Here is a 143,733-nt window from a genome sequence, read left to right as displayed (position 1 = left end):
GCTTCTGCAATCCGGAGCCCCTGAGAAAATCACTGCTACCGTTCCCCTAGGTTTTTGGAATCCTTTGTCCTCGTGGTCGTCCTCTTCTCTTTTCTGATTGTCCTCTTTGGTGTCTTCCTTATTTTTTCTTGTGTATTGATCTTTGAAAGTATAGCAATTTCCAATGGTGTGTCTCCCGTTAGGGTGCAATGGGCAACGTATGTTTTCAATGTCATCATATCTTCTGGGTTTGATAAACTTCTTTGATTTGTCGGCCATTGCCACAGTATTGTCTGGTCTACGTTTTCTTTCTTGATGTCTGCTATTTCGATGATTTTGCTTGTCCGAGTTGTCCTGGTTGTTTCTGTCCGGGAACCTTTCTCGGGTTTTTTCTTCTGCAGTAATCATCTTTTCTACTGTTTGTCTGAATTCTTCGTTGTTTCTCGGATTTTCTTTGCAGAAGTCTTGAAATTGCCATCTAGCCATGATTCTGTGAGAGAAAGCTTCAATTACTTCTCGTTCGGTTATGTCATGCACTTGGGCTCGTAGTTTGCCGAATCGTCGATAATAATTTCTGAGACTTTCACCTCCCTTTTGCTTGAGTCCTTTTAATTCTGCATGGGTGATTGGATGTGTAATGATTCCTGCAAAATTTTCACAAAAAGCTCTTTGCAAATCCTCCCAATTTCTGATAGATCCTGGGTTCAGTTTGTCGAACCATTGGAGAGGCATGGCTTCCAGTGCCATGGGAAAGAACAGGGTTTTGATATCGTCATCTCCTCCGGCTAGTTCGATTGATTGTGAATATATTCTGAGCCATTGCCTTGGTTCAGTTTTGCCATCATACTTGGAGTGGTTAGACGGTTTGAATTTGTGAGGTAATCGTGCCATTGCAAGCCTGTTCGCAAAACAGGGGAATCTGTCGTGTGTCTTGGTTTCTCTGAATTCGGATTCGGCACCTTCTTCTGGCCAGCTGTCGTTCTGACGGGAATAATCTTGCGAGATTGTCTGGGTAGGTACCCTACTCCTAGTCTTCCTTGGTTGTTCAAATCGGTGACTCTGATTATGTTCCTTCCTACTTCCTTCGTCATGGCTTCTACTTGGCCCAAGTCTTTCGAAAGCGGATTTCCTTTGATTTTGATCTTCTTGCCTGTGGGTTGTTGATCTTGCGGGTAGTCTTGATCAAGCTCTCTCTTCATGCGTTTTTGGGATCGTTGGTCGGAGCAAGTCCTGGAGCTGTTCATACTTGTCACTGGGGTGTGAAGTTTTTTCGAGTTCTTCTAATGCTTCTCGAATCTTATCGTAAGGTGTATTCGCCGTGTGTCTCCCCTCTACTTCTCGTTGCGATTTTCTTTTGTCGTACTCAGCCAAATCTGACTCGTATCTGATCCAAGCTTCCTTGCGCTGCCTAGCACGGTGTTGACGCCCTTGCTTTAACTTGTTTTTTCTTTCTCTAGCTTGTTTCTGACTATCTGTTTCTCCGTCGTAGCCTTGGGCAAAAGGTGATATGTTGGATTCTGATTCATCTGATGATCTGACATCGGGTGCTTCTGGGGGATTTAGTGGTGACCGCGGTCGTCGAACCATGAGCACTTCTCGCGCATGAGTCGCTCTGTTATTGGTGTTAGCTTTCATGCTGTCAGAGTTGCTAATGACTTTAGTGGATGCCTCGGTGTCGTAGATCGAGTCTCCTTCTTGGTAGGGTAGAATTGCTGTCGTCGTGCCGACTAGTTGGGTATTGCTGTCCTCAGGAACAGAACCTGGCCAATGGATGATGCAGTCTTGGGATGTTATTGTTAGCACGAGGCCCTCCTGAGCTCCTGTCAGTGGTATCCCGCATCTTGGATTGAAAGATCTTTCGAACTGTTCTTGATAGGATTTTGCCATGTTGTCGAGCCCAAATGGAAAAGGACTCGACTTTTTGGAAGAATTCTAAGGGTAATCCGAGTTGTTTTGGGATGTGCTCTGGAATCTTGCCAAAAAAGAACTCGGATTCTTGAAAGCACTCGGATAAAACTTCGCCTTGATGTTTGAATTCGAATCGGATACGAGTGGCCGTGAAATCTGATTTGAATCGGATACTGTGAGCTATGCGAATCTTCTGGTGAGCTGATCCGTTGTATTTGGTGAAATATGAAATTCTTTATGATGATCTGGATCTTTGAGGAGATGGCCCTGAAGCTTGCCGTTGTTGTCTGCCTCGCAGATCCATGAGCCGAAGATGAAAGTTGATTCTGTCGGGAAGATTACGTTGTCGAGGTCCATCAAATTCTTGGATGCAAAGTCGTCGAAGGCCCCTACCTGGCGCGCCAGCTGTCGATGTTCTATCACCGATAGCCTGCCACGGGGGTACCCGGGGTAGTATGTTCGGGCTTCGGCGTATGCCGAACACGATGGTTAACGCAAGACACAGTCGATTTATCCTGGTTCAGGCCCTCGATCGTAGATCGAGTAATAACCTTACGTCTAGTCGGCCTTAGCCTTTGCGTTGGATTGATTCTCAAGTGTTGTGTTGTACAATTGTCTCCCTCTCTTAGGAGCCCTGTCCTCCTTTATATAGTCAGGAGGCCAGAGTCCTAGTCGGTTTATAATGAGATATCCTAGTAGGATTGCTTAATAGTTATGCTACTAAGATTACAGGGGAAGAATCCTAGTTAGACTAGATCTTCTCTGTCCTTTGCGGGGTATCCTATGGGTCCCGCATCGACAGTCCTTCTCTTCGGTCATATGATTGGTGCATCCACTATCCAACACCCAACTTGTTCCACTAGAGGAATATTCCTACAAAGACAAATCAAGCTTTTGTTTTAGGTACCCAAAAGCGTACTACAGTTTAGCTCAAGATTTCGGTATTTTCCTTCCAAGCTTGTGAGGCTTTCCTAAGCTATACTCTTCTCATCCTTGAGGCTAGCTACTTGATCATTAACCAAGGAATGTTCCTTAGTCAATTTCCTAATTGAGTCATTGGCTAAAGACAATTCTACGGTTAACTTCTCAACCTTCATCTTTTCCTCGATGATAGATGCTTCAAGTGCAAGGTTTCTCTCTCTCTCTTGAGTGATTATATCTCCTTGCATATATCCCTCTTCTCTAATTTATAAATTAGTATTTTTATTTTAGCGAAGGCCTTTTTACCAAATTTCTTTATCATGGTTGCTTCAATTTCTTCTTTGTTCTCATCACAACTATCATACTCATCACTAGAGGGATCGGGTGTAACATGTAGTGTCGATGCAGGACCCACGGGATACCCCTTAAGGAAGAGAGAAGATCTAGTCTAACTAGGATTCTTTCCATATAATATTAGTAGTAGTCTTATTCTATAATCCTACTAGGAACTCTCATTGTAAACCAACTAGGACACTAGCCTCCTGACTATATAAAGGAGGGCGGGGTTCCAAGAGAGACAATACTTTATAATCAATCCAACACAAAGGCTAACACCGACTGGACGTAGGGCTATTACTCAATCACGGTCGAGGGCCCAAACTAGGATAAATCGACTGTCTCTTGCATTTACCGTCGAGTTCTGTATACGCTGAAGCCCGAACAAACTGCCCTGGGTACCCCTATGGCAGGCTATCGGTGGTAAAACATCGATAGCTAGCGCGCCAGGTAGGGGATTTCAGCGAATTTGCATCTGAGAGCTCGACGGACCTCGACAACATGATCTTCTCGACAGGATCAACCTTCATCTTTGGTTCATGGATCTGTGAGGTAGGCGATGATGGCAAGCTCCAAAGCCGTCTCCTCAAAGATTTAGATCACCATGAAGACCTTTCTATTTTGGCAACTACGATAGATCAACTCGCTGGAAGATTCGCGCAGCTCGTGGTGTCCGATCCAACTCTGATTTTGCAGCTTTGCGCATCCAACTCAAACTCAGGCTCCGCATCCGAGATGGAGTCTTACCCGAGTTCTTTTGAGAAACCAAGTTCTTTTCCGGCAGGGTTCCAGAATGTGGCTTCGGCCTATCAAGAACACAACTCGGAGTACACTCAGAATCCTTTCAAGAAGCCGGGTTCTTTTCTGTTCGGACTCCACAACATGGCAAAATCTTATCAGGCACGGCCCGAAGGATCCCTCAATCTGGTGCTTAGAATGCCACTGAAAGGAGCTCAGGAAGGTCTCGTACTAACTATAACATCTCAAGACTGCATCGTCCACTAGCTAGGTTCTGTTCCTGAGGATAGCGGTACCCGACTAGTCAGCACGACGACAACATCAATTCTACCCTACCAAGGAGACTCGATCTATGACCTTGAAGCCTCTACTAAAGTTATCAACGACTACGACAGTGTGGAAACCGACACCGATAATAGAACAATTCACACATGAGAAGTATTCATGGTTCAACGTCCTCGATCACCATTGGTCCCCCAGAAGCACCCGACATCAGGTCATTGGATGAATCTAAGTCCAACATATCACCCTTTATCCAGGGGCACGATGGTGAGACCAAGAATCAGAAGCAAGCCAGAGAAAGAAGAAACAAATTGAAACAAGGACGCCAACGCCATGCTAGGCAGCGCAAGGAAGCTTGGATCAGATATGAGTTAGATCTGGTCGAGTACAATAGAAGAAAATTAGAACAAGAAGTCGAAGAAAGACACGCGGCGAATACACCCTACAATAGGATCCGAGAAGCAATAGAAGAACTCAGAGCGACCTCACATCCTAGTGAAAAATAGGAACAGCTCTGGGACCTTCTCCGATTAGCAGCCCTAAGGACGCACGATGGAAGGACCCGCTCAAGACTACCTGCCAGGTCAACATCTCATGGGCAGGAAGATCAAAATCAAAGGAAGTCTGCTTTCGAGAGACTCAAACCAAGTGGAAGTCACAGCAGAGAAAGTAGAAGGGACCATAGTCAAAACTACCGAGTCAAACAACCAAGAAAGATAAGAAGCAAAGTACCTATTCAGACAGCCCCGCAGAACTACTCTTACCAAAACGACAGTTGGCTAGAAGGAGGTGCTGAATTAGAATACATAGAAGCCAGAACGCACAATAGATTCCCCTGTTTTGCAAACAGACTTACTTCAATACGACTACCTCACAAGTTCAAGCCGTCCAACCACTCTAAATATGATGGCAAGACCGAACCAAGGTAGTGGCTTAGGATTTACTCACAGTCGATTGAACTAGCTGAAGGAGACGACGATATCAAGACCTTGTTCTTTCCCATGGCCCTAGAAACCATGCCCCTCTAATGGTTCGACAAATTAAATCCAGGGTCAATCAGAAATTGGGAGGACTTGCAAAGAGTTTTCTATGAAAATTTCACGGGTATCATTATGCACCCCATCACCCACGTAGATTTAAAAGGACTCAAGCAGAAAGGAGGCAAAAGTCTCAGAAATTACTATCGACGATTTGACGAACTACGTGCTCAAGTACATGACATCAACGAATGAGAAGTAATCGAAGCTTTCTCTCACGGAATCATGGCTAGGTGGCAATTTTAGGACTTCTGCAAAGAAAACCCGAGAAATAATGAAGAATTCAGATGCACAGTAGAAAAGATGATTACTGCAGAGGAGAAGACACGAGAAAGGTTCCCGGATAGAAACAACCAAGACAACCCGGACAAGCAAAATCATCGAAACATCAGACATCAGGAAAGAAAATGTAGACTAGACAACACCGTAGCGGTGGTTGACAAATCAAGGAAGTTTTTCCAAACCCAGAAGGTATGACGACATTGAAAACATGCATTGCATCTAGCACCCTAAAGGAAATCACACCATCGGAAATTGCTACACCTTCAACGATCGATACACAAGAAAAGATAATAAGGTAAACACTAAAGAAGACAATCAAAAAAAGATGAAGACAACCACGAAGACAAGGGATTCCAAAAATCCAGGGGGACAGTAGCAGTGATCTTCACTAGGGCCCCAGATTTCAGAAGCAAACATCAAGAAAAGCTAGCTCTATGAATCATCATGGCAGCAGAACCGGCTACTCCAAGATATCTCAATTGGTCACAGTATCCAATCTAGCTTTCAAGAGAAGACCAATGGACTAGCGTTGGAAACGTAGGTCATTACCCACTGGTTCTAGATCCAACTATCGCTGGTATGACTGTCACAAAAGTACTAATTGATGGGGGAGCCAGACTCAACATCATTTTTTCAGAAACGCTAAGGAAGATGGGACTACAACTCATCGGGAAGATTACACCAACGAGCACCCCTTTTATGGGATAGTACCCGGCAAGGTAGCCATGCCACTTGGACAAATCACTCTAACGGTTACTTTTGGAACTCCCTCAAACTACCAAACAAAGTTCATCAAGTTTGAAGTTGCAGACTTTGATTCATCATATCACGCAATCCTCGGGCGCCCAGCACTAGCAAAATTCATGGCGATACCACATTACTCGTACCTATTGCTTAAGATGCCAGGGCCTAACGGTGTCCTTTTCCTTCGAAGTGATTTGAAGCGCGCTTTTGACTGCGACATTCAGGCAATTCAAATTGTAGCCAAAGCACAAATCGCTAATGGTAGAAAAGAAATAGCCACTATTACCGTAGAAATGAGCCCAGAAGAACTAGAGATACCGGCTAAAAAGCCTAGCATCCTCGCACCACCAAAAGAAGCCGACGTCAAGTAAATCGACCTAGGCACCGATGATCCCTCCAAAACGGCAACCATCAGCGCCCACTTCTCGGAAAAATAGGAACTCGCGCTCACTAACTTTCTTCGGGACAACAAAGATATCTTCGCTTGGAAGCCTGCTGACATGCCAGGTGTCCCAAGAGAGTTGGCTGAGCATAGAATCGATATCAATGAAGGCTCCAAGCCTGTGAAGCAATGGCTATGACGATTCTCACCCGATAAGAAGGCAGTAATTAAAAAAGAAATCACAAAGCTAATGGTAGCCGGATTCATCAGAGAAATCCTTCGTCTAGATTGGCTAGCAAACCCAGTTCTAGTACAAAAAAAGAATACGGACGAGTGGCGCATGTGCGTCAACTACACAGATCTCAACAAACACTGCCCGAAAGATCCATTTGGGCTACCACGCATTGATCAGATAGTTGATTCAACAGCAGGATCTGCCCTATTATCCTTTTTTGATTGCTATTCAGGATATCACCAGATCGCATTAAAGGAACAAGACCAGAGCAAGACATATTTCATCACTACGTTCGGTGCCTACTGCTACAAGACCATGTCGTTTGGACTCAAGAATGCTTGCCTTGGTGATCAGATCGGCGAAAACATAGAGGCATACGTGGATGACGTAGTAGTAAAAACAAAGAACCCGGACACACTAATTGAAGACTTAAAGCAAACCTTCAAAAACCTGAAAAGGTGGAGGTGGAAATTGAACCCAAACAAGTGTGTATTCGGAGTTCCTTCAGGACAACTACTTGGATTCTTGGTCAGTCATCGTGGAATCGAAGCTAGCGCCAAGCAAATTCGAGCCATAACAGAGATGGGCCCTCCTAGAAGTATCAAAGATGTGCAGAAACTAACAGGCTGCATGGCGGCCCTCAATCATTTCATATCAAGACTCGGTGAAAAAGGGTTACCTTTATTTAAACTACTAAAGAAGACAGATAAGTTCGAGTGGATAGAAGAAGCCAACGAAGCTTTCAAAAGACTTAAGGCATACCTCACCTCCTCGCCTGTTCTCACACCTCCAAAGAAATACAAAGACATGATGCTATACATTGCGGCAACTTCTACTGTGATCAGCACAGCGATAGTCGTAGAAAGAGAAGAAGAAGGGCGCATGTATAAAGTACAACGCCCCATATACTACATCAGCGAAGTACTATCAGAATCAAAAATCCGATACCCGCATGTGCAAAAACTACTCTACGCCCTCCTGATCACTTCACGCAAACTTCGCCACTATTTTGAAAGCCACAAGATTACCGTGGTGATAGATTTCTCACTCGGAGACATCCTACACAATAGTGACGCAACAGGGCGCATATCTAAGTGGGCAGTTGAACTTGATGCTCTCAATATCGATTTCACCCCACGGAAGGCAATTAAATGTCAAGCCCTTGCCGATTTTGTCACCAAGTGGACAGGAATTCAACAACCTATGTCAAATACCATCCTTGACCATTGGAAGATGTACTTTCATGGATCGCTCAAGCTAGGCGAAGCTGGTGTAGGCATTCTCTTCATTTCTCTAGATGGAAAACAACTCTAGTATGTCCTTCAGATATTATGGCAAGCTACAAACAATGAAGCAGAATACGAAGCCCTCATCCACGGGCTCCGAGTAGCAATTACCCTTGAAATCAAGCGATTACTCATATACGATGATTTGGCAGTAGTCATCAACCAAGTCAACAAAGATTGGGACTACACCAAAGAAAACATGGGTGCTTACTATGCTGAAATACAAAAACTCGAAAAACATTTTCAAGGATTAGAAATTCTACATGTTCGGTGCGATTCTAATATTGTGGCAGACATCCTCGCCAAGCTCAGATCGGACAGGGCGAAGGTCCCACCCGGTGTATTCATAGAGGAGTAATCAGCTCCCTCTATCAAACAACTCGGTGAGATAACCCCTGAACTCCTAGCTGAAGGCACCCAGATTTTGGTAATCACCACCTCATGGACCCAGGTTTTTATTGATTATATCAAAGAGAATAAGTTGCCAGCAGATAAAGCGAAGGCTACCCGAGTTGTTCATAAAGCAAAAACTACGTCCTAGTAGGGGACAAGCTGTACAGAAGAGCTACATCATCAGGAGTACTCCTAAAATGTGTCTCATTTGAAAAAGGCAAAGAGATCTTAGACGAAATACACTCAGGTTGCTGTGGAAATCTGGCCGCTTCAAGAACACTAGTTGGCAAAGCATTCCGCACTAGATTCTATTGGCCAACCTCTTTGAAAGACGTAGAAGAACTCGTCAGAAAATACAAAGGTTGTCAAATGTTTGCAAGACAAGCTCATGTACCAGCTCACAATCTCATCTGCATCCCACCCGCTTGGCCTTTCTCCTGCTAGGGGCTGGATCAAGTAGGACCTCTCAAGAAAGCAAAGAGCGGTTTTGATTACATCTTTGTAGCAATTAACAAGTTCACCAAGTGGATTGAATACAAACCACTCGCAAAATACAGCGCAGCCAAAGCAGTCGAGTAGATCCAAGACATTATGCACTGCTTTGGCATGCCCAATCGAATCATCATAGATTTGGGTTCTCCCTTCACAGCTATAGAATTCCAAAGTTGGGCATAGGATTGCGGCTTCGGCATAGATTATGCATCAGTCGCACATCCAAAAGCCAATGGACAGGTAGAAAGGGCTAACAGACTCATACTAGCCAGACTAAAACCAAGATTGTATGAAGAACTAGTGGACTATGGATCCAAATGGATTGAAGAATTACCTAAAGTAGTATGGGGGCTACGAACTCAAATAAGCAGAGCCACCGGATACTCACCTTTCTTCCTAGTTTATGGATCAGAAGCCGTACTACCTACCGACTTGATCTGGACGTCACCAAGGATAGAACAATATGACGAAGGAGAAGCAGAACACACCCGAAGATTAGAACTCGACAGTATAAAAGAAGTCAGAGTAAACGCTACCCTTCAATCAGCCAGATACCTCCAAGGTTTAAGACGCCACTACAACAAGAATACCCAGCCTCGATCACTCCAAATCAGAGACCTAGTACTAAGAAGAATACAAAAAACTGACGGATGCAATAAACTACTCAGTCCATGGGAAGGTCCTTTTATTGTCACAAAAGTCACCGGACCTGGCACGTACAAGTTGATAACTGAAGATGGAAAAGAAGTCAACAATACATGGCACATCAGCCAACTAAGAAGATTCTACACATGAAAACAACTCAAGGAAGAATATATATACAAGCCACAAGAGATCAACGTTCAAGATCAATAAAGATGGTGTTCCTCGACAACATATGTCTTATTATAGCTTTCCCAAAGTTGTTTTCACTAAGCATATCAACGTTCATGATTAATAAAGATGGTGTTCCTCGACAACATATGTCTTATTATGGCTTTCCCCCAGTTGTTTTCACTGAGCATACCGGCCGAGAGCAAAAGAGCTGAAAAGATGCTTGAGCCCGCCGATGAGGGTAGCTAATAAGCTAACACCCGAACCAAAAAGCAAAATGGCTAAAATTATGCCTGAGCATACCGGCCGAGAGCAAAAGAGCTGAAAAGATGCTTGAGCCCACCGATGAGGGTAGCTAATAAGCTAACACCCGAACCAAAAAGCAAAATGGCTAAAATTATGCCTGAGCATACCGGCCAAGAGCAAAAGAGCTAAAAAGATGCTTGAGCCCGCCGATGAGGGTAGCTAATAAGCTAACACCCGAACCAAAAAGCAAAATGGCTGAAATTATGCCTCAGCATACTGACCGAGAGCAAAAGAGCTGAAAAGATGCTTGAGCCTGCCGATGAGGGTAGCTAATAAGCTAACACCCGAACCAAAAAGCAAAATAGCTAAAATTATGCCTGAGCATACTAGCCAAGAGCAAAAGAGCTAAAAAGATGCTTGAGCCCACCGATGAGGGTAGCTAATAAGCTAACACCCGAACCAAAAAGCAAAATGGCTAAAATTATGCCTGAGCATACCGGCTGAGAGCAAAAAAGCTGAAAAGATGCTTGAGCCCACCGATGAGGGTAGCTAATAAGCTAACACCCGAACCAAAAAGCAAAATGGCTAAAATTATGCCTGAGCATACCGACCATGAACAAAAAAGCCAAAAAGATGCTTGAGCCTGCCGATGATGGTAGCTAATAAGCCAACACCTGAACCGATCCTAAGATGCTTTTACAACAAGGGAAGGAGCCAGATGCTGGCCACATCTCTAGTTAAGCAAAAAAGCTAAAGAGAAGAAGTTGAAGATACTTGAGATCGATGGTCCTAAGTCTCTTCAGTACTAACAAGAACAAAAAGGTTGTCAGGACAAAGATCTACTTAACCCGAGTTGTTTACACGGCAGCCAGACAAGCACTGGACAAATCATGAAAGTTTGTCAAGACAACAATCTACCTATACTGAGTTGTTTACACGGTGCAGATGAAAGCCTGACAAGCACTTGACAAAATCAAGAAGATTTGACAAGACAACGATCTGCATATACTGAGTTGATTACACGGCATAGATAAAAGCCATACAAATGCTTGACATATCAAGGAGCGATCCTACAACGGATGAAACAACACGACCACCATAAACTGTGGATGCGCACCACGACCAACAAACGACTACTCGAAAAAAATTTCGATCACTTGGACAACTCATTTAAAGAATAAACAAGGCGAAGACATCCAGGCAAAGAAGACATCAACAAAAAATAAAGAATCTTCATTCAAAAAGAAGTATAATATCCTATTACAGAGGCTGGAGTATAAAGGTCAATTACATCAAGCATCGTCATCAGGAGAAGAAATATCAATATTAAGATTATCCACAATCCTCCTGGCTAAATCTTCGACCTCAGGCTCCACCTTTTCAATGGCATCCAGATATTCTTGACTCTCGGCTTCCTCTGTAATCTTGGACAAAGGCACCTCTGGAGCAAGAACCCAGACCAGGGCAAGAACATTTCTGGTACATAGTTGGGCGCACCTCTTCACGAACTCCTAGAAATGGGTCGAAACTTCAGGAATAAACTGAGCCCAAGATTGACCATCATCTGTTGGAGTCCGGAGAAGATCGGCTACTGACCGAAATGATTTCCACAAAGCATTCCAGTTCTCAGTAGCCGTCGCCAACTTGCCAGTCAAGACTTCAATAGCTTTTTGGACCTGCACAAGATCCCTATCAGCTCCACGCCTAATCAACTTGGCAAGGACGAGTTCTTCTTTAGCACGAGTAATTACCTCGTCAGCCCTGTTGTGACTATTGCAAACAAGTATCTTCATTTCCTCAATACCCTCCGAGAGCTTCTGCTTTTCAACTCAGAGAGCTAGACCAGGCACAAAAAAAACAAGTCAACAGAAAGGGAAATTTGAATACAAAAAGAAATAAAAAGAACCTGCAATACCATTGCACTCATTCTTCATGGCCTCCACATTCTTCAAGGCCTCCTAGATAGTAGGATTCCTCTGCTTTTCTGCCTCAACAACCTGGGCACAGAGAGCCTGTTCCTCCTTTTGGTGCATATGACGCTTGGTCTCCACCTCGGCCCGACAGAGGTCAAGCTCTATTTTTAGGGCACTAACCTCAGAAGACAACTTTTTCTCGGTTTCAGACGAGAAAAAGAAGCCGGTATGATCTCAAGAAAAAGACTGAACAAAAAGGGAGAGAGAATAAGAACAAAAGAAAGACGAACATCCAGAGAAAGAACTTCAGAAAAACTAACCTGGAGTTTTTCCCCAAAAGAAGTCGCAAAGGTTCCCCAGGCAGCGGTCAGCTCTGACAACCGATAAGTGGCATCAAATTGTTGCAACACATCATCATCCAAATGCTAACCACCAGTAGCAAGAGGAGCAGAGGGAGAAGCTGGCCGATGAAAAGAAGGCAAGACCAGGGCCGTATCCTGGGAAGCCCCAGCTACCTCCTCAGATGGATCCACCACCATGGCCACCCCTAGGGCCACCAAATCAGCAGCAGCGTGATCACCAAGGAACCCTGTCTCCCTCACAGCCACCTCGATGACTGTACATTCTGGGTCCTGAGACTCAGTACACAGGGGCACACCAGAAGACTGACAAGAGGTCGACTGAGGGTTATGGGAAGGCGAGGGTCTACAACATGATAAGGAAACTCGACGATAAGAATATGAATCAGAAAAAAGGAAAACAGAAGCAAAGAAACATAACCAGGATTCACTCACTTAGCTATCTTCTTCTTCATAAAACCCCCAAGACCAACAGAAGACCTTAGAGGGGGGACTATAGCAGCAAAAATATCACCACCACTCTACAACAGGAGTGGCATGGTCGGTACCAAAGTCCCAGAAGAACTCGAGCTCAACAACAGCTTACTACAAGAGAACAAGGCCAAAGTTAGAACAAAAAGAGGTGTTCAACAATAGAAAAATAAGAAAACAACTCACCGATGCATGACAAGGGCCGCATCATCATCCTCATCTACCTCACTCTCAAACAAGCCAACCATAGCGCCATCTGAAAAAGGAGAAAAAGTACTCGGTCAAAGGTACAAACAAACAACAAAAAGACAAAACATATTAATATGGAGACACCAAAAGAAATACAAAAAGTACCCGCATAAGAAAAAACAACTCACAGCAGAAGGCGGGTTGTTAGCACAATACTTAGGGATAGCATACAGGACAATGCTTACTCCTTTCAACATCTTCTGAAGGCGCTCGAGCACCTCCTCATCAGTCAACTCAAGGGCAGGGACCATACAAGAAGGGCCCTCCGCCCTAGAGTACTCAAAACCATAATTCTCTCGCTCCTTCAGAGATTGAACACGGCGGCAAAGAAAACTAGAAATCATCCCGAAGCCGGTCAAGCCTTGTTGTTTCATAGTACATATCCTCTCAAGAAATGGCTTGATCACCTAGAGCTCATCCATCGTCAGGAGATTTTTATCCCATCGGTCATTAACCACGGGACCAGAACCAGAATGAACAGCAAGAGGAGGAATCATATTGGCGGCATAAAACTAGTCGGCACACCAATCCCTCATAGAATCAACCAAGTCATAATCAAAGAATTTACTCTTACAACCCTGATGAAACTAAATCCCATAGCCACCAAGAACATGGGTGTCATCGCTGCGGGGTTGGGGCTTCAGACGAAAGAAGTAACGAAAGAGAGAAAGAGAAGGAGGAATTCCAAGAAAAGTTTCACAAAGATGAACAAAAATAGAAAGATGAAGGACAACATTGGGAGCAACATGGTTCAAGCTAATCCCAAAATAACTGAGAAATCGATGAAGAAAAGCAGAAGCAGGAAGGTAGAGTCCAGCACGGATAAAGGAGACAAAAAGAACAATCTCACCAGGGCCTAGAGTTGGGACCCGATGCTAGCCTAGAGCTTTCCAATCAGCAAACTCCTTGCCCTGGATCAGACCATCATTGACAAGCTCACGCAACTGATCCTTAGTCATAGTTGGAGCCGGCCAAATCTTCTGAGCAGCCCTCATGGCTATGAATTCTTGATTTTCAATCACAGAAAGCGATGCCTCCTCGTCTACAAAGGTTGCCTAGGACTTGCTCGCTAATTTCTTCCAACTCATATACTAGCAAAAGCAATAAAGCACTAAGAAATGATGATGCTCAGATGGCGGCGCTTAGATGACGGCGACAATGGCGACGGCGGAGTTTTGAAGACTAGGGTTTCAAGGCAAAAGCAGGGCAGCAAAGAAAAAGAAGAAGAAAGGCCTTTAAATAGATTTTTACAGCAATAAAACGTGGCCCATCAGGCCCATTTAAACACGGCATGAGAACGCAACGATCCATTTCTCAACACAACTAACACAGCTAAAATGATGGACGGCACACTTCTACACAAAGGTACAGTTCAATAGGTAGATTTTAGACTTATCCATCCACACCACGGTAGAGTTATCATATTGCTACAAAAAGAACTCATCAACCATGAAGCAACGAAGGGTTACCTCACAAGGAACACAAGAACTCGGTTCTTATAGAAAGAACTCAGGAATCTCATAAACAACTAGGACATCAGTAGAGAAAAGAATGACAACTCAGAAGACAAGATTCTTTCCATTATAAATGGCTTCAAAAAATACAAGATTACACATCTTACAAGACCCAACGAACTCGGTACTACGACGAGCAAGGTAGCAAAAAGGAACCCAGACACAACTAGGCTCTAGAACGACTACGTGTCCCAAATTGCTACTCGGTAGAACAAACCGCACTCGGCTACACTGTTTTCTTCAAAGGACGAACGTAGTACATCTAAGGCAGAAATCAGTAGCACGGTAGGACAACATGGACTAGGGAAGGCCTACAGGCATCTATCTACCCAAGTCCGATGTGACGTCGGATCAGGCATTGATCTGCACTGCACAGTCGTAGGGCAGGCAAGGGGGATCCACCCAGAACTACTGGATGAAGGAACGTATCCCACATCACAAGACTTCCTCCAACTACCGCCACATACTTCCTGGTACAATGCCGCTGCAAGATTAGTCTACCTCTAATCCCTATCACAAGACTCCCTCCAGCTATGACAAGATATACAAGAACTACAAAATATGCCCGGGGGCTGCTCTACTTTAGAAACTATCATATTCATGACTACGGAGATTTTAGACCACGCAACAAAATGCTCGATGAATCAAAACAGCACACTAGGAGGGTATTTATAGACCAAAGAAGCGGTGCACATGGACCGGGAGTACCGACGGAACAAACCTAACAAAGGACACAGTGAAAAGACAGAATTCAATGAAAGAGGACTCAGGCGTGAAGGAACAGTACTCAAGAACAAGCATATTCGGAAGAATATACCAACACTATACAACTCATGAACAAACAGCATTTACACTCAACCACCACCATACAACTACATCTGACAACAGCAGACTACCAGAGAATATGCCAAGGTCTAGTTCTTTTTTAATAAAAGAACCCAGATATATTCTTGGGGGCTACAACAGGAGAGGTTTTTAGTTCTTTGAACAACTCAGATTCAAGACCCTCCAACTCTTTGTTCCAAATAGCAAGAGGCTCGGGGGCTACACTCAATGAGTGCACTTTTTCTTCAAAAAAGTGCACATCACCTAGAAGAAATTCTTCAAGACAGGAGTTTTCAAAAAACATAAGATTCAAGACCCTCCAACTTTTTGTTCCAAATAGCAAGAGGCTCAGGGGCTACACTCAGTGAGTGCACTTTTTTCTTTGAAAAAGCGCATGTCACCAAGAAGACTTCTTCAAGATAGACCACTTCAAGGCCTCAAGACAAAAAGAACCCGGACCGATCTATATCCGAGTTCTTTTTGATAAAGAACCCGGGTATATGCTCGGGAGCCCATCGACGAAGAATCAGAGCAATTTCAAGACAAGACCCTCTAGCTCCTTGTTCCAAATAGCAAGAGGCTCAAGGGCTACACCCAGATGGAAATACTTTTTCTTCAAAAAAAAGGTACACACCACCCTAAGATCTCACGAAGCGCTATACGGTTTTGCTCAAGAAAGCACTCGGACGATGCTTGTTCCTACTCAACAAGACCTGAAGGAACAAGACAAGGCTTCCAGAGCTCAACCATGAAGTGCTCGGGGGCTTATCAATGCAGGACCCATGGGATACCCCTCGAGGAAGAGAGAAGATATAGTCTAACTAGGATTATTTCCATGTAATCTTAGTGGTAGTATTATTCTATAATCCTACTAGGAACTCTCATTGTAAACTGACTAGGACTCTGGCCTCCTGACTATATAAAGGAGGGCAAGGTTCCTAGCAAGACAACACTTTACAATCAATCCAACGCAAAGGCTAACACCGACTGGACGTAGGGCTATTACTCGATCACGGTCGAGGGCTCAAACTAGGATAAATCGACTGTCTCTTACGTTTACCGTCGAGTTCTACATACGCTGAAGCCTAAACAAACTACCCCGGGTACCCCTGTGGTAGGCCATCGATGGTAGTCTTGGAGGTTTTATGAAGAAGAAGATAGCTAAGTGAGTGAATCCTGGTTATGTTTCTTTGCTTCTGTTTTCCTTTTTTCTGATTCATATTCTTATCGTCGAGTTTCCTTATCATCTTGCAGACCCTCGTCTTCCCTTAACCCTCAGTTGACCTCTTGTCAGTCTTCTGGTGCGCCCCTGTGTACTGAGTCTCAGGACCTGGAATGTACGGTCGGCGAGGTGGCTGTGAAGGAGATAGGGTTCCTTGGTGATCACGCTGCTGCTGATTTGGTGGCCTAGGGGTGGCCGTGGCGGTGGATCCATCTGAGGAGGTAGCCGGGGCTTCCCAGGATATGGCCCTGGTCTTGCCTTCTTTGCATCGGCCAGCTTCTCCCTCTACTCCTCTTGCTACTGGTGGTTAGCGTTTGGATGATGATGTGTTGCAACAATTTGATGCCACTTATCGATTGTCAGAGCTGACCGCTGCCTGGGGAACCTTTGCGACTTCTTTTGGGGAAAAACTCCAGGTTAGTTTTTCTGAAGTTCTTTCTTTGGATGTTCGTCTTTCTTTTGTTCTTATTCTCTCTCCCTTTTTGTTCAGTCTTTTTCTCGGGATCATACCGGCTTCTTTTTCTCGTCTGAAATCAAGAAAAAGTTGTCTTCTGAGGTTAGTGCCCTAAAAATAGAGCTTGACCTCTGTCAGGCCGAGGTGGAGACCGAGCGTCAAATGCACCAAAAGGAGGAATAGGCTCTCCGTGCCCAGGTTGTTGAGGTAGAAAAGCAGAGGGATCCTACTATCCAGGAGGCCTTGAAGAATGTGGAGGCCATGAAGAATGAGTGCAATGGTATTGCGGGTTCTTTTTATTTCCTTTTGTATTCAAATTTCCCTTTTTGCTGACTTGTTTTTTTTGGTGCCTGGTCTAGGTCTCCGAGTTGAAAAGCAGAAGCTCTCGAAGGGTATTGAGGAAATGAAGATACTTGTTCGCAATAGTCACAATAGGGCTAAGGAGGTAATTACTCGTGCTGAAGAAGAACTCGTGCTTGGCAAGTTGATTAGGCGTGGAGCTGATAGGGATCTTGTGCAGGTCCAAAAAACTATTGAAGTCTTGACTGGCAAGTTGGCGACGGCTACTAAGAACTGGAATGCTTTGTGGAAATCATTTCGGTCAGTAGCCGATCTTCTCCAGACTCCAACAGATGATGGTCAATCTTGGGCTCAGTTTATTCCTCAAGTTCCGACCCGTTTCTAGGAGTTCGTGAAGAGGTGCGCCTAACTATGTACCAGAAATGTTCTTGCCTAGGTCCGGGTTCTTGCTCCGGAGGTGCCTTTGTCCAAGATTGCAGAGGAAGCTGAGAGTCAAGAATATCTAGATGCCATTGAAAAGGTGGAGCCTGAGGTCGAATATTTAGCCAGGAGGATTGTGGATAATCTTAATATTGATATTTCTTCTGATGACGATGCTTGATGTAATTGACCTTTATACTCCAGCCTCTATAATAGGATATTATACTTCTTTTTGAATGAAGATTCTTTATTTTTTGTTGATGTCTTCTTTGCCTGGATGTCTTCGCCTTGTTTATTCTTTAAATGAGTTGTCCAAGTGATCAAAATTTTTTCCGAGTAGTTGTTTGTTGGTCGTGGTGCGCATCCACAGTTTATGGTGGTCGTGTTGTTTCATCCATTGTAGGATCGCTCCTTGATAGGTCGAGCATTTGTATGGCTTTTATCTATGCCGTGTAATCAACTCAGTATATGTAGATCGTTGTCTTATCAAATCTTCTTGATTTTATCAAGTGCTTGTCAGGATTTCGTCTGCGCCATGTAAACAACTCGGTATAGGTAGATCATTGTCTTAACAAACTTTCTTGATTTGTCTAGTGCTTGTCTGGCTGCCGTGTAAACAACTCGGGTTAAGTAGATCTTTGTCCTGATAACCTTTTTGTTCTTGTTAGTACTGAAGAGACTTAGGACCAGCAATCTCAAGTTTCTTCAGCTTCTTCTCTTTAGCTTTTTTTGCTTAACTCGAGATGTGGCCAGCATCTGGCTCTTTCCCTTGTTGTAAAAGCATCTTAGGATCGGTTCAGGTGTTGGCTTATTAGCTACCCTCATCGGTAGGCTCAAGCATCTTTTCGGCTTTTTTGTTCATGGTCGGTATGCTCAGGCATAATTTTAGCCATTTTGCTTTTTGGTTCGGGTGTTAGCTTATTAGCTACCCTCATCGGTGGGCTCAAGCATCTTTTTAGCTTTTTTGCTCTCAGCCAGTATGCCCAGGCATAATTTCAGACATTTTGCTTTTTGGTTTGGGTGTTAGCTTATTAGCTACCCTCATCGGCAGGCTCAAGCTATCTTTTCAGCTCTTTTGCTCTTAGCCAGTATGCTCAGGCATAATTTCAGCCATTTTGCTTTTGGTTCGGGTGTTAGCTTATTAGCTACCCTCATCGGTGGGCTCAAGCATCTTTTTCAGCTCTTTTGCTCTCGGTCGGTATGCTGAGGCATAATTTTAGCCATTTTGCTTTTGGTTCGGGTGTTAGCTTATTAGCTACCCTCATCGATGGGCTCAAGCATCTTTTCAACTCTTTTGCTCTCGGCCGGTATGCTCAGGTATAATTTTAGCCATTTTGCTTTTTGGTTCAGGTGTTAGCTTATTAGCTACCTCATCGGCGGGCTCAAGCATCTTTTTAGCTCTTTTGCTCTCGGCGGTATGCTCCGGCATAATTTTAGCCATTTTGCTTTTGGTTCGGGTGTTAGCTTATTAGCTACCCTCATCGGCGGGTTTCAATGGCATCCAGATATTCTTGACTCTCGGCTTCCTCTGTAATCTTGGACAAAGGCACCTCTGGAGCAAGAACCCAGACCAGGGCAAGAACATTTCTGGTACATAGTTGGGCGCACCTCTTCACGAACTCCTAGAAATGGGTCGAAACTTCAGGAATAAACTGAGCCCAAGATTGACCATCATCTGTTGGAGTCCGGAGAAGATCGGCTACTGACCGAAATGATTTCCACAAAGCATTCCAGTTCTCAGTAGCCGTCGCCAACTTGCCAGTCAAGACTTCAATAGCTTTTTGGACCTGCACAAGATCCCTATCAGCTCCACGCCTAATCAACTTGGCAAGGACGAGTTCTTCTTTAGCACGAGTAATTACCTCGTCAGCCCTGTTGTGACTATTGCAAACAAGTATCTTCATTTCCTCAATACCCTCCGAGAGCTTCTGCTTTTCAACTCAGAGAGCTAGACCAGGCACAAAAAAAACAAGTCAACAGAAAGGGAAATTTGAATACAAAAAGAAATAAAAAGAACCTGCAATACCATTGCACTCATTCTTCATGGCCTCCACATTCTTCAAGGCCTCCTAGATAGTAGGATTCCTCTGCTTTTCTGCCTCAACAACCTGGGCACAGAGAGCCTGTTCCTCCTTTTGGTGCATATGACGCTTGGTCTCCACCTCGGCCCGACAGAGGTCAAGCTCTATTTTTAGGGCACTAACCTCAGAAGACAACTTTTTCTCGGTTTCAGACGAGAAAAAGAAGCCGGTATGATCTCAAGAAAAAGACTGAACAAAAAGGGAGAGAGAATAAGAACAAAAGAAAGACGAACATCCAGAGAAAGAACTTCAGAAAAACTAACCTGGAGTTTTTCCCCAAAAGAAGTCGCAAAGGTTCCCCAGGCAGCGGTCAGCTCTGACAACCGATAAGTGGCATCAAATTGTTGCAACACATCATCATCCAAATGCTAACCACCAGTAGCAAGAGGAGCAGAGGGAGAAGCTGGCCGATGAAAAGAAGGCAAGACCAGGGCCGTATCCTGGGAAGCCCCAGCTACCTCCTCAGATGGATCCACCACCATGGCCACCCCTAGGGCCACCAAATCAGCAGCAGCGTGATCACCAAGGAACCCTGTCTCCCTCACAGCCACCTCGATGACTGTACATTCTGGGTCCTGAGACTCAGTACACAGGGGCACACCAGAAGACTGACAAGAGGTCGACTGAGGGTTATGGGAAGGCGAGGGTCTACAACATGATAAGGAAACTCGACGATAAGAATATGAATCAGAAAAAAGGAAAACAGAAGCAAAGAAACATAACCAGGATTCACTCACTTAGCTATCTTCTTCTTCATAAAACCCCCAAGACCAACAGAAGACCTTAGAGGGGGGACTATAGCAGCAAAAATATCACCACCACTCTACAACAGGAGTGGCATGGTCGGTACCAAAGTCCCAGAAGAACTCGAGCTCAACAACAGCTTACTACAAGAGAACAAGGCCAAAGTTAGAACAAAAAGAGGTGTTCAACAATAGAAAAATAAGAAAACAACTCACCGATGCATGACAAGGGCCGCATCATCATCCTCATCTACCTCACTCTCAAACAAGCCAACCATAGCGCCATCTGAAAAAGGAGAAAAAGTACTCGGTCAAAGGTACAAACAAACAACAAAAAGACAAAACATATTAATATGGAGACACCAAAAGAAATACAAAAAGTACCCGCATAAGAAAAAACAACTCACAGCAGAAGGCGGGTTGTTAGCACAATACTTAGGGATAGCATACAGGACAATGCTTACTCCTTTCAACATCTTCTGAAGGCGCTCGAGCACCTCCTCATCAGTCAACTCAAGGGCAGGGACCATACAAGAAGGGCCCTCCGCCCTAGAGTACTCAAAACCATAATTCTCTCGCTCCTTCAGAGATTGAACACGGCGGCAAAGAAAACTAGAAATCATCCCGAAGCCGGTCAAGCCTTGTTGTTTCATAGTACATATCCTCTCAAGAAATGGCTTGATCACCTAGAGCTCATCCATCGTCAGGAGATTTTTATCCCATCGGTCATTAACCACGGGACCAGAACCAGAATGAACAGCAAGAGGAGGAATCATATTGGCGGCATAAAACTAGTCGGCACACCAATCCCTCATAGAATCAACCAAGTCATAATCAAAGAATTTACTCTTACAACCCTGATGAAACTAAATCCCATAGCCACCAAGAACATGGGTGTCATCGCTGCGGGGTTGGGGCTTCAGACGAAAGAAGTAACGAAAGAGAGAAAGAGAAGGAGGAATTCCAAGAAAAGTTTCACAAAGATGAACAAAAATAGAAAGATGAAGGACAACATTGGGAGCAACATGGTTCAAGCTAATCCCAAAATAACTGAGAAATCGATGAAGAAAAGCAGAAGCAGGAAGGTAGAGTCCAGCACGGATAAAGGAGACAAAAAGAACAATCTCACCAGGGCCTAGAGTTGGGACCCGATGCTAGCCTAGAGCTTTCCAATCAGCAAACTCCTTGCCCTGGATCAGACCATCATTGACAAGCTCACGCAACTGATCCTTAGTCATAGTTGGAGCCGGCCAAATCTTCTGAGCAGCCCTCATGGCTATGAATTCTTGATTTTCAATCACAGAAAGCGATGCCTCCTCGTCTACAAAGGTTGCCTAGGACTTGCTCGCTAATTTCTTCCAACTCATATACTAGCAAAAGCAATAAAGCACTAAGAAATGATGATGCTCAGATGGCGGCGCTTAGATGACGGCGACAATGGCGACGGCGGAGTTTTGAAGACTAGGGTTTCAAGGCAAAAGCAGGGCAGCAAAGAAAAAGAAGAAGAAAGGCCTTTAAATAGATTTTTACAGCAATAAAACGTGGCCCATCAGGCCCATTTAAACACGGCATGAGAACGCAACGATCCATTTCTCAACACAACTAACACAGCTAAAATGATGGACGGCACACTTCTACACAAAGGTACAGTTCAATAGGTAGATTTTAGACTTATCCATCCACACCACGGTAGAGTTATCATATTGCTACAAAAAGAACTCATCAACCATGAAGCAACGAAGGGTTACCTCACAAGGAACACAAGAACTCGGTTCTTATAGAAAGAACTCAGGAATCTCATAAACAACTAGGACATCAGTAGAGAAAAGAATGACAACTCAGAAGACAAGATTCTTTCCATTATAAATGGCTTCAAAAAATACAAGATTACACATCTTACAAGACCCAACGAACTCGGTACTACGACGAGCAAGGTAGCAAAAAGGAACCCAGACACAACTAGGCTCTAGAACGACTACGTGTCCCAAATTGCTACTCGGTAGAACAAACCGCACTCGGCTACACTGTTTTCTTCAAAGGACGAACGTAGTACATCTAAGGCAGAAATCAGTAGCACGGTAGGACAACATGGACTAGGGAAGGCCTACAGGCATCTATCTACCCAAGTCCGATGTGACGTCGGATCAGGCATTGATCTGCACTGCACAGTCGTAGGGCAGGCAAGGGGGATCCACCCAGAACTACTGGATGAAGGAACGTATCCCACATCACAAGACTTCCTCCAACTACCGCCACATACTTCCTGGTACAATGCCGCTGCAAGATTAGTCTACCTCTAATCCCTATCACAAGACTCCCTCCAGCTATGACAAGATATACAAGAACTACAAAATATGCCCGGGGGCTGCTCTACTTTAGAAACTATCATATTCATGACTACGGAGATTTTAGACCACGCAACAAAATGCTCGATGAATCAAAACAGCACACTAGGAGGGTATTTATAGACCAAAGAAGCGGTGCACATGGACCGGGAGTACCGACGGAACAAACCTAACAAAGGACACAGTGAAAAGACAGAATTCAATGAAAGAGGACTCAGGCGTGAAGGAACAGTACTCAAGAACAAGCATATTCGGAAGAATATACCAACACTATACAACTCATGAACAAACAGCATTTACACTCAACCACCACCATACAACTACATCTGACAACAGCAGACTACCAGAGAATATGCCAAGGTCTAGTTCTTTTTTAATAAAAGAACCCAGATATATTCTTGGGGGCTACAACAGGAGAGGTTTTTAGTTCTTTGAACAACTCAGATTCAAGACCCTCCAACTCTTTGTTCCAAATAGCAAGAGGCTCGGGGGCTACACTCAATGAGTGCACTTTTTCTTCAAAAAAGTGCACATCACCTAGAAGAAATTCTTCAAGACAGGAGTTTTCAAAAAACATAAGATTCAAGACCCTCCAACTTTTTGTTCCAAATAGCAAGAGGCTCAGGGGCTACACTCAGTGAGTGCACTTTTTTCTTTGAAAAAGCGCATGTCACCAAGAAGACTTCTTCAAGATAGACCACTTCAAGGCCTCAAGACAAAAAGAACCCGGACCGATCTATATCCGAGTTCTTTTTGATAAAGAACCCGGGTATATGCTCGGGAGCCCATCGACGAAGAATCAGAGCAATTTCAAGACAAGACCCTCTAGCTCCTTGTTCCAAATAGCAAGAGGCTCAAGGGCTACACCCAGATGGAAATACTTTTTCTTCAAAAAAAAGGTACACACCACCCTAAGATCTCACGAAGCGCTATACGGTTTTGCTCAAGAAAGCACTCGGACGATGCTTGTTCCTACTCAACAAGACCTGAAGGAACAAGACAAGGCTTCCAGAGCTCAACCATGAAGTGCTCGGGGGCTTATCAATGCAGGACCCATGGGATACCCCTCGAGGAAGAGAGAAGATATAGTCTAACTAGGATTATTTCCATGTAATCTTAGTGGTAGTATTATTCTATAATCCTACTAGGAACTCTCATTGTAAACTGACTAGGACTCTGGCCTCCTGACTATATAAAGGAGGGCAAGGTTCCTAGCAAGACAACACTTTACAATCAATCCAACGCAAAGGCTAACACCGACTGGACGTAGGGCTATTACTCGATCACGGTCGAGGGCTCAAACTAGGATAAATCGACTGTCTCTTACGTTTACCGTCGAGTTCTACATACGCTGAAGCCTAAACAAACTACCCCGGGTACCCCTGTGGTAGGCCATCGATGGTAGTCTTGGAGGTTTTATGAAGAAGAAGATAGCTAAGTGAGTGAATCCTGGTTATGTTTCTTTGCTTCTGTTTTCCTTTTTTCTGATTCATATTCTTATCGTCGAGTTTCCTTATCATCTTGCAGACCCTCGTCTTCCCTTAACCCTCAGTTGACCTCTTGTCAGTCTTCTGGTGCGCCCCTGTGTACTGAGTCTCAGGACCTGGAATGTACGGTCGGCGAGGTGGCTGTGAAGGAGATAGGGTTCCTTGGTGATCACGCTGCTGCTGATTTGGTGGCCTAGGGGTGGCCGTGGCGGTGGATCCATCTGAGGAGGTAGCCGGGGCTTCCCAGGATATGGCCCTGGTCTTGCCTTCTTTGCATCGGCCAGCTTCTCCCTCTACTCCTCTTGCTACTGGTGGTTAGCGTTTGGATGATGATGTGTTGCAACAATTTGATGCCACTTATCGATTGTCAGAGCTGACCGCTGCCTGGGGAACCTTTGCGACTTCTTTTGGGGAAAAACTCCAGGTTAGTTTTTCTGAAGTTCTTTCTTTGGATGTTCGTCTTTCTTTTGTTCTTATTCTCTCTCCCTTTTTGTTCAGTCTTTTTCTCGGGATCATACCGGCTTCTTTTTCTCGTCTGAAATCAAGAAAAAGTTGTCTTCTGAGGTTAGTGCCCTAAAAATAGAGCTTGACCTCTGTCAGGCCGAGGTGGAGACCGAGCGTCAAATGCACCAAAAGGAGGAATAGGCTCTCCGTGCCCAGGTTGTTGAGGTAGAAAAGCAGAGGGATCCTACTATCCAGGAGGCCTTGAAGAATGTGGAGGCCATGAAGAATGAGTGCAATGGTATTGCGGGTTCTTTTTATTTCCTTTTGTATTCAAATTTCCCTTTTTGCTGACTTGTTTTTTTTGGTGCCTGGTCTAGGTCTCCGAGTTGAAAAGCAGAAGCTCTCGAAGGGTATTGAGGAAATGAAGATACTTGTTCGCAATAGTCACAATAGGGCTAAGGAGGTAATTACTCGTGCTGAAGAAGAACTCGTGCTTGGCAAGTTGATTAGGCGTGGAGCTGATAGGGATCTTGTGCAGGTCCAAAAAACTATTGAAGTCTTGACTGGCAAGTTGGCGACGGCTACTAAGAACTGGAATGCTTTGTGGAAATCATTTCGGTCAGTAGCCGATCTTCTCCAGACTCCAACAGATGATGGTCAATCTTGGGCTCAGTTTATTCCTCAAGTTCCGACCCGTTTCTAGGAGTTCGTGAAGAGGTGCGCCTAACTATGTACCAGAAATGTTCTTGCCTAGGTCCGGGTTCTTGCTCCGGAGGTGCCTTTGTCCAAGATTGCAGAGGAAGCTGAGAGTCAAGAATATCTAGATGCCATTGAAAAGGTGGAGCCTGAGGTCGAATATTTAGCCAGGAGGATTGTGGATAATCTTAATATTGATATTTCTTCTGATGACGATGCTTGATGTAATTGACCTTTATACTCCAGCCTCTATAATAGGATATTATACTTCTTTTTGAATGAAGATTCTTTATTTTTTGTTGATGTCTTCTTTGCCTGGATGTCTTCGCCTTGTTTATTCTTTAAATGAGTTGTCCAAGTGATCAAAATTTTTTCCGAGTAGTTGTTTGTTGGTCGTGGTGCGCATCCACAGTTTATGGTGGTCGTGTTGTTTCATCCATTGTAGGATCGCTCCTTGATAGGTCGAGCATTTGTATGGCTTTTATCTATGCCGTGTAATCAACTCAGTATATGTAGATCGTTGTCTTATCAAATCTTCTTGATTTTATCAAGTGCTTGTCAGGATTTCGTCTGCGCCATGTAAACAACTCGGTATAGGTAGATCATTGTCTTAACAAACTTTCTTGATTTGTCTAGTGCTTGTCTGGCTGCCGTGTAAACAACTCGGGTTAAGTAGATCTTTGTCCTGATAACCTTTTTGTTCTTGTTAGTACTGAAGAGACTTAGGACCAGCAATCTCAAGTTTCTTCAGCTTCTTCTCTTTAGCTTTTTTGCTTAACTCGAGATGTGGCCAGCATCTGGCTCTTTCCCTTGTTGTAAAAGCATCTTAGGATCGGTTCAGGTGTTGGCTTATTAGCTACCCTCATCGGTAGGCTCAAGCATCTTTTCGGCTTTTTTGTTCATGGTCGGTATGCTCAGGCATAATTTTAGCCATTTTGCTTTTTGGTTCGGGTGTTAGCTTATTAGCTACCCTCATCGGTGGGCTCAAGCATCTTTTTAGCTTTTTTGCTCTCAGCCAGTATGCCCAGGCATAATTTCAGACATTTTGCTTTTTGGTTTGGGTGTTAGCTTATTAGCTACCCTCATCGGCAGGCTCAAGCATCTTTTCAGCTCTTTTGCTCTTAGCCAGTATGCTCAGGCATAATTTCAGCCATTTTGCTTTTTGGTTCGGGTGTTAGCTTATTAGCTACCCTCATCGGTGGGCTCAAGCATCTTTTCAGCTCTTTTGCTCTCGGTCGGTATGCTGAGGCATAATTTTAGCCATTTTGCTTTTTGGTTCGGGTGTTAGCTTATTAGCTACCCTCATCGATGGGCTCAAGCATCTTTTCAACTCTTTTGCTCTCGGCCGGTATGCTCAGGTATAATTTTAGCCATTTTGCTTTTTGGTTCAGGTGTTAGCTTATTAGCTACCCTCATCGGCGGGCTCAAGCATCTTTTTAGCTCTTTTGCTCTCGGCCGGTATGCTCAGGCATAATTTTAGCCATTTTGCTTTTTGGTTCGGGTGTTAGCTTATTATCTACCCTCATCGGCGGGCTCAAGCATCTTTTCAGCTCTTTTGCTCTCAGCCGATATGCTCAGTGAAAACAACTGGGGGAAAGCCATAATAAGACATATGTTGTCGAGGAACACCATCTTTATTAATCATGAACGTTGATATGCTTAGTGAAAACAACTTTGGGAAAGCTATAATAAGACATATGTTGTCGAGGAACACCGTCTTTATTGATCATGAACATTGATCTCTTGTGGCTTGTATATATATTCTTCCTTGAGTTGTTTTCATGCGTAGAATCTTCTTAGTTGGCTGATGTGCCATGTATTGTTGACTTCTTTTCCATCTTCAGTTATCAACTTGTACGTGCCAGGTCCGGTGACTTTTGTGACAATAAAAGGACCTTCCCATGGACTGAGTAGTTTATGGCGTCCGTTAGTTTTTTGTATTCTTCTTAGTACTAGGTCTCCAATTTGGAGTGATCGAGGCCGGGTATTCTTGTTGTAGTGGCGTCTTAAACCTTGGAGGTATCTAGCTGATTGAAGGGTAGCGTTTACTCTGACTTCTTCTATACTGTCGAGTTCTAATCTTCGGGTGTGTTTTACTTCTCCTTCGTCATATTGTTCTATCCTTGGTGATGTCCAGATCAAGTCGGCAGGTAGTATGGCTTCTGATCCATAAACTAGGAAGAAAGGTGAGTATTCGGTGGCTCTGCTTATTTGAGTTCGTAGCCCCCATACTACTTTGGGCAATTCTTCAATCCATTTGGATCCATAGTCCACTAGTTCTTCATACAATCTTGGTTTTAGTCTAGCTAGTATGAGGCCGTTAGCCCTTTCTACCTATCTGTTGGCTTCTAGATGTGCACTTGATGTGTAATCTATGCCGAAGCCACAATCCTGTGCCCAACTTTGGAATTCTGTAGCTATGAAGGGAGAACCCAAATCTGTGATGATTCGATTGGGCATGCCGAAGCGGTGCATAATGTCTTGGATGAACTCGACTGCTTTGGCTACGCTGTATTTTGTGAGTGGTTTGTATTCAATCCACTTGGTGAACTTGTCAATTGCTACAAAGATGTACTCAAAACTACCCTACTTGATCTAGCCCCCAGCAGGAGAAAGGCCAAGCGGGTGGGATGCTGATGAGATTGTGAACTGGTACATGAGCTTGTCTTGCGAACATTTGACAACCTTTGCATTTTCTGATGAGTTCTTCTATGTCTTTCAAAGCGGTTGGCCAGTAGAATCCGGTGCAGAATGCTTTGCCGACTTGTGTTCTTGAAGCGACATGATTTCCACAGCAACCTAAGTGTATTTCGTCTAAGATCTCTTTGCCTTTTTCAAATGAGACACATTTTAGGAGTACTCCTGATGATGCGGCTCTTCTATATAGCTTGTCCCCTACTAGGACATAGTTTTTGCTTCTGCGAACAACTCGGGTAGCCTCCTCTTTATCTACTGGCAACTTATTCTCTTTGATATAATCGATAAAAACTTGGGTCCATGAGGTGGTGATTACTAAAATCTGGGTGCCTTTAGCTGGGAGTTCAGGGGTTATCTCACCGGGTTGTTTGATAGAGGGAGCTGATAACTCCTCTATGAATACGCTGGGTGGGACCTTCGCCCTGTCTGATCCGAGCTTGGCAAGGACGTCGGCCGCAATATTAGAATCGCACAGGACATGTAGAATTTCCAATCCTTGAAAATGTTTTTCGAGTTTTCGTATTTCAGCACAGTAAGCGCCCATGTTTTCTTTGGTGCAGTCCCAATCTTTGTTGACTTGGTTGATGACTACTGTCGAATCGCCGTATATGAGTAATCACTTGATTCCGAGGGTAATTGCTACTCGGAGCCCGTGGATGAGGGCTTCGTATTCTGCTTCATTGTTTGTAGCTTGCCATAATATCTGAAGGACATACTTGAGTTGTTTTCCATTTAGAGAAATGAAGAGAATGCCTGCACCGGCTCTACCTAGCTTGAGCGATCCATCAAAGTACATCTTCCAATGGTCAAGAATGGTATTTGACATAGGTTGTTGAATTTCTGTCCACTCGGCGACAAAATCGGCAAGGGCTTGAGATTTAATTGCCTTCCGTGAGGTAAAATCGATATTGAGAGCACCAAGTTCAACTGCCCACTTAGATATGCGCCCTGTTGCATCTCTATTGTGTAGGATCTCTTCGAGTGGGAAATCTGTTCACCACGGTAATCTTGTGGCTTTCAAAATAGTGGCGAAGTTTGCGTGAAGTGATCAAGAGGGCGTAGAGTAGTTTTTGCACATGCGGGTACCGGATTTTTGATTCTGACAGTACTTCACTGATGTAGTATATGGGGCGTTGTACTTTATACACGTGCCCTTATTCTTCTCTTTCTACGACTATCGCTGTGCTGATCACAGTAGAAGTTGCCGCAATGTATAGCATCATGTCTTCGTATTTCTTTGGAGGTGTGAGAATGGGCAAGGAGGTGAGGTATGCCTTAAGTCTTTTGAAAGCTTCGTTGGCTTCTTCTGTCCACTCGAACTTGTCTGTCTTCTTTAGTAGTTTAAAGAAAGGTAACCCTGTTTCACCGAGTCTTGATATGAAATGATTGAGGGCCACCATGCAGCCTGTTAGTTTCTACACATCTTTGATACTTCTAGGAGGGTCCATCTCTGTTATGGCTCAAATTTGCTAGGCGCTGGCTTTGATTCCACGATGACTGACCAAGAATCCGAGTAGTTGTCCTGAAGGAACTCCGAATACACACTTGTTTGGGTTCAATTTCCACCTCCACCTTTTTAGGTTTTCGAAGGTTTACTTTAAGTCTTCAATTAGTATGTTCGGGTTCTTTATTTTTACTACTACGTCATCCATGTATGCCTCTATGTTTTCGCCGATCTGATCACCAAGGCACGTTTGGATAGCTCTTTGGTATGTGGCACCAGCATTCTTGAGTCCAAATGACATGATCTAGTAGCAGTAGGCACCGAACGGAGTGATGAAAGATGTCTTGCTCTGGTCTTGTTCCTTTAATGCGATCTGGTGATATCCTGAATAGCAATCAAGAAAGGATAATAGGGTAGATCCTGCTGTTGAATCAACTATCTGATCAATGCATGGTAGCCCGAATGGATCTTTCGAGCAGTGTTTGTTAAGATCTATGTAGTCGACGCACATTCGCCACTCATCCGTATTCTTTTTTTGTACTAGAACTGGGTTTGCTAGCAAATCTAGATGAAGGATTTCTCTGATGAATTCGACTGCCATTAGCTTTGTGATTTCTTTTTTAATTACTACCTTCTTATTGAGTGAGAATCATCATAGCCATTGCTTCATAGGCTTGGAGCCTTCATTGATATCGATTCTGTGCTCAGCCAACTCTCTTGGGACACCTGGCATGCCGGCCAGCTTCCAAGCAAAGATATCTTTGTTGTCCCAAAGAAAGTTGGTGAGCGTGAGTTCCTATTTTGCTAAGAGGTGGGCGCTGATGGTTGCCATTTTGGAGGGATCACCGGTGCCCAGGTCAATTTGCTTGACGTCGGCTTCTTTTGGTGGTGCGAGGATGCTGGGCTTTTTAGCCGGTATCTCTAGTTCTTCCGGGCTCATTTCTACGGCAATAGTGACTATTTCTTTTCTACCATTGGCGGTTTGTGCTTTAGCTGCAATTTGAATTGCTTGAACGTCATAGTCAAAAGCACGCTTCAAATCACTTTGAAGGGAAAGGACACCATTAGACCCTGGCATCTTAACCAATAGGTACGGGTAATGCGGTATCGCCATGAATTTTGCTAGTGCTGGGCGCCCGAGGATTGCGTGATATGATGAATTGAAATCTGCAACTTCAAACTTGATGAACTCTATTCGGTAGTTTGAGGGAGTTCCAAAAGTAGCCGGTAGAGTGATTTGTCCAAGTGGCATGGCTGCCTTGCCGGGTACTATCCCATAAAAAGGGGTGCTCGTTGGTGTAATCATCCTGGCGAGTTGTAGTCCCATCTTCCTTAGCATTTCTAAAAAAATGATATTGAGTCCGGCTCCCCCATCGATTAGTACTTTTGTGACAGTCATACCGGTGATAGTTGGATCTAGAACCAGTGGGTAATGGCCTATGTTTCCTACGCTAGTCCATTGGTCTTCTCTTGAAAATTGGATTGGATACTGTGACCAATTGAGATATCTTGGAGTAGCCGGTTCTACTGCCATGATGGTTCGTAGAGCTAGCTTTTCTTGATGTTTGCTTCTGGAATCTAGGGCCCCAGCGAAGATCACTGCTACTGTCCCCCTAGATTTTTGGAATCCCTTGTCTTCATGGTTGTCTTCATCTTTTTTCTGATTGTCTTCTTTAGTGTTTACCTTATTATCTTTTCTTGTGTATCGATCGTTGAAGGTGTAGCAATTTCCGATGGTGTGATTTCCTTTAGGGTGCCAGATGCAATGCATGTTTTCAATGTCATCATACCTTCTGGGTTTGGAAAACTTCCTTGATTTGTCAGCCACCGCTATGGTGTTGTCTGGTCTACGTTTTCTTTCCTGATGTCTGATGTTTCGATGATTTTGCTTGTTCGGGTTGTCTTGGTTGTTTCTATCTAGGAACCTTTCTTGTGTCTTCTCCTCTGTAGTAATCATATTTTCTACTGTGCGTCTGAATTCTTCATTATTTCTCAGGTTTTCATTGTAGAAGTCCTGAAATTGCCACCTAGCCATGATTCCATGAGAGAAAGCTTCGATTACTTCTCGTTCGGTGATGTCATGTACTTGAGCACGTAGTTCACCAAATCATCGATAGTAATTTCTGAGACTTTCACCTCCTTTCTTCTTGAGTCCTTTTAATTCTACGTGGGTGATGGGGTGGGTAATGATACTCACAAAATTTTCACAGAAAACTCTTTGCAAGTCCTCCCAATTTCTGATTGACCCTGGATTTAATTTGTCAAACCATTGGAGGGGCATGGTTTCTAGGGCCTTGGGAAAGAACAAGGTCTTGATATCGTCGTCTCCTTCAGCTAGTTCAATCAATTGCGAGTAAATCCTAAGCCATTGCATTGGTTCAATCTTGCCATCATATTTAGAGTGGTTGGACGGCTTGAACTTGTGAGGTAGTCATATTGAAGCAAGTCTATTTGCAAAACAGGGGAATCTATCGTGCATTCCTGCTTCTGTGTATTCTGATTCAGCACCTCCTTCTAGCCAACTGTCATTTTGGTGAGAGTAGTTCTATGGGGCTGTCTAAATAGGTACTTTGCTTCTGATCTTTCTTGGTTGTTCGACTCGGTAGTTTTGACTATGGTCCCTTCTACTTTCTCTGTTGTGACTTCCACTTGGTCCGAGTCTCTCGAAAGCAGACTTCCTTTGATTTTGATCTTCCTGCCCATGAGATGTTGACCTAGCAGGTAGTCTTGAGCGGGTCCTTCTATCGTGCGTCCTTAGGGCTGCTGATCGGAGAAGGTCCCAGAGCTGTTCCTGTTTTTCACTGGGATGTGAGGTCGCTCCGAGTTCTTCTATTGCTTCTCAGATCCTATTGTAGGGTGTATTCACCGCGCATCTTTCTTTAACTTCTTGTTCTGATTTTCTTCTATTGTACTCGACCAGATCTGACTCATATCTGATCCAAGCTTCCTTGCGCTGCCTAGCACGGTGTTGGCATCCTTGTTTCAATTTGTTTCTTCTTTCTCTGGCTTGCTTTTGATTCTTGGTCTCACCATCGTGCCCCTGGATAAAGGGTGATATGTTGGACTCAGATTCATCCGATGACCTGATGTCGGGTGTTTCTGGGGGGAACAATGGTGATCGAGGACATCGAACCATGAATACTTCTCGTGCCTGAATTGTTCTGTTATCGGCATCGGTTTCCACACTGTCGTAGTCGTTGATAACTTTAGTACAGGCTTCAAGGTCACAGATTGAGTCTCCTTCTTGGTAGGGTAGAATTGCTGGTGTCGTCATGCCGACTAGTCGGGTACCGCTATCCTTAGGAACAGAACCTGGCCAGTGGACGACGCAGTCTTGAGATGTTATAGTTAGTACAAGACCTTCTTGAGCTCCTTTCAGTGGCATTCTAAGCACCGGATCGAGGGATCCTTCGGGTCATGCCTGATAAGATTTTTCCATGTTGTGGAGTACGAATGGAAAAGGACCCAACTTCTTGAAAGGATTCTGAGTGTACTCTGAGTTGTGTTCTTGATAGGCCAAAGCCGTGTTCTAGAACCCTACCAGAAAAGAACTTGGTTTCTCAAAAGAACTCGGGTAAGACTCCATCTCGGATGCAGAGCCTGAGTTTGAGTTGGATGCACAAAGCCACGAAATCTGAGTTGGATTGGACACCACAAGCTGCGTGAATCTTCCAGCGAGTTGATCTGTCATAGTCACCGAAATAGAAAGGTCTTCATGGTGATCCAAATCTTCGAGGAGACAGCTTTGAAGCTTGCCATCATCGCCTGCCTCGTAGATCTATGAACCGAAGATGAAGGTTGATCATCTCCACCATGGTAGGGCGGTCATCAGGGGGGATTGGATCAATGAAGTTATGCCCCAATTCCTATAAAAGAGTAAAACAACCAGACGAGAAAGATTAAGCAAAAAGTGGAGACAGCAAAAGAAATACAAAAAGTACCCGCATAAGAAAAAACAACTCATAGCAGGAGGCGGGTTGTTAGCACAATACTCAGGGATAGCATACGGGACAACGCTTACTCCTTTCAACATCTTCTGAAGGCACTCGAGCACCTCCTCATTAGTCAACTCAAGGGTAGGGACCATATAAGAAGGGTCCTCCGCCCCAGAGTACTCAAAACCATAATTCTATCTCTCCTTCAGAGGTTGAACACGGCGGCGAAGAAAATTGGAAATGATCCCAAAGCCGGTCAAGCCTTGCTATTTCAGAGTACATATCCTCTCAAGAAATGGCTTGATCGCCTAGAGCTCATCCATCTCAGAAGATTTTTATCCCATCGGTCATTAACCACGGGACTAGAACAAGAATGAACAGCAAGAGGAGGAATCATATTGGTGGCATAAAACTAGTCGGCACACCAATCCCTCACAGAATCAACCAAGTCATAATCAAAGAATTTACTCTTACGACCTTGACAAAACTGAATCCTGCAGCCACCAAGAACATGGTTGTCATCACTGCGGGCTTGGGGCTTTAGACGGAAGAAGTAACAAAAGAGAGAAAGAGAAGGAGGAATTCCAAGAAAAGTTTCACAAAGATGAACAAAAACAGAAAGATGAAGGACAGCATTGGGAGCAAGATGGTTCAAGCTAATCCCAAAATAACTGAGAAAACGATGAAGAAAAGCAGAAGCAGGAAGGCAGAGTCTAGCATGGATAAAGGAGACAAAAAGAACAATCTCACTAGGGCCTCGAGTTCTGCATACACTGAAGCCCGAACAAACTACCCTAGGTACCCCCATGGCAGGCTATCGGTGGTAAAACATTGACATGTACCTTCTCCCCTTTTGCCATGAGGCAAGTTGGAGTGTAGTAGTCATTGTCGATGAGGTTGGAGAAGAGCTTTGGTGGTGAAGATAGGTTGGAGAAGAGTTTTGGTGGTGAAGTTGAGTTGGAGAAGATCATGGTCGGTGAAGAAGAGTGGTGGATGGTGATCTTTGTGGCTCCCTTCTTCTTCTCATCATCACTTGAGTCACTATCATTTGACTCCCACTCTTCCCCAAGATGAACTTCACCTCTCTTCTTGCCTTTTTTCTTTTTGTCTTCATCCATGTCGTGCTTGTACTTCTTCTTCTCATTAGGACAATCGACTATGAAGTGACTAGTTTGACCACATCCATAGCAAAACCTCTTTTTGTACCTTCTCTTTCCATCACCATAGGTCTTGTGGTTGCTCTTCTTCTTCATAAACTTTCTAAGATTTATAATCACAAATGCAACCTTCGCATTGAAATCTTCTTCTCCACTTGAGGAATCATCCTTCACTTTCTTCTTCTTCTCTTGACTTAAACCTTGACCTTTCCATGATCACGGATGCTAGCATGTTGTTCTTGGCTCTATAGGTTCTCAATATCTTTCTAGCAACCATGTTGTCATCCCATTCGGTGCTTCCAAGAGCTCTTATGTGGTTGACCAATGCCATAAGCCTATCAAACATGGATTATGTTGTTTCATTTTGCAAGAACATAAATCTTTCTAATTCACCATGAAGTAACTCAATGTTGCCTTTTCTCACACTTCTATTTCCTTCAAACTACACTTTCAAAGTATCCCAAATTTATTTTGCACTCTCCATTCCATTCACTTTTCTAAACTCATCCGGAGCTAGGCTTGACACAAGCAATGCTATGGCTTCTGCATTTTGATGGAGATCGAGCACTTCTTCTAGAGTTATCTCTCTATCTTCATCGGTAGGAATCATCACACCAACATCCACAAGTTCCCAAAGTCTTGCAGCAATAAGATCCATCTTCATCTTGTAAGACCAATAGGTGTATCTTGTTCCATCAAAGTGAGGTGGCTTGCCAATGTTGACAAAAGGAGTATGTAGAGGTGAACCTTTATGAGTTGTCCATAGTCAAAGCTCATGTTAGAATATATTCCCTTTCCATGAGCATGCTCACCGGCTCCAATATCACTAGCGACATCTTTGTTTGCTTCATTCTTGTCATTGTTGTATCATTCTTGCCACTTATTGCATCATCAACCTTCTTGCTCAATTCTTCCTTCATCTTGCTCACCTCATCTTGCATCTTCTTCATTTCATCTTGGAAGAACTTGACTTGAGTAGCCATCAACTCTTCAGCTATTTTCTTGGCCATCTCAGCGGCAATGGCTTGCATCTTGTCGGATTGACATTATTTCTTCTCATGCGGTGAAGCGCTAAAAGAAGACCTTTCTCTAATACCAATTGAAAGGAAATAACAATGCCTAGAGGGGGTGAATAGGCGTATGTTGATAGAATATGCTCAGCAGTCCACCGAGGGGTATCCCATGATGGTAGATTTGTTGGTGGGGGTGCGCGTAATCAGGAACCAGATGGTGACACAAGGCGCAGAGACAGCGATTTAGATAGGTTCGGGCCATCTAATCGACATAATACCCTACGTCCTGTGTCTTTGTTGTATTGTATTGATATGGACAACCAAGTAGCTTGTCCGCTAGGGGACCCCTGCCTCTCCTTATATAGTCTAGAGGGACAGGGTTACAAGTAAAGTATCCTATTTGGTACTATACAATGTCTTGCGGTGCACGCCGAGCAGCGCCGTGCATGCCTTGATCTTGTGGGCCAGGCCACCCCTGATGGTGCAGCCCAAGTCTTGTCTTGAGGATACCGGGGGGCATACCCCCGTAGCGTATCTAAAAATTTACTACAAATGCTAAGTTCAAATTTGCCAGTCAATGTCGAAAGTCCCGACAGTTTGGGTCGGAACTCCTAACGTCGTCAGAAGTTCTGGCACAAACGTCAGAAGTCCCGACGCCTACGTGAACTACAAAAGTAGTACCAAATTTAACTTTGCGGATAAATAATCTTACAACCCCACTTCCTAGTGGTTTGGTGAAGCTATTGGGTCACTCCCTTGACGCCGTAATGCCTCCAAACCGTAGATCGAGTCCAAACCCTAAAACGAAGTTCAGGAGAGAGAGAGACAAACAAATACAAGTAATCTCTAGCAATCACAACAACAAGCACACGGGACATAAGAGTTTATTCTGAGGTTCGGCAACCCCACAAAGGAGCTCCTACGTCCTCGTTGTTGAGGTGACCACAAAGGTCAAAGTCTCTTTCACCTCCTTGCCTCTCTCAAAGCGACCACAAAGGTCACTTGAGCTTTCCACTAAGAAACCAAGTGTAATACAAACTTCCCAAGGCTCTTCCACAAGAAGAAAGCTCTTGGGCAACACTTAGCCAGCTAGGGGCAAAGCCCCAAGAGTAATAGACGCAAAGCCAACTAGCTTGATGAAGAAATCAAGTGCTCAAGCTTGCCAAAGTGATTATCTCACTTAATCCACTCTCTTTCATTCAAAACCCTAGAGGAATCGAAGATTGGAGCAAAGGAGGGAGGAGAGAGGTGTCTTGTTGCTTGGGAGCTATTGAACACGAAGGTTGGTGAGCTGTGAATGAGTATGTAACGGTTAGAAGTAAAGAGAGGGCTATTTATACTCATAGTAGAAATCTAACCGTTCAGATCTATGTCAGAAGTTTCGACACAGATCTCGGGACTTCCGGCCTTAATAGAAAACACTATTCATGTAGGGTCAAAGTCCGCATGAGTAAGTCAATGTCCGAACTCCTAACAAATGTCGGGACTCCGAACATACGTCGGGACTTCCGATGAGCGCAGACAACTAACTAGCAAAACCCCAGGTGTCGGGACTCCCAACATGGGTCGGGACTTCCGAAGGGCGCAGACAGCCGACCAGCAAAACCCTAAGGTCGGGACTCCCAACTTGGGTCGAGACTTCCGACTGTTGTGAATTCTGACTCACGTCGGGAGTTTCGACGGCCACAGTCACTGTGCAGGCTAAGTGACTGGGCGTCAGAACTTCCGGCATGAGTCGTGACTTTCGACGGTTGGGAGTTCCAGCTAACGTCAGGACTTCCGACACCAACAATCACTGAAAAATATTCTACGTGCTCATGGAGTGCTAGAATGTCTCTCTGTTGATTTTATTTTTATGCTTGAGCACTCTATCTTCCTCAGACCAACTAAGTTTGAATCCCTCTTTATAGTGCGGCGGATCCTAAACTCCAAAACAAAAATAAAACCTTTGGAGAGCGCTTTGAGTTCATCTGCCTTTACAACTTCAAGAATTGAGGGATACCATTTCATCTTTATCAACTCTTTGAATCTTTCATGGGACTAATAGTTGTGACATATCTCATTAAGAGCACATTAGTCCCTAATTTGGATGTCATCAATACACCAAAACTCACAGAGGGGGCAAATGTACTTTCACTTATATTATGTCCATCCGATCTACCGGCAACAGGCAACGTATCCATCTATTCCTCTCCCTTTCTCTTCACAAACGCACAGGCATCAGCCATTGCTCTGTGTCCATCACATTAGTTTTCTAGGCTCAATCAATACAACTTCCACCGCACAAAGTCCCTTTCATTGCCATTAAACCAGTCTAATTAGTTAGATCAGTTATCAAGTTTCTTTTTGCATCCCCACAATCTCTTGCAACTAAAGGCACATAATGTAGATACTCCTTATCTCCTCTCTCTCGCCATCAATGTTGCATCGTGAAGCTGAGGAGCCGAGTAGTCATTGGATATATATGTTCTATATAGCTAGATCTTCACGCCTTGGTTCCTTCTTCTACGGTTAGTTTCGTTTTGCCGTTTCTAGCGCGCAATCCATCTACTAGATTGATGCATATTTTTGTGCTTCGATCACTAGTACACTGGTTGGCGTCAGAACCCACCGCTAGTGTGAAAGGCTAGTGAAAAACAAAAATACTACAGGCTGTTAGTTAAGATGCGCTGGTGTTAACAAATTTTACTGGTGGTTCATCTAAGGCAACCACCAGTGACAACATTATTTACACTGGCGGTTGAATTAAACAATCCGCCAGTGTTAAAGTATTTGCACTGGCAGTTCATTTAAGTCAGCCGACAGTGTAACTATTTTAGCATAGACGGTTGACCTAAATCTGCCGCCTCTAAAATACTTTTTCCAGAGGCGGTTTATTAGCGAAACCGCCAGTGAATTGTTTTTAAAAATTCAAAATTTGGCGCCATATATTTCCCGCTAGTGAATTGTTTTTATTTCCTGCCATATATTTCCCACCAGTGAATTATTGTTTACAAATTGAAACGAATCCAAATAGAAATCACAGAAAATTATATTGCATGCATAAAAAAAGCAATATTTGTTGCAATTTACCATAGTCATCACACGCTAATGTATATATACAACAAAGTTTTTTTCCACTCGTAGCTTGATAGGTCCTATGACGTACTTCTCTAATAATCATTATGGTTTAGCTCTAGCCTGGCAATATCTACAAGATCTCGGTAATGTGGTTGAGCTAATTTCGACTCCGGATCAAAATACTTCCCATCGAAGTGAATTATTTCTTTCACGATGAACCGGCTAAAGTCCTCACAAATATTCATGAGCTCTTTATTCTGGAGGCGCCTACTCATGGGATCACACTTGTATACCTACAAAATATAATAAGTCATCATACATTTATAACTAACCAATACAGGGAAGGCATCAGTAGGGACAAAAACTTCACATATGACTATTACTTACTTTGCTAGGGTTGTTGGTGTATCTCCCGTTTTCTCTGAAAAACTTGTACACATAGTACCCACAGTGCACTGATCCTGGTGGTTGCTTGTGGCACTATATAAGAATAGGCAAGTGGTTACATAGTTGCTACGTGTGTGTATATATATACAAGACAAATATGTATGTTTATTTAAAATTTACCTTAAAGTTAGTCCGCACATATAGCGGTTTTTCAGCTTTTTTAAATCGTACCATCCACCCTTGAACTTATAGAACTTGTATGCCTGGTAGAGCTTGAATGAATTGTAGATAATATAGAAATATGGAAAAGCACGCATGCAAATCTCGACTTACTATTGTAAAATATCGATGAATTTTTATAACTGCTCTATGAGAAATCTATGGAGTCAAGGACCAAAATCCATGCATCGTAGAGCCAAATGTACATACAGACCCAATTATCCCTGCATGGATTCAATGAAGCCATGTGTAAGATAGTAAGAACTTTGTAAATAAAAATTATAAGGGAGTTTACGACCAACACATACTTGAACATGTATGGTGCACATATAATTCTCCTGTCTTGGTATTGAAGAAACACATTTCCTATGTAGGTGGCCACTACAACTTCCTGCCTGTCTTGCTCCTGCACTCTAATTTTTGCTATTTCAGCCTCAGTCTTGCCCACAAACAAGTCATGATCAGGACCCATAACCATTGTGTGCTCGTTCTCGCTTATTCTGGACAGGTCTAGATATCCAACCTTTTTCCCCTGGTGAACAACCAAATCCTCAGTAAATAGCATGTCCTAGTCAACTTGTTGCTTTCTATAAAGCATGCGACCTTGTCAGATGATACTTTGTATGCCCTAACATTATATCAGTAATAAAACATAATTATGTACAAGCGGCACTTACAGGCACCACACGCTCACAAGCTAGATGTTGAGTTTGCCGAGGTGAAACATCAACCAAATGTCCTTGAAGTCAACCATAACCTTGCTAGGGCCACCCATAAAAGTTAGTGGTGGTACAACTGCGCAGAAGGCATTGATCCCAACCGAAGATGCTCTCATATACCAGCCATGCAACCTCTTCATCGCACGTGAAACACAACGGAGTTCGCACCACTGGAGTAGAGGCCTACCTGACACATATTTATCGGTGGGGATATTATCGTAATCCTCTCTCGTTGGCTTTCGTATGGTGATCTTGTTGGAGGCGGACTTGCTGGCACCTTTTTCAGTAATGGAACATGTGTTTGGTCTCCTTGCAAATCTGTCCATCCACTTCTTCATGACCCTCGGTGATGTCTCATTACCGAAGGGCGTAACCATTTTTGGCACAGACTTATGGTTTCCTTTAGCTACATGGCCTTTAGACTTCGACAAGGCATCCTTCTTGCTCGGGGATGATGTTGGATTCATGGCTATCGATGGTGGTAGGCTAGGTAGATGCTCTGAGATGGTGTGGAGGCTAAATGGTGGTGGTGGGTCAGGTTCTAGTGATGGTGGTGCATTTCGAGATGGTGGGTTTAGAGATGTTGGGTTAGGTTCAGGCTCAAAAGGGGTATGACATGGCGAGGCTATATGTGAGAACCCTCCTTCATCGTCCACTCCGAAAAATGGCATCGATGGAATAGGATCATTCAACCTAATCTCCCATCGAGGCCATAAGATGAACTCATTGATAGCTTGACCGAGTTTCTCAACACCGTCAGGAGTGGGGATGTCTAGGAAGTCATCCTTATGTCCTTCCATGACTGTCAACACTTCTACCCTGCAACTTCTATCGTATGGACATTGGTGATACCATACGATATAACTAGGGAGCAAGCTGTCGGTGCGACGATGTCATCAACTGCATAGTGCTCCCTATTTGCCGTAGATCCGATACTGCTATGAACTATTGGAGAATCCGAGGGTTGCATGATGACATTCTGCATCTATGGCATCTGTGTGATCATCTGTGGTGGCTGCATTGTGGGCACTTGTTGACTTGACATTACACTAGCCAATTGTTGCCTTATCTCAGAATCAGGATTGACCATGATTTCAACCAACATCTATTTCATTTCTTGCTTAGCCTCCTCCTTAAAAGTATCTCTCATAGCTTGTGTGTACCGGTCACATTTTCTATACATCTTGGCATGTTTAGGAAATCCTTCCTTCTAGCCCAACCTAGACGTGATGCCTCGCACACGACCGGGGTGCTCTGGGTTACCTAGACCAACACTAACGGTGTCCGTCTCTCTTGATGGCTTGAATGATCCTTCCTTCTGCTTAGCTGCCACGACCAAAATATTCTTGGCTGCTTCATCGGTCATTGGATCTGGCCACGACAAACCAGACTCACTTTCTTGTGGTTTTTGCACATGAAGCTAGTTTCCTGCCCTTTCGGGTACCTCCTCAAACATCATCGGTGACCCTGCCGCCTTCCTCGCAGCTTCTTCTGCCTTTCATTTGGGAATCGCACACTTGTAACCATCAGTGCCAAGGCGGTGGTGGTATATGTTCTTCTTTGTAAGTTCACTATTAGCTTGACTCTTAGATAAGAACTCTTCTAACGTCTTCTGCTCAACAAAGGTCTTCCACTTAGCTACTGTAATTTTCGGGTACTTCTTCGTTGCGTCCAACCCTTTCTTTACGAATTTGGTATTCAATTCAGATCTCTAGTTACGAAAGCTGATTCCACATTGTCTCATTGCATACTCCTTCGGGACAGCTCGTGTCTCGCGATGGCCTCGAAAAATAAACCTTTTTCTCAACTTTTTCCACAAGTCCTTTTTTATTTTCTTCGGCACTAGTTTCCAATTAGAGATTGTGATGTCAAGATTGTCCCTAACAAGGAAACTGATGGTGTTTCGATACTTAGCTACCACCTCTATAGGTTGTATGGGCTCTTATTTGGGGCTTATTTATGTAATAGAATTTGTACGATCTGGCCACCTGTTAATGCCTTGATCCCCATGTTCCAGCTTCCTATCTTCGGCGGTGGTCTCAGTTGCCTCTGGTGCAAAATCCGATGCATCTTCCTCCATTTGGTTCCGCAATTGAGAAGTTATCTACGAAGAACAACAAGTCATATATATACATATACACACACACACGGTAAGGCTATTCTACAGCTGGCTACAGAATAACTTATTCTATGGCCACCTTGATTTACGATAATGTTTGTACCAATTTATGATAATGACAATACATATTTACGATATATGGGTTACTATAATTCAAGATGATACTTACCATAATGCTATAGTAAATCACTTATGAGAGAATTACCATAATCTCGTAAATTAGTATAGTAATTATCGTAACTCAAAGTGGCCAGAGAATAACTTATTTTACAGCCAGCTCCAGAATAGTACGTGTGTGTGTGTGTGTGTATATATATATATATATATATATATATATATATATATATATATATATATATATATATATATTCGGTACGTAGGTATAGATATGAATAACAATCCCTCATAGCCCTTCATTGAATTTATTAAATTGTACCTCCTCCTCTATTGGATTGTAAGTAGGGTCTCGGGTTTTGGCATGATGAGCCGCCCAATCTAGGCTAGGGCACGAATCAGACGGTGAACTCCATGATCCACTGGTGGTGATGGTGTGCTGCAAGTCTGATCCTTGGGCACCCGCCTCATCACCATTGTTTGGTTGGGCACCCGCCTCGCCATCATTGTTTAGAGAACTCATCAATCTAATTCGGATTTAGTGAAGATTTATTTTTATATAAGCATCATTTAATAGCACGTACAATATATAAATACATAGCATAAAAATATATGTGCATCTAGCATCGAATGGACATGAAATTTTCATACATAGCGTGAATAAGCTACTGTAAATATTCCACACCAACCGAATAACAAAAACTATTGCAATAAATTAAGCAATATAAAAAATGCTACCCTAGAATTAATTTATTTTATATCGAACAATGTACAAATAATAACAAGAATAATATAAAAGTAATATTTGACCCTAGAACTAATTTATTTTTACAGCAAAAAAGCTTACCCTAGAAGTAAAAATGTTGAAACAAGCCCTTAATGGGCCAGTTAGGGTTTCGACCCTAGGAAATGTGCCAGATGGGCCATCGAGTGGTCCAATCACGGTCCGTATGGCCCAGGCACGCGAGCGGCGGCGTGAGGGAAGGTAGCGTGTGGTGGCACGAGGGCAAGCAGCAACGCGCAGCGGCGTGGGAGTAGGCAGCATGCCACGGCGTGGGGGCGGGCAGTAGCGCGTGGCGGCGCCACGGGGCAGGCAGCAAGTGGCACCGCGAGCGCCGGCGGCACACGACAGGAGCACAAAATGGTGAGATACATACCTCAGCGCGCGCGGTGGACCTGGATGGCGGTGGAATACCTAGACGGTGGCACGGTCCTCGCTGTAGGCTCCGACAGGGAAGATGCCTCCATGGATGGGCTCTAAGGGGCGTGGTGGGACGGTGGGGCTCCGAGTCCATGTTGGGGCTCTAGCACAAGCGGTAGAGGTGGGGCTCCAAGGTGGGTGGGGCTCTAACCGAGATGGCATGGCTCCGGCAAGGTGAGATGGTGAAGCATCCAGGCAGGGCTCCTACGCAGGCAGAGGCGGGGCTTCGGTGTGGCCGAGACGGCGGGGCTCCAAGGCGGGCGGGGCTCTAGCATGGCGAGACAGTAAAGCTCCGAGGCGGGGCTCCGGCCAAGACGGTGAGGATCCGAGGTGCATTCCGGCGGCACAGGCGGGGATGGCAAGGTGTGGGGCGGGATGGCACACAGCGCAGGGGTGGACGTCGCGGTGGTGATAGAAAATTTGGGTAGCCTGATGGCATCTCGGGGAAGAAGAATGTGCCACCAAACTTCAAATTTTCAGAGGCTCTCGACGCGCAGATATATATAGCAGACATTTGTACAGGCATGTTGGCTTAGCAACCGCCTGTACAAATGATTTCCACTTGCAGTTTGCTTTAGCCACCGCCTATAAAAATATTTTTCATTTTAATTTCATTTCTATTTATGTATTCTATTCAAATTCTAAATGTGACTAAATTTGATTTAAAATGAAAATATTGTAAACATCAAAGTTGTAGAACTCATCTAGACGTACAACTTTTGTTATGGTTATCTTTTTATGTGACTAAATTTGAACAATTCAAATTTTGAATTTCAATAAATGATAACTTCAAACAAAATTTTGAGTCACCGAATGATTTGAACTCAAAAAGTCATGAAAATAAAAGTTGTAGAACTCATCCAGCTGTATAACTTTTATTTTGGTCTTCTGTCCACATGACTTTGTTTGAACAACTCAAAATTTGAATTTGAAGAGATGACAACTTAAAACAATATTTTGAAACCATAAATGATTTCAGATGAAAAAAGTCATAAACATAAAACTTGAAGTACTCATCGAGCTCTACAACTTTTATTTTGGTCATTCCTTCATCCGACAAAGTGTTAGTAAACATTATTCACAAATCCATAAATCTCTCATATAGTTTATAAAAGCAGGCTTCGCTTGGATTCCTGATCTTGTCAAGAGCGTGGTTTGGTATAATCTTTGCACCCTCTCTCTTTTGTATCTTCATTATTTTTATATGTTTGCTATAATTGTTATGACAACATTGGTATTCATAATACTCATGTTCTTAGTTATGATGTGCATCGTCTACTTTGATTATATACTTAGTATAGCTAGTTTATCATTATGTTTATGCATAAGTTCATATAGCGCTCGCTCTGGTGTGCACAGGGTGAGTGGTTGGCATTGTGTAAGCGTGGTGCTTATACATTGTTTACCTACGGATACACCCTATATTCCGGGTCATGTGATATATCGCAGATGTGACACTCCCGTTGAGTCCTTTGTAGTCCACTCCCCGAATATAGGTGCAAGTAGGGTCTGGTTACGAAGGAATAACAAGCTCTATTCTTAATCTTTCTTAGTAATATCCCTTATGTGTAGATATAAAGATGACCTTAGCCATGACTACTAGGTGTAATTGCAATAATCAATGTATGCTTTGACTTATAATTAAGAATGACTTAGGAATTATTCCTCTAATATTCTACTTAACCATGCAAATGCCATAGAAAGGAGTACTCTAAGTGATTTATCATTAATCTATACTTATCATATACATAATTTATCCTATGACTTACCCCTATTGTGAGTAGAATATTGGTTATGGTTTACTTCTCCATCAATAGTATAAGTTATCAATATATGTCCTTGCCAGACCTTCCCTATGGTAAAAATATAAATAACGATACCTAGAATACTTTTGGGTAAAGTGCTATAATGGTATATTATCTGTGCGCTTGTAGATTTCTTTCATTTATATATATTCTTTCTAGTCACATGAAATATTAAAGTACTTCTTAGTGTCATTCTAGAAGTGGCACTAGGTAGTATCAATAAGCATTTCTGACACCAACACTAGGGATGACAACTTAGTAAAAGATGCTAAGGAATGTAAACAACATAGGGTGACTACTTAAAACAAGTGACACATTAATAAATACCAACAAGCATTTTTGGTGCTGTTGCCGAAGAAGGAAGCTAGGCAAAGGAAGTATTGATTAACTTATACTTATTGATGTGATCGAAATAACCATTGACCTCTGCTCAAATAGGCTTACCCTTATTTTGTCTATTTTTGTATCTTATACAGGGTAATATATGACTAGTTTTGACCTTCCGACAAACTACATTGATGATCCAAAAGCATTACTTAAAAGAACAAAGGAAACTCAAGAAAGTTTTAGCTTTAAAGTCGAAAGACAACAAGATAAGGTGAAGCTTAACACCTGAATTTGAAGCTATGGCTAACAAGACTCTCCATGAATTCTCTACTCCAACTACAGCCAACATTCGAACCAGACTAACAGTCAATGTTGGGGACAATGGATTCGAGCTCAAGCCAGCCCTCATTAACATGGTGCAAGCAAGCCAGTTTTGTGGAAAGACACATGAAGATACGAGTGCACATCTCCAACACTTCCTAGAGATCTATAGCACTTTCACCATCAAAGGAGTGACCCAAGATGCCATACTACTTTGCCTCTTCCCATTCTCACTTTTGGGGAAGGCGAAGCAATGGTTCTATGCCAACAAGGATAGAAACACTACATGGGATAACTGCTCCACTACCTTCCTAGCCAAGTTCTTTCCCATAGGCAAAACCAATGCTCTGCGTGGGAGAATTTTAACCTTTCAACATCAACATGATGAATCTATCCCTAAGGCACAGGAACACTTCCAAGATTATATTGTAGAATGTCCTCATCATGGGGTAGAGAATTAGCTACTCATGTAGACTTTCTATCATGGGTTGACCAACAGTGCCAATGATACTATGGATGCTACTGCTGGAGGTGCATTCTTGTCACTCACCATACCAGCTGCAATAGCTCTTGTAAAGAAGATGGACTCCAACCAAGGTTGGAATGAAGAACGTCTTTAGACCCACAAGAGAAGTGGAGGTATGCATCAAGTCAAGGAGGTAGACATGTTGTCTGCTAAGATGGACCTACTGATAAAGAAGCTTGAAGACCGAGCCAACGAGAAGCAAGAAGTCATGCATATTCATGATTCCCACGTGACGTGTGAAGAGTGTGGAAACACTAGGCATTCAGGAAATAATTGTCTTGAAATTCATGAGGATATGAACTTTGTCAACAACAACTACTTTCGTCCTCAACAGAATCAAGGATGGAATCAGCAACAAAGGCCGAACTACCAAGGTAACTATCAAAGTAATAATTTTAATCATTTCAATCAACCACCCTTGAGAGAATTAATTGTTGGCCAATCCAAACTTATGGAGGGATTGTCTAGAAAGGTAGCTACCAATGATAAAATTCTAGAGAACATAAATAATAGAATGGATAACTTTGCTTCTGCCATTAAGAACCATCATAACTTTAATAAAATGATAGAATCACAAATAGCTCAGTTGGCAGTTGTTGTTCCTCCGTCCGACAAAGGTAAGATTTCGGGGTAGCCGGAAGATCTAGAAACTATAAATCTTGTTAATATTTATTGACATTTCTTAGCATCACTCTTTACTAAGTTGTCATCCCTAGCATGATACCAGAAATGCGTTGTTGGTAATTATAAATGACACTTGAAAACTTAGAGGAAAATTATATATATATATATTAAAGTATCCGCAAGCGCACAGATAATATACTATTGTAGCATTTCACCTGAGAGTATGCCAGGTATTGTTATTTATATTTTATCCACAGAGAGGAGCTATGGAGTTGTGTTGGCATAGAGATATTGACAAATATATATACTTATGATAAAATCACTCTCATGCTATGGTAGGGGTAAGTCAAGGGATAACTAAATGATAAGTGTAACGTAATAATGGTATTCTAGAGAGAGACTCACAAAATATAGTACGGCTAAGCAAGAGATTCGTTAAGAGCAAAAGATTCCTAAGTCATTCCTTATTTACTAAGTCTTTTGTACACCCAAGTATATACACTCTTATCTATAATATAACTAACTTTGGATCTATGCAAAAGGAACATTACTAAGGAAGATCAAGAATAGAGCTTCTCCCTTCGCAACCGTGTTCTACTTGCTCTACAAATGGGGAGTGGACTATAAAGGATTCAACGGGAGTGTCACATCCACGATCTATCACATGACCCAAAGTGTAGAATGCATCTGTAGGCAAACAATATCTAAGCACCATGCTTACATAATGTCGACCACTTAACTCACTCGAGTACTGAGCTAAGAGCTTTGCGAACATATGCATAAATCCATCATCAATTATAACTATATCAAGCATATAACTAGAGCAAACTAGGAACATAATAAATAGCAACATAATATTGAAGTAGCACAAAATTATAAATATAGAGATACAATGGCTATACCAGTCTCCAGATAGTAGATCCATAATTCTGAGCAATAGTCCACACACTACTCGAACCTTCCTAGCTAGGCAATACTAGAAACTTGAAGAATTGGAGCTCTACTCTCTTCTCTCTGGAAATCCTAATTTCTGGTCTAAACTTGACTTATGGTAGCATGCTCTGGAGGGGGGTAGGGGCTGATTATATAGGCCAGAGCATCCAACATGAGCCCTCGGATCAAACCGACTTGAATAAACGGCGTAGATGCAATCCTTAAGGCGGTGGGAAATCGACATAACAATGGGGCTAACAGGTGAGACCCCCCGAGGCCGGTCGGCCTCCAGGTGGCACCCTCTCATCCTCTGCTTCGATGACGTGGCTTCTAGAGTCCTCTAGAACCTTCTGGAGTAATTTTCACCATGGATAAGCATGATTTAATTTGATATTTTGATCCCCCTTGATGGTTTTCTGAACTAACCCTGCTGAAAGCACAGATTCACCAAAACTCGTGAAAATTGTCAATTTAAACCCCTAAGTCTATGTTGGTGATCATTTCCATACATTATTTCAAGTTAAGTTGATGGTTTATGATGAATGATAACTACCGTCAACAGTATTCATAATGCAACATCTTACTGTATACAATCATCGATGGGAAGGTGGATAGACTATACCTTGCGTGAAAAGAAGAGCGATCCAGGGAGATCTGTCATCCCTATCGCCATTGGACCTCGTATTTTCCAAGAAGTTGTTTGTGACTTCGGAGCAAGTGTCAACATTATGCCTAAGGTAATCTATGATAAAATTAATGGAGATACTCCATTGTAAACAAACATACATTTGCAGCTTGTAGATCAGTCACTCTGCTATCCTAAGGGAATTCTTGAAGATGCCATTGTTTGAGTGGGACAATCATAGGTTTCCGTAGACTTTGCGGTTTTGGAAATAGGTGGAGATGTAATGACACCCATTATCTTGGGCCAACCTTTCCTAAGCACCACAAAAGCCATCATCTACATGAATAGTGCCACAATCTGCTTCACAATCAAGAATAAAAAGGAGAAGTTTTCTTTCAAAAATTGTATCCTACAATCTCCTGGACATCCACAGACGTTGTACCTGCCCGAAGAGACAACAATGACCAAGAAGAAAAACAACAGGAGAAGGAGGAAGAACAAAGCTAGGCAGTCACAAGAAGAGTTAGTCAACATGATGAACACACTCAGATTAGAGTACGACCACCTCCTCGCTTCACCATTCTTAGCTAAGAAGGATGATCCATGCGTACCCATGACCGAGTGTACCATTGGACAAAGAATATTCCACAAGACCTTCTATGACATTAGGTCAGGTGTCAATATAATGTCCAAGGTAACGTATGCATATTTATTTGGTGATGAACCTTTGTTTCCTACGTATACGCAATTGCAGATGGTAGATCAATCAATCCAATTTCTAGAAGGAATAGCAAAAGATGTCATGGTAAGAATACATGACAAGTTTGCCCTTACAGACTTCATGGTTTTAGACATGGGTAAAGAAGAAGATGATATGCCCATCATCCTTAGAAGACCGTTCCTCAACACCATTAACACGATCATCTACGTCAGATCTAGACAAGTCCACTTCCAATTCCCTAGAGAGAAGGTACGCTGTTATTTCAATAGTTACACCACTTATGAGCAGCCCAAGAAGACCTGCTCTAGGAGGAGACATCAATCATCCCAACGCCAGAAGAATCAATCTCCAAAGAATGAATGGGAAGAAGATGAAGAACCTGAAGAAGTTGTAAAAGATGAACCTACTCCACCTAAGACTAGTCCACAAACCAAGCAGGTGTAGAAGGAAAAGGTGGCAACATCTGAGTCACTATCATAAGAGGTACAACCATCAAGATCTCCATCACTGGGATCGACAGATGCACCTGAAGAATAAAGGGTTTTTCTCTAGTAAAGTCTTGTCCGGATGACTAAAAAATTAGAACCCTCGTCGGGAGGTAGCATCGGTAGTTATTCATATCTACTTTTTAGCATTGCATGGATTATTTTTCACTTTAGCATGTTTACTTTCCTGCATTGGCATTACATTTAGAAAAGAAAATAAAAATTTTATCATCATAAAATCTTAAGCCCTACGCGAGTAATTTTATGGTGTGTAAAAGCTCGTAGGAATATTCATCGTGGTGGCATAAAAAATAAAAATACCATACATACATATTTCCTGCATGCATATAAAAATAGAAAAAAATTCAAAAAGATATTAGAAAGACATCCTGTTAAAATTCTATCGCTAGAAAATCTATCTAAACTTAAAAAACAATGAATCTCTGAATGGCTGACCGCTAACCCCTTATCCTAATCCGTGCCACAAGTTTTAGTGTTCTTATTGGTATTTTATAGGATGACACTTGAGATCAAGAGCAAGTTCGCCCGAATATCTTCACTCCACCTGAAGTACATCTTCCTGAGTCAACTTCCGGATGGATGAGAAGGACATCTGTTGGTGAACCCGATCTAAGAAGGATCATTCAACTTCAACATTCAACCACAACAACATCCAGCTTGGGGGATGAGCATCCCCATGTATCTAGCTAAGTATTTCTTTCTATTTACTATTTTTAAGTTTGCTTTATATTTGCTAAAGAAATAAAAAGATGCATAACAAAATAAAAGTTTACCCCAGCTAGTTATTTATTAATAATGTATGATTTTAAATCTTGAAAACAAAATAAAAAGGTGTGTCTATTTTTCTTTAAGTTTGATTTTTAAGAGCTAAATAAAATGGACTCTGAAGGTAATCTCTTAAAATGGAAATGATGAATAGTTGCTTTGTCATAATTCTTTTCAAGTACCTAGTTTTTAGCCTTGAATTCTCTCGAGTTTTGGATACAACTATTTTGATATAAGAATTTACTTTAAACTTAAAACTCGTGGGTAGCATATGCTTGATCTAAGTCTAGGTAATTGATGGATATGATATGAAAAGGTCTGAGCTGCTATTTATCTTGTTCCAAGTGATACTAAAGTTCTGGAGATTTATTTTTTCAAAAACATAAAAATCCTACATGATGAGCTCCTATATGACAAAGCTTGAATTCCTACCAAAGCCATACATGATACTTAGATTAGGAAAACTTCCACTTATATGATGCTTATTTTGCATTGAGTTTAGTCAAGCTTTGTTGACCCTTATGAGATGTTTGTCATGCTCTTAAAATCAAGATTATGTACACACCACCCACGTATGCACTACTCCTACACTAAGGGTAGGCACAACAACATGCCATTCCATATAGATCCACCCAAAAAAAATTCACTCCTACATTGGGAGAAAACACCAAAAATATTCGAGTTCTTGTTGCCATCTCTCAAAAGTTTTGTTGCAGAAAAGAAGCATTCGGATATGCAAAAGTTATTCATAAAAAAGATGAGAAAAAAATGGACAAGTATCCAAGATATCTAAAACAATGGGTACTCAGATGCCCGCCTAAAAAGAGAGATGAATAAGATAGCTCATGTTTTCTTACAAAATATTTTCTGAGTTTCAAAAGAGAGATATGTATTCAAGGAGCATAGTAGAATTAAGTTAGCCACCATATATATATCAACCATACATCCACACACATGCACATCTTCATTTGATTGTATGACTCAACTCTCTTTGGATCCAAAGTTTGACTTTACAATATATGTATTGCAAGTATGCTCTTTCATGTTATCTCCACTCCTATGAGCTCCACATAAGCTTTAGTTGTAGGAAGTGAAAGGCATAACATTACTATTGCCTTGGTAAGGATCATAAATACCATATATATTGAGAGACTTGAGAGTGTCATACAGTAGAAGCTTTGAGTTTTATTTTGAAAACTTATTAAAACTCTAGAATAATGGTTAAGCAAAGAACTTGAGACATAGTGCTTGACTTGATTATTTTGTCTTTCAATTGCTCAAGACCCAAGTGAAGGCTAAGAAGCCCCATGGTTGAAGGTAATATGGGTGAGTTTGAAAGTTAGATCAGTTCATTCTAATCTGAAGGAGAGTTCTTGTTTGAACGCATGTGTACTTTTGAGAAGTGAAAGCATTGATGCAACTCCTTATCCATTTCGCTGAGTTTAGCTTTGCTAAGGGACTAGCAAAGGTTAAACTTGGGGGAGTTTGTTGATGGCAGTTAACAACAATTATAAACCATCAATATAACATGCATAAGGGCATAAATATAATCACCAATGAAGGTCTAGGGGTTTAAACTAACGAATTCCATGAGTTTTGGTGAATCTATATTTTCTGCAGGGTTTATCCAGAAAATCGTCAAGATGGACCTACATGTCAGATTTAATCACGCTTATCCACAGCGAAAATGATCCCAGAAGGTTCTAGAAGACTCGAGAGGACTCCACACCGAAGCGGCGGCCGGCCAGCCCCTAGGGCCCACATGTCATCCCTCCGTTGTTATGTCGGTTCTCCACCGCCTCCTAGATTGCATCTACTCTATTTATGCAAGTCGGTTTGATACAAGGGCTCAGAATTGACGCTCCTTCCTATATATACCATCCCCTACCCCCTCCCTTAGGCATTGCATAAGTCATTTGAGAAGATAGAAACCCTAATCATCCTTAGAGCTCCACCATATTTTAGGGCATAGCTAGTTAGGCTAGGTCTAGAAGGAGGCAAGCAGGCTTCGCTTGGATTCCTAATCTTGTCAAGAGCGTGGTTTGGTATAATCTTTGTACCCCCTCTTTTTTGGATCTCCATTACTTTTATATGTTTGCTATAATTGTTATGACAATATTGGTATTCACAATACTCATATTCTTAGTTATGATGTTCATCGTCTACTTTAATTATATACTTAGTATAGCTAGTTTATCATTATGTTTATGCATAAGTTCGTATAGCGCTCGCTCTGGTGTACATAGGATGAGTGGTCGACATTGTTTAAGCATGGTGCTTATACATTATTTACCTGTGGATATACCCTATATTCCGGGTCATGTGGTAGATCGCGGATGTGAAACTCCCGTTGAGTCCTTTGTAATCCACTCCCCGAATATAGGTGTAAGTAGGGTCCGGTTATGAAGGAAGAACAAGCTCTGTTCTTAATCTTCCTTAGTAATATCCCTTATGTGTAGATATAAAGATGACCTTAGTCATGCCTACTAGGTGTAATTACAATAATCAATGTATGCTTTGACTTATAATTAAGAATGACTTAGGAATTATTCCTCTAATATTCTACTTAACCATGCTAATGTAAAAAGGAGTACTCTGAGTGATTTATCATTAATCCATACTTATCATATGCATAATTTATCCTATGACTTACTCCTGTTGTGAGTAGAATATTGGTTATGGTTTACTTCTCTATCAATAGTATAAGTTATCAATACATGTCCTTGCCAGACCTTTCCTGTGGTAAAAATATAAATAACGATACCTGGAATACTCTCGGGTAAAGTGCTACAATGGTATATTATCTGTGCGCTTGCAGATTCCTTTCATTTATATATATTCTTTCTAGTCACATAAAATATTAAAGTACTTCTTAGTGTCATTCTAGAAGTGGCACTAGGTAGTATCAATAAATATTTCTGGCACCAACACTAGGGATGACAACTTAGTAAAAGATGCTAAGGAATGTAAACAACATAGAGTTACTACTTAAAATAAGTGACACGTTAATAAATACCAACAAACATGAAAAGATGACCAAAACAAAAGTTGTAGATCTTGATGAGTTCTACAACTTTTATTTTCATGACTTTTTAGTAGAAATCATTTGGTGTCTCAAAATCATGTTTAAAGCTGTCATTTCTTGAAATCATTTTGTGGTAAAAAATAATTTTCGAAACCAATACTGTGGAACTCAGAAGCATAGCGCAGTGGTAACACTCGAGACTTGTAGTATGCAGGTCGTGGGTTCGTTTCCCGTTTGGGACACCCTTTTTTATTTTATTATCTATTTCCACTGGCGACAAATTAAGAAAACCGCCAGTGTTAATCTTTAACACAGGCGGTTATTTGCTAAAATCGCCAGTGTAAATTGCCCCCTATATAACACACTAAGAAGCAGATTTTTTCTAAGTAACGGCTACCTCTGCCACGCTCCTCTGCAGCCTCCTTCCATCGTCGCCGCCGCTGCCTCCTTCCTCCGCCGCGTCCTTCTCCATCGAGCGGCCCAGACGGCCCGTGCCCCACGTACGCGCCCCACGGTGAATCCTCTTTGCAATCCCATTCCCCCCTCCTCTCCCCCTTCCACACACATTTTGGACGCCGACATCATCATCATCACTAGGGTCCGCCATAACAGGATCAGTCTGGGGCCTATGGTGTCGTGTCTCATCATCCATATTTGGTCCATCTGCATGCACTAGGTTGGCTTCTATAGAAGGCGCGGAACTACCCTTTCCATGTTTCACCCAAATCAAGTAATCCTTCATAAAACCTTGGCGAACCAAATGAGAACTGATTTCTTCTGCATCTTCAAATACAGCAACATTTTTTCATTCGATGCACGGACAACATATGTACTTCGTCTTTTGTCTGCATGCATGCCTCCTAGTGGCATCAATAAACTTACAAACCACCAAATGGTATTACGGGTCTAATCTTGATAAGCTGTACATCCATAACGATCTTTCCATCTTCAACTATACAAAAATTATAATCGTAATGTGTAATTAAATGGGTATATTTCAAATTATTTGATTAAAACTAAAATTATTGTAATTATTTGAATAAACTAAAAATTATTGTAATTTCAAATAATCTAGTTTAGTGAATAAACTAGATAGTTTAACATTTTTTAAACAATATTTCTCTAGCTAGATGAAGTTTTAACAATATTTAACATTTTTTGAAAATATATTTTAACTCCCACATTATTTATAACAACCATGATTCCTGAGATAATACCAATTCTCTCTCTATAATACTACCATTTCTCTCTCTCTCCTCATGAAACCCTGGGTCTAATTTTGAATCAAATTTATAATAGAGAATCAACTATGAGAGGCGCACAACTAATCCAAACCTTCTAACACACCATGCACTAAAAGCCTAAACAAAAATCTACTACCATTCTCTCTCTCTCTCAAAACACAAGCATGAAACTCTCTCTCTCTAACTAGATCTAGTTTTAGCTCAAATTGAGAAGCACTAATGCAAAAAGACCTATGAGAGGCATTAACTAACCTTCTTAAGCCACCTCCTCCGAAGAAATCAAGAGCAAAACCTCCCCCTTGTATTTTGCGATTTTTGGACCTCCAAGTTCACCACCAATGGAAGGTGGCTCGGCTGAACAGTGCCAGTCGGGAGAGGAAGAAGCAACATTTATAGCAGATGTCTTACATGCGGTTGACATAAAAAACCACCACTGTAAACGATAATCATAGGCGGTTCACATAAGGGAACCGCCAGTGTAAATGTTCATTTACACCGGCTGTTTACGTAAGCAAGCCGCCAGTGTAAATGGCCTTTACACTGGCGGTTGGATAATGCAAACCACCAGTGTAAATAGACCGTTAACACTGGTGGTTTTATTACAGGAACAGCCAGTGTAAATGCTTTTACACAGACGGTCCTTTGTGCTGGACCACACATTTCTCTCTACTGCCATCTCTTTCCCAACCGCCTGCGAAAAAAAAAAGCGTGTCGCCATGTACTAGTGTATATATCCCCACTGTCTACGCTTACCATACTATCTGCTATGGTTTCGTATAGGTTTAGTTGTATACGAGATGTTACTATGCATCTGTTTCTCTCTATGCTGCAAAGTATGCAATGCATCAATTTGGTTGCACCTCGGTCCATCTCAGTATGGCATATGGACTGAGTATGGGTGTCCTTGGGAAGTAAGAGGGTGTCTTAATTGGTTGATCTCATTCCATCCTGTATCACGCATAAAAGCATCATAAATTAATTTTTTTAGATTTCCTATCCAAGACAGGAGTAAAAGTGTATTATCCTTTGATGCTGATCCAATAAAAGTATTATTAGTCATATTTTTTTCTCTCTTGGTCATTGTTTCTCCAATTCTTTCAACAAGCTATGGATATTCAAGATGCAAAATATTTTTCTCTTTACAGTTGTCCACCATATAATCATTTAGGGTGCGACTCTCTCTATAAAAGTATATTATCTTTCACCCTAAAACAATTCTGTCTTTCAATCATACTAGTGTTTTTACTTTTTTAGAATCCCATTATTTTTTTCAAAACAAAAATTATGTTTTCTTTCAATCATACCGATGTATCTACTTACAAATCTTATGTGTTATTGTAAGAATTTTTGTACTTTTTGATCTAATTAATTTGTTTAAAATAAATATGCTTTGTTTCAATCATATTGATGCTTCTACATTCCAATCTCATTAGTTTAAAACAAATATGTTTTAAGAATTATTTACATTTTTGTATATTATTAATTCATAAAAAAATGTTGATTTATATTTTTTCTATATCATATGGTGTATATTACTCAAATGATATTAAAATTGTATACACAAGAAAACATATTCTTTTTTATTAAATTTCATAGGCACATTGCTTCCAACCAAATGAACCATCGCCTTACTTGCCTCCTGGGGCAAATTTTATGAAATTCTAGGCAATTCCTCGACAAAATTTTTTACCATGCAAGTTATATAGGTCTCCAACTAAATAAAAAATAGTGTATTTGAGGAATTAAAACAACGACCTACTGCTCAGTCTTAACACCTCTCTACTAATACACCACACACTCATTGTAACTATATATAGGATGCTATCTTTTTATATCAACATTTTGTAATCTTATATTAAATACTTTTGCTATTAAAAAGTTAAAACCATAGTTTTGAACCATGTCAAGCACTATAACTTTGGTATAGGATGTGTCTTCATCGGAGATTGTTTTAAAAATTCAAAATTTTGAATATCAAAATATGTGAATTTAAAACAAATATTTGAGGCACTAAAAAACTTATCAACAACAAACATGTAGATCAGATCAGCCACTACAACTTTGGTTTGAACTATATGAACACTCAAGGTCGTTTACAAATTCTAGATTTTGAATTTCAAAATCTATGAACTTAAAACACATATTTGGGATTCTAAACGATTTCAAATAAAGAACTCTTCAGTTACAAAGTTGTAGCTTCTATTGAGAACTCTTCGACTTTGGTATTGAGAACTACAAAGTTGTAGAAACCGTACCTAAAATCAATAATTTGATTATTGTGTGAAGTGAAAGATTTTATTAAAATAGCTACGTACTTTGGGAACTGAGCAGCTTAATTGCTTAGGTTTTTTTTATGGTGGAACCTTCCCACCTAACTTCTTAACTTGACAAAGGTGCTCCTATTTTTCTGAATTTATTTCTGGATTTAAAGGCACGGTTTTTTTTGGTGGAAGCGACATGCCCATCAATAACGAGGCGCATGTGATGATTTCATCAATATTAAGACTTGTTCGCTCAATCTTTCAATAATGAGGCTCCTGTGATGATTTCATCGTTGTTAAGATCTGTTCGTTCATTCTTTTGACATAGGGGTAGAGTGTGAATCTATAAAATGACCTGGTCATTCGAGGTATCATAGGTCTAGAATGCGTATACATGCATGTACTGTAATTTGAAAATCGTATTACATGTAACTTATACTCGCAAAAGAAAACATATCATTAAAAAGAAAAGAGTAACTGTAAATCTCATGAACATATGCACAAATTTAACTTCCCACGTTTATAGTATGCTTATTTGGCACCTTAACAATAACATGCCTAACCTTTAGTCATAGGAAGATAATCTGGTTGCTTGGCGGTTACCACAACATCACTTTTGTGACAAGACGCACTTTATCTAGCTGTCTAAACTAACTGTATCAAAGTTGAATATGAATAGCAAAGTTCATGAATAGCAAAGTTAAGTAGCACTGTAGCAGTGATAGGACACACTTTGGCTAAGCTACCTGTATCAAGGTTGGTGAACAACCTAATATGGACAGCAAAGTTAAATAGCAGTTGATGTTTGAAAAAAAAAAGGATGGATAAAATTGACAAAAGAACAGAGCTTTTTTTTAGCATCACAAAAGAACAAAACTTGAGGAGAAGCATGTCACAAATCTCATGCAATATACAAATCCAAATAATCCATGCAGGTACAAATTTCATCAAAAGAGAAAAGTGGGTCTGTAAGGACATGTTTGCAATTACCCCCCTAACAAAACTGTCCACACCAATACTACAGACGAGGGGCAGCGAGCGGCAACACCGCAGTAGTTTTCTCGGAAGGCAGCCCTCTTCGTCGTCGCCGGCGACCGCACCCGCCGCGCGGCTGTCGGGGATGCCGGTCAGGGTGGTCGACACCGCCACGCCTTCCTCGCAGCCCTCCCCAGGTTCCCCTACCCTCCTCGCACCCCCACCGTCTCCAATAAATACGCTATGCGCGCATAAGGTGCGCTTTGTACAATCAGGTCTAGATCTTATCGGATTATAACTCTTTGTTGCCTAGGCGTGATGCGATTTCGTTGAATTTCAGCTGGAAGCTTTTTTTTCTGATCTAGATTGGCGTAAGTTTAGCTGGAGTTTGTGTGGCTGCAGTTTGATACTGATTCAGGCGGTTTGATCCTTTCTATCGGCTAAATTTCTGCTTCCGGAACTTGAGCGTCAGCTTGGGGTGGTCAGTAGTGGGTCTGATGCTTTGGGGCCTTGGAAATTTTTGCGATTTGGTTCCAGTTTCAATTGGAAGCTTCCCCCTGATGACGTAGTGTTGCTAATATTTGCATGCGTTTGATCATTCATGTGTAACGACTGTGCTAGGCGTCCGAAATCATGGTTTCATTATTCATATGAGACGGTGTGCCTTGAGTGTGGCAGCATTTCTGCTCATGCTGTCTTGCTTGCTGGTTGTCAGAAAACCAATTGATGCCATGTTGATGGAAGTTCTAGTTAATCTGAAAAAATATGGTCGCTTTTCCTTGTGGGAATCTAACTAGTTTTTGTAGAATTTATTTAACATAAATGTTCCTTTCTTTCTTTTTTCTTTTCAGTTACCGTAAAACTGCTTCTGTGATGCTTTTCTAAGTTCAATAGTTCCACATGGCATACTCATTACAATATTCGTTGCAGGGCAAGAAGCAAATACTGGACACCCATCTCCTCCTAGCTGTTCACTCTTAAGCGCTGGAAGAGTAAGTGTTTTTGTTCTTTCATTTGAAATTTTGGCTAAGAACTAAATCATTGTGGTCCAGCAAGGTACATGTGTACATATCACTGATTTTGTTACAGCTGTGTTATTAACTGTGATCTTCTACAATTTCCTTTCATAAAGCAAATAGGAGTTCTCCATTTTGTCTTCATCTCTGCCAACCACCGCTGCTCCCAGCTCCCATTTCTATTCTATATTCTACACATTTCACGACTGTTGCTTATCATCATTTTGGTTTTCTGCTTCCTTTTTCGTCGTTCCATGTTTGTGTGTGTGTGTGTTGGGTAGGAAAGGCAGGACCGTTGTTGGATGTGTGCTGTGAAATAACTGTAGTGCTGTTTATCCTCAAGTTTCCATTTGATGTTCTGGGATATAGGTTATGGTTTTCACAGTAAATTGTGCAAAATGCAGCTGTGCTCTTTTATATAGCTCAGGCTACTGCTAATAAGCATTGTGTCAGATTTATGATTGAAGCCTGAAGGGTTGCCATTGACTAAATTTGATTGTATGTTTCTTTCAGTCTTTTGCTGGAACTCAGAATGTTTCAAGTCTGCAGAAGGATGAAGCATGGAAAGTGAATGTCCGCATCCATGGTTGCGATCTTGAACAGGGTTATCTATGTGGAACGATGGAAGCACTTAATGTTCCATTAGCAGATACACCTGTGAGTATTCATTTGTTCTTCCACTTTGAATCTGAAATCTAATGTTATGCATTGAAGACAATATTAGTTATAGGTTTGCTAAATAAACAATTGTGCACCATCAAATTTTTAAAAATTAACTGAGAATTATATGTGTTGCCACTTGACAGAGTGTAAGACTGGATTTTTTTTAAAAAAAAATACAGAAATAAGCGATGTTTTTAACCTCATGTATTGTCTCTGTCTATAGGTAGTGACATTTTGGGAGGGGGAGATAGTGGATGCTAAAAATTACACTTTTTTCACTGGCAAGTGGGAGGCATCGTGAGTGTTTATGTTTTATGCTCATACCATCTCTATGTATGTCCTGGTGACTCACAGGTCACAGCATTCCAAACTTACATGTGAAAACATCTTTCTTACACTGTTTGCAGACCAGAGGACGATATAAGACATTGGTCCAAGTTCCCATCATTTACGCCTCTTCTGGTAATTGGTTACCTAACTTGGTATTGTTCATCATCTTGAATCTTTTGATGATTTGTTTTTATGCCCTTCCTGCAGAGTCAGATTGAGACAGATGGTGGCAAGTCTCTGGACTTTAGCAACTATCCTTATATATTTATGGTATGGGATTACCTGACCTGTTCATTTGTTTATGGATATGCATTTTATTTACCATTTCTCTGATGCTACATGCAGAGATGGAAAGAGCAATATTTTGTCAATGTTGGAGCTGACTGTGGGTTAACCATCGCTGGTTTCTATTACGTCTGCTTTTCTTGTAGCGATGGCTCCATTAGTGGATTTTATTATGATCCAAATAGCAGGTAATGAATATTTTTCTGCCATTTATTTGTTGCAAATATTAATGGTATGGGATCGGATTCATTAATGGAGAAGGTGGGCTGGTGTAAACACTTCTTTTTCTCTTCATGTGCAGTCCATTTCAGAAGCTCGAATTGAAGTGTACCAATGAGAAAAATTCTGGATTCACCTTTTCATCCTATGAGCTGCAGTGACAGGCCAGATGCCCTCGACAGATAACTTTCTGTTAGCATATAGTGTGGACTGAACTCATAGTCCCTAATGCTGTTGTATTAAAAGGAATGAGTGGTTGTTTATGTAACAGTTTGTTTTCTAGCAAGCTAAGCAAACTGTCATTTTGTAATCTGCAGAAGCATCTTGTCTTTTATAAAATCTACCTTTTGTATTATGTTTGTGTTAACCATGGTATGATGTGTCCAAATTCAGTTGGATAGGGAATGTGAGGGCTAAATGTTGATTCAGAGAAATGTTATATACCTCTTCCACAATTGTTCTCTGCAATTGGGGATTTCTATTTCAACGTGTCTATGATATACACATTGTGCGTGTTCCTAATTACATGCATCATGAATACATGTTTCTGATACAATCATGATGTCAAGCTTTACTGAAGAGAAACTTCATCAAGATCTGATTGTTTTCTCTCACTCAAGTTCCTGGTACAAAGCTGTGGAGACCTTTTGGTTTCACTTGCAGCTATTGTATGTTTTAACTGTGACATAGTTCTATGAACAAAATAAACTTGGGGCATGTTCTTTGCCTTTGCCTTCAGCTTCCTGACATTGTTAGGTAAATGAATTCTACCGCTGTAGTTTCATAATGTCTTGATCTCATGCTTCAAGCTGTTGTCCATTCTCTAAGGAATAAAATACTTCTGCATCTGCATTGCATTAATTTACAGTCACTGCTAATCCAATAATAATGTTCTGCTGATAGGGTTACAGGGTTACTCTGGCACATGATCTTACCTTCGATCGCACAAGGATGTGTAGACAGTGGAACAGGAGGTGTTTCTTCTCTTCTTTCCTGCAGAAACCAAGAAGAGATTTCCTTTGCCCTTCGTACCAAAGGCCTCTCAACACTCTCACTCCATGTGTCAAACAGATTGAGGATAGCATCAGTAATTACTTCTGAGAGCAATGTATCATCTTCCCCAGGTTCCAGCTTCAGCATCAGGTATCTGTTGACTGATATTAACTTCTCTATCATGTGCCGCCTATCAATGTTATATGCTACCATTGCCTCTTGGATTTTAGCAATCATCTTGAGCACCATCTGATAGACTGTAGCAAATGCGTTTCGGAACACTTCGGATGCTGCTTCAGGCAGCTCCCTGTCTTTCCAGCCACTCTTCTCGTTCCCCAACTCGCGTTCTATGGTTGGCGCGAATGTTACAGTCTTCGGCTTGGTTGTGTTGACACGGAGCTTCTTCGATTCCATCAGCATCTCATTGGCTTCCTTCATTTCTGACTCAAACCTGCTGCGGACCTTGAAGTATGGTTGCTCCTGGTGTGCAGTGGGGCTCGGGGCCGGTGAATTCTGCCTTGGTGATGCTTCCAGGAACACCTCAGAGGCCCTCTCTGGATCGCCCGCTGTAATAATGCACACGGTAAAACATTTATCACGCATGCTCCACCATAGCGAAGCCATACTACAGTTGAATGTTTCGACTGAATTCAGCTAAAGATGTCCAGGTAATACTTTATTTTTCAATTATTAACAGCTGATTTGATGTGATGGTGATGCCATGTGGGCCTGTGACTGACATACAGGAAGGCGCGTGTTGCTGCGGTTTCCTGGGGGTTCCACGGTACTCGGCATGCCGTCGCTCCTCCTTGGCCCTATTGTCTTCTGCACTGGGTCCAGGTCCAGCCCTGGGCGTCCACATCATCTCCTCTTGTGCGGGTTTCTTCTTGTGATGCAGCATGTGCATCCATTTCTTGGCCTTGCTCTTCACCTTGCCCAGCACCGCCTTCTTCTGGCTCCCGCCTGGGGTCCTAGGCGACTCTGTCGGGCTCGCTGGTGGCGCCCGTGGTGAAGGCCCCTCCCATTCGTAAGATGGATGTTGGCCTGCAAACGAATGTCCACCTCGAGGTAAGCGCAGGCGCATCATCACACTTACTTCATCAAGAGATCGAATAAGATAACAATGTCAAGATGTCGTGGAAAAGAATTCAAGAACGATGAATCAAAACTGGGTGTCCAAATAATCCAAATGGAAAGATCTTTTACCATTTTGGACGAGGTGGTCACTTGGTTTGGTGCTGATCCCACGCTTTAGCTTTCTGATCTCGCTCATGGTTGTGCAGGAACAGGAACCACACCCGATCCAAATCCAAATCCTAAAAGCTTGGGAGGAGCTGTGCAGAGCTGTGCCGGCAAGGCAAGAAATGGATTTGCTCGGCCTATCCTAAAGTTGGCAAACTTGAGGGCACCTTTTACGAGTTATAGCTGTTGCAAGGGTGAATTCTGGGGAGAGTGGTTGCGTCCTGCCCCCCGCTATTCTTGGAGATTGTTTGGTGGTCGGAGGGAGGCGAGCCTTTTGTGCCGCATCTTTGGAGCCCTCCAATGTAGGGACGAGATCTACGAAACGAGATTCATATCTTTGTCGTGGTAGATGCGCCATGCTTTCCGCGTTTCTACAGCATGAATGATACTGATATAGCAGAGCCCAGGGGTTAAAAATCGTTTCTTTTGCAAACAATGTCATTGCTCACCATCAATTTCCCCTATATAGTATGCTCAAAAAAATTCCCCTGTATAAGTAAGCACGGTTGACTTTGTACTTTTTTGGATGATAGATAGTACTACAAGTTTGTTGAAAAACAAAAAGAGATTTTGGAACCCTGAAAAAACAAAAGATTAAAAAAGAAAATAGAAAAGGCATACCCCTATCTATATAAGATTTTGTTCTTTTTATTAAAAGTAGAAGTTCTGTTATTAATATAACAAAATAGACTTGAAACCCTGGAAAAACAAAAGACTTAAAAATAAAATAGAAAAGGAATACCCCTATATAAGTAACCATGGACAACTTCGTTCTTTTTGGGATTAAACGGCAGAAGTTCTGTTACAAAAACAAAATAGACTTGAACCTAAATTACAAAAGATCTAAAAATAAAATAATTTGGGATTAAACGGCGGAGGTTCTGTTAAAAAACAAAATAGACTTGAACCCAGAAAAACAAAAGATAACAAGATTACAAAAGATTAAACATAAAATAAAATAATTTGGGAAGACTGCAGAGGTTTTGTTAAAAAAATAGACTTGAATCCAGAAAAAAATCAAAAGAAAAAATGAAAAATATGAGATTTAAAAATAAAATAATTTGGGAAAATGGCCATAGGTTTTGTTAAAAAACAAAATAGACTTGAACCCAGGAAAAAAACAAAAGACAAAAATGAAAAATATAATGTCAAGAATGGGATTCGAACCCATGCCCAAATAATTTGGGAAAACGGCAAGAGGTTTTGTTAAAAAACAAAATAGACTTGAACCCAGGGAAAAAACTAAAGACAAAAATGAAAAATAACAAAAGACAAAAATGAAAAATATAATGTCAAGAATGGGATTCGAACCCATGCCCTTTCGGACCAGTACCTGAAACTGGCGCCTTAGACCAACTCGGCCATCTTGACATTTGTGATGAGTGCATTACTGTATTATAATTATTTTAGAATGTAATATATTTCTAAGTTCTAATAGACATTTCTCAATAGAATATATAGAATGTAAGATTTACCAACGTCAAGACTCAAACGTCTTCATATAGTCCTACTATGATCTCAATAGAATATATAGAATGTAAGATTTACCAACGTCAAGACTCAAACGTCTTCATATGGTCCTACTACGATTAATTAGATCGACTTTGTGGACTGTATATATCGAAGATTGTTTATGATGTACTCTGGTTCTAGATTGATGATGAGCAATTGAGCATAAGAATAGACAATTTTTGTATAAACACATGTATGTGATATTCAACTTTTTATTGTATCAAATAACGATGGATATCAAATCCAAATAGACCTCGTCTAGTCAAAGCAAAGTTAAATCAAACTTTTTATCCAAATCCACTCCCATATCTAAACCAGGTATTGTCTGTATTCTGAAGGTCGCCTACGAGACATGCCAGCTACAGGCGATGAGCAACTGCTGCATAGAGCCCGAAGAAGGCTGATAGAGCATTCAGCTAACCTGCTCTTAACCAAGTTGTGCCGCCAGGAGACTAAAGAAAAGGAATACATATTATAGTTTTCTGAAATTCCTTTATCATTTGAACCCTCCAATTCCAATCATATAAAAAAAATCAATTGCAGTTTTGAAAAACTTTGTTGCTACATCAATTTGTATCAGCTGTCAAATAAATAGCCTGACTGAGATGGTTCGCTCACTGTGTCATTTTCTGTGTGAGAAGTTATAGCGAGTACACAATGTTGTACCGATGAAACAGGTTCTCTCCATGCTCTCTGTAATCTGCTAGGCTGAAAGTTTGTTTACCAAACTTGCTTGATGCCGCAAAGGCAGCAGCACCCCTCCACGCGTCTAAAATGGGATCAGCTGCTCTGACAAGCTTCAGGGGAGCGAGGTAGGGCCGATATTGCCGTATCCCAGACTCCAGCCGAGGGATCATGCCAGGGAACAGGGAGCTCCCGCCAGTGACAAGGATTGACTGGCAGAGGCGCTCCTTCACAGACTCGTCCTCCATTAATCTCCTGAGTGAGATGCTGACCATCTCATCAATGCCAGCCTGGCCGATTCCTATCATGCCTGGCTGGAAGAGGACTTCAGGGCAGCGGAACCGCTCGATCCCAATGGCAATCTTGTAATCCTCTGCGGTGAGTGGCCGGACTTTGGGAGGCTCCGGAGTCAGTTGAACAGCTTCGGATTTGGACACAAATGTAGGATCGATCTCCTGCACAATGAAACATCAAATGATATCTGATTATAGCCGAAATTGTTGATATCTGAAATGAAACTAAGATAGGATAGAATTGTCACCGCCAGAAGGAAATATTGAAGCGGGGATTTTACCTGGAGCTTAGATGCGATTCGAACAAGTTCTGATTCATCGTCATCATTGCTGTCATCATCATTGTCTTTGCTCATCTTGTTGTAGACTAACCAATCCTCGTCTCTCATTCCAAAAGTGTCCTCACCTTTGCCCCGATCAAATGCAGCTGAGGCAAGCAGCCGCATCCTTTCTTTCTGAGCTGCATTTAGCCGTTCTCCACGGCCTACACCACCAGATGAACTATGGTTCCCATTTGTCTGACCACCATTAACTTTCTGTCGCTTCCTCTGCTCAAATTTCTTAGAAAGTTCTGAATATCGGGCCCGAAGCTCTTCAAGGTATAACTCTGGGTTCTCCCTATATAGTTGAATGAAACAAATTACAAGAGTAGCATATAATAGAACGTCTGGAAAATATTTAAAAAAAGATTTGAGGTCATTTATCTAAACATGAGGTAGACGATTCATACAGAATTCTAGAGACATAATACATAGGCACAGCCACATTTTCTTTTCCTGTTCAATGCAGCAACAGGGCTCGGTCCTTTGCTCTTGAAAAAACACAGGGCCTTACCTTATGCAAGATTAAAAACATGCATGGAAATACAATTTATAAAGGGTAATCACTTTTTGCTATGGCAAAATACACAATGCAGTTTTGTCCTATATTTGAACATTGATCCACAAGGGGTCATAGTATCTAAAGAAGGAACTTGCTGAAAGTGGCTTTGAAATAACTAATACTGAAAATTAACAAGACATGGAATAATAGGAGTATCTTATCATTGGATATAAGAAAGCAAAGAAGATAAATTTCAAACTGGTTATATCACAACTTACGCAAGCCTCTTTTCTTCTTGTTTCTCCCGCAAAGCCTCCTCTTCAGCACGTTTCTGCTTAGCACGCAATTTGCCCTCTGTTGTGGTTTTAAGTAATATCTGTTTCTTCTTTTCCTTTAACTGGTAAAATACACAAAAGTGGAATGCAACAATGGTTAGAGATTCCGGGGTATGTAAAGGTGTAAACTTAAGAGAATATGTATCTACAGTATGCACACAATATCCAGATGTTAGAAGCACATGAATAGAACTCTGTAGATAATAACTGAACAAACACACACCTGTTCTGGCGTCAGCGTCTCATCAGGGACAGATACAAGTGGATACTTATCAGCTGCTGAGGCATCTGTTTTCTCATCGTTGCCATTGGACTCCCCTTTTGCTTTCCTTAGGGATTGTGTTGCTTTCAAAATGGCAGATTTGATTTCCTGCTGGGAAAGATATCCAGATCTACCTAGAATAGCTGTTGCTTCTTGTTCCTCAGCTTCATCAAGTTGCTCCATTACTTCCTCCAAATAGGAAAGTTGTTTTTCTAGTTCCACTATCTTCTGAGATCTCTTTGCAGCAGCCATGTCTCGCAAACGTTGACTAGCCTTTTCCTTCAAAGCTGCTTTCCTTGCAAGTTCTTCCTCAGATGGTGGTTCGTCCTTTGGTGGGGGAACCCATGGTAGCTGCCAATACCTCATTTTCTCATCAGCTTCTTCCTTATTGTTCTGCAGAATGAAGTGATCAATCCATGGTGTTACAAGAATGTTCAGTAACAGAGAAAACATATAACTAATATATTTTTGGAAGAAAAGAATCACCATCCCAAGGAAGTACAAGCACAACGATTTGTCGAATCCTATAGAAAGCCCTATGCACTCTATACAAATTCATTGAAAACAAGAATGCAAGAATTCAAAGCTTTATATAAGAACAGAAAAATATATACAAATTTCTTACTTTAAATATCTGCAACTCTGCCATATAATCAAGAGCTATATAACAATGCTCCTTCTTCAGCTCTTCAGCCTTATCCCATGTAATACTTGCCCTGTTCAATGTAAAATGGTACTGTTACATGGTAGGAAAAACAAACACTATGAAGTACTTCAGAAATATACTTCTATCACCTACATGTGATAGGGATATTTTAGAGAGAGAAGCTGCCTCAGAAAATCAGTAATGTGAAATCCACCAACATTGGTTCTGCAGCATGCCCCCAACACAGGCTGCCCTTTCAAAAACTGAAAAAACAGATCGAACAAGGCTTTTAGTTCAGAAAAACAACAATTTAATTTGAAATACACAGGTGAAAAAAAACTGAGATTTTATTTCACAGAAATACTTTAATGATTCTAGTAGAGTTTTCTTTTCATTATTGACTACTACAGGGACCATGACCAAGGAGCAAAATCCATTTTACCCAAAAAAAAGGAGCAAAATCCATATTGTGGTTCATATACTCAAGGATGGATTTAACATGATAAATTCCGTATGTCGAACACCAGCAGAAACTGAAATAATATTTTTTTCCCAAAATTACCTGCAATATCACACTAGATTAAGGCAAGCTTGACTAAAGTTGTTCGGCTAGGAGTATCAGTGGACAATTTCCCTTAAAAATGTGAATAATGACAGCATCTTGGGATGTCAATAAAAATACTCTGTAGCTGCCTGCGAACGCAGTCTTCAGCAGTGGTAGATTCATTTCTTTTTACCACAGAATTATCAATAGATACAATTCTAGTCGTCAAATATTATTAAACATGAATTGCAATATTTAAAACACATATGCAATGTATTTATTTTACTGGACGGAAGACAAAATCAGCCAAACATTCTGTTATATCTGGTGAAAGTTAGAGAGAGGATCTTGGGGACAAGAACTTACTGGAACAACATGACAAGTTCCATGTTCACATGAAATAGCCAGCCCGTCTCCGTTACAGTTTCCAAGTTTCTGATTGTACTTATAACTAAACGCGTTGTCGATGCCAAATGCTACATTTCAGATAGAAAGCAGCAGCATCAGCATTGCAAACCTTATGATAAAGTAACTAATAACATATAACTAGATGCAGCTCATAACATCAAGATCACAGAAATTATTACCAATGGATGGTACACCATATGTCTCGAAAAGTAGTTCTGACATTCGGGCTCGAGAAAAGGACGGATTACATTCACATTCTGTCATAAGAATTGGATGGCCCACCTGTTGAGCATCATTGTTAGCTTTCAACAAGACTCAGCCGGATAACAGTTTGGTTGAAGAAAGAGAAGTCACAAATTTCTGGTAAAGGATATATACGGACAGATAATATAGCCGTCTTAATAAATGTCTGCATGTCTGATGCGGATTAACATAACTGAAGCAATGTGCAGTGATTACACTATGGGAACATGGAAGTGCTGATTTAGGAAGACAACTCTTGTTTATGTTTTGGTATCATGGACTGGTAAGGAGAACAAACTTACCAACAGAGTTAACTTGACAACCCATGCTCATTTTGTATTTAAAGTAGAGTAGCTCAATACCACTCATTTATTGTCATTTGCCTCGCCTTTATGAAAGGCTGCAGCTTGAGTTCGTCTTGGAAATATTAGGGCACCCTACTGACTTGAAAAATTCTACTGATGAACTCTGTACAATATAAGAACCTCTAAGATCTGCATCTGGAGAGAACCCAGTATCATAAGATTAATTACACACACTGAACTGATATAAACCACCCAAGGCTCCTGTGATTCAACAAGACTAGCTAAACCAGCACTTTTCTTATGTCTCAAATACAATGCACAGCAAATTAACAAATAAAGGTAAAGATAATAATAGTTCAATAACAACAGAAGAAATATAAATTATTTTGGAAAGAAACCAGGACACAATGCAAATTTACCTCTGAATTGGCACCTAATCGATCAAAGCCATAGTCAAGAATCTGCAATAGATAAATAATACTGTATCAGACAAGAAAAAAGAACAATAACAAGGGCAAAAGGAATATGCCCTAGAGTGTAAACACCATGATCCAGAAAATTAAGAAGTCACATGTTTTCTTTATATCTTTGAGACATAAGATTGCAATTGGCATTTACTGCCATTATAGGGGACCATCTGAATCATGAGACGGATGATCACTCGGCTAATAGTGGAGCAATTACTCAATATAAAACAGTTTACGGGAGTATTTCACTATTTTGCTTTGACAATGTTTTTTACCATCAATCATGTTTCAACCACGGATTATGGACATAAAAAATATCATTTAACACATGTAGTACTTTAGTGATTTTGCCCTAACTAAAACTTCTAATGTGATTTATTGAGAATGTAGTTGTTTAAATGTATTCTAGAGAAGGGTGATGGAACAGATTGATCACTGGTTTATCTATCTTCAAAATTAAATATGAATAACAAAGAACCATCTATACATCTACTGAGAAGTGAGAACTAAAAACTGGTGGATGGTGTCAGAGAACAAACATATTCCATGTACTCGAACTGATAGACAACATCATCATCAAATGGAGAGCGAACTGCTGATCTTGTGCAGTCAAAGAACTTCATTAGAGATGGATCAGTGTCCCCAACAATTGAAACAGTTTCACCTGTACCATGGAAATTAAATTACAATGAGTTGAATAATGAAACTTTCATTAATCCTCTTGCAAGTCCGTTGATTGAAACAGACATGAGAGTTGAGAGCTTCAAATAAGTAAATTTCTGCTCCTTTCATATAATCATTCAAAACAATATGAAGCTTACAGAGCACTCAGCAAACACAACGATAACAGTAGAAATATCTGGGCTTTAGAACATTTTACAGGATTACTTGTAGCACAAGTACATGATACGGACCAAAGTAACATGGGATCATAAAACACAATCCTATCGAGCCTATACAGACAACTAAAATTTCAATTTGTATCCAATTCCCGTGTACTACAACATAATTAGTTCATGCAGACAAGAGTGAAATCACACAAACAAATGGAAATCAGCTTGAGTGGTATCGGAATCGAACTCTATAACCGTCCCAAATGATCAATGTACTGTCACACAAGTCATATAAACAACAAATAAAAGAGTAAACGCTCTTGAATCCCCCACAACAATACCGATTCTTAAGAGTAAAGTATAATTCCTGCCAGCGGGAAACTGCACACTCAACTTCTGAAACCAAAAAGCAAGTAGCAACTAAGCAAACACGAGAACAGAAAATCTACACTTCCACGCAGCTTTCAACCACCAAATCAACACGAAGTAGCATTCTCCGTAGCGTAAGGCGGCGTACCAGTGCTGCGGTGGCGCGGCCTCTGCACGACATTGCGGAACGAAAGGCGCGGCTCCGCCTCGCCCGCCCATCTGCACGGAGGCAACCGCCACGTTACAGAATACTGGAAGGCCCGCTAGGGTTAGGTTTTGGGGAGTGCCCGGCGCGGCAGGAGCTCTTACCCGATGCGGAACGTAGAAGCGCCGTTGTCGATGACGATGGGGGTGGACGACGGGAAGCGCGCAAAGTCGGCCTCCCGCCGAGGGCGGGTCACCGATAACATCTCGCCGCCGCCGGCGACAGGGCTCGCCGGAAGCGGGGGAGAAGAGGGGTTTGGAGCTTTTGCAAACCTTGTCCTTTTTGCTGCGTCGTCCTCTTCCTCTTCGCGACTCGCGAGCTCGAGTCTACTTGGTGTCTTGGGCCTTGGCGATCAACACGGGACCGAGAGTATTAGCGTAAAACCCCCCGTCATTTCACATAAGCTGTATGCAGAGCATCAGAGGTCGCACATTGACATACTCCATTCTGCATTATCTTTCCTTGTTACTCACTCCATCCCAAATTATAAATCATTTCAAAAATCTCAGAAAGTCAAAGCATTTCAAGCATTTCAAGTTTGATCAAAATTATAAAAAAATTATAAAAATTTATGACATCAAATAGATATACTATGAAAATATAATTAATGAACAACCTAATGATACTTAGTTGACATCGTAAATATTACTATGTTACCGTATAAATTTGGTCAAACTTGAGATGTTTTAAATCTCTAAGATTTTTAAAATGATTTATAATTTAGGATAGAGAGCCATTTGCAAAGGCCACGTAGGATAGTAGAAGTGAAAACATTGACAGCTACAGAGTTTCTATTACTGGGCTAAATATGCCTATTGTAACAAAATGCAGTTGACGTTCTCTAACACAAGATATAGAAGACAATTATTTATTATTTGTATATACGATTTTGGATATATTATAACATCGACTATATTTTTGCATGATACTTGATGAATTGATTTAAACTCATTAAGTATGACAAACTCATATTTACATTTACTAAGAGCATCTCCAAGAGTCTTTCTAAATCTCACTCTCTAAATTATTATTTAGAGAGTCATTTGCATTGATTTCTATATATTTTCACTCTCCAACAGTTTTTTTATATCTCGTGCTCACTCTAGAGAGTCATTCTCGTTTTCTATTTTTGGGTAGCGAGAAATTCAGAATAGATAGTGGTTGTATTTAGATAACCATTTTAGAAAGTTGTTGGAGGGTTTCATCATAATCTCTATTTCTAGCAATTAAGAAGGATATAAGGAGTCTCTTGAAGTTGCTCTAAGTGTGATAAATAATTAGTTATGTAACCTTAATTTCATCGTTGGAGTTTTTTTGTCAGTGCAATTGTATTTTCTTTTTCTACATCTATTCATCAATTTGTTTGTCATAGCAGTACTCGTATATCACAAGAAATTCACGTATGTATAGTCATATGTGTAATTTTGGATCCAAAAGATTTAGTGATTTGGATGGAACGATATAGCCACGTGTTATGTGATACAGCCAACATTTATATCCTAATAATCGTTAGGCAAAAGTACACAATATCACACAACATTTATAACTCGTCGCAGTCCGAGAAACCTTTCATCAGGGAAAAAAAACCACAATTTCACCCAATAATTTTGTCCTGGTTTTCAGTAAAAGTCCTATTAAGTATCCATAAATTAAGAGAAATTAGAAAGTAATCTAATAATAAAATGAGAAGCATTTTCTAGATATTGATTTTAATTCATATCTTCTACAACTAAAAAGAATAAAGCGTGGACATCTTTTGGTGCGACATTTGTTTTGGTTCGTCCGTCTGCTCACTTGAAAGGTCCTTGTTTGGTTTTGGTAATTGAGTGACAATTTAGGTGGACTAATTGTGTTTATGTGAGATACACAGGTGATTAGTCCACAGGTACATGTGTGTGAGCAACATATGCCATGAAGGTGAAAATGGCTTGGAGATATTGCAAAGCTCACACATGTGATGATGAAGGAACTTATTACACATGAGACATGACATTGAGTCATGTGATCAAGGTGGAGAAGATCAAGACAAGACTTGGCTTGATGGACCGGTTGCAAGCGTGAAGGGCAAGTCGAAGGCTTTGGAGTGATGGACCGCGTGGCGGTGAAGCTTGAGCAAGACTTGGCGCCGATGGACGATGGCAACGGTGAAGAGCAAGTAGAGTCAAGATCGATGAACCAATATGATCATGTGATGATATAAAGTGGATCATATCATTGTTGATCGTGTTGGTGCATGTGTTGCATCGACATTGGAGAAGATGGAATGGAATGCGCAAGGCAAAGGTATAACCTAGGGCATTTCATTTCACCGGTCATAGGTGTGTAGAGAAGTTTATGATCGGGTTTAGAATAGATGGCCGTACTATCAAGAGGGGCAAACTTGTTTGCATATCGGTCATCTAGTGCCACTCGAGTGATCTAACTTTGCATTGTCGCTAGGATCGAGTGGCGTGGCAAGTTGAGTGGCTAACATCCTTTGGGAAATGATTGTGAAAATGCTAACACACATACACATGGTGGTGTACACTTGGTGGTGTTGGCACATTTACAAAGGAGGTGGTGTTTGCAGGGGTGAGATTCGGCGCTTTCAGGAAAATGGAATGCCTATTTTCTATTGCGCCGGATGCAAATTCTTGTGGTTAGCACACTTGAGCAAGGGTGAAGAGAATGGAGAAGATGCTGGCGTCGGTCAACTGACCAGACGCTGGATCTGAATGCACCGGACGTTGGCAGGCTGCGTCCGGTCGCACTGACGTGGAGTGTAGCAGTAGCTGGAGAGTGACCAGACGCTAGCTGCGTCCGATCGCGTTCGACCGGACGCGTCCGGTCATGCTCGGGAGCTTACTGGAAACGACCGGACGCTGGGGGTTCAGCGTCCGGTCAGTTGAGTGTTGCTGCGTCCGGTCAAGTCAAATGACCGTTGGAACCGGGACACATGGTCGTCTGTGAGCGACCGGAGCGTCCGGTCGGCCCGACCGTTGCCTAGTGAAGGGGTAACGGCTAGTTTAGCCCTTGGGGCTATAAATAGAAGTGGCCTTCGGTCATGGCTGGTGCTGAGCACCTCAAGGGACTTAGTGTCCATGCTTGTGAGTGCTTGAGAGCCCTGCATCACACATATACTTGATAGTGATCATTCGATTGTGTGAGTGAGCGATTCTAGTGCGATTGCATCGTGAGGTTGAATCGAGTGGCACTAGATGATCGAGTTGTAAGCCGGTGGTGTTTGTTACTCTTGGAGGTTGTCACCTCCTAAACGGCTTGGTGGTGGTCTCCGTCGAAGCCCGCAAGAAGCTTGTGGGGCGCTCCGGAGAAGAGCTTGTGAGGGGCATTGTGCTCGCCCCGCGGAAGCCGCGAAGAGCAACTCTAGTAAAGCGTGTCATTGAGCTACCCTCACTCAAGGGGTAGGTTCTTACGGCGCCCGACGTGCGGGCTTAGCGAGTGATACTAATTAGCCGCCGAACCACCAAGTGAGCGGTCGACACAACGGGGACTAGCGTGTTAGCAAACACGTGAACCTCGGGAGAAAAATCATCGTGTCAACCTTATTCTTCCCGTTGGTTTGCATCCCCGTTACATAAGCTTGCGTTTACTTTCATATACATTAAGCTTGTGTTGTTGCTTTTGTAATTAGTTAGCTTGTGTAGCTTGTTAATTACCTTCATGCTTGTGTAGCATAGAAGTAGCTCCCTTGTGTTGCTAATTTGGTTTGTGTAACCTTGTTAGTCACATTACTTAGTTTGTGTAGCTAAGTAATTGCATTCTCTAATTTGGCATTGATCGCCTTGTTATTGAGCATTGCTAGTAAGCTTAGTTAGCTTTGTGCTTTTGCTTACTAGCATGTATAGGAGCTCCCTTGTTGCTTAAAGTACTAGCGGCATAGGTTTGTGTGACCTTGCTTCTAGAATTGGTTAGGAGAGCTCTATCTAGCCCGGCACCTTTGTTGCATAATTGTTATCCTTGCAAGGTGCTAGTGAACATATATAGTGGGGTATAGTCTTGGCTAGACCGATAGTTTTAATTCCGCATTTGTATCGGTTAGCCGACGCGATTAAGTTTTAGAAAAGACTATTCACCCCCCCTCTAGTCACCATCTCAACCCTTCATCACTCCATGCGATACCCCGCGCGATAGAAAAAGAAACTACCATACCTGCGATCTCCGCTTGCTTTGAAGAAAACAAATCGATCACCTGAGGCCACATGTATGGAAGGAAACAATAATTATGCATGGAAGGAAACAATCATGTATGGAAGCAAACAATAATCATGCATGAAAGGAAACAATAATAATGCATTGAAGGAAACAATCATGCATGGAAAGAAACAATAATCATGCATTAAAGGAAACAATAATCATGCATGGAAGAAAATAATAATCATTTACTCTTTTTTCAAACAGTGGTCTTTATTTCGGAGCCCTTCATACAGTTTAATAATGGCTGGGGAGCTAGGCTTGCGAGAACTTACTCTTAATTGGGTTGCGAGTTAGGGATGTAGCACTTCAATGGGTGTCTTGGTTGAGTTCTACAATTGTCAAAAATTGATGGTGTTGATAAGACTGACAATCCTATAACTCTGCAGTACCTTTCTTTTTTTAAAAAAAGAGAACAAATACTACTTACGGTTGAATCCATGTTTTTTTTGTTGTTTTAATTTGATGCCCACAGCCTATAGCCCACATGTTAACTTTCAGATATGTTTGTAAAGAATCAAAAGAAGTTGGTCTAATGTCAATATTTCTTGTCGTCTTTTTCATTCTTTATATTTATACTAGGTAGCGTGTCCGTACGTTGCTACGGAATAACTAATAATTTATATTAAAAACACACGGATCGTATGATAAGATAACAATACTGTAAAAATTAAATACCAACGTTAAAATGACATTTAATCCAAAAAGCAAAGTTTATGAATTTAACACAGTCACGGAGTGTGTGGTGTCGCAGGCTCACAAACTTTACTTTATAAATCTTTCTATGATATTGGCAGAAAGAAATATCCGATATCCATTTCTTTTATTATAATCTATTTATCTGGACAATGTTTAAGGTGAGGGCACGATTATAGTTTTCAGTAGCTTTGCGATATTGTCCGAAGCTATGAGATGATTGATGTCTTACAATGATCCTTTCATTAATTTAGTTTTCTATCTATGTTTAATTATTTATTCAGTCTATTTTATAGGCATGCTGGTAGATAATGGATGACAAAATTCAAGCATCCATAATTTATTTCTTTGACTTTGAACATGAGTTTTATTTTTATTTTTTAATTGATATATTATCCTTTTATTTTTATCGTAGCGTTAGCATGGGCATGCATGAAAAACGAAGATGTCTTTACACCGTAGAAATCTTTCAAGAAAATCATGCATATATTATTCTTGTATTGAATATTATATCTACAATCACCTAAATATTCTAATTAAACTATAAAATTTTGAATTATGATACGAGGTAAGACATGCAAACGGATATTTCAAAACTACTTGTAGAGTCTAAAGAACTTAATAAATAAATCCTTCTGGAGGCAATGCAAATTCTCTCTAATATTTTATTTGGTGCAGTTAGTGTTATCATAGTACCCGCATGTATTCATGGAAAATAAATCGTGGACAAAACGTAGACACTTTTTGGTGTGATATTTCAACATAAGTCCATCGTCCTACCAATATCTTTGAGGCATATCACATAAAGAATGAGAGTCCCTCTATAAGATTGCTCACAAGAGACTCAAACTTATATCTGATCATGGTAATGTTGAATTGCTTTGCATCAAAAGCATCGGCAATGATAAACGGGGACATATGTGTTAGTATGCATAGTGAAGAAAAACTCAACACTAATCTTCTCAGCAGCTTTTCTGAGCCTTTGCAGTACTAATTTGTTCTTACTCAGGTAGTCAAGAGGTGCACCATAAAATTATGCATCACTAAGAAAAGTGTCACCATTGGTTGCCTTGACTTAAAAAATATGTCGAAATTAAGAATTATAACACCTAATTTAACATCTTAGAACATACACTTAAGTGGATACCTTATTCTACAATATATGTCTGTGTAGAATAGTTCTAAAGCCACACATATTTATACGGTGAGTATAACATACTTTGTTTTAAAATTTTATGAGAGATTTTTTAAGACATGCAGTATTATCCATGTGACAGACACTCATATTTACATGTATATTCGAACCTGTGTGTATAGAATTATATGGAGATGTAGCGAAACTTATTTATGGATTTATTGGCGCATGAAAGAAATGGATATCGAAGAATTCTTGCTGCCGATATAAAATATTATTTTAGCCATATCATGAAAAAGTCTATACAGTAGAGTTTGTGAGCATGCGACGCCACCCTCTCCGTAACTGTGTTAATTTCACGAACTTTGCTTTTTGAATTAAATATTACTTTAACATCGGTTAACAGTATTGTTATCTTATCGTACGATCTGTATATTTTTAGTATAAAAAATTTAGTTGTCTCATAGCAATGCACGAGCACGCTATCTGGTGATCAAAAAGACCATAAGCGTTGCTTTTTTTTTCTTCTAAACTTTGCATTGCGCACAACGTTGAGAAAGAAGACACCCATTCCCAGCACAGATTTTTTTTTCACGGTGCAGAAAATATCAGCAGGGCCAAATTTTACACGATACTTCTCAATTTGCGATCAAATAGTATCGGTTGTTCTGGAAGCATACGCTAGCCACAAGTTAAAACCACGCATAATCAGCTCGTTCGTTTTGTCGTAAACGATTGTGGATTATTTATTGTTGGCTAGTTTGATGTGAGAGAAAAATACTATTTCAGCTTATAATCCATGATCGTATACGAGTAAGCGAACGGGCTGAAAGTTGAACATGTCAAAATTCGGTTAAATCCACTCTATCTCTGTTTTTCCGTATAATATAAAGAAATCCACTCCTCTGTTAAAAGGGACCGCAAAAACCACAGAACACAAACTTCTTTCATTCGGTCCTTCAAGAGTTCAGGGAATATTGAGTCCCCGTAAACCGCTTCTCCTGTTCCTTGCCGGCGCCCTCCTCCTTGCTCTTGCTCACGCCACTGCCAGCCGCCGAGGGGCCGCCAAATCGAACCTTTCTCTTCGGCACACCCAGAGCTACGGCGTTCACTGCCGCCGCCGGAGACGGCGTGGGCTGCTGCTCCACCGGCTTGCCGTCCATCCGTGCCGCGACGCCGGTGAACCGGGCCGGCTGCGGCGGGTCGTCGCTGCCTTTGCTGGCGACGACGTGCGGCGGGGGCTCCACGTAGTCGAGCGGCGGCGCGAAGTCCACCGCGCAGTCCGTGTCGAGGGAGCAGACCGCGTCGGCCGGCTGCGCCTCCAGCACGTCCAGGTAGTACCGCCGCTCGCCCTCCGTCACCGCGATCGTCTCGCCGGCCGTCACGCACGGGAACTTGCCGAAGTTGTACTCCAGCCTGCACGGCAAGTTCAGAGGACAAACGGTTAGCTGAATGCTTTCACCTGCAAAGCCTGAAAATAGAAAAAAAAATCAAAATTTCGTCGTCTGGCACTCACATTTCCCTCGGATGGGGGACATTGAGGAAGTCCTTGGTGTGTGCCTGCAGCTTGATGAAGGTGGCCTTGGGCAGCGACGTGCTCCTGACAAGCACGATTTCGTTCTCGAGGACACCCAGGTGCGCCATCAACTGGAAAATAAAAGAATACAGAGACCCAAGAAGCGTCAGCGTCAGGTTCAATAGCGACTGAATTATTAATCATGCACTATGGGTTTGCATTGGAAGGACGATTTGTAATTACCCAGCTCGGCATGTGGATGAACCCTTCGTCGGCGACGAACTCGAGCACGCCGCAGTGCGTGACGTGCTCCGTGCTGGGGTTCTTGATCTGGAACAGCATCGGGTACTGGATGTTGAGGCGAGCAAGCCGATCAAGGGCAGACAGCGGCATGATAACTGAAAATCAAGATGCAGCAACAGAAGGTTAGAACATTGCATATTTGCATCCCGCAGAAAAGGAAATTAGAATTAGAAGAAAAAAAACAAGGAATAAAGCAAAAAGCTTTACCCCTATTTCCGTCCTCATCTGCATTCTCCTTCTTCAGGAGAGACAAGGGCAGGCAGCGGTAATACTGCACGAACGTTTGCGACTGCAAGCGGAGATACTCCTCGAAATCCTGCACGTGAAGATCAAGCAAGATTAGTTGATCCGCCCTGCTGTCTAACTCTATCGATCCAAAATCTAAGTCGAACCATGCAAAGGAGATAATGATGATCGACTAGAATTACGCAATCAACGACTTATTTGGTCGCTTGTAGTCTGAGCAAATTTGATCGTCGTATCAACAGTAACTTAAGATCGTCTTAATTAGGCAATGCTAGTCTAAGCAACCAAGAACCCTTCACGGATTGATCAGACTACAAAAATCTCTGGAGAAAAAAAGAAGAAGAAGGAACATGAACGTGAAAAGAATTCGTGAAGCAAATAATACCATCGTGAACTCAGCGATGTGTCGAATCCGAGCCCTTTGCGCCTGTCAAAACTTTCGCTGTATCTACGAACTTCGCACGGGAGCAGAAGAACAAAATCCAATCGGGGGCACAAGCCAACGTGAAGACTCAAATTTATGGGAGTACTCCCGATGCAGGGGAGGGGCGGCAGATCACAAGTATCGGCGGCGGATTCCGCAGCACAGCCGACTCCGTCCGCGGCTCCAGGACACCAAGCCGGGCCCAGGTGCCGGTGAAATTGGCACGAAAGAAAAGGGGTTATTTGGATTCTTCCCATTACAATTTCTCCAATTTTGAAAAATGTCATTACTATTCGTCTTATTGGAAACTTACCATTATTATTCTGCTTTTCCCTCACCCTCGTCCTTTTCTACATCTGGAGCGTCCACTTGCAGGTGCCGTATTTCCGTATGTGCCCGTATTGCCCCTGTACGAGGTGGTGCAGCCGAGGGTCTCAACGCTAGGCAGCTTCCTGACGAGCGCATTATTGGCAGCCATCTTCCTGGTCCCGAGCGCGAGGCATGTGGTGATGACGACAGGCAGGCCCTCAGGTATGGCGGCGATGGCGAGCGTGACGGCGATCTCAAAGTAGTAGGTGCACTTCTCGAAGGAGAAGCTGACGTTCCTGGGCACCCATCCCCCCTGGAGGTCGAAGGTGAGGAAGTACTTGACGTTGATGAGCCAGACGAGCGCGCAGATGAGGGCGATGATCTTGGTGAGCGCCTCCCCGAACTCGTTGAGCTTCTTCTTGAGCGGCGTGTCGTCGTCCTCCTACGACGCTTGGTGGATCTACGCGTGGATGGCGCCGATCTCCGTGGCCATCCCGGTGCGCGCGACGATGCAGAACGCGGCGCTGTTGACGACGGTGGTGCCGGCAAACACCATGCACTCCTTAGCCTGTATATCGGCGTCCTCCACCGACAACGCGCGAGAGGTCTTGTTGACGAACGCCGTCTCCCCGGTCAGCGACCCTTGCTCGAGGCGGAGCGTGGAGGTGAGCAGGCTCGCGAACGCATGTCGGTGGGCACCTTATCCCTGACGCGGAGCCGCACGACGTCGCCTGGGACGAGGTCCCGTGCGGGCAGCGCGGGGACCCAACCACCGTCGTGAAGGACCGCGGCGTGGTGGGACTGGATCTCCCGCAGCGCGCTCAGCGCTCGCTCCGCGTTGGCCTCCTGCCACACCTCGACGGCTGCGTTCATGACAAGGATGGGGAAGATGATGAGTGGCTCGACGAAGGCGGCGAGCGTCGGGGCAGCGCCCGAAGAAGCGGAGCAGGAGAGCGCGAGGAGGAAGGAGACGGCGACGACCGCGAGCAGGATGCGCACCAGCATGTCCTCGAACTGGTCCAGCAGCAGCCGCAGCAGCGACGGGCCCGGGTGCTCCGCCAGCTCGTTCGCCCCATGGACGCGCAGCTGCGCCGCGGCCTCGGCGGAGGAGAGGCCGCAGGTGATGGAGACCCCAGCCGCTCCTCGCAGTCCGACACCGACCGCGCCCACGCCGGGAACGCGGATAGGTCGTCCGCGTCGCCGGTGGCGGCGGTGGGCACCGGAGCGGCGGCGGTGGAGGAGTCGGGTGGTTGGTTCGTTGGCGTGCAGTGCGGAGAGCCGGAGACCGGAGCGCGCCGCAACGAACCAAGCCGACGAAGCAGGGGATGGCAATGCCCACGCTGGGGACGGACGTATGAAGCAGAGTGCAGGTACGGGCGGCGGAGTTGTGGGAATCTGGGCGGCGGCACGCGCCGCGGCACTGGCAGCGGACTGCTCAGCCTTATCCTCTCGTACAGGGGTAATACGGGCACATACGAAAATACGACACCTGCAGGTGGGTCTAGCTATGCTCAGATGTAGAAAAAGGGCAAGAATGAGGGGAAAGCAAAAATAGTAATGACAAGTTTTCAATAAGACGAATAGTAATAGTATTCTTCGAAACTGGAGAAATTGTAACGACAAGAATCCAAATAACCCAAAGAAAAGACACGCGGGAGCCTCATGCCACTGGCCTCTGGGTCCCACGCGTCAGCCTCTCCCAACGACGTGTTCGGCCCCGCGCCGCACCCGCTCTGACTCTGTTCTGTTTCTTCTCGTGCTCCCCTTCGCCGGCGGCTGCGCTACGCCGCGAGCCCCCCAAAACCCTAACCCTAAGTTTGGGGGACTTGGACAAAGAGAGGGGGAGGAATCGAACAGGCGACTTGTGGCGGCGGCGGGAGCGATGGCGGCGAAGCGGGAGATTTCGAGAACCCTGAGGAACCTGAAGGTGAGGAGCCCCTGTCCGTTGCCCGCCTCGGTTCTTCTGTCGCCGTGGATCGGCTGACATCTCAGGGCGTTTCTGTGTTTGTGTGGCGGCGGCGCAGTTTATGCAGCGCGGCGCGGCTGCGCAGAAGGTCGAGGAGAAGGCCAAGGCGGAGGTACAGGAGGAGGTGGTGACGGCGCCGAGTGGAGGCTTCGGCTCGTCAGCGCAGGTCGTTAGGAAGTGGTATGGAGATTAAAAGCTTGTTTTTGTTTGCATTCTTTCCTGCTGTTATGGTCTTCTACTTGATCAACATGGTTCCGGAGATTTGAGAGTTCAGTTCAGGCTAGCATGAAAACTGTGTACAGTGAACATGTGCATTTTAGTTTTGGTATATCTTTCCATCCAATTAAAATGCACTGTTCATGGCATGTTGGATGAATATTGCAGCTTTTTTTCCCAACAGTGACCCTGTTCGCTTGTTGGTTTCAGCCAGGTTTATTCAACCAGCCAAAGGTGTTTTCCTCTCACAACAAACCAGCACCAGCCAGCCCAAACCAGCCCAGAAACCAACCAGCGAACATGCCGAGTGATAATAACTGGACAGAAATGGATATGAAGATGCTTATGTGATTATGGCAGTAGGATTGTAGGAGTGTTAGAATAGTGTAACATACTTGTGTGGCACGATTATCCTCATACATTGAAAAAGATAAATGCGCGTTTTCGTTATTATAGCTACTAATGTCGTGTGGAAAATTCTTGATCAAACTAGCTTTCATGCGCAGGTGCTGATTAAACTGGTACTGTTTCTCTATGCAGCATAGTTATCATGGAGGGTAATCCTCACCCAGGAGCTATAAAGGGTCGGATGTCTTTCCAAAATTTCAATCCATCTATCAATGTGAGTTTGAAAGGTTGTTTTTGTTGCATATGCCATTCTGGCAATTATGTACTTGTAGATTTGTGTTCCCTTACACAATCCTAGATGTGTATAGAAACTAAATGAAGAGGCAAGAGGTGACCGCCAAACAGAATCAGCTTCCCCCAGTAATCGTGACCAAGACAGTGCAAACTCCAGCAGGTTAGCTATTTCTCTGTTATGTTACTTTAGTAAATTCAATCTGTCACCAAATATGTTTCTTGGTAATTATTAAATGATAAGCGCACCTAAATAAGAAAGAGCTGGAATGCTTATAAACTAATCACTAATAACTGTTCGCGTCGTGATATGAGACAAGTTTGTATCAACATTTTAGATGTTATAACACTTGGTTTACTGGATACTCATAATTGATAATTGACACCAATGTCAGGATGAAAATTTCTAAAATCGTATGGAATCCATTTGTCGAGATATTATTTGGACTTCCCAGATTCGAGTTTTGTATCTGTTAACGAACTATATACTAACAGTCTTCTCGTTGTATTGTTTTACTGAATGGGGATGATGGAAATTGCAAAGGTTATTTAATTTTAGAAAGTTTTGTGTATATGCTATGAAAGCTTCAGGATCTGCATACATGCTTACAAAAGCTCATTCTCTATCGTAGTGCAAATGGCCTGTCAAAACCAGATTCAGTTTTATCACTAAATAGTAGGCTGTAGGCCATACAAAAGGTTGTGAATGTAGTATAGCATCTACAGTTCTGTACTTCAATATCAGATTACTTCTGTAGTTTTTCTATCTATGAAATGTATATTGATGGATGCTTCATCTTTACTTGATATATGGTTGATATGAATTTGCATGTGATACCTTTTGCAATGAAATGCAGAGGGGATGAAGTTCCAGCATCGAGATCTAGAGATTTTGACATTCCCAGTTCAGAAAGCATATCTCTGAATGAACTGAAAAGGAAAGAGCCCGAACTTGATATGGAAACACTGCCATCTTATAAGGAACCAAAAACAAACATTGATGGTAGGTCATCTTCGCAAAGCAATGGTCGTGGATCAAACAAGTCCAACAAGCGTGAAAAGCTCGACTTCAATCATCTAAGACCAAAGAAATAAAAGTCGCATTCAAGTTACCATAACTATGAGTAGCTCTTGTACTTTGTTTGTAGTTGTACCCAATTGGCCATTTGCCATGTTTTGTCGATTATATATGTAGAGGGCTGGTAACCATGTCCATGTGGCATGCCTGTTCTTAACTTTAGTGAGATGGTGTTAATCATTATATTTCTACTCCATTACTCTGTTGTAAGGTGTGAGGATCTGCTTTAGAGCAGTGAGGAATACAGTTCTGCTTATGTTTTATGCCGCACACATTGTTGGCGAGGTGGTGATCGTTGCGTTTTGCACTGTGTTGCATCCTCCATTTAATTGCAAGCGAATGCACACCTTGCCTCATCTTTTGATGCCGCCCTTCATTTCTCTTGTTGCTGTTCCCTAATGTATTGGGACTCGCCTGTTGCACATAACTTGTTTAGTTTTCACCTGTCCCAGAAGGTGAAAGCTCGTTACATATTCTACATCGGAGGTCTTAAAAGGTGGTTTGGCCATGTCCGAAGAAGACTTTTAGAGATACCAGTGTATCGTGGAATCCTTAGTCGAGATACTAATATGAGGAGAGGTGGAGGAAGACCGAAGCTGATATGGGGGAGGCAGTAAAAAGAGATTTAAATGGTGAAATATACTTAGAGATCTTTATTTAGATAGGAGTGTTTAGAAAGCAGCTATCGACGTGCTTGAATCGTGACTAAGGACTTATGTTGGTTTCAACTCTAATCTATCCCAATTTGCTTGGGACTAAAGGCTTTGTCTGCTCAGGTGGTGGTGGTATTGTTGGTGGTGTTGTTTGGTGGAGGTTCTGAAAGGAATTTGACACTAACGATTTTATGCGATTCCTTCGTATAGAAATCTTCATTCTAAGCACCCCCTTAGAACGTAGGGAAATGAAATATGTTTTTTTCTATGAAAATAAATTGATTTCTGGAAAATTCTTGTATAATTCACGCGTTACAAATCGAATGATTTTTCTTGGCTGAGAGAAGCTCCAATTTTGCATCTAAAACATGTTGGCCCCACTTGTCAATGACCGATGTCGTCCAGATGTCTACTCGATTTGTTTCTCCAATTCTTCTCTTTTAAGTTTCCTCTCGGCACATCGGCGTAAGGCGCTCAAAGCTAAACCCTAGTTTGAACCTGTACTAGCCGGCGACGGCGGCGGTGGAGCGTGGGATACCCGGAGATGCCGGCGGCGTCTGTGGTCGCGTCGGCCGTGGAGAGGCTACAGACGGTGGCACAGGACGCCGCCATGTCCTCGTCGCGCTCGGCCGTCGCCTTTTCCGAGCAGGCGCAGCAGACCCTCGTGCCCAGGGCCGCCGGGTAAGCCGTCTCCGCTGACTCCTGCCTCCATCTCCTCTCGATTCGACGCATCCGCGGTCATGAGATTTATGCTTGCTCTGTTGTTTGCCCTGATTTGGTATGGCCACGCGGAATTTGCAGCGTGCTTCTTCCAATCCCCAGTAATAATAATTAGAGCTGTACTTCTGATCTTATTACTGTACTTAATGGAATCAGTTTACTTCCAGCCAGTTTGGCTTACGTTTACACAAGCAGTATGAGGTAGTATCGTGCGATATTGGTGATTCATGGTTTGGTAGGCAATGTACTTTAATTATAACTTCATGTTTCCAGTGGTTTAAATTATATGAAGGGCAACTGGTGGTTTTCCCCGGAACCTTCATGTAACCAAATTTCCAAAAGAGAAGCATAAGAAATCCCTTGTCTGAAGCTTACAGTTACTGTCAAGTTAAACTGAAAGCGGTAGCTTGATGTATTGAATTTTATAGGTTTAAGAACTTCAAATGACTACTACTACTGAAAAACAAAAATCAATTCTTAGAGTTGTCTTAATTCAAACTTTTTAAAGTTTGACCGAATTTATAGAAAAGAACGTTAAGATTTATGACACAAAATTAGTATTATTGGAGGCACCATAAAGTATATTTTCACAATATGCTCATTTGGTGTCACAAATATTTGTACCTTTTTCTATAAATTCGGTTAAAAATGAAAAAGTTTGACTTAAAGGCAACTTGAGGAATTGATTCATTCAGGCATGGAGTAGTAGTTACTTGTGTTTAAACTTTTAAGTGGAGGTAAGATTGAAAGTGGTAGCCAATCAGTAAAGCTGGTGTATCAAAGTTCTTATGAGTTTTAAATCCTAGAATATCTGGCCAGTGTTCAACTTTGTCTGTGATTTCAGCTGAAGCAAACAGTGTTTACCCCTGAACTCCCTGAACTGCAAATTTGTAACAAAATATGGAGAACACCAATGTCACTCTATGGTTACCAATGTTAGGAAACCTGAGCTTAGCGTCAGTTATATGTTATTCATATTGTACATGGACTATGTGAGCAAAATCAACCGTCTGTGAAAATGTGGTTAGCCTGAAGAAACCAGTAGTACAGTGTTTTTATAACTGTTGCTCTACTTTAAACCTGTCATGAAAAGTGCTGCTATGTTTCTCCTGATGTTAATTTATTCTGCATTGCAGCCGGGTTGTTTCTTTGTCAACATGTACAAAGGTCAGCGCCATTAGCTTTGCTGTTGGTATTGTGGTGGGGTTCACGCTCAAGAAAAGGCTACGCAGATGGGCTGCTAGACTGCTGAAGAGAATTAAGGACGATGACTAGTGCGATCTTTTCCTCGTTGTCTTTGGAATTTGTTCAGAACTATGGCTACTATGTACCTCAGCATCTTGTGTAGCCCACTCCTTTTGTGCTTCCACAGATTTGCTATGAATGCTGGTTTATGAATCATCAGTTCATCACATTACAGCACCGTTAAATGTGCAAATGGTGATATAACGTCGCTAATTGTGTATGAACGCGCCATGCTCTTTGGTGTCCTTTGTCTTCAAACTTTGCCCATCGCTATCATTTTGTATGTGGCACGCGCACGCTATATATATTTTTTATATTAACGGAGAAAGTATTAGCGAGCAGAAATATATAACTGTTTTTGTATATATGGATGGATTATGCAGGATCTCGAAGGGAAGCCAACAAGACAGTCGGTTCGTACAGACACAGTTGTTCAAAGAACGGACAATCTTTCCCTAATATTAATCTGGTGACAATCTTTCCCAAATATTAATCTGGTCATGGCATATTTTGACGAGCTACTATTATCATTCTAGATAGGGAACACTTTTCTAGGGCAACAGGATTCTTTCATATGTCTCTCTCCAGCAACGGGGTTCTTTCGTACGCCTCTCTCCAACTAAAACAAGAACAAAGACACGCAGAGGTTTCTGCGACTAGACCAAAGAACAACAGAGACTTTTAAAGATTAACTACTTCACAAAAACAGACGTGTATTAACAGGGACTTTTAAAGATGAACTACTTCATAAAAAAACAGACGTGTTTAAATACGACTTTCCTTTTCGAGAGGCCGTGAACACACGAACTACAAGAACGGACTTACCTCACTATAGAGGGCACTGTTCCTGCTCAGGATTACAGAGACTACAAGTTGGAACGGAGAACTAGAACTATAGCACCTGCTCTCACACGGGAAACTAGGACTACATCACCAGCTCTCATACTTGCGTTGTGCTCCTGGACTCTTACTTCCTCTATTACTGCTCCTTCGTTGATGTTGCCTTTTGTACTAGCTTTCCTTTATAATTTATTGTTGTACACCTGAAGAGCAGTTGTCGTGCTCCATAGCACCACCGTTTGGCAGGGGTTGCATGCACTCCAACCTATAGGCGTCATCAGTTACAGTGCTCCGTGCACCATGTTACTCATACTTAGTATTCCTCTTAAGAGCAATTACAATAGTTGGCTTAGAGCCAAACAAATGTTGATGCAGAGGAGAGAATAGAGGAGAGTTTGGCTCTCATGCAAGCAAGGCATGAGAGCTTATGCAGAAGTGGACTCAGGTAGCAAGTGTTGTGAGGAGGAATAGGTGAGAAAAACTTTTTGAAGACAAACAAGAGACAACTACTTATAACTTGACTTATAGCCGAGCATTTGGCTCTATTATTAATCTTGCTCTAATCGTGTGGGATTTGATGATGACCAGACTTTGAGGTTCTCCCCTGCTTTCCTCGTATGTTGTGTTTGAGGAATGTCTTTCCTCATGGCTTGTAATCGAGGTCCTTGTATATTGTATTCATCTTTCCTTGTGGCTTTTAAACGATGTCCTTGTATATTGTATTCACCTTTTCTTGTGGCTTGTAATCGAGGTCTTGTATATTGTATTCACCTTTCCTCGTGGCTTTGTAATCGAGGTACTGGATTCCGCTGGTGTTATGATTATATGGATATTTTGTGTTGCACGCGTTCAACCTCTCACATGACGATTAGGTTTACTAGATTCCACTAGTGTCATGATTATATGGATATAAGCATGGAGTAGATATTTTGTCTTTTTTAGATATATCGTTTTTATTATGTATCTAGACATATATATCTAGGTGTATAGTAAAAACTATATCTAGACAGCCAAAACGTCTTATAATTTATGACGGAAGACATACATGATTAAGGATACCATGATTATGTTGATCCTTCTACTTTGCACAATCACAAGGCAATTCTGAAAGAGATGGAAGGTGTGGAGGAGCCGCGTGCCGTGCGATACTTCGTGGACAGGTGTCTTCCATCCGAGCCAGGTATGCACGGGAGCCGGGACTCGGGAGACGAGAGCTGGCGGAGTCTGCGCATCCGGGCATCCAGCCATCCACAAATAATTTTCTTCGCTCACCAATCACCAGTCACTCAGTCAGGCAGTCACCACTCTCCCTCCCGCCGTCTCATTTCTCTCCACCCCCGGTTCTCTGCCCAGGGCAGCACTCTCCGCCTGCGCCGTCAGCCGCCCTCCTCTCCGCCGCGCGACGCCCGTGAAGAGCCCCCTTCTAGCACCGACGCCCGAGCCCCCAAAGCAGGTTTGACCTTTGATGCCCACCACCCCTAACCTCTTTTTTTTTTGCTAAAAAAATCTGGTTAATTCGTGTGGTGCAAATTTTTGGGACGGTGCAAATTGTGCTACATTACAAAGCAAGGCGAAAGAATGAATATGTGCATTTCTAAAGGGGCCCATTCTGGGCATGGTCCCAACCGGCAATTTAGACATTCTCCGACGATAGTTACCTAAAATACTAAAGACTCATTTCATGTTTGGGCAGTGCTACAACTAAAAGGTTCAATATCCATTTTCGATTTTCTCCAACAACAAAATTTAAGAGAGAATCCTTTCTACAAATAGTTCTTAAGAAGAGAGGATACTTACATTTAGGTTATACCTTACCTTATACTTAAAATGGATCTTTCATACATTAGTCTGTTGGAGGTTATAAGTATTCCGATGCAGACAGCCTTATTAGGCCTGATGAGTTGTACTTTGATCTGCTGCCCTGTCGTCCACCCATTTTATTCCGCGCCATTCTCCGACTCCCCACAAGCTTCTCTGTTTTTATGAACATCACATCAAGCGGAGCGAGCGGAATTAAAGCAAGGAATTCCCATTCCCTGCCGGGCGGCGACAAGCACCAGGTGGGGAACCCAGCACCACAGCTGTCTCGCAGGCTCTCCCTCTCTCCCGCCCTCCCCGAAGCACGCAGCGCTCCCTCTCAACAGAGTACAGAATCCCACTCCACTCGCGCTGCCCAGCCGCAGGCGAGGCGGCGGTGCTGCTGCGTGCTCACTCTCCCCTGCTCTGCGGCCTCGAGGTACCCCCGTCTCCCAGTGACTCTGCTTTTCTCGCTGTTGCGCCGGCAGGATTCCTGCGGCAGGTTCAGCGCCTCAGCCTGTGGCGTGCTTGCTCTGGATTGTCGGTGCCGCCAAGGTGGTTAGTTCACGGCGATGCTGTTTTGTTCCCCCGGCGGCGGCTTGTTGTTGTTGCTTCGGGGGGAATATGTCATCACGCGCTGCAATTGTCAGCTCTAGGTGAGCGGTTGCGCTCAGCCATTAATGAGATGTGCTTGTCTGTTGCGCAAATAACTAGCACTGCGCTGTAGACTTGACAAGGCACTTCCCGTTCCACTGGAAGGAAGCAACAATCATTTCTCTGTGTTGCTGCCTTGCTGGTGACTATACCGACGGCACCTTGCTGGTGAGGAACCCTAGATTGATTGGAGTTGGATGCATGATTTCTCTGTACTAAGGAACCTTTTAGAATCGATCTAATGTCCATCAATGTATCCGGATGTCTGTTGATTTATCCACTATTCCTATTTATATTCATCTTATCTAATCTTGTCTGTCTGACTGTTTGCCTTTTCTTTTCTTTGTAGAATTTAACTTTGGAGCACCAGTGATGCAAAGGGACACTAGCTCTAGCAATGCTTCTGCTTCTGCTTCTCATGCAGGGCGCGTAAGACGTCGCAGACATGCAACTGAGGTAAGTAATTTCTTATTACTTTTTGCTCTTTATTGCAATCTGTTTTCTCTCTAGATTTCAGCTAATACTTACATTGCACATGGTTCAAGCTAGAGCAGCTGTCTGTTTCAGGTGCTTTTTTTTTTCCGTAACTAATCATGATCATTTTCTTCAGGCTACCACAGATGGGAATAGAGCTAATGGACAGCCGTTGCTTGTCAATGATCAGAACAAGTATAAATCAATGCTTATCCGTACATATTCTACAGTATGGATGATTGGAGGCTTTGCTTTTATTGTTTACATGGGTCATCTATATATTTGGGCCATGGTGGTTGTGATTCAAATATACATGGCAAGAGAGCTTTTTAACCTACTCAGAAAATCCAGTGAAGAGAAACAGCTGCCAGGGTTCAGGCTGCTGAATTGGTAAGCTATGGGTCATTATGATTCTACTAAGTTTAAACAAAATTTTCAATCTCGTAGCTGCTATGGCTTTCAACAGTATCATTTTCCTTGTGTTGTTTATGTACAAGTTTTATTCCTACTGTAGGCACTTCTTTTTCACGGCCATGCTGTACACTTATGGGCGCTTTCTTAGTCGGCAGCTTGTGAATACAGTAACTTCAGATCACTTGCTTTATATGGTTGTCAGTGGCCTAATAAAGTATCAGATGTTTATCTGTTATTTTCTTTATATTGCTGGTAGGCTCGGTATCCCATGAAACATGCAATAATTTCCTCTTGTAAATACATTACATAAACTTCATTTTAAATTTAGAATGTTCAAAGTGACTCTATGTTTCTAGTATGATCTTGTGTTAAAAGTTTTTATACTCCCCCTTTCCAAAATGTAGGTTGTTTTAGTTTTGTCATAAGTAAATTATCTCCAACTTTGACCAAAGTTTATAGAAAAATACACCAACATCTACAAGATGAAATTAATTTCGTAAAATCTATCATGAAATATTCTTGATAGTGCAATTATTTCGTATTGTTGATGTTAATATATTTTTCTACAAACTTGGTTAAAATTAGAGAAGTTTGATTTATGATAAGACCAAAACAACCTACATTTTGGAGTGGATGGAGTACAAAACAGATGATATTCTATCCTATCAATAATTTATTAACAAATTATGTCTACTATGTTAGATTTTAGTTCAATGTTATTCTGCAAATTATGCTAGTTATTGTTTGGTTAATAGTTGTCCACTTGATTTAAATGGGAGAATTCATGGTTGGATTTTCATGTTATTCTTCATATTTTTTTCTCGAACTACGCAAGAGAACCGTGTCATTCCATTAAGAAGAAGAGAGAAATACAAAGGAAAGAGACAAAGTGCCTTTTCCAGATCCCCAAAAGAAACACAAAAGTGCACCACACAAAACATTAAACAACCACCAACAGCCCCTCAGTTAAATAAGAGCTCTTGGAGCGCTGAAGCACTGGCAGAACACCATAGGCTGCTCTCATATCATACACAATAGCTTGCAGGACAACTTCTATTCTCGTCTTCACTCCTTCAAAAACACAAGCATTCCATTATTCCAATGCTTCCAAAGTTCCCAAGCAACCAAGATAATTAGAGAATTAAGGCCTTTTCTCACTTTCTTAGGAACCCCTTTGCAGCAGTACACCACCAGCCAGAAAATCTAGTTGCATCCGGGCTTGGCGCAAGGCTGGCCATGCCGAGTTTATGAAGAATGTGGTCCAGACTTTCCGTGAGAAAACGCAGGAGATAAGAACATGCTGGATCGTTTCATCGGCTTTGTCACAAAACGGAGATGCTGTGGGATGAGGAAGTCCGCGTTTGGCCAACTGGTCTGCATTGCAACATGGATTCCTAACCGCCAGCCCACCTGAGTGCCAAGTTTTCCAAATACGATGCTATGGATCAAACTTGATGGATCCAAAGAAAAAAAGCACCATAAGCGGACCTGCTTATATAAGCCCAGTCTGAGATAGGCGCCAAATGTGCTAATCAGGAATGTCATGTTGTAGGATTATATTGTCCACCAGATCCAACAAGTGACAAGTGTAAATAGTTGACTAGGACTTGCACCGTCAGTGCACCTTTTATTTCTCTTACCCAAGATCGATAATTGAGTGCTCGAGCTACAGTCCACTGTTTTAGCTCTCTCTTTGGAATTAATTTGACCAGATGGGTTCAACCTCGGCAGCAGTTCTGCCTTGCAGCCACCGATCAGACAAAAATTGGTCGTCTCCCATTCCCAACAATAGTTTGCACTGCTACTTTAAAGAGAGCTCGGGCATTTCTAGGCACATTCACTGGCAACCCTTCCCAGGGCCAGGAAGCATCATATTTTTGCTGCCAAAGCCATCTAATGCGAAGCGCCCTGCCCAGGATTTCAAGATTATGTATGCCAAGACCTCCATACTGAAGCGGCTTTTGGACACGATCCCATGAAACAAGACAATTACCTCCATTGACCTTCTCCTGACCTTTCCACAAGAATCCCCTTCTTCGCTTATCAATAGCCTTAATCACCCATTTTGGTAAATCCAAAGCAATCATCTGATACATAGGTATAGCACTGAAAACCGTCCTAACCGTAGTTAGGCGACCGTCTCTTGTCATAAGAGAGGCTTTCCAACCAGGAGACTATCTGCCACTTTATCAATCAAAGGGTGCAGCTTGGCTTTGGCGGGCTTTCTGATTGTAAGCGGAAGACCACGATATGTGCAAGGGAGGTCCTTAATTGCACAGTCCATTGTCTTCAATGATTCTCAGATCATCCTCAGCACACTGAATGGGGATGACTGAACTCTTGGCCAGATTAGTCTTGAGTCCAGTAACATGTCCAAACACTTCTGACAAAAGATGGCAAGAGTTCAAGGTCATTTCTCGTAAGACAGAGAAACAACACAACATCATCTGTATAAAAGAGATCTTCAACATTTTGCTTGCCGAACTGCCACTGGTTGCAACAGATTGATCCTAGTGGCATGAGAGATTAGAGAGTTCAGTGCTTCCATATCTAATAGGAAGCATGGGAGAAAGAGGATCTCCTTGCCGCAGCCCCTGCTGGTGAGTAATGCTCTTCCCTGGTTCACCATTCACTAGGATCCTTGTGGAAGAAGTGGATAACAGTTGGCAAATTAAATTGCACCATTTATAACCAAAACCAAGTTGCAGCAGGACCTCAATGAGAAAGGACCACAATACTGAATCAAACGCCTTTAAGATGTCCAATTTAATTCACTTGGACCCTTGTGAGTAAACTTATTCTTCATATGAACATTAGCATATGGAAATGTTATGTTTGTTAGATTTGATTATTGCACATATCACCTTATTCAGTTGTTCGGGATGGACACCGGGCATTTGAGTCTGCAAATGTCTGGCCAGTTTTTTCCTCATATATGCCTGCCAAAGTGATTAAGTGATCATACATACCTGCCTGAGTTCCTAAGTGATTACTGTTACATACTAGTTATCTTTGAAGTATCTTCATTCCCTTGATTGCATGTGTTGACAGTCATGCTTTAAAACAGATAACCTGCTTATCATGATTTTCTAGGTCCTATTTAGCATTAAGTTAGTAGCAGAAAGTTAGTATTTATGGCTCCTTTGATCCAGGGTTTGTATGGTTTATTTTGACTCTGAAGAAAAAGGCATACAAGTATCAGTTCAAACAGTATGCGTGGACGCACATGATACTTTTAACGGTTTTTGCACAGTCTGCTTTCACTGTGGCAAACATATTTGAAGGGATATTCTGGTAAGTGATTTGTTTCTTTATGAATAACCTGTTTAGAGTTTCGGATTTTTGGGATATATGAGTGCCTAGCTATTTTTGTTCACAGACAAGTAAGTTTTTATTTGGTATTTCCATAATCATCTGAAAGTTTCTGTCTTCTGGAAAAGGAATCTTGCAATTTTATCTTTCATCTGCTCTAAACTTGCAGATTCATTAGGTTTTTCGACATAATAATTCTGGCTAGTTGTCCCTGAGCTAATAAGATGACTAATCTTGACTAATCACCAATTAGTCTGACGATCAGGTTATTGTACTAGTCGCCTCTGAGTGCCAAATTGTGCTCCATGGACCGATAAGCCTGACTAATTGCGACTAACGGCTATTAGTTGGGCAACTTAATAACACTTTAGGTGTTGCAGAATATCTATAGTATAGTGTGCCCTGTCTGACTTCTGTGCCTTGATATTTCATTTTTGCACTTCACTTTTCATGGAAAGTATTGTTCTCTTTTATTTTTTAAATTTGAGTTGAACTTGAACTATTCTAAGTGACTTTGTCAATGATGCATATCTCTAAATATATATTGAGGAAGACATTTGTCCTGATTGTTTAATTTACACAAGTAGTTTTTATTATGCTGCAGTTAATGAACTCCATGCATCTACAATGCTGTGTACTCAGGTTTCTTTTGCCTGCTTCACTTATTGTGATCAACGATATCTTTGCTTATTTATTCGGGTTCTTTCTTGGGAGAACACCGCTAATCAAGTTGTCCCCAAAGAAAACTTGGGAAGGTTTTATTGGTGCATCAGTGACAACTATCATCTCTGCTTTTCTGGTGAGACTTTGTTAAATTCCCGATTTCCCATCAGGATAATTTTTATAGCAACGTTTGATTTTTTTTGAAATGATGAAATTTTTTAATAGCCTTACCCCCCTTGTTTTTATGCACATGTAATGGCACTTTATCTTGAAGTATAGCCCTACCTATACTATGCATGTGTCTAAATTAGAGGCTTTACTTCTATCTTCTAACACTAAATGTTGTCCTGGTCCTACTGTTGTGTTATAGTATTGTCCACTTATGGTTTCTTCTGTATGCATGTGTGGTCAATGAATGAGTTACTGGTTACTGAGCACTCATCTTTCTCTTGTTAGTTATCAGTCACCAGCAAAACTCTGATCTCCATTCTCATTGATCTCTCTCTCTCTCTAGATTCTCAAAAAAAATTGCATTTCAATTATGTTACTCATATATTTCTGGCGCACTAGGTGCTTTTCCCTTGCTGAACTCAGCAGAAGCTTTTGATATGTACTGAAGCTTTTGATATTTTTTGTCCATTATGTAGAGAAAAAAAAAAACAAAAAAACCCTCAGTGCTTTTTCTGCGACTCAATTTGCACTCATGCCTCCACATTTACCAAATCGCTAATGGTAGAAACATTGAAAGTCAGAGACACATGAACTATTTGTTGGCTGCCAGAGGGCAGCTTGGCCAACAGGCCGCTTGAATTGTATTGAATTGCAAAAATGACTTCCTTGATACAAGGATGCTAACCACTGCATATATAGGCAAGTGGTGTACCTACTCCTTAGCATATTCTAACTGCATAAAGTAGATGCTATGATTCCTACTTGGTTGCCAAGGCACCATGATCAACTTGGTTGCCAAGGAAACACATGACAGTGAATAGTAAATATCTATAGTAGGTAACTAGAAAAACAAGAACACTAGGCTAACTACTGACAATTCTCCCCTTTAGCCTTGTGGTCCTTGGAAGTGATGTGCTTGAGCCCAATTCTTCCCCTCATCTCTTCAAATTTTGATCTTCCAAGAGACTTGGTTAGAATGTCAGCCAGCTGATCAGTGGTGGATATGTGATCAGCCCTGATACTTCCATCTTCCAAGCAGTTTATGATGAAATGGTACTTGATTCTGATGTGTTTACTGCGCTCATGAAAGACTGGATTCTTGGCTAGAGCAAGTGCAGACTTGCTATCAACCTTCAGTTCGACCACTTCCACATTCCTTCCAAGGAGGTCTGCCAGCAGCCTGGATAGCCAAATAGCTTGTTTTGCAGCTGTGGTAGTGGCAATGTACTCAGCTTCACAACTAGATAGAGCCACCACCTTCTGCTTCACTGACTGTCAGCACACAAGATTGCTTCCCAGGAAGAACAGAGTGCCGCTAGTGCTCTTGCTGGTGTCAATGTCCCCAGCCAAGTCACTGTCGCAGTATCCAACAAACCTTGCTCTCCCTGGAGCCTTAGTGTAGTGAAGTCCAAATTCCAGAGTACCAGCCACATATCTCAGGATGCGCTTGATGGCAGCTTGGTGCTCTGCAGTTGGCCTCTCCATGAATCGACTGACAAAGCCTACTGAGAGGGCTAAGTCAGGTCTTGTGTGGACCAAGTAGCGCAGGCTGCCCACCAATCTTCTGTATTGGGTAGGATCAACTTCTGCAGCCGTGCTCTGCCTGCTCAACCTCAGCCGCTCCTCCATTGGTGCATGGGCAGGGTTGCAGGCATCCATGCCTCCTAGCTCAAGGATCCTCTTGGCATAATGGGTCTGCCTCAGAGTGATCCCAGCTGAATCTTGGTGTACTTCGACCCCCAGGTAGAAGGACAGGAGGCCGAGGTCGCTCATGTCGAAGACCTTCTTCATCTGAGCCTTGAAACCTTCTATGGCTTGAGTGCTGGCACCGGTGATGATCAAATCGTCAACATAGACACCGATCAGCAGCAGCTCCTCCCCTGTTCCTCGCCTGTACATCGCAGCTTCATGGTCGCTTTGCTGGAAACCCATCTCCTTGAGGGTGGCATCCAGCTTGGCGTTCCAAGCTCGCGGAGCTTGCCGTAGGCCATACAAAGCCTTGCGCAGACGGTACACCATCTTCTCCTTCCCGGCGACGGTGAAGCCAGACGGCTGCTTCACGTACACCTCCTCCTTGAGGTCGCCGTTGAGGAAGGTTGATTTGACGTCCATGTGGTGGACGCGCCATCCTTCTTGGGCCGCCAGCGCGAGGAGGACTCGGACGGATTCCATGCGCACCACGGGAGCAAACGCGTCGTCGAAGTCGATCCCTTCCTGCTGGACGAAACCCCGCGCCACCAAGCGCGCCTTGTACTTGGTCACCGCGCCCCGCTCGTCCTTCTTGAGCTTGTAGACCCACTTCAGAGTGATAGGCCGGTGACCGGGAGGAAGCTCCACAAGCTCCCAAGTGCGGTTCTGCTCAACTGCCTTGATCTCCTGCTCCATGGCGGCCTGCCAGGCAGGATCGCCTTCAGCCTCCGCGAAGTTGGCCGGCTCGCCGGCGTGCGTGAGGTGAAGCTCGGCGAAGAGACGTGAAGCCGGCAGCGGTGTGGGTGCGTCCCCGATGATGTTGGGCATGGTACGGTACCGCAGTTGCTCGCCGTCGTAGGAAGCGTCAAGGCGATCGTCGTCGTCCTCGAGCGGTGACGCGACTCAACTGGGTCCGCCTGCTCGGTCTCTGCTGCTGGTGAAGCAGAGGAGGCTTGTGGATCGTGCTCCCCTGGAGCTGGTGACGGTGCGCGCGGCGGAGCTCCGTCTGTGTCGACTCCCCAGAACTCGATGTCGAAGTCGCTGGAGGCGGAAGCAGACGTCCCGGCGGCCGAATTGGACCAATCCCAGCCGCGCCCTTCATCAAACACCACGTCGCGGCTCACCTTAACGCGTCCCGTCGCCGGATCGAGGACCCGGTAGGCCTTGGCGCCCTCGGCGTAGTCGATGAAGACCCTAGCCTTGCCGCGGTCGTCGAGCTTGCGCAGCTGCCCGAGCTCCCTTGTGTAGGCGACGCAGCCGAATGTACGCAGGTAGCTCACCGCCGGCGCTCGTCCGTGCCAGGCCTCATAGGGGGTCTTGCCTTGCAAGCTTCTCGTTGGCACGCGGTTGAGCAGATGCACCGCCGTCATCACTGCCTCCCCCCAGAATTTGGCCGGCATGGTCCTCTGCTTCAGGAGCGCGCGTGCGGTCGCCACGACCGTCTGATTGCGCCGCTCCACAACACCGTTCTGCTGCGGTGAGTGTGGTGCAGAGTAGTGCTGCTTGACTCCTTCTGCGGCGAAGTACTGCGCCAGCTCGCCGACGGTGAACTCTCCTCCATTGTCGGTCCGCAGCACCTTGAGCTCACGGCCAGTCTCCTTCTCTGCTTCGGCCTTCACCCGCTTCACAGCATCCGCAGCAGCATCCTTGGTCGGTAGAAGCACCGCCCACATGAAGCGAGTGGCGTCGTCCACCATCAGCAAGAAGTAGCGGCGCCTTCCTGGAGTCGCCGGCGTCACCGGCCCGCACAAGTCGCCGTGGACGAGGTCCAGGGGCGCCTGCGCGCGGTACTGCGCCTGCTGCGGAAACGGCTTGCGGCGGAGCTTGGTGGTGACGCAGGTGTCACAGACTTGCTCCGCATGCTTGATCACCGGCATCCCCCTCACCATCTCCTGCTTGCCGAGCTGGTGCAGCGCCTCGAAGCTGAGGTGCCCGTAGCGCTCATGCCACCTCCATGACTAGTCCTCCTTCCTGGCGGCAAGACATACCGGCGGCGCGGCCTCCAAGTGCAGGATGTACAGCCGACTGGGCCCGCGATGTACCTTGGCGAGAAGACGACCACGCCGGTCCCAGATACGGAGCACTCCATGATCAATCTCCACCCTGGAGCCTCCTTCGTCGAGCTGCCCCAAACTCATAATCGAGTTCCGGAGCGCTGGGATGTAGAAGACGCCATGGAGGATGCGCTGCTCTCCGTTCTTGGCCTGGAAGACGATGGAGCTGGTCCCCTTGATTTCCACTCGAGACGAGTCGCCGAAACGCACCGTGCCGCGCGCCGTGGTGTCGAGCTCAGCGAAGAGCTCCCGGCGGCCGGTCATGTGATGCGTGGCCCCGCTGTCGAGGTACCATCCGTCGAGCGCCTCCTCGTTGGCGCTGGTGTTGAGGAAGACACGCGCGCGCAGCTCGTTGATGTCAAGGGAGGTCGTGGCCTTGGAGCAGACGGCTTCGTCCTTCTCGTCGAGCTCGAGGAAGCCGTGGGCGAAAAACAGAGCACCATCATCGTCCTCTGCTTCTGCGACGTGCGCAGCACCGCCACGCCCTCCACCGCGCCGTCCACCTCGATCACCTCCAACGCGGTTGCCTCCTCCGCGTTGGTTGCCACCACCGCCGCCGCGATCACCGCCACCACGGCGCGGCTGGCGGCAATCGCGCGCCCAGTGACCGCGATCACCACAGTTGAGGCAGGTGTCGTCGTCCACCCAGCGATTTTCGCCACTGCCTCTGTCTCCTCCGCCGCGATTTCCCTTTCCGCGCTGTTTCTTGCCGCCGCGTGGACGACGTCGTGGTTCCTTGCCTGACGCGGAAGCGGCAGCCTCATCCTTCTCCTTGGCACGCCACTGCTCCCTTGTCAGCAGCAGTCCACCGATGGCGGCCGGTTCCGCGTCCAGCGCCTCCATGTCGTCCACCGTCTTCGAGCGCCCAGACACCTCCTCGATGGTGAGGTCCTAGAAGTCGAGAAGCGTCTCGATGGCGATCCGGAGCTGGGCGTACTTCGGCGGCACGGCGCGCAGGAGCCTCTCCACCGCGCGCTCTTCATCGATGTCGTTGTCGCCATGGAGAAGAAGCTGCTGCTTCAGGGCCATCAAGCGAAGGGTGAAGTCCTCGATCTGCTCACCCGGACGGAAGGTGAGCTTCTCCCAGTCGCTGGAGCGTGGCGCGGCGCACCCGATCGACTCCGATCCGTGCGGCGGCGATGGAGTCCCAGGCCTCCTTGGCCGATCCCTTCTCGGACAGCGGCATCTGCATCTCCTGCGGCACGGCGGCGATGATCGCCTCCACCGTGCGCCTGTCCTCATGGTATGGTAGATCCTGGTACTCGATCGCATCCCAGAGTTGCCGCGCCTGGAGCTTCAGCTTCATGATCGAGGCCCACTCATGGTAATTTGTCTTGGTGAGCATCGGCCAGGTGGAACTTGCGCCAGAATCCTTGTACACGGTCTGGATCACCGGCGAGCGGCCCCTGGCCCGTCCGCGGCGGCGATCCTGATATCGATCGGGCGACCGCGTCTGCCTGCGCTCGCGCTCCGGACTCCTCCGCGGAAACGGGCGGCGATCGCGCGGCGGATCCTCCTCCACCAACTCTCGACGCAGAGCCGCGGCCGTGGCGGCCGCGTTCCGAGCTGCTGCTGCTGCGGCCTCCGCGGCTGCGGCCTCTGCCGCGGCCAGACGCTGCGCCCGCTGCTCGGCAGCGGCGGCGGCTGCTGCTGCTCTCTCTGCGGAGGTGGCCATGCTTTTCCCTATCTCTCAACCGGCTCCGATACCAATTGTTGGCTGCCAGAGGGCAGCTTGGCCAACAGGCCGCTTGAATTGTATTGAATTGCAAAAATGACTTCCTTGATACAAGGATGCTAACCACGGCATATATAGGCAAGTGGTGTACCTACTCCTTAGCATATTCTAACTGCATAAAGTAGATGCTATGATTACTACTTGGTTGCCAAGGCACCATGATCAACTTGGTTGCCAAGGAAACACATGACAGTGAATAGTAAATATCTATAGTAGGTAACTAGAAAAACAAGAACACTAGGCTAACTACTGACACTATTGCAATCTGCTAATGAAGTTGGCGAGTTTGCAATTAATCAAGACTTGCCTAGATCCAAAGATGACCTGTGGGACAAACCAACTTATGTTCAAAATTTCAAACCAATTAAGCTAGCCATGATTATTGCATCTAAAAGAACACTGGCAGGTATGTGGAGGCAGGGTCTGTCTATTCCTTAGTAACTCATTTTCTTTCATTATCAACCTTACAAGCTAAAAACATGTTGCAATTGGATTTATTTGACCACTCATGGTTTATGTTCTCCTGGGAATACAACTTTAACAGGTTGATTTTTAAATATAATCCACTATTAATTTCTGTCTGTAAAAATATTGCTATTTGTTTGTAGTTCAAAATGATTTGTTGATCACTTTTCCTTTTTCTGTGGCAGTTAGCAAATGTAATGGGTCGTTCCCAATGGTTGACATGCCCAAGAAAGGTTACATAGATTTTCTTCAGAATATGATTGTTTTATGGCCAAGTTGCTGTTATGTTACTAAATTTGTCATGCAAATAATTTCAGGATCTGTCGACTGGGTGGCTTTATTGTGACCCTGGTCCAATGTTTAAGTCAGAGCATTACTCGTTGGGAGAATGGGTGCCACATTGGGTCAGTCATTTTTTTTTGCTCAATTCATTCATTTTAATATTATTTCTTGTACTCTAAGATGGCATTTTTGCATTGTTCCAATCATAAAGGTTATCTCAAAATAATCGTAGTATGGTCTTTTGAACCTTATACTAGCTCGTATTGCACTTAGCATTTTGCATGGTTATTGATTGTAATCCCTAATCAACAAGTCATTTCAAAAGAAACAAAGTTTTCCTTCCAAGTGGAAGAGGTGGTTGTCCTAAAAGGCACCAGATTGTTTCTATTGAGTTGAAGGAATATAGAGGAATACTAGTAAAGTTAGCGCACTGCTGCGGAAAAGGCTGGTTCTTAATGTATATTGAACTTGAAAAAAAAGGGATACAAGTACGAATTAACTGCAATCCTTTTTGATATACGGAGTAGCATATTGTAGAATAATACTAGTACATTTGTATTGACGAGAATATCAGTAGATACTTTGACAAATATAACAGATACCAACTCCATGATATATGGCCACTACATATGATGACATATTTATGGAGTTAAAACATACCCATGATTGATCATCGATCTCTTCTGTTAATTTTTTGGAGGGAAAGCTAGAGGTTAACAGAGAGGGGTAGAAATTGATGAAGGGTTTGGACCCAAGCTAACATGAAAGGTCTCACAGATATTTTACTCTGTGAGAATGTCATTGATATGAGACCCCTCTTCTATTAATGTTGCTGTGTAGAACACAATAGTTTAAGTAACTTCCAAATTGGATAAAAAATAGCCATCTTGTAAAATCGATGGAGCACATGTGATTGTAAGTTGTAAAATGCACCAATGTGTGGTCCGTGGTCCCCCCTGTTCCTTTGGCAAACAAATTGGGTTGGGGTGGAGGAGGAATCCAATCTGACCACGAAATAAGACAGTGAGCTGTATGTGAATATGTGATGGGTGGCACACGTGTTCTCAGGGTAGACAATGCTCTGTCTTCTTTTTTCTTCTGAATTGGTTATTTTCTGAAATCAATGATAAGATCAAGGCTAGTTCTTGATGATAAATCAATGGAGAAGTTACTTTGATATGCCTGCACAACAGTAAAACAGTCATAACCAAGCCCCTAGCTTGTGTGCTTAAAAAGAAACTGAGACTAACTCAGTTGGTGGGAGGTGTAGTGTAGGTGTACAATTGTACATACTCACTAACCAGGTTCAACTCCTTCAAACTTGAACTCAGGCGCTTATTTCTTCTTATATGCAATGCCGTCTAGTTCCTCCTTGTTGGTCGAGTTCACTCTGATGTGCTCAACAGAATAGGCAAATTGAAGCTTGCTCGATTCACTTTACCATGCAATATTATTTCACGATTTTTATGTAGTATTACTTATATATGTTGCAATTACTAATATTTATTCTACTGCATCATCACCGGTTTTGTGTTGTCTTTCTAGAGTTTCTGGATGTTTGATTTTGTACTCTGTTTGATTAGATGCGTCTCTTAAGTCTTAACAGTTCCCATGGAAAGAACTAGCCATTATGCCTGTGCAGTGGCATGCTTTAGCCCTGGGTTTGTTTGCATCAATAATAGCACCATTTGGAGGATTTTTTGCGAGTGGCTTCAAGAGGGCTTTCAAAATAAAGGTATATATATACCACTTCATTGTTTGCATCAATAATATTGTTTTACTCCAATTGATGTTGTCCTTTTTTATATAAAATTGTAGGATTTCGGTGACAGCATACCTGGGCATGGTGGAATTACTGACAGAATGGATTGTCAAGTAAGTATCTCAGAAACATTCTAGCTATAGGGAAATGGTACTGGCCCATGGTTATGCAAGCTTTTAGCTTTCTTATTCTATTGATATAATGTAAGATGAGGCCTTTGTGCTGTGGCTAATGTGAACCATCAGCTACAGAACAATCATTTGAAGCAAATGTCTAGCGATAATGGCAGGAGTACCAACCTCATTTTATATCTGCCATTCCTCCATTTAGCAAGATTTTATGTTTTCATTTTGTCTGGGCCTGATGTGTCAGGTGTTTCTAAGGGCAATGTTGTCCCATAAACCACTAGTAAAATTCTGTGGAGAAAGGAGTAGTGGTGGGGAATCCTTTTTTTTTTTGAAAGGCTCTCTCCATCGTATTTGTATTTCTCATTCTATGCAAACGTGTGTGTTACCTTTTGTTGAGTATAAAATGTGTTTGATTGAAAAAAAAACATGCTTTAATACCAGTCTGCACACTAGTGTAGCTTAACATAAATTTCTGCTTGCTTTTTCCCCAGATGGTTATGGCAGTGTTTGCATACATATACCACCAATCATTCATTGCACCTCAGAACTTCTCTGTTGAGATAATCTTGGATCAGGTCAGGATCATTATACCTTAATGTTTTATTTTCATTATCTTGAGAGTGATTTTTCCTTTTTTTAAGCAATCTATCCTGTGTGATTCTAACAAATGTCTACTTTTTTTTTCATTCAGATTATAAGAAACCTAGCCTATGAGGAGCAAAAATACCTGTACGAGCGACTTGGGGAGATCTTCCACGAGAGGCAATTGACGCAAAGCTGACGGTTAGCGTGCTTATGAAATGCATGATATGTTGTGTATTTAAGCCTTCGGCTCATTCTGTAGCTCTAGTTCGTGTATAGCATCATACCATGTTGGCATGACTGTACCGTGATACAGCGGAGTCCTTGTTCAAACCACTGTATAGAATGGTAGAGTGGAGAGAATACACATGGGTTTTAGCCTTTTAGGTGCTTTATTCGCTCACCACTGGTGCGCTGCCTTGGCCTTCGGCTGGTATCGACATGCCCGGTGCTAATTCACTCCCCGTCGTTTCTGCACTATTTGTAAAAAGGGGACCTAGAAAGTTCAATTCTTTTCTTACCACTTTGTGGTGCTGGCCTCGACTCAGATCAAATATTCGAGGATTCACAGAATATAATATAAGATGAAGCAGGGCCAATTCATGTTCTCTTGTTTTTTTCATAGCCATCAGGCTCTTCGCTGCATATTTATCATCAAGGTTAGAGGTTAGGGTGTCTCCAATGGACTAGCTAAGTAGCCGGTTGATGTCAGCTTCTGCCCGACTTGGAGGAGAGGAGGATGAAAGGAATGACGCTAGTGTGGGTTCAGGAACTCATCTCGGACACTCACCTTATTGACTATACGCTTATTTTTGTAGATGAGTGACCTACGCTTTGTTTTATATACTCACACCTCCAGGCAGCTAGTGAATTCGACGCCTTGGTGGAGACGGCCAGCAGCAGATTTGTTGCAGGCTTGCAGCAGCCGCTGTTTCGTGCAGCTGAACAGACCTAATGTTTTACATCATTTGTGCAAAAGATTAATTCGGTATGTTTGCCATTATTTGAGTATAGAAAAGATACCTTATAATAATCATCCATACGCCTTGTGAAGGAGGTAGAAAAGGCGATAAGGTTCACAAGGTAGGGGGATGAGGATGACATGCACTCTGACTGTGATCCGTCATCATTGACTATAAGATAGTGTAAGCACCAAATGGCCTAAGAGGAGGGGTTGAATTGGCCTATAAAAGTTTAAGAGTAATGTCCGATTTACTCCATGAAGTTGTCGCTGAATTTAAAGACACTATTGAACTCGAATACCAGACAATACTCCCCAACTTTCAAATCAAAACGGGTTAAATACCGCTCGGACCATTTTCAAACTAGTTTCTTCGTTGGTTCCGCTGACGTGATGTCACGAGACCTCTCTCTTTCTTTTATAATTAAAAAATTATAACTTTTTTTCATATGAGTTGAGTAGATACAAACTTTATAACAACATTATAGAGTTCGAGGCAATCTACGATTTTATAGTTGATAACTTTTTATTTGAGACTTTTTAGAGGCTCAAATATTCATTTTAAATCATTAGATTTTGTACAATTTGAACTTTTGACATTTCCAAACTAGAGGAGGTGCACAAGGCTTTCTGGATTGAAGCTACCAGGCCACGGCCCAAGACGAAACGAGGAAGAGGAAGGGCGTGAGCAGAAGATGGGCTTGGCCTAGGAAAGAACGGGAAACGGGCTAAAATGCGAGGATAAGCAGAAGCTGAAATAAACGACCAGTTGCCTGCGTGTAAAAAACTGGTAGTATATTCGTCTCTGGTGGCAGTGTTGCTGTGAAAGTAAACAATAATGTCGGGTGTTATTTTTAAACCAGAAAAGGCCTACGGCAAGGTGATCCACTTTCACCTATTCTCTTTAATCTAATTGCGGATATGTTAGCCATATTCATTACTAGGGCCAAAGAGGATGGTCAAATTCAAGGCCTCATTCCCCATTTGGTGGATGGCAGCCTCTCAATTTTGCAATACGCCGATGACATTATACTTTTCATGGAGCATGATTTAGAACAAGCAAAGAACATGAAAATTATTTTACGTGCCTTTGAGCAACTGTCTGGTTTAAAAATTAACTTCCACAAGAGTGAACTTTTTTGCTATGGGGAGGCAAAGGAGCACATGGAACAATATTCACAAATCTTTGGACGTGGAATGGGTAATCTTCCTTTCAGATACTTGGGTATACCAATGAATTACAAAAGGCTCAATAATAAAGACTGAAAAATGGTTGAAAATCGCTTTCAAAAAAAAGTTGAGTAGTTGGAAGGGTAAACTTTTATCTTATGGTGGTCGGTTAGTTTTGATAAACTCGGTGCTGAGTAGCTTGGCCATGTTTATGATGTCTTTTTTTGAAGTACCCAAAGGCATTCTTAAGAAATTAGATTTCTATATGTTGGTCTTTTTCTGGCAAGGTGACAACCATAAGAAAAAGTATAGATTATTGAAATGAGAAATTCTTTGTTTACCAAAGGATCAAGGAGGTCTTGGTATCATGAATCTTGAAATTCAGAATGTTTGCTTACTTAGCAAATGGTTGTACAAACTAGTTAATGAAGATGGCGTCTGGCAGGATCTTCTTAGGAAGAAATATTTGAAAAATAAAACCATTGGTGAAGTTCATTGAAAACCGAGAGATTCACACTTCTGGTCAGACCTTATGAAGGCAAAAGACCGCTTCCTTGATCTCTCCGTTTTTAACATTCACAATGGTAGTCAAACCAAGTTTTGGGAGGACAAGTGGCTTGGAAACTTCGCTCTCAAAGAGCAATATCCGTCTTTATACAATATTACAAGAAAAAACATATATCAGTAGCCAATGCGTTTGCTTCCACACCCTTTAACATTTCTTTCAGAAGATCTCTAGTGGGGGAAAAGCTACTTAAATGGAATGAATTAGTGGCTAAAATTGCATTTGTGCAGTTGGATGATCAACAAGATTCCATTAAGTGGAGTCTTACAAGACAAGGATCTTTCACAGTTCAATCAGTGTATAAACACTTAATTAATCAAATTGCTATGCCTTTAAACAAGTTGTTATGGAAGTTAAAATTACCACTTAAAATCAAGATATTTATTTGGTTCTTGATAAAAGGGGTAATTTTAACCAAAGACAATTAAAAAAAAAAGAAAATGGAAAGGAGACAATAGATGTTGTTTTTTGACAATAAGGAAACTATCCAACATTTGTTCTTTGATTGTCATGTGGCTAGATTTGTTTGGAGAGTCTACCAAGTGGCTTTTAATCTCGAACCACCAAAAGATGTAACCGACTTATTTAGGCTATGAGATGTACAAACAGACCAACACTTGCGCTCTCTGATTTGTATATGGGGGCAAGTGTAATCTTGTGGTCTATTTGGCTATTTAGAAACGAAGGTTTTTTTTGATAAAAAACGACTATACTCTTATTTGCAGGTTGTTTTCAGGGCAATTTATTGGACCCGTTTTTGGAACGCCCTGCAAAAGAAGAACGACAAACCTTTTCTGAAGTGGGCATGTCGCATGATGGAGATTGTGGCTATGGAAATTTTCGCCAAGCATGGATGGTCGTCGCTGAAAAGGCTTAGCGCTTAGCATTTAATCAATTTTCCCTTTGTTTGCTTTTGCTTTTTTGAGAGCTTAAAAAACAGCAAGAGGCTAGATTTGTAATAAGAATTAGTTGTGTGCAAGACTCTTGCAGAGACCGGAATAAAAATTACTTTTTTCAAAAAAATGCGTATGTGTATATCTATATATATACGCAGTCCACGTTGCATATCATAAATGGGGTGTTTATTTGAGTCTGTGTCATCACATGATCATTCGAGGAAGGAATATTATCATTCCTCTGGAACGATCGTACAATGGCCCCCACATCATTGAAGATGAGGTTAACCTCTGGCAGTGTTTGGCTGGTACGAATGTTTCACTGTTCAGGCTAGAAAATACTGTTTATGCTGGAATGTTGTGAGAGAAAAACACTTCTTCGGCTGAAAAAAGAAGCTGAACAAGCCGGCTTGTAGCTCAGCCGAACACCGCCACATGTCTGGCCTGCATATATATACTTTTACCTGCAGCGTTGTATATTTCGCTTACATTACATAGGCATACACCGTACTTGAGAACGAAGTATAATTTCTTGATGTTGTAGACTAGAGTTCATATATGATTATTCACGTACAAAATAAAGTTCAATAAGAAATAATACTTCGTTCTCAGGGTTAACAAAAATGATGGCAGCCATGCATATAGATGTTTGCCTCTAATTAAGTTCAAATAGAAGTTAAAGATTCTTAGATCCCTGCATGAGTCATCCAAAGGTACAACACATAAAAGAGGACCTCAAATTCCCACCAACTCGTGCTCCCATAGGCCACATCTTGTAATCCGTGATCTGCTGACATATTCGCTGAACCAGACAGTTCTTGTAGTGTTCATTCATGCGTCGATTTCGTAGGGCCTTGCTGTATGGCAGCTAGGATCTAAGTTCGGAGCAGTTAGGGCCTGATTGCGAGAGACAGTGAGTTACATGGATACAAACTGAGAAATTATCTGTCCAAAGGATCAGATCATGGCATTGCCAAAATTCAAAAAATGAAGGTTAAGTGTTTCAGATCACGTAACGGTCTACTTTGAGAAATTAAATGGAAGTTCAGAATTTAAACTCATGGCATTGCCAAATTTCAGAAACAGGGCTTCAGAGTTTAAGATCAAGGCATTATTGCCAAATTTCAGAGATGCCAGTCCAGAGTTTCAGAATATTAGTAGCCTCATCACTACTCTGTCTTGCCGTGTAGAAGCCACGGATGGGTAGCTGAAGAGTACGTGCAGACACGGAGGCTTGCAACGACGCACATCTGTGTATAATGTCAGTAGAAATAAAGGGTAGTTTAATTTGTTTCACCATGTAAACTGGAACAAGCAAGTGATGACTCCCTCTTTGACATATGCGCGGGGAGTTGGTGCAGGCAGCGACCAAGAACTTCGAACGATCTATATTAGCTTCCATCCGGAACATCCTTTTGCTGATGACGATCTTTGCCCACCTCGACACTCTTGAAAGCTAGAAGTCTCGTCATCGTCAGAAGCAGACAAATGCATCGGACCATGCTCACTTTGAGGTTAAACCACAACGAGTGCGTGTGCCGTGCGTGCACCGAAAGGGTACTAATATGCCATCGTTGATGGTTAGACAAATGTTACCAACCTTCCTTTTTAAAGCTATGGACGGACCTCTGGTCCTTGTTGTGTCTTCCGGCTACTTACGCTCATCTCATCAGGGTAGAAAACTAGAATCTGTATGCCCTGGAACCAGTTCCTCTACAGTCCACTTACTAGTGACTCAACTGCGGATGGACCAATCAACTACAGAGAAGCCCTATCCACATAATCTTTTGTCCATTGAATTCTAATGTATATATAGAGCATAAAGATTACAGAGACTTGGTTATAATACATGAGATATATTGTGTTGAGCCTCTAGGATGGTATATATAGAGATTACAGAGAGACTTGGGCTAAGTTTTCTCCCCAGGTAAATACATACAACAATATCGGATTACAATCGTAAACTACGAGATATATTCGATATATATAATCATAAACTACAAGATATACTCGATATGCACAATGTCAGGCGCAGCAGAGCCGGATGGAACAGCGAACCGAGACAAACACAAGGAGATGGAAGATTCTTGGTCCCCAATTTTCCTCAACTATTGTCTTGCGCGACTTGTCCCCCTTTGTTCACTGTGCAATTGCATCACTTGCCATGGACAACAAGTTAAGCAATAGGATAAAGCTTCTCCTGCTATCTGACAACCTTTTCCTGGTTTATATTTATATTTATGTACTCCATATGTAGTAGCAATAGCAATAATAATAATAATCTAAGATAAGTTGCAGCACATTTTCGAGCAACAGGGTTTGCGCACAATTGCACTGGGAGAAAGAATGGACAAACACTAATAACACAGTATGTACTCATTTACTCCCCAGTCTTAAAAAAGAGTTATTCTCGCTTTAAAAAAGTCAACAATTTTTAACTTTGATCAAATATATTTAACAAAATATTAATATTTATGGTATATAATTAGTACTATTAGATAACTCGTTGAATATATTTTTATAATAAATTATTTAAAGATATAAATGTTGTACGCATTTTATATGAACCTAATCAAAAAATTTGACGAACACGATTTTCGTTACTACTCTTTTTTAAGGAACGGTGGGAGTATCTATCCCGGCATATGAACAAATTATTAATTATAACTACTCATATGGGACAATGGCACGTGTACTGGCACTCATCGCGCGTTGTTTCACCACGGACAAGCGGCAGAAGGGGACAAGCAGGGAGACCTGGAAGACGGCGTCTTGTCGTGCATGTGTGGCATGCAATGCAACACGGTCCACACACGGAGATAGCTTATTTTATTAGTTTCTCGTGCGACCTTTCTTAGACGCATTAAATTGCAGTAGTTCATGCGATGCAGCTTTGTAAACGGTAAAGTTCGTTTTTCACTTGCACGACAGTTTAATTTAGAACTATGAAACCTGGTGCCGGGCACTCTTCAACTATCAAAACAGATACTTTCTTTAATTCTAATTCTAAAATAATTGACACACTTTAGATATGAATGTAGACAAATGTTTTTTCAGATAAGCGTCAACTATTTTGAGACTGTAGAAAAAATTGTATTAGTTTCATATTTTTTTGATTTAAAATAAATTAGTTATGAATTTTTAGATACTAAACTAATTTTATCACTTTTACAAAATAGAAAACAACCTTTAAGACTAGCCAAGATGCCAAATAATTTGTTCAGTTTTGATAGTTGGGTGGTGTCCGATACCTACTTAATTATGTAATTTGAGGTTACATTAAAAATTGTACTACCGTGCGTACAAGTTGAAGTTTGAACAGTAGACTTTACCTTTTTCTTAAAAGAAATAAGGTTTGCTTTTGATGAGTTCTAACTTCTAAGCGAACAGGCAATATATAATAAACCTACATTTATATACGCGTTCGTTGTATATAAACAACAATCACTGATCCTGCACGTGCATATGCCATCTTTTTTTTCACTGAAGTTTATTATCACGTGGATTTATTTGCCTTTATTATGCCCGTTCACGAGTACAAAATTGATATTTTCTGACGCTCGCGATTTTTCACTAGCGATTCATGATATATAGGCGCCATTAAAAAATAAAACTATCGGGATAGTTAGTTATCTCTTCATAGTAGTGAACCTAACCACTGATTAAATCAGAAATAGATAGGTTCACTGATCACTCTTTTTTTTGGAAGGGGGGGGGGGGGGGGGGGGGGTTTCCGGGGGAAAACCTTTTAAAAGGGTTTTTGCCCGGATCATCTTTCCGGATACGATACTCCGAGTATCTCAAGACACCAATTAGTTAGCCACTCGTACGGCCCACAACGGCCAAACAAATACAAGGCCAGCAAACGTGGCCCATCTAAACCGCATAGGCCTGGGCCAAGCACCAAGGCAAGGGGTCGACCATAACCTCTTCCTTCTCCTTTCATTACGCGCAACGCAGCGCTGCACGACCTCTCCTCCATCCCGACCCCAGAAGGAACGGGGAGAGGTCGAGCTCCATCAAGTACGCCTGCTCAGAGCAGGCACGCCCCACTCACCCCGTTAGGGCTGAGGGGACAGCTATCCCCTCAGATCTGACAGATGCCATGCCTGCGCCACGCAGCGCAGACAAGACAACACCGCCAGGCAATGACGACCGGTACGGTGACCCACCGTCCAACTATGGCCCGACGAGACGGGCGTACGGTCCCACCTACTACGGGATGGGGCTCACGACTACGAAAGTCGAGGCCAATGAAGCCAACAAAGGCCACGACCCCGAGGCCTAGGATCGTGGTCACTAGCTTCACGACCAGCAAGATAGCCAACGACGTGGAAGCAGCTACCTACTCCCGTACTGATGCCACCAGAAGGACGGGAGACGATGACAAAGGCCATGGCGAGCTCACATTGCACAGGATAGCTGGCGAACCAACACCGTGCCAACAGTGCCGTCACGATCGCCACTATAGCATCACGCCACACCATGCTACGACGTGGACACAAGACCATAACGACAACCACGCCTGGACGTGTGTTGACGCCAAGACAAGATAACCTTCCTTGCAAGCCAAGATAGATAGTTTCCCCTCCCTCAGGCTCACGACCACTCGGTCGGGAGAACCTATCTCTCTGTATGTACCCTGGCATCGGACTCTATATAATGGCAGCTAGGGCACCCTTTCCAAGAGGACAGACTCTCGAGACTTCATTCGGGCAGTCCCTCTCTACTCTCCTACCTCTATCTCTTCTTGTATACCCCATTGTAAGAATTGCATTCAAACGAGGAACACACACTTGAACTATTTCTGAGACTGGACGTAGGGCTCTGCCCTAAACCAGTATAACTCTTTGTATCTTTGGATGCTACCATCGTCTTTATAGAGTAGCGCGACACACGTATAAATTCACTTGCCGGTTGACAAAACATCGACAAAATCTATGGGTCCGTGGCTATGAACCATCAATGTAAATTTATTTTTACTGACGGTTTTTTAAGCCTACTACCGGTTGGAATCATGTATTCGTATTGACGGTTCTCTTAACCTGCCACCGGTAAAGACCCATGCATATATATATATATATATATATATATATATATATATATATATATATATATATATATATATATATATATATATATATATATATATATATATATATCTCCATGAAATTTTAATCCACAATTTCGTACTATATATGTTGTCAATGACTAGAGAGAGAGAATTAGTGACCGCACTAGCTTAGCGTATATCCAATCCAACTCATATTAAGCAAGAGAAAACAACCAAACTCCAGGCTGAGAATTTTCTGAACGAGAATTGCACTGCTAGTAGCCAACACTTTTCCATGCTCGAATAATTAATACTTAACTTCCTAGAGTATCTTGTCATATTTAATCATACGATAATGATACTACACTACGTCCGGACGTGGCTAGCTAGGCTGCAGGACCAGCCCACAGCCTGCTCCCAGGCCCGTGTATATAATTAAAATAGAGAGCGACACATATTCTATAGATGTCCATGCAGCCCGCAGCCCGTTTGGCACGGCACGAAGCCCGCTATTTTGGCCCGGCACGAGCATGGCACGACACGGCGTTTCTCAGGCCTGGGGCCAGCCTGGGCTGATGCGTAGGGCCGTGCTTGGGCCGCTACTCAGGCATGGTGGGCGGCATGGCCCGGCCCGGCCCGACATTTATAGGTAGGCACGATATCGGCCCGATAACTATAGCAACCTGGTGGCCTGCTAGCTAAGAGCCCAACTTTGTTTCCCTACAAAGAAAACGCCCCTTCCTAATTCTAAACCTACTTCATTTCCCCTTCCCCCGCTGCCGCACTGCCTGGTTCTCGCGGTCGCGGTCGCGAGTCGCGACTCTCGTGACTCCTCGCCCTCCGCGGCCCCGCTCGTGCCTCGTGGCTCTGTAGTCCGCACGAACGCACCCGGTCGCCTCCTCCACGCCCTCCCTCGTAGAGCCGCATCGCATGCGGCGGCGTCGAGCACGGCGGTGGCGAGCGCGGTGGCCATCCTCGAGTGGCTCCTCCACGCCTCCTCCAGGTCCAGCTCGAGGACGTCGGCCTCCTCCGCATCCAGCTCAAGTGGCACCTCCATGCATCTTACGGATCCCGTCCTCCTTCCCCCCTCTCTCTCACTTAATTCGGGCCGTGGGCTGGCCCGATCCCCGCCTCGCACCATGCTTTTCAGGCCAGCCCGGCCCAGAAAACGGCCCACAGTGCCGTGCCTGGGCCAAAGGCTAGACACATGGCCCAGAGAGGCACAGCCTGGAGGCACGACGTGCCGTGCCTGGCCGGCCTGTTGGCCATCTATGTTAATTCCACATCGCCGCTGTGGGCGCCTCTAGCGCACCACCGCTGTTACCTCGCTTCTTCTCCGCCGCTGTGGCCATGACCTTCTTCCCCACTCCATATGCCGGCCGCTTCCCCAACTCCATGGTGGCTCGAGCAAGCCTTCTCCCCTTCCCTCCATGGATCCATCCTCCTCTCCTCCACGTGCATCTTCCCTCAAGTTCGACGGCCTTCCATGGCGTCCCCTTACCCCACTCCATGGCGGCCGCGACCCTCCCCCATGTCCCACCGGATCTGGCCCTCCCCTACCTTGGTCGGCGGCGCCCTCCCCCGATCCAGCAGTGTCTCCTCTCCCTCAGCCGACGATGGGCATGGCGGGGGCGCGGCGTACGGGCACGCACTATCCAGCGAGCCTGCGCCACCGCGGTTGCCCACCAGGTAGGTCATGGCCGCGCGGCGATGCTGTGTGTCAAGTGTTTCTGGATGCTTTTTAGACATGTTGCAAGCCCATATTTCAAGTGTTTTAGTTGTTTCAGATGTATGTTTCATTTGTTTCATCCGAATGTTGCAAACACTACGCCAGATTTGCACATCACTGCCGGCCTCATCACTATCGGATTTGTGAGAACCGGCAGTGATGTATCTTCACTGCCGGTTATGAGCTTGAAAATGAAAAAATGATTGGGGCTGGGCTAAAACCGGCAGTGTTTTGGCGGCCACCCATCACTGCCGGTTTAAGCCAAGAGCCGACAATGATTGAGCTCTATCACTGTAGGTTCTAGCCAAGAACCGATGATGATAAGCCTACAACACAAAAAGGCTACAGCCATCCTCTCCTTCCTTCTCTCTTCCATCTTGAGAACAGAGGCGCGCATTTGGACCCTTTCCTCCATTGCTGCGGCTGCTCTTCACCATGAAGCTAGTGCTTGGATTTTGAAGAATGGCTTGATCTTTTTGCTTTAAGGTTAGTAACAAGCATCCACTCCTTTGATTTTGTTGCTTAATTAGCTTCGTTTTGATGGCTACATTGCTCGATTCTCATTCTAGTTCTTTCTCCATTCTAGAGAGCACTTTTCCAATTGGACATTTGTGCAAGGCTCAAATTATGGTGAATCCATCATCCAAAAGGTTGGTGTATATGAACATATTTAAATTCCTAGCTAATTATTCCATGGTGGTCAAGATCATCATTGTTAGTATGTGATGCTATAATTAGTTCTTAGAAGTAGAGTAGAATAGTTGTTCTTCAATATTGTGCAATAATTGTTTTTTACTACGATTTTCAATTTGCAGGGCCGGGGCTACCAATTTCAATTTTTCAATAATTAGTGTACAATAATGTTTTCCAAAAATGATACTTTTGAGCTACAATTATTGTTCATGAAGCTCGATTTCTTATTAATTCTTTGTCATTACTGTCTCAGTATTATTTTGTACAGAGATGGATCGAGAGTGGATGCATCTGTCCCGAACGGATAAGCGGTACATGCGTGGCGTCAACCAGTTTATCACCGATGCCAAAGCCCATGCTGGAAATGGGAACCATGTCTTATGCCCATGCAAAGATTGCAATAATCATAGGAACTTTCGTCGAATTGAGTCTATACGATCGCACTTGATTACCAGGGGGTTCATGCCAAACTATACGATATGGACTATGCATGGCGAGGTTGGTGTGAATGTTCTGCGGGAAAACGATGATGATGTGGACATGCCTAACGTATCCATCCACAATGCTGACAAGGAACCCGGTGTCAACAGGGAACCTATGGCCATAGTTAATAATGTGTTTAGGAACACGCTAGTTGACGACACCGAGGATAACGATGGCATTTCTCAGCTGCTACGTAATGTAGAGACCAGATGTCTTAGTGAAAGACAACTGAGAAAGCTAGAGAAAATGAGATAAGATGGCAAAACACCATTGTATAGGAATTGTCCAATGAACAAACTGGAAGTCGACATCATGCTGTTAGAGTTCAAATCGACAAACGGATTGAGCGATAAAGGCTTCGATCAGTTATTAGGTATAATAAGGAAAATGCTCCCAGAAAAAAATGAGTTGCTAGAAAAGACATACTTGACCAAGCAAATGATCTGCCCCATCGGCCTCGAGGTTGAAAAAATCTACGCGTGTTCCAATGATTGCATATTGTATCATGGAGAAAAATACAAAGAGTTGGACAAGTGCCCAAGTGTGAAGCTCCATGGTACAAGGAAGGGCCATCAGATGAGGGTACCAAGACCAGAGGAGGTCCCGTAAAGGTCATTTGGTATTTCCCTATAGCTCCCCAGGTGCATAGGTTGTTTGCATGTGCAAAGTCAGCCAAGCTGTTGCGCTGGCATGGCGAAGAGCGTAAGAAAGATACAATGATGAGGCACCCTGCCGATGGGCATGACTAGAGGACTGTCAATACTATGTTCTATAAGGACATCGGTGGAGAGGTAAGGCACCTTTGGTTTGCTTTGAGCATAGATGGGATGAATCCTTTCGACCAGGTTAGAAGCAATCATAGCACCTGGCCAGTGATGCTCTGTATATATAACCTTCCACCTTGGGTCTGTATGAAGCGGCCATACATCTAGATGCCACTACTGATCCAAGGGCCAAGATAGCCTGGGAATGACATCGATGTGTTTCTGGAACTAGTGATCGATGAACTAGTGGAGATGTTTAAAAAGGGTGTGCCGGATGTTTGGGACGAGTACAAAAAGGAACATGTCACGATCAAGGGAGTACTTATCGCTACAATCACCGACCTGCTAGGTCGAGGTTCGTTGTCTGGAGAGAAGACAAAAGGCTATACTGGATGTGTCAAGTGCTTGGACGACACCGATGTGGTAAATCTGCCAAATAACTCAAAGATAGTTTATATGGGACACCGTAGGTTCCTACCTAAGGATCACCCTTACCGCAGGAACAGAAAAGATTTCAATGGTACTATTGAGAAACGCTTAGCTTCAAAATATCGAGACGGGCCTGCGATACTTCAAGAACTCAACAAACTAGAGGTTGTCCTTAGGAAGGGGGACAATGCAGTAGCAGCGCCTGATGGGAGCATTTGGAAGAAAAAAATCGGTTTTTCTAGAAACTACCTTACCGGCCATTTCTGAGTGTACGCCACTGTCTTGATCCCATGCATATCACTAAAAACGTATGCGCTAACACTCTTAGCACCTTGATGGACATCGGGAGGACATCGAAGGATTCACTAGCCACACACCTAGACATGCAACACTTGGGAATCAGGAAGGAGCTGCATCCCGTGAAGCTAGAGAATGGCCAGTTCGAACTTCCGGTTGCGTCATGGACATTGAAGAAGGAAGAAAAGCGTGCGCTTATTTCTTTCTTCAATGAACTCAAAGTCCCGACAGGCTACTGTGCGAACCTGAAGAGGCTAGTGAACATGAGAGAACTCAAGTTCAACTATGGCCCTATGAAGGCCCATGACTGTCATGCCATTATGACTCAGCTGCTCCCTGTTGCCCTATGTGGTATCCTCCCCCCAAAGGTCCACGCCCCAATCATAAAGCTTTGCTCGTTCTTCTATGTGATCTCAAAAAAGGTCATTGATGTGTCCACGCTAGAGCAGCTGCAGCGGGACATAGCCGAAGCTCTCGTTAGGCTTGAGATGCATTTCCCACCGACTTACTTTGATATCTCATTGCATCTGCTCATGCATCTTATTGACCAAATTAGAGCCCTTGGCCCAATGTACCTACATTAGATGTTTCCTTTCGAAAGATTGATGAAAGTTTTCAAGAGGTATGTTAGGAGGCCATTGAGTTCTACACATATTATCTAGACATCAAAAGGGTCAGAGTTCTAGAATCTCGTCATGAGGGAAGACTATGTGGCAAAGGAACGATCGGGGAGAAATCTGTTACAGTAGACGACCCTGTTTCTTTCAGACAGGCACAGTTCGCTGTTCTCTAGCAAGCCAAGGGTGTGATGCCATACATTGATGAGCATAGGCAATCGCTACAAACTCTGTATCCGAGCAGGTCATAGGCTTGGCTGGATAAAAAACATAAGGAGGAATTTGTTAGCTGGTTGCGACGTTGCTTGCTTGGAATAAAGTTGGGTAATCAACTAGATGCCTTAGCCAAGGGACCTTCGAGTACATATCTTAAGTACCAAGGGTATGAGTGTCGGTGCGGGACCTATGGGATACCATGCAAGGAAGGGAGAAAGATCTTGCCTAACTAGGATTCCTCCCATGTAATCTTAGTAGTAGTATTATTCTGTAATCCTACTAGGGTTCTCTCATTGTAAACCGACTAGGATTCTGGCCTCCTGACTATATAAAGGAGGGCAGGGTTCCTAGAGATGGGACTTTGATAGAACAACACAACACTTGACAATCAATCCAACGCAAAGGCTAACACCAACTGGACGTAGGGCTATTACTCGATCAACGATCGAGGGTCCGAACCAGGATAAATCAACTATCTCTTGCGTTAACCGTCGAGTTCCGCATACGCTGAAGCCTGAACATACTACCCCGGGTACCCCCGTGGTAGGCTATCGGTGGTCAAACATTGACAGCTAGCGCGCCAGGTAGGGGCTTTCGGTGACTTTGCATCCGAGAGCTCGACGGACCTCATCAACATGATCTTCTCAACAGGATCAACCTTCATCTTCGGTTCATGGATCTACGAGGCAGGCGACGATGGCAAGCTCCAAGGCCATCTCCTCGAAGATTCGGATCATCATCAAGACCTTTCCATTTCGGCGACAACGATAGATCAACTTGCTGGAAGATTCGCACAGCTCGCGATGTTCGATCCAACTCAGATTTCGTGGCTTCACGCATCCGATTCAAACTCAGGCTCTGCTTCCGAGACGGAGTCCTATCCGAGTTCTTTCGGAAAACTGAGTTCTTTTCCAATAAGGCTCCGGAACACGACATCAACCTATCAAGAATACAACTCAGAGTACACTCAGAGCACTCTAAAGAAGACGGGTCATTTTCCGTTCAGTCTCAGCAACATGGCAACATCTTATCGGGCACAACTCAAAAGATCTCTTAATCCAGTGCTTGGAATACCACTGATAGGAGCTTAGAAAGGTCTCATACTAACCGTAACATCTTAAGACTGCATCATCCACTGGCCAGGTTCTGTTCCTGAGGATAGCAATACCCGGCTAATTGACACAGCAACGACAACAGCTCTATCCTACCAAGAAGGAGACTCGATCTGCGACCCTGAAGCCTCTACTGAAGTTATCAATAACTCTAACAGTACGGAAACCAACGCTGATGATAGAACAACCCACGCTCGAGAAGTATTCATGATTCGCCATCCTCGATCACCATTGGTCCCCCCAGAAGCGCCTGACGTCAGGTCTTCAGATGAATCCAAATCCAACATATCACAATTTACCCAGGGGCACGATGGTGAGACTAAGAGTCAGAGGCAAGCTAGAGAGAGAAAGAACAAATGAAAACAAGGACGTCAATGTCGTGCTAAGCAGCGCAAGGAAGCTTGGATCAAATATGAGTCAGATCTAGCCGAGTACAATAGAAGAAAATCAGAGCAAGAGGTCAAAGAAAGAGGAGCAGCGAATACACCCTACGATAAGATCCGAGAAGCACTAGAAGAACTCAGGGCGACTTCACATCCCAATGAAAAACAAGAACAGCTCTGGGACTTCCTCCGATCAATAGTCCTAAGGACACACAACGGAAGGGCCCACTCAAGACTACCTAACAGGTCAACATCTCATGAGCAGGAAGATCAAAATCAAAGGAAGTCCGCTTTCGAGAGACTTGGACCAAGTGGAAGTCACAACAGAGAAAGTAGAAGAAATCATAGTCAAAATGACCGAGTCGAACAACCAAGAAAGGCCAGAAGCAAAGCACCTACTCGGACAGCCACGCAAAACTACTCTCACCAAGACAACAGTTGGCAGGAAGGGGGCACTGAATCAAAATACACAGAAGCCAGAATGCACGATAGATTCCCCTGTTTTGCAAACAGACTTGCTTCAATACGACTGCCTCACAAGTTCAAGCCGTCCAACCACTCCAAGTATGATGGCAAGACCAAACCAAGGCAGTGGCTTAGGATTTACTCGCAATCGATTGAATTGACCAGAGGAGACAATGACATCAAGACCTTGTTCTTTCCCATGGCCCTAGAAACCATGCCCCTTCAATGGTTTGACAAATTGAATCCAAGATCAATCAGAAATTAGAAGGACTTGCAAAGAGCTTTCTGTGAAAATTTTGTGGGTATCATTACACACCCAATCACCCACGTAGAGTTAAAAGGACTTAAGTAGAAAGGAGGTGAAAGTCTTAGAAATTACTATCGACGATTTGGCGAACTATGAGCTCAAGTACATGACATCACCCAACGAGAAGTAATCGAAGCTTTCTCTCATGGAATCATGGCTAGGTGGCAATTTCAAGACTTCTACAAAGAAAACCCAAGAAACAATGAAGAATTCAGATGAACAGTGGAAAAGATGATTACCGTCGAGGAAAAGACACAAGAAAGATTCCCGGATAGAAACAACTGAGACAACTCAGACAAGCAAAATCATCGAAACAACAGACATCAGGAAAGAAAACATGGACCAGACAACACCGTAGCAGTGACTGACAAATCAAGGAAGTTTTCCAAGCCCAGAAGGTATGACGACATTGAAAACATGCGTTGCATCTTGCACCCCAAAGGAAATCACACCATCGGAGATTGCTACACCTTCAAAGATCGATACACAAGGAAACATAGTAAGGAGAATACCAAAGAAGGCAATCAGAAAAAAGAAGAAGACAACCACAAAGACAAGGGATTCCAAAAATCCAGGGGGACAGTAGCAGTAATCTTTGCCGGGGTTCTAGATTCTAGAAGCAAACATCAAGAAAAGCTAGCGTTACGAACCATCATGGTAGCCGAACCGGCTACACCAAGATATCTCAATTGGTCACAGTATCCAATCCAATTTTCAAGAGAAGACCAATGGACTAGCGTAGGAAACGCAGGCCATTACCCACTGGTTCTAGATCCAACTATTATCGGTATGACTGTCACAAAAGTACTAATCGACGGGGGAGCCAGACTCAATATCATTTTTTTAGAAACTCTAAGAAAGATGGGACTACAACTCGCCGGGATGATTACACCAACAAGCACGCCTTTTATGGCATAGTACCCGGCAAGGCAGCAATGCCACTTGGACAAATCACTCTACCGGTTACTTTTGGGACTCCCTCGTACTACCGCATTGAGTTCATCAAGTTTGAAGTTGCGGACTTCGATTCATCATATCACGCAATCCTTGGGCGCCCAGCACTAGCAAAATTCATGGCAATACCGCGTTATCCGTACCTGTTGCTTAAGATGCTAGGGCCTAACTGCGTCCTTTCTCTTCGGAGTGATTTGAAGCACGCTTTTGACTGCGATGTTCAGGCAATCCAAATTGCAGCAAAAGCACAGGCCACTGATGGAAGAAAAGAAATAACCACTATCGCAACAGAAATGAGCCCGGAAGAGCTAGTGATACTGTCCAAAAAACCTAGCATCCTAGCACCTCCAAAAGAAGCCGACGTCAAGCAAATCGACCTGGGCACCAGTGATCCCTCCAAAATGGCAACCATCAGCGCACACCTCTCGGCAAAATAGGAACTCGCGCTCACCAATTTTCTTCGGGACAACAAAGATATCTTCACTTGGAAGCCGGCCGACATGCTAGGTGTCCCAAGAGAGTTGGCTGAGCACATAATTGATATCAATGAGGGCTCCAAGCTTGTGAAGCAACGACTACGACGATTCTCACCCGACAAGAAGGCAACAATTAAAAAAGAAATCACAAAACTAATGGCAGCCAGATTCATCAGAGAAATCCTCCATCCAGATTGGCTAGCAAACCCAGTTCTAGTATAGAAAAAGAATATGGATGAGTGGTGCATGTGTGTCGACTACACAGATCTCAACAAACACTGCCTGAAAGATCCGTTTGGGCTACCACGCATTGATCAGATAGTTGATTCAACAGTAGGATCTGCCCTATTATCCTTCCTTGATTGCTATTTAGGATATCACCAGATCACATTAAAGGAACAAGACCAGAGCAAGACATCTTTCATCACTCCATTCGGTGCCTACTGCTATAAAACCATGTCATTTGGACTCAAGAATGCTGGTGCCACTTACCAAAGAGCTATCCAAACGTGCCTTGGTGATCAGATCAGCGAAAACATAGAGGCATACGTGGATGACGTAGTAGTAAAGACAAAGAACCCGGATACACTAATTGAAGACTTAAAGCAAACCTTCAAAAACCTGAAAAGATGGAGGTGGAAATTGAACCCAAACAAGTGTGTATTCGGAGTTCCTTCAGGACAACTACTCGAATTCTTGGTCAGTCATCGCGGAATCGAAGCAAGCGCCAAGCAAATTCGAGCCATAACAGAGATGGGCCCTCCTCGAAGTGTCAAAGATGTGTAGAAGCTAACAGGCTGCATGGCGGCCCTAAATCATTTCATATCAAGAGGGTTACCTTTCTTTAAACTACTAAAGAAGACAGACTAATTCGAGTGGACAGAAGAAGCCAACAAAGCTTTCAAGAAGCTCAAGGCATTCCTAACTTCCTCACCCGTTCTCACACCTCCAAAGAAATACGAAGACATGATGCTGTACATTGCGACAACTTCTACTATGACCAGCACATCGATTGTCGTAGAAAGAGAAGAAGAAGGGCATGTATATAAAGTACAACGCCCCATATACTACATCAACAAAGTACTGTTAGAATCAAAAATCCGGTACCCGCATGTGCAAAAACTACTCTACGCCCTCCTAATCACTTCACGCAAGCTTCGCCACTATTTTGAAAGCCACAAGATTACCGTGGTAACAGATTTCCCACTCGAAGACATCCTACACAACAGAGATGCAACAGGGCGCATATCTAAGTGGGCAGTTGAACTTGGTGCTCTCAATATCGATTTCACCCCACGAAAGGCAATTAAATCTCAAGCCCTAGCCTATTTTGTTACCGAGTGGATAGAAATTCAACAACCTATGTCAAAAACCATCCTTGATCATTGGAAGATATACTTTGATGGATCACTCAAGGGGGCTACGAACTCAAATAAGCAGAGCAATCGGATATTCACCTTTCTTCCTAGATTACGGATCAGAAGCTGTACTACCTGCCGACTTGATCTAGACATCACCAAGGATAGAACAATACGACGAAGGAGAAGCAGAACACACCCAAAGATTAGAACTCGACAATACAGAAGAAGTCAGAGTAAACGCTACCCTTCAATCAGCAAGGTACCTACAAGGATTAAGACGCCACTACAACAAGAATACCCAGCATCGATCACTACAAGTCGGAGACCTTACTAAGAAGAATACAAAAAACTGACGGACGCCATAAACTACTCAGTCCATGGGAAGGTCCTTTTATTGTCACAAAAGTCACTGAACCAGGCACATACAAGTTGATAACCGAAGATGGAAAAGAAGTCAACAATACATGGCACATCAGCCAGTTAAGAAGATTCTACGCATAAAAACAACTCAAGGGAAAATATATATATAAACCACAAGAGATCAATGTTCATGATCAATAAAGATGGTGCTCATCGACAACATATGTACTATTATGACTTATCAATGTTCATGATCAATAAAGATGGTTCTTTCTAAACAACATATGTCTTATTATGGCTTTCCCCAAGTTGTTTCCAATAAGCTCAACCAAAAAGCAAAATGGCTAAAAAGACGCCTGAGCATATCGGCCGAGAGCAAAAGAGCTGAAAAGATGCTTGAGCCCGCCGATGAGGGTAGCTAATAAGCTAACACCCGAACAAAAAAACAAAATGGCTGAAAAGATGCCTGAGCATACCGACCAAGAGCAAAAGAGCTAAAAAGATGCTTGAGCCCGCCGATGAGGGTAGCTAACAAGCTAACACCCGAACCAAAAAGCAAAATGGTTGAAAACACGCCTGAGCATACCGGCCGAGAGCAAAAGAGCTGAAAAGATGCTTGAGCCCACCGATGAGGGTAGCTAACAAGCTAACACCCGAACCAAAAAGCAAAATAGCTAAAAACACGCCTGAGCATACCGGCCGAGAGCAAAAGAGTTGAAAAGATGCTTAAGCCTGCCAATGAGGGTAGCTAATAAGCTAACACCCGAACAAAAAAGCAAAATGGCTGAAAATACGCCTGAGCATACCGGCCAATTGCAAAAGAGCTAAAAAGATGCTTGAGCCCATCGATGAGGGTAGCTAATAAGCCAACACCCGAACAAAAAAATAAAATGGCTGAAAATACGCCTGAGCATACCGACCGAGAGCAAAAGAGCTAAAAAGATGCTTGAGCCCGCTGATGAGGGTAGCTAATAAGCTAACACCCAAACCAAAAAGCAAAACGACTGAAACTAAGCCTGAGCATAGATTAGAGCAATTTCAAGACAAGCCCCCCAGCTCCTTGTCCCAAATAGCAAGAGGCTCGGAGGCTACACTCAGAAGATCTCACGAAGCGCTACATGGTTTCGCTCAAGAAAGCACTCGAACGATGCTTGTACCTACTCGACAAGACCTAAAGGAACAAGGCAAGGCTTCTAGAGCTCTACCATGAAGTGCTCGGGGGCTTGATGATCCTAGGATGTTTTTGTGACCAAGGAAAGGACCAGACACCGACCATATCTCGAGTTAAGCCAAAAAGAAGCTGAAGATACTCGAGATCTCCTAAGTCTTTTCAGTACTAACAAGAACACAAAGTTTATCGAGACAACGATCTATACCGAGTTGTTTACAAGTCATAGACGAAAGCCAGACAAGCACTCGACAAATCAAGAAAGTCTATCAAAACATCAATCTACATATACCGAGTTGTTTACAAGGCATAAACTAAAGCCAGAAAAGCACTCAACAGATCAAGAAAGTTTGTCAAGACAATGATTTACCTAAGCCAGGTTGTTTACATGACAAAGAAATACAGACAAAGAAGACATCAACAAAAAACAAAGAATCTCGATTCAGTCTTCAAGTATAGTGTTTTATTACAGAAGCTGGAATACAAAGGTCGATTACATCAAGCATTGTCATTAGAAGAAGAAATATCAATGTTAAGATTATCTACAATCTTCCTGGCTAAATCATCGACCTCAGGCTCCAACTTCTCAACAGCATCTAGATACTCTTGACTCTCGGCTTCATCGGCAACCTTGGACAATGGAAACTCCAGAGAAAGAACCTGGACCTGGGCAAGAACATTCCTGGTACATAGATGGTCACACCTGTTCATGAACTCCTAGAAACGGGTCAGCACTTGGGGAATGAACTGAGCCCAAGAATGACCATCATCTACTGGAGTCCAGAGAAGGTCGGCTACTGACCAAAAAGACTTCCATAGAGCTTTCCAATTCTCAGTAGCCGTTGCCAACTTGCCAGTTAAGTCCTCAATGGTTTTTTGGGTCTGCACAAGATCTCTGTCAGCTCCACGCCTAATCAACTTAGCAAGCGCGAGTTCTTCTTCAGCTCGAGTAATTACCTCCTTAGCCTTATTGTGGCTAGTACGAACGAGTGTCTTCATCTCCTCGATACCCTCCGAGAGCTTCTGCTTTTCAACTCGGAGAGCTAGACCAAGCAACAAAAGACAAGTCAGCAGAAAGGCAAATTTGAATACAAAGGGAAATAAAAAAGAACTCGTGATACCATGGCACTCTTTCTTCATGGCCTCCATGTTTTTAAGGCCTCCTGGGCAGCTGCATCCCTCTGCTATTCTACCTCAACTACCCAGGCACAGAGAGCCTTCTCCTCCTTCTGATGCGTCTGACGCTCAGTCTCCAACTCGGCCCGATAGAGGTCAAGCTCTGCCTTCAGGGTACTCACCTCAGAAGACAACTTTTTCTCATTTTCAGACAAGAAAAAGAAGTCAGTATGATCATAAGAAAAAGACTGAGCAAAAAGAGAGAGAGAAAAACAAGACATAAGGACAGAAGAAAAATGAACATCCAAAGAAAGAACTACAGAAAAACTTACCTGGAGCTTTTCCCCAAAAGAAGTCGCAAGGGTCGACAAGCTTCCCCAGGTGGCGGTTAGCTCCAACAATCGATGAGTGGCATCAAATTGCTGCACCATGTCATCAGCCAAAAGCGGACCACCAGAAGCAAGAAGAGGAGAGGGAGAAGCCGGCCGAGGCAAAGAAGGCACGACCAGGGCAATCTCCTAGGAAGCCACGACCAATCCCTCAGATGAACCCGCCGCCATGGCCATAGTCACCTCAGGAGTTAGCAAATCAGCAGCTGCGTACTTGGTCCCCCTCACAGCCACCTCGACGACCATGCATTCTGAGTCCTGAGACTCAGTACACAAGGGCGCACCAGAGGGCTAGCAAGAAGTCGACCGAGGGTTCAGAGAAGACGAAGGCCTGAAAGTTGACAAGGAAACTCGATGATAAGAATAAGAAAAAAGGGGAACAAAAGCAAAGGAATAAAACCAGAATTCACTCACTTAGCTATCTTCTTCTTTATAAAACCAAAAGAAGACCTCGCAGGGGAACCATAGCGGCAAAAACATCATCGCCACCCTATGATAGGAGCGGTGCAGCCGGTACTGGAGCCCCAGAAGAACTCAAACCCGATGACCGCTTACTACAAGAGAAGAAGACCAAAGTCAAAACAAAAAGAGGGGTTCAACAATAGGAAAACAAGAAAAGAACTCTCTAATGAGTAATGAGGGCATCATCATCATCCTCTTCTTCCTCACTCTCGACCAAGGCCACCATAGCACCAACTAAAAAAGGACAAAAGTACTCGGTCAAAGATAAAAACAAACAACAAAAGGACAGAGCGTATTAATATGCTCACCTAAGAGCATGCTAGCTACAACTGGAGTACCTAGACAAGTACTCGATTGGTGAGACTTCTTGGTAGCAGACGGAGCAGGAGAAGAACTATCCGCTCGCCCCCTCTTTCCAAAGGTACGAGGAGCTCAAGGAACTGGATGAAGAACATACTCTACATATACATCAAGGTTTGTGGAAGAAACACCAGAAAATATTATGGTAATCTGAAACTTACTGGTCAAGGATGCCGTAGCAAGACTACCCCCAGCCTCCACATTTGCAGGGAAATCATCAAGGGGAATTAGATCAGCGAAATTACGCCCTAATTCCTATAAAAAAGTAAAACAACAAGACAAGGAAGATTAAGCAAAAAGTGGATACGACAAAAGACATTCAAAAGTACCCGCATAAGAAAAGAACAACTCACAGCAGGGGAGGGTTGTTAGCACTGTACTCAAGGACAGCAAGTGGGACGATGCTTACTCCTTTTAGCATCTTCTAAAGATGCTTAAGCACCTCCTCATCAGTCAACTCAAGGGCAGGGACCATGCAAGAAGGGTCCTCCGCCCCAGAGTACCCGAAACCGTAATGTTCTTGCTCCTTCAAAGATTGAACTCGGTGGCAAAGAAAACTAGAAATAATCCTGAAGCCGGTCAAGCCTTGCTGTTTCAGAGTGCAAATCCTCTCAAGAAAAGGCTTGATCGTCTAGAGCTCAGCCATCGTCACATGATTCTTTTCCCATTGGTCATTAACCAAGGGATCAGATCCAGAATGAACAGAAAGAGGAGGAATCAAGTTGGCGGCATAAAACCAGTCAGCACGCTAATCCCTCATGGAATCAACCAGGTCATAGTCAAAGAATTTGCTCTTAAGACCCTAACAAAACTGAATCCCACAGCCACCAAGAACATTGGTGTCATCGTGGCGGGGTTGGGGCTTCAGGCGAAAGAAGTAACGAAAGAGGGAAAGAGAAGGAGGAATTCCAAGGAAAGTTTCACAAAGATGAACGAAAATGGAAAGATGGAGGACAACATTGGGGGCAAGATGGTTCGAGCTAATCCCAAAATAGTTGAGAAATCAGTGAAGAAAGGCAGAAGCAGGAAGGCAGAGACCAGCATGGATAAAGGAGATGAAAAGAATAATCTCACCAAGGCCTAGAGTAGGGACCCGGTGTTTGCCTGGAGCTCTCCAATCAGCAATATCCTTGCTCTGAATCTGACCATCGCTAATGAGCTCACGAAGCTGATCTTCAGTTGTTGTTGGAGCCGGCTAGATCTTCTGAGCAGCCCTCATCGCCATGAATTCTTGATTTTCAATAATGGAGAGCGATGCTTCCTCGTCGACAAAGGTCGCTTAGGACTTACTCGCTGACTTCTTCCTACCCATATACTAGCAAAGGCAATGGGGCACTAAGAATAGAGAAGGCTCAGACGACAGCGCTCAAATGATGGCGACAATGGTGACGGTGGAGTTTCGAAGGCTAGGGTTTCAAGGCAAAGGCAAGGTACCAAAGAAAAGGAGGAGAAAGACCTTTAAATAGATTTTACACCAGTAAAAACACGGCCCACCAGGCCTGTTTTAACACGGCATGAGTAAGCCTGGGCAAAATACCCGATACCCATTACCCGTACCCGAATTACCCGAACCTGGACCTGAATTACGCAAACCCGAGGTACCCGATCCCAAATTCGGATAGCGATTTTGATTACCCAAAATTAGTTTGGGTAATTCGGGTAATATCCCCCGGTACCCAAACTACCCGAACTACCCAAAGATTTGTTTTGTCTTTGTATTCATCATGTGTTGTTAGCTGAACCATTTAACTTATCACTTTATTAGAATATAATTCTCTCTATTTGAATGAGTGACTGTAATATATTATTCTCTACAAATTGCTATTGAAATTCTATACAAATTGCTGCTGAAATTATGCATAGATCGCTACTAAAATTTAGTGTAGTTTGTTGTTTTCTGTAAATTTGGGTATATCGGGTAATACCCGAACTCGAACCCGAATTATCGGGTACCCGAATTTGCGGGTAGTGTTTTTTCGGGGGTAATATTGGGTAGCAATTTTTATTACCCGAATTTTGAATTACCCGACCCGAAAAAATTGGGTAACCCGAACGCCCAGGCTTAGGCATGAGGACGCAACGGTCCATTTACCGACGCGGCTAAAATGACGGACGGCTCAAATCCACACAATGGTACAATTCAACGGGCAGATTTTAGACTTTTTCATCCAGCACCATGACAGAGTTATCATATTGCTACAAAAAGAACTCATCAACAATAAAGCAAAGAAGGGTTACCTCATAAGGAGCACAACAACCCAGTCCTTATAGAAAGAACTCAGAAATCTCATCAACAACCAGGGCATCAGGAGAATAAAGAATAACAACTCAGAAGACAAGATTCTTTCCATTATAAATGGTTTCAAAAAATAGAAGATTACATATCTTACAAGACCCAACAAACTCGGAACTATGACAAGCAAAGTAGCAAAGAGGAACCTGGGCACGGCTAGGCTCTGGAACAACTACGTGTTCCAAATTGCTACTCGGTAGAACAAACCACACTTGGCTACACTATTTTCTTCAAAGGACGGACGCAGTGCATCCAAGGCAGAAATCAGCAGCACGGTGGGACAACATGGAGCAGAGAAGGCCGACATGCATCTGTCTACCCAAGTCCGATGTGATGCTGGATATGGCGTTGATCTGCACCGGACAGTCTCAGGGCAGGCAATGAGGATCAACCTAGAACTGCCAGATGAAGGATCGCCTCCCACATCACAAGACTCCCTCCAACTACCGCCACGTACTTCCAAGTACAATGCTGCTGTGGGATTAGCCTACCTCTAATCCCTATCACAAGACTCCCTCCAGCTATAGCAAGATACACAAGAACAGCAAAACACGCCCGAAGGCTGCTCTACTTCACAAACTACCATATTCATGACTACGATTTCAGACCATGCAACAGAATGCTCGATGGATCGAAACAACACACAAGGAGGATATATATAGGCCAAAGAAGTAGTGCACATGGACTGAGAGCACCAACAGAACAAACCTAACAAAGGACACAGTGAAAAGATAGAATTCAATGAAAGAGGACCTAGGCATGAAGTAGCAGTACTCAAGAATGAGCATATTCAGAAGAATATACCAACACTGTACAACTTGTGAACAAACAACATTTACTATCACCAACCACCATACAACTACATCTGACAATAGCAGACTACCAGAGAACATGCCAAGAATCTGTATCCAAGTTCTTTTTGGACAAAAGAACCTAGCAAGAGGCTCGGGGGCTAAACTCAGTGAGTGCATTTTTTCCTTCAAAAAGAGCACATCACACAGAAGACTTCCTCAAGACAGCCATTTTTCAAACAACATAAGATTCAAGACCCTCCAACTTTTTGTTCCAAATAGCAAGAGGCTCGGGGGCTACACTCAGTGAGTGTACTTTTTCCTTCAAAAAGCACACATCACTCAGAAGACTTCTTCAATACAGACCACTTCAAGGCCACACGACAAAAAGAACCTGGACATAGCTATATCCGAGCTCTTTTTAATAAAGAACCCGGGTATATGCTCAGGAGCCCTTCAACGAAGAATCAGAGCAAATTAAAGAGAAGACCCTCTAGCTCCTTGTGCCAAACAGCAAGAGGCTCGGGGGCTACACCCATATGGGAGTACTTTTTTCTTCAAAAAGATACACGCCACACGAAGATCTCACGAAGCGCTACATGGTTTCACTCAAGAAAGCACTCGGACGACGCTTGTTCCTACTCGACAAGACCTGAAGGAACAAGACGAGGCTTCCAGAGTTCAACCATAAAGTGCTCAGGGGCTTATCGGTGCGGGACCTACGGGATACCGTGCAAGGAAGGGAGAAAGATCTAGCCTAACTAGGATTCCTCCCATGTAATCTTAGTAGTAGTATTATTCTGTAATCCTACTAGGGTTCTCTCATTGTAAACCAACTGTGATTCTGACCTCCTGACTATATAAAGGAGGGCAGGGTTCCTAGAGACAAGACTTTGATAGAACAACACAACACTTGACAATCAATCCAACATAAAGGCTAATGCCGACTGGACGTAGGGCTATTACTTGATCAACGATCGAGGGTCCGAACCAGGATAAATCAACTGTCTCTTGCATTAACTGTCGAGTTCTACATACGCTGAAGCCCGAACATACTACCCCGGGTACCCCCATGGCAGGCTATCGGTGGTCAAACATCGACAATGAGATCAATGGATTCACATTTTACACAAAAAAAGCAAGATGGAAAGAGCACATACCAAAATTGTGGTGTTCGTTTTGATGCTCATGACGAGAACAGCAACATGCAGGTGACATACTATGGTTTCATAGAGGAGATATGGAAGCTAGCCTACGGTCCGTTGAAGGCAGCTCTTTTTCGCTGCCAGTGGGTTCGGCTCGAGGAAATCAACACTGACAGCAAAGGATTCACTACCATTGATCTCACTAAGACCGCATACAGAGACGACCCCTTCGTCCTTGCAAGAGATGTTATGCAAGTCTTCTATGCAAGGGACAACAAGACAAAAGGAAGGCTAAAAGTAGTCCTAGAAGGGAAAAGGAAGATTGTTGGTGTCGATGGAGTGACGGACGAAGAAGACTACAGGGGCTATCAGGAAATGCCTCCATTTGGGGCGAACATACCCCTACCTATCCTTCAAGAGGGTGACGAACCTGCTTACGTATGAATTGATCACAATGAGGCCCTCATTGTTGATGGACCCAAAGATAGTTATATTATTGTTAACTATGTAATCATTATGCAGACGTTGTATCAGTAATTCGCACTGAATATTTAATTTATATTTTGTGCGCATCTCTACAATTTAACTATTGACTATGTAATCAAATATTAAGATGATGTTCACAAACACTATTATTTGATAATTATAGACCATTAATTCATTATCATAGAATTAAATAATCAAGACACAATTTTTTGTGTTATTTTAGAATATAAACTAACTGCATTATTTCTATTAATAAATAAAGAAAGAAAAGCAAAATAAGTGAACTCCCTATTCTAGCTCAGTGGTTAAGGCCGCGCACTCTGTACTTTAAGACCCGCGCTCGAATCCCAGGTAGGCCAAACTTTTTTGATTTTGCATTTATTATTTAGTAGTGCATTACAATGGAATAAAAGAAAAAAATAAAACCATTCTAACCGAACTCCCTATCCTAACTCAGTGGTTAAGGCCACGCACTCTCAACCCCGTGACCCGCGCTCAAATCTCAGGTGGGCCAAACTTTTTTATATTTTTTTACAAAAGGCTACGATGGCAGGCTCCAAACCGACAATGTTTTTTTTATATTTTTTACCTAAAGTTGGCGACAAGGCCCTTCACTGTCAGTTTTGGTTTTAAAACTGGTAGTGATAGCTTCTATCACAGTCGGTTGCTCAAACTGACACAGAAGGCTCCATTCACTGTCGGTTTTTAAACTAAAACCGACAGTGATGTGTAGATGCTCCTCACATGTCAACAGTGCTCCCATGACCACAACCGTTGGAACACTACTTCCACCTACCCTGACAACTTTAGTTCAGAAATAAAAATGTACCATGACTGCTAGCCCCTATAAAATGGCCCCTGGCCAGGAGCTAGCATCTCCATACATGTTGGTTTCTGCCAGGCCTTATCAGCCATGATACAATGTTTTCCTCTTACAACAAACCACAGATATCGTTATGCATCGTAGTCCACCAAAATGGTGCACACATGAGGTACTAGAAGAATGCTACTGAAGATAGAGCAACGCCGAAGATTGGAGATGCCATGAGGTTCACAGAGCCATCCGTTGTGGTGCCAAGCTGAATCCGATGTGCTCTAGACTGTATAGCAGATGCATGGATTCATCGATGCCACCTTATCATCTCCAACTGGTATAGCTCATAGACCACCTCGGTGCTGTTGTTTGACCCTAGTTGGTGCTAGAAGAATGCTACTGAGGTGGTTAAATTATAATGTGTTGATACACATTGATGGTAACATTGACCTGTATGCAAATAAGTCTTTGTTATCGTATATGTAATTTTAGTGTAAGGTCTTTGTTATCGTATATGTAACTTATTTCTAATTTTTTGATGTATTTCATTACTATCTAAATAAATATATCATTGTTGTTAAAACTTTCCCACTGTAGTATCTAAATAAATATATCCTTCACATATATGCACCTTCACTATCGGTTCTATTTAGAAACTGACAGTGATAGTCACCTTCACTGTCGGTTCTATTTAAAAACCGGCAGTGATAGTAACTTTCACTGTCGGTTCTATTTAAAAACCGGCAGTGATGTCTATGCCCCCCTATATAAAACAAACTGCCGGCCACATACATCGATCCCACCCACCCATGAACTCTCTCAGTCTCATTTCTCACATTTCACTCTCACTTCTCAAGACATCCACTCTCTCTCTATGTGATTTGGTTATGGCTCCTGCATTTTTCAATGGTATTGATATGTTGTCTTCTCCAATATTCTATCTATATTCATTTGATCTATATTTATATTCATGTTTCTTTGCATTCTACATTTATATATATTCTTATTCCTGGCATTCGATCTATATTTAATTATGTTGCCACAAGAACTAGGTTTCCATCCTGACGATGAGCCATTCGCTCCTAATGTGGCCATTCCATGGTTCTCTATTCCAGCTATTGTATGAAATATTTTCCAACATCTTTTGTTTTTTGATGCTAACAAATAAGTGTAATTAGTTTAATATCATTGTTGCATGCATATATGTTGTAGACTATATCCCCAATAGATTGGCTGCGAACAACACTTAGCTAGTTCTTTATCTCGGACATCATCGAGAACACGACATCTAATGCAAGTGGTTGGCTATGGACGTGTAAACTCAGTTTTTTCATCCCTATGAGGGGTTCAAATCATTGGAACCGTATCCACGGGACGGGAATACAGAGCCCGAATGTGATAAGCGCTTAATTAAGTGCCGTGCGCATATGTTTAGAGGCACTTCAACGTATTTGCTATGATATGCCTGATTTCTCGCACTTCAAAGCACTTGCTTTGAATGCTGGTGATATCCCCGTCCCACAAGCAAGCGAATAGTTTGCGAGCTACAACCATGCGGATGTGGTAAAATGGTCACTTATGCCTGAGTCGTTGTTATTTGTTGTTTATTATTGTATTAACATTCTCTAACTTTTTTTCTTTTTCTCCGCATGCAGATTACGCTACAGGACCTTACCTATGCTGCTTATGGCTTGTGGGTCATTCTAGACCAAGCTACGGAGCAACTCGGGTACGATTTGGACTTCTGCAATGGAAACCTTGGCCAGCTCACTATAGAAGGATGCCAGTACTACATAAGGATTACTAATAGGGGCAGTGGTTGTTCAGTAGATTACATCTATGGCCGACTATTCTTTCGGTATTGTGAGGCACGAGAGAGTGCACTCATTAGGGCATTGGACTTCATCGATACAAGCGGATACATAATCCGTTACATCAATTACCATATATGGCTACAGAGGCTTGTTAGTGTGCGTGGCCTGATCGATCCTGGCAGTGATTCCGATAGTAATTAATGTTTATTTAGCTAGGTTTTCAAGGTCGTAGTTTAATTGGGTTCTAATTTTAATATGTATGGCTTTATGTGTTTGTATTTGTCTCAAAATTATTCTCAGGCTTGCATATGCCACGTGTGAAGGAAACACCAAGTTTAGGATTTTTCGGAGATGGTTTGCTACTTTCTAAGGTTTAATTGAATTTTCGCGCGACACACCATGTAATTATAGGTTGAACTGTGTCTACCCACAAAAAGATCCAGAATGGTGCCAAACTTTTACACAGGCTCTAATGTACCCTAGGGATAAGAATTTTGTGGAGGTGGATGAAAAAAATCTATTGGGTCCAAGATGAAATTCACCCTCTTTTATCTCATTTGGCACAAAGAAAAATATAATAAATAAAAAAATGAACAGAAAAACCTAAGATCCTATGTGGGGTCTTAATTTGGGTGTACATGCTTGCCAAAAAAAATTCAAGCCATTTCGCCATAGGCGGAGTATACATGCTTCACAGAGGTACATGTGCCCTTTCATCGAACAATGACTATACATATAGGTTATCAAGGTTTCTGTGGTTCATAGGCATTCTGGTGTCGTATTGGTCTCAAACTTTTTGTTAGGCTTACACGTACCACGTGTGAAGGAAACACCAAGTTTGGAATTTTCCGGAGATGGTTTGCTACTTTCTGAGGTTTAATTTAATTTCCGCGCGACGAGACCGTTTAATTATAGGTTGAACTGAGTCTACCCACGAAAAGATCTGAAATGGTGCCAAAGTTTTACACAGGCTCTAATGTGCCCTAGGGATAATAATTTTGTGGAGGTGGATGAAAAAAATCTATTGGGTCCAAGATGAAATTCACCCTCTTTGTCTCATTTGGCACAGAGAAAAATATAATAAATAAAAAAATGAACAGAAAAACCTAAGATCCTGTGTGGGGTCTTAATTTGGGTGTACACGCTTGCCAAAAAAAATTCAAGCCATTTCGACATAGGCGGAGTATACATGCTTCGCAGAGGTACATGTGTCCTTTCATCGAACCATGACTATACACATATGTTATCAAGGTTTCTATGGTTCATAGGCATTCCGGTATTGTATTGGTCTCAAACTTTTTCTTAGACTTGCACATGCCACGTGTGAAGGAAACATCAAGTTTATGATTTTTTGGAGAAGGTTTGCTACTTTCTGAGGTTTAATTAAATTTTCACGCGACGAGATCGTTTAATTATTAGTCTACCCACGAAAAGATTCAGAATGGTGCCAAACTTTTATACAGGTTCTCATGTGCCCTAGAGATAAGAATTTTGTGGAGGTACTTGAAAAAATCTATTGGGTCCAAGATGAAATTCACCCTCTTTTGTCTCATTTGGTATAGAGAAAAATATAATAAATAAAAAAATAAACAGAAAAACCTAAGATCCTGTGTGGGGTCTTAATTTCGGTGTACATGCTTGCCAAAAAAATTTTAAGCCATTTTGACATAGGCGAAGTATACATGCTTCATAGAGGTACATGTGCCCTTTCATCGAACCATGACTATACACATAGGTTATCAAGGTTTTTGTGGTTCATAGGCATTCCGGTGTCGTATTGGTCTCAAACTTTTTCTTAGGCTTGCACATGCCACGTGTGAAGGAAACACCAAGTTTGGGATTTTTCAGAGAAGGTTTGCTACTTTATGAGGTTTAATTGAATTTTCACGCGACGAGACCATTTAATTATACGTTGAACTGAGTCTACCCACGAAAAGATCCGAAATGGTGCCAAACTTTTACACAAGCTCTAATGTGCCCTAGGAATAAGAATTTTATGGACGTGGATGAAAAAATCTATTGGGTCCAAGATGAAATTTACCCTCTTTGATCTCATTCAGCACACAGAAAAATATAATTAATAAAAAAATAATTAGAAAAACCTAATGATCCTGTGTGGGATCTTAATTTGGGTGTACACGCTTGTCAAAAAAAAGTCAAGCCATTTCTACATAGGAATACATATGCTTCTATTTAGTCAGTATATAAAAGGATTTTTTAATATATATAAACATCACTAAAGGTTTTAAGAAACCGACAGTGATGAGAAGAAACCAACACTGATGATTGTTATCACTATCGGTTTATTTTGAAAACCGGCAGTGATATATAATAAATTAAAAAAATGTGCCAGCCCTCGAGTTTGAGCTCGGGTCTCGGGCTACAGAGTTCAGACACTTAACCGCTGCGCTAGTATAGGATATGTGCCATGGTTTATTTATTTTATCGTTTTGACCTTTAGACCGCTTAATAAATTATAAAATTAAACCAAAAAAATTAGGCCACCCAGGATTCGAACACAGGTATCAGGGGCTAAGTTACGGGGTCTTAACCGTTGAGCCAGTAGGAGGTGTTCAAAAGATGTGGAAAAGATAAGTTACTTATGCTATAAGCACACACGGAAATCACTGCCGGTTTAAAGAATGGCCCGGTAGTGATGTGACAGATGACAGACATGCTGCAACATGGTATTATCTAGAAGAGCAACAGTCCTATTGGCCCCCTCGATCTACGGTACGTAGCATATCATATACTATGGTCTTCGTGACAACGAGGTAAGCAAAACAAGGTCATACAAAATGCAATATCCAATATGTAAGCAAATAAAACGAGAGGTCATATGCAATGCAAAGTATCAACCCAATGATCAAACAAAGGATTCGACGACACGGTTTATTTTAGCACCAGTAAATTATTACATCAGCCTAAGGCAGTGATTAATCACTAGTGCTACTAATTACTACCGGTGCTGCCGCATACGTCGTCTCCCTACTGCCAGTGCTCCTCTTCACGCTTCTTTCGCTCAGCCCTACGCTGGCGCCGTTCCGCGTCCATCACGAGACGTCGCCACTCAGTCTCCTCCTGGCGGTGGCGCTCCTCCTCCTCACGGCGGCGCTTCTCCTCCTCCTCGCGGCGGCGCTCCTCCTCCTTGGAGATCTCGACGATGCGCTTTAGGATGTAGTCATCGGTCTCCTTCTGTGTGATGGCGCAGAGGTCCCGGTCCTCCTCCTCCTTCTGAGCTGTCTCCAACGAGTTGAAGACGACCTCCTCCACCGGAAGAGGTTCCGGTTCCTCCTCCGATGCAGTCTCATAGTTCGAATCATCCTCGAGGTTCACCTCGAGGTCCGATTCGGACAACGGTGTCGGTGGAGGCGTTGGGGGGTGACATGATAACGATGGGTTCAGCTTCGCCCATGTTGTCTTCAAGCGGCGAGGCATTGTGCGTGGCGGTGGGTCGAGGGCTGGGGCGAGGTGTGCGTGGGAAGGGCGGTGCTTCGCTTTCTTGACACGCAGTGGTGTGGTGGCCGACTGCGTGCATGGGGGCCTGGCTTATATAGGCGTGTCGGTGGTGGAACTGATCATGGTGCAATAACTCGCACCCCTCGGAAGATGGAGCGTGCCTGCATTGGGAACCGTAGTTGAACCGCCATTGCGCTTGTGTTGGGAAGACGGAGTGCACCTGCATTGGGAAGATGGAGCACGCCTGCGTTTGGGAACCGGCGTGAGCAGCCGATGGATGGGTAAACGCGGCGTCTCTTCGTGGGGAACTGAAGGGCTCTTCATGGGAACCGCGCTTCATGGACCAGGTAATTAAAATAGCGGCTCTTCATATGGGAACCACGCGACCAGCGTGACCGAGGAGTTGAAGGGCCTATGTGCAAAGCAGGGATAGATAATCACTCAAAGGAATAAATTCCTTCAAACTTTCCGAAATCAGGTGATAGCTCAATGGTTTGTCCGCTGCTCTGGAACTTGTAGGCTTCGGTTCGATTCAGGGATGCAACACATTTATTTTATCTTTTTGACCTTTAGACCACTTAATAAATTATAAAATTAAACCAAAAAAATTGGGCTGCCTGGGACTCAAACACAGGTCTCGGGGGCTAAGTTGAGGGGTCTTAACCGTTGCGCCTGTAGGAGTTCGAAAGAAAACGAAAACTTATCCTACTTAACACCTAAATTAAACCTAACTGCTACACAACATCACTGTCGGTTTGGGAAATGACCCAGCAGTGATGTACACCATCACTGTCGATTTGCAAGCAAAACCGGTAGTGATGAGCTATTTCCTGAAATAAATTAATAATTTATAAAATAGAACAAAAATTTTTGGGCCGCCTAGGACTCAAACACGGGTCTCGGGGGCTAAGTTTAGGGGTGTTAACCATTGCGCCAGTAGGAGGAGTTCGAAAGAAAACAAAAACTTATCCTACTTAACACCTAACTGCTACAGCACATCACTGCCAGTGTGGGGAGTGACCCGGCAGTGATGTGCCCCATCACTGTCGGTTTACAAGCAGAACTGATGGTGATGAGCTACTGCTATAAAAGTGGTGCGGGTTGAAATTATCCCAATTCATTTCAACCCCATGCCAACCCCTCCCCCGTGCCGCTGGAGCACCACCCTACGCTGGAGCACCGCCCCACGCCGTCCACCGCCCCATGCCGGAGCACCGCCCCATGCCGAAGCACCGCCCCACGCCAGAGCACTGCCCCACATCAGAGTAGCGCCCCATGCCGGAGCACTGCCCCACATCGGAGCACCTCCCCATGCCAGAGCATCGCCCCACGCCGTCCACCGCCCTAAGCCAGAGCACCGTGCCATCCGTGCCCCATGCCAAAGCATCGCCCCATGCTGGAGCACCACCCCACATCGGAGTAGCGCCCCATGCCAGAGCACCGCCTCACACCATAGAATCTCCCCACGCCAGAGCACCGCCCCACGCCATCCACCGCCCCAAGCCAGAGCACCATGCTGTCCAGAGCACCACGCTGTCCGTCCCACCGCCGAGGCCTTTAGGAGTGCACAAACAGCTGCTTTCCCACCCCCACAGTGAGTGCGTGGCTCACTGCCCGCTACGTGTCTGATGAAATGTCCCACAGCTACTTACTTGAATCAGTTTGATCATGCAGTGTGTGCTGTCATACAGTTTGATCATGCAGCTGTGAATGCTAGAACCTAGGTTTGCCACACAGTGTGTGCTATCTGTTTCTTTGTGTTTCTGGACGCATTGCTAGTAAGTAGTACATTGTTACTTAGTAGCACGTTGCTCAGCTCTATTCATCAGTATACTGATAAGAAGAAAAGTGTAATTTTATTTTTGGTTACCAGGATAAACATAGCAGAGACTCATAATACTTGACAAAAATTGCTCTCTGAACGTTAATGGTAGTATGCTTTTGGAGTACTTGCATTTTCTCTGTGAAACAAACTTACGTTTTCTCTATGAAACCATCTTGTGCATCATTGGAGCTTGGCCGGATACATATGTGAAACCAATGGCTGGCCTCACCTCATAGCTTGCAATTGCAACTGCGCTCCCATCAGGTGGGTACTCAATGTTTTTGGAACTGTGCCACCGATGCTCAATGTTTTTGGATGTGAGGATGGAGTATATATACTTTAGACCTATAGAACTAATATATGTCCAAACTTGTTATGGAATTCTCCATGCTATCAGCATAAAGATGCATAATTATTAACTTATGCAAGATTACAAGTAATACATAGTTATGTAGCCTTGTGCATTAAACTGGGAATATTTTCCAACAATCCTATCTTATTATGAGGTTTTGCATGTCACTTTCCTAGGATAGTATGAGATGCATATTTGCCCCTACCAACCATGTAAGTTTCAGATCAAAGTATCACTAATTTGGAAAGATGCTTACCTGCACTGATACTTGTGAAAGAACCTCGCACCGATGGTTGGGGGATTTATAGTGAGACTGAAGACTCTTAGACATCTCTAGGAGTATATCCAAAAGTCTTAAACTGGCTCTCTAAATCATCATTTGGTTTTTAATGAATAAAAAATATTCTTTATATCTTTCCTACATCTAACAACTATTACTAAGGCGCATGAATAGCTATTTTCCAAACACTCCTATCTATGTAATGGTCATGTGTTATTCGTAAATATATTAAATTGTATAAGAATACATCATGTTTGAATGACAACCTAATTTACTTAAATGTATAGGCAACCATGGCATGGTATGTAGTGCATGTTGGTCACATGCTTGGGATTTATCGAACCTGGGGAGATTGCTATGCTCAAGTCAATCGCTACCCTAGTAATTTGCACAAAAAATACAACACAAAAGCTGAAGCTTTGAGGGCCTACTATAGTCATCCGACCTACCTTGCAAACCATGGGCAACCGGCCTATTATGGTCCAATGAATGCAAACCATGGCCATCCGCTGGCACTGAAGATCGAAGAGAAGCCACCCGCCGGAGATGTAAAGATTAGGAGAATTACTCCTTGGTTTTGGAAAGATGTCATGCTTTTATTTATGGCTATGGTCATCGCTTTTCTTATTTGGAAGTTGATGTAGGCTTAGTTTCATAGAAGAGTAGGTGGACTTTGTTGTATGTGGTCAATCAAACAATGAATTTGTTCTAGGTGAACATATGCTATTATTTGACTTTGTTGTATGTGGACTTATTGTTAGACTTTGCATTAAACATATTATATATATGAACATATGCTATTAGTAGTTGTCCACGGCCAAAACTAACCATGATCGTGTCACAGCCATGACTCATCGTCGCCTGTTACCCCATCGCTGAAGATTTGATCAGCAACAAGAAGCGACTGATATCGCTAGGACGGGAGAGCCGCATGATCCGACAAACGGTGACAGTGTCAATTAGGTTGGTGAGAACGAGCAACCATGGACCCCGTCTGGCCTGCTCGATCTGGTTCAAAAAGACCAAGATGGCCAGGTAACTTTGGTATCATGTCACTATGTAGTCACACACGCTAATCAATTGAGAGGGTCATAGCTTACTTGGTGTCTCTAGCAGGAGCCTTGCCGGCCGAGGAGCCAGAGGGTTCGGGTAGCAGGAAGGCCAGATCCAAGTGAGGCATGTCAAAGATTCCAATTGGTAGGAATGCACACTGGCACATTACTGAGTTCGATGAATTCAGGGATCCACTCTCACCGCCTATAGCTTTGACCAAATACAAGACTATCCTTGGGTTACTTGTTAGGGACTTCATCCCGATTAAGTATAGGAAGTGGATTGGGAAAGATGATGACCGGTGGAGGGTTCCTGAAAGCGAGAAGGATTACATATGGGATGTCAAGATCCTAGAGTATTTCACTTTCCCAGCAGAGTATGTCAGGGAGTTAGTCAAGAAAAAAGCAAAAGAAATTATGGGGACATGCTTCAAGAATTTCAAGGGGACATTGTACAAGAATTTTATCCACCAAAATAAAGAGCCAGATTTCGATGGTGGACAATTTAGCAAGTAGAAGGACTTCTAGCAGGCTTTCAAAAAATACAGGTTATCTAAGGAGTACTTAGAACTGAACAGGAAGAATAAGGAGAATTCGCAGAAAGCGACGAATCCTCATCATCTCGGCTCTCGTGGCTACACCAAAAAGATGCCAGAATTTGAAGCAGAACTTCAAAAGATGGATCGCCTTGCTGAGGAAGGCGTTTAGGTTGAGACCACCGATTGGGAGCCTAGATCGGTATTATACTTTATGGGGAGAAATGTATGGCGCACCGAGGATGGGAGCTTTAGCTCCTCAAATTAACCCATGAGCGAACTCATCCATAGGATCTCCCAGGTAACTGAGGAGGTGAGGCAAGGGACTTGCACTTCTAATAGGGAGAAAGACGTGCTCACCCAAGCACTCGGAACCAAGGAGCACCCTGGTCGCACTAGAGGAACCAGTGTTGTTCCTTGGAAACTAACATTCCCCCAAGAATCTAACACTTACTGGAGCTGCTCGAGGGGTAGAGCAGAACAGGAGGCAGAGTATTTGAGGAGACTAAAAGAGATGGAAGATAGAATGGAAGCACAGATTGAGGTGACCGTTGAAGCACGAGTCGAGCAAATTTTGCTGTCCAAGGGGTCAGTAGTACCTCAAAACCCTACTCCTACTGTCTTTAGCCCATAGTTTAAGGGACGCAGCAGCTGCGGATCGACCTTGCTCGATGAAGAAGAGGCGAATGTGCCTCATCCGGTGGACTACATCACTGAACCCATCAATGTTAGGTTGTACATCTGTCAGGAATGGACAAAGGACAAGGTGACGCTCGGTCAGGCCTGGCCTACAGGAGATGGGACAATTAATGGCCGCCCAATTCCACTAGGGTACGCTCACGTCACCATTGACAGAATACTTGATAAAAAGTTTAATAAGATACCCATTGAGTACCCCATAGCGGAAGATAGGCCGAAACTTGGTCAAAACAAGGGCTCTCAAGTGGCCTGGCACAAGCGCTTCATTAAGCTTGACCATTAATTGTCCTCTGATGATGAGGACGACTGCGAGTCTTCGCCCACCCACGATGATCGCTCACTATCTCTCAATAGAGATCACTCCCCTCCTCATTCGGAGCCATCACCCTCGAGAACACAGAGGTCTCCTTCTATTCCTCCTCATCCAACTCCATCTTCATTAGCCCCGAGAAAAGAGACTCCTCCTCCTCCCCCTCCTCCTCCATCTTCCTCAGCGCCGGGAAAACATAATTCTCGTCGTCATCCTCCTCCTCCACCATCTCAGCCCAAAACAAGATCAAGGACATCCTCGCAGTCGCAGAAAAGGTCCTTGGATTCGGTCGCTAATGCTCCCAAAGTGGACCAACAAAAAAGAAAAAGGTCGTTCAGTGGCAGCGTTACCACCTTGATGAAAGAAAAATTTACAGCACACATCTCAAAGGAAGATTGTGTTAGTTTCTTCAATCTTTGTGCCTTACTGCCTTTGTTTTTGTTGAAGTCCGAATTCGAAAGGCAAACACAGAATAAATATGCTACAATAAGAGACGAAGAAATACACAATAAAGATTTAAGGAACATACAGAAGTACATCGAAGACAACCTAGGATTCACCATGGAAGAGGCCGCGCCCATCTATTATGATGTACAAGGGACGACAACACCAGCAATGAAGTATGAAAGGGGCAATCTTTTGGTTCCCGATGATGAGTATAAAAATCTGATAACATATATGCACCAGTTGCATGAATATTACATGGCTCAGGCAATAGAGATGGACGACTTTGGTTTTGAGGTTATTATCCGTTCGCCGCATGTTTTCCAATATCCTAAAGAAGAGAAGTTCGATGTTGAGTGGGAGTGCTTGTTTCAGCTATACCAGAAATGCTCTCTCGATGTTTAAATGTTGACGCTGTGGACTATGTAAGTACCCTACACGCACGATATTACAATTAACTACTCTCTCTAGACAAATTGTTAACTTTTGAGCACTTCCCATGATTTTATGTAGGTGTATAGCAAAATTTTGCATTCTAAAAAGCAAATGAGATTACATAGGCTTCTTGGACCCCCTTGCGAGTCAATGAGAGGACATGTCTAGGCCTCTATGGATGTGACGTGGAAGACCTAAAACAAAGATTGATTGTTATTTTCGATGAATTCACGATGAAGAAGAAAACCCACATACTTCTAGCCTACAACTGCGAGTATGTGTTCTCGGCTTTTAATTTTATGCTTCTTTTTTCGTTAAGATTATTCGATAATTAGGATTCTGTGATTGTAGCAACCATTTAGTCTTCATTTGTGTCAATCTTGCCAAAAATTTGATCGAGGTGTGGGACTCGAAGAAAAAACTATTTGATCATCTGGATGCACTGGTGGTAGTGTTGAATTAGTAAGCGATCCTAATAACATATTATTTTCTAATCACACATACCGCTTTCTAATGTTTCTGCCTTTAATGTTGCTCAGTGTCCGAAGAAGACATATCGGTGGGATGTCGGTCCCATTCAAGATTGTCGAAATGGAGGGGAAGTACCTGTCACAGCCTGCGGGAAACAATGAATGCGGGTTTTATGTAATGTGGGCAATGCTTCGCTACATCGGCGGAAAATCGGAAGAAGCCGATAAGTTGGTGTGTATAATCCCCATTTCATTTATGTCTGTTAATAATTCAACAAAATGATTTAATGTTCCTTTTTGGATATCATCTTTTTTGAACGACAGCTCAAGAAATATAACCACCAAAGGCTGTTAGACATGGAGATCGTCGCACTGCAATTGGAGCTC

The 143,733-nt window shown here is 43.0% G+C and overlaps 7 protein-coding genes, 1 long non-coding RNA gene, 1 other non-coding gene and 2 pseudogenes across 12 annotated transcripts; 5 read left to right on the top strand and 6 right to left on the bottom strand.

The window, feature by feature from the left end:
- Positions 1-41,213: 41,213 nt before the first annotated feature.
- Positions 41,214-42,984, bottom strand: LOC136454334 (uncharacterized; annotated as a pseudogene).
- Positions 42,985-58,259: 15,275 nt separating this feature from the next.
- LOC136451649 (uncharacterized) lies at positions 58,260-61,188 on the top strand. Its single transcript, XM_066452337.1, has 9 exons — positions 58,260-58,280; positions 58,370-58,517; positions 59,251-59,312; positions 59,850-59,993; positions 60,223-60,296; positions 60,407-60,461; positions 60,537-60,599; positions 60,675-60,802; positions 60,916-61,188. Exons 1-9 carry the CDS (start codon positions 58,275-58,277, stop codon positions 60,992-60,994), a joined length of 759 nt encoding a protein of 252 aa, XP_066308434.1. The 5' UTR covers positions 58,260-58,274; the 3' UTR covers positions 60,995-61,188.
- A 260-nt stretch (positions 61,189-61,448) lies between these two features.
- LOC136451648 (uncharacterized) lies at positions 61,449-63,164 on the bottom strand. Its single transcript, XM_066452336.1, has 4 exons — positions 63,033-63,164; positions 62,571-62,870; positions 61,769-62,392; positions 61,449-61,680 (listed from the first exon to the last, which is right to left on the bottom strand). The coding sequence occupies exons 1-4, from the start codon at positions 63,097-63,099 to the stop codon at positions 61,631-61,633; spliced, it is 1,041 nt and encodes a 346-aa protein (XP_066308433.1). The 5' UTR covers positions 63,100-63,164; the 3' UTR covers positions 61,449-61,630.
- On the top strand, positions 61,866-62,658 carry LOC136451651 (uncharacterized). The gene is made up of 3 exons (XR_010758623.1): positions 61,866-61,976; positions 62,318-62,494; positions 62,573-62,658. It is a non-coding gene; the product is annotated as an uncharacterized lncRNA (long non-coding RNA).
- Positions 63,165-64,358: 1,194 nt separating the features above from the next.
- On the bottom strand, positions 64,359-64,439 carry TRNAL-CAG (transfer RNA leucine (anticodon CAG)). The gene has a single exon. It is a non-coding gene; the product is annotated as a tRNA-Leu (tRNA).
- A 620-nt stretch (positions 64,440-65,059) lies between these two features.
- LOC136451647 (actin-related protein 5-like) lies at positions 65,060-71,331 on the bottom strand. The gene is made up of 12 exons (XM_066452335.1): positions 71,101-71,331; positions 70,940-71,010; positions 70,129-70,253; positions 69,542-69,583; positions 68,754-68,856; positions 68,533-68,642; positions 67,776-67,885; positions 67,602-67,692; positions 66,938-67,369; positions 66,658-66,776; positions 65,839-66,175; positions 65,060-65,719 (listed from the first exon to the last, which is right to left on the bottom strand). The coding sequence occupies exons 1-12, from the start codon at positions 71,199-71,201 to the stop codon at positions 65,222-65,224; spliced, it is 2,139 nt and encodes a 712-aa protein (XP_066308432.1). The 5' UTR covers positions 71,202-71,331; the 3' UTR covers positions 65,060-65,221.
- A 6,609-nt stretch (positions 71,332-77,940) lies between these two features.
- On the bottom strand, positions 77,941-79,593 carry LOC136451646 (uncharacterized). The gene is made up of 5 exons (XM_066452334.1): positions 79,469-79,593; positions 79,045-79,153; positions 78,778-78,932; positions 78,535-78,665; positions 77,941-78,434 (listed from the first exon to the last, which is right to left on the bottom strand). Exons 1-5 carry the CDS (start codon positions 79,469-79,471, stop codon positions 77,978-77,980), a joined length of 855 nt encoding a protein of 284 aa, XP_066308431.1. The 5' UTR covers positions 79,472-79,593; the 3' UTR covers positions 77,941-77,977.
- A 248-nt stretch (positions 79,594-79,841) lies between these two features.
- LOC136454333 (calcium-transporting ATPase 1, endoplasmic reticulum-type-like) lies at positions 79,842-81,480 on the bottom strand (annotated as a pseudogene).
- Positions 81,481-81,535: 55 nt separating this feature from the next.
- Positions 81,536-84,005, top strand: LOC136451645 (suppressor protein SRP40-like). The gene is made up of 5 exons (XM_066452333.1): positions 81,536-81,743; positions 81,841-81,962; positions 82,539-82,620; positions 82,715-82,800; positions 83,495-84,005. The coding sequence occupies exons 1-5, from the start codon at positions 81,699-81,701 to the stop codon at positions 83,730-83,732; spliced, it is 573 nt and encodes a 190-aa protein (XP_066308430.1). The 5' UTR covers positions 81,536-81,698; the 3' UTR covers positions 83,733-84,005.
- A 788-nt stretch (positions 84,006-84,793) lies between these two features.
- Positions 84,794-86,489, top strand: LOC136451644 (uncharacterized). The gene is made up of 2 exons (XM_066452332.1): positions 84,794-85,049; positions 86,225-86,489. The coding sequence occupies exons 1-2, from the start codon at positions 84,913-84,915 to the stop codon at positions 86,361-86,363; spliced, it is 276 nt and encodes a 91-aa protein (XP_066308429.1). The 5' UTR covers positions 84,794-84,912; the 3' UTR covers positions 86,364-86,489.
- Positions 86,490-89,193: 2,704 nt separating this feature from the next.
- On the top strand, positions 89,194-103,963 carry LOC136449597 (phosphatidate cytidylyltransferase 1-like). Of its 4 annotated transcripts, XM_066449656.1 has the most exons (13): positions 89,489-89,626; positions 89,698-89,792; positions 89,974-90,080; positions 90,235-90,488; positions 90,613-90,764; positions 93,665-93,806; positions 94,467-94,623; positions 100,787-100,834; positions 100,919-101,005; positions 102,490-102,618; positions 102,702-102,758; positions 103,265-103,348; positions 103,465-103,963. In XM_066449656.1, exons 3-13 carry the CDS (start codon positions 89,997-89,999, stop codon positions 103,552-103,554), a joined length of 1,284 nt encoding a protein of 427 aa, XP_066305753.1. In that variant the 5' UTR covers positions 89,489-89,626; positions 89,698-89,792; positions 89,974-89,996; the 3' UTR covers positions 103,555-103,963. The 4 variants fall into 4 exon arrangements, with proteins under 4 accessions (XP_066305755.1, XP_066305752.1, XP_066305753.1 ...); XM_066449658.1 differs by lacking the exon at positions 89,698-89,792 and having other exon boundaries at positions 89,194-89,626; XM_066449655.1 differs by lacking the exons at positions 89,489-89,626; positions 89,698-89,792 and adding an exon at positions 89,252-89,409.
- The last annotated feature ends 39,770 nt before the right edge of the window (positions 103,964-143,733 follow it).

This window comes from Miscanthus floridulus, chromosome 5 (assembly GCF_019320115.1).
Source record: "Miscanthus floridulus cultivar M001 chromosome 5, ASM1932011v1, whole genome shotgun sequence".
NCBI lineage: Eukaryota > Viridiplantae > Streptophyta > Magnoliopsida > Poales > Poaceae > Miscanthus > Miscanthus floridulus.
The sequence above is the reverse complement of the archived record's forward strand: the minus strand, read 5'-3'. Positions and strand labels throughout refer to the sequence as shown.

Excerpts from the sequence above, each read along its gene's own strand:
- LOC136451649 (XM_066452337.1), top strand. Across the intron at positions 59,313-59,849 it reads CACTCTTAAGCGCTGGAAGA|TCTTTTGCTGGAACTCAGAA; the intron begins GTAAGTGTTTTT and ends TGTTTCTTTCAG. Across the intron at positions 60,462-60,536 it reads CATCATTTACGCCTCTTCTG|AGTCAGATTGAGACAGATGG; the intron begins GTAATTGGTTAC and ends CCCTTCCTGCAG.
- LOC136451648 (XM_066452336.1), bottom strand. The coding sequence starts at position 63,099 with ATGAGCGAGATCAGAAAGCTAAAGCGTGGGATCAGCACCAAACCAAGT. Across the intron at positions 62,871-63,032 it reads TGACCACCTCGTCCAAAATG|GCCAACATCCATCTTACGAA; the intron begins GTAAAAGATCTT and ends ATTCGTTTGCAG. Across the intron at positions 62,393-62,570 it reads GCAGCAACACGCGCCTTCCT|CGGGCGATCCAGAGAGGGCC; the intron begins GTATGTCAGTCA and ends GCATTATTACAG.
- LOC136451647 (XM_066452335.1), bottom strand. The coding sequence starts at position 71,201 with ATGTTATCGGTGACCCGCCCTCGGCGGGAGGCCGACTTTGCGCGCTTC. Across the intron at positions 68,643-68,753 it reads ATATGGTGTACCATCCATTG|CATTTGGCATCGACAACGCG; the intron begins GTAATAATTTCT and ends TCTGAAATGTAG. Across the intron at positions 67,693-67,775 it reads CTAAAATATCCCTATCACAT|GGCAAGTATTACATGGGATA; the intron begins GTAGGTGATAGA and ends TACATTGAACAG.
- LOC136451646 (XM_066452334.1), bottom strand. Across the intron at positions 78,933-79,044 it reads AGATGAGGACGGAAATAGGG|TTATCATGCCGCTGTCTGCC; the intron begins GTAAAGCTTTTT and ends CTTGATTTTCAG. Across the intron at positions 78,666-78,777 it reads TCATCCACATGCCGAGCTGG|TTGATGGCGCACCTGGGTGT; the intron begins GTAATTACAAAT and ends TTTATTTTCCAG.
- LOC136451645 (XM_066452333.1), top strand. The coding sequence starts at position 81,699 with ATGGCGGCGAAGCGGGAGATTTCGAGAACCCTGAGGAACCTGAAG. Across the intron at positions 81,744-81,840 it reads GAACCCTGAGGAACCTGAAG|TTTATGCAGCGCGGCGCGGC; the intron begins GTGAGGAGCCCC and ends GCGGCGGCGCAG. Across the intron at positions 82,621-82,714 it reads ATTTCAATCCATCTATCAAT|AAACTAAATGAAGAGGCAAG; the intron begins GTGAGTTTGAAA and ends AGATGTGTATAG.
- LOC136451644 (XM_066452332.1), top strand. The coding sequence starts at position 84,913 with ATGCCGGCGGCGTCTGTGGTCGCGTCGGCCGTGGAGAGGCTACAGACG. Across the intron at positions 85,050-86,224 it reads CTCGTGCCCAGGGCCGCCGG|CCGGGTTGTTTCTTTGTCAA; the intron begins GTAAGCCGTCTC and ends TCTGCATTGCAG.
- LOC136449597 (XM_066449658.1), top strand. The coding sequence starts at position 89,997 with ATGCAAAGGGACACTAGCTCTAGCAATGCTTCTGCTTCTGCTTCTCAT. Across the intron at positions 94,624-100,786 it reads CTATCATCTCTGCTTTTCTG|TTAGCAAATGTAATGGGTCG; the intron begins GTGAGACTTTGT and ends TTTCTGTGGCAG. Across the intron at positions 101,006-102,489 it reads GAGAATGGGTGCCACATTGG|TTCCCATGGAAAGAACTAGC; the intron begins GTCAGTCATTTT and ends AAGTCTTAACAG.